The 144,179-nt window shown below is 44.2% G+C and overlaps 3 protein-coding genes across 9 annotated transcripts; 1 reads left to right on the forward strand and 2 right to left on the reverse strand.

Moving 5' to 3' along the window:
- Positions 1-7,201: 7,201 nt before the first annotated feature.
- On the forward strand, positions 7,202-53,510 carry LAMB3 (laminin subunit beta 3). Of its 2 annotated transcripts, none has more exons than XM_048826826.2 (23): positions 7,202-7,387; positions 8,241-8,305; positions 9,142-9,296; positions 27,663-27,777; positions 28,707-28,780; positions 29,477-29,668; positions 30,760-30,823; positions 31,348-31,529; positions 32,792-32,912; positions 33,672-33,860; positions 33,978-34,133; positions 35,381-35,577; positions 38,489-38,600; positions 38,992-39,364; positions 40,074-40,234; positions 41,962-42,170; positions 43,955-44,158; positions 45,007-45,151; positions 47,806-48,013; positions 49,338-49,479; positions 49,922-50,098; positions 51,075-51,228; positions 52,708-53,510. In XM_048826826.2, exons 2-23 carry the CDS (start codon positions 8,257-8,259, stop codon positions 52,839-52,841), a joined length of 3,513 nt encoding a protein of 1,170 aa, XP_048682783.2. In that variant the 5' UTR covers positions 7,202-7,387; positions 8,241-8,256; the 3' UTR covers positions 52,842-53,510. The 2 variants fall into 2 exon arrangements, with proteins under 2 accessions (XP_048682783.2, XP_074977986.1); XM_075121885.1 differs by having other exon boundaries at positions 7,202-7,321.
- On the reverse strand, positions 53,479-119,270 carry CAMK1G (calcium/calmodulin dependent protein kinase IG). 6 transcript variants are annotated; one of them, XM_075121886.1, is made up of 14 exons: positions 119,147-119,259; positions 85,490-85,584; positions 77,053-77,170; positions 64,443-64,571; positions 63,239-63,313; positions 61,447-61,585; positions 59,963-60,086; positions 58,735-58,810; positions 58,125-58,237; positions 57,515-57,593; positions 57,037-57,124; positions 55,898-56,313; positions 55,224-55,352; positions 53,479-54,100 (listed from the first exon to the last, which is right to left on the reverse strand). In XM_075121886.1, exons 3-13 carry the CDS (start codon positions 77,142-77,144, stop codon positions 55,262-55,264), a joined length of 1,422 nt encoding a protein of 473 aa, XP_074977987.1. In that variant the 5' UTR covers positions 77,145-77,170; positions 85,490-85,584; positions 119,147-119,259; the 3' UTR covers positions 53,479-54,100; positions 55,224-55,261. The 6 variants fall into 6 exon arrangements, with proteins under 6 accessions (XP_074977987.1, XP_048682785.1, XP_074977988.1 ...); XM_048826828.2 differs by lacking the exon at positions 85,490-85,584 and having other exon boundaries at positions 119,147-119,270; XM_075121887.1 differs by lacking the exons at positions 85,490-85,584; positions 119,147-119,259 and adding an exon at positions 104,527-105,256.
- LOC125625143 (olfactory receptor class A-like protein 1) lies at positions 101,218-102,171 on the reverse strand. The gene has a single exon (XM_075122121.1). The coding sequence runs from the start codon at positions 102,169-102,171 to the stop codon at positions 101,218-101,220; it is 954 nt and encodes a 317-aa protein (XP_074978222.1).
- Positions 119,271-144,179: the final 24,909 nt, after the last annotated feature.

Genomic DNA, 144,179 nt, shown 5'->3' on the forward strand with positions numbered 1-144,179 from the left:
CCGAAAAATTTCAAAGTGAAAATTTTCATTTTGGTCAAACAGCCATTTTTTGTCAAAGACGAAAAAAATGTCAACAGAAAAATTGCAACCAGCTTTACTCCATGCCCTTATCCATCAGATCTGACTGGCGGTATATATGTTATGCTGCTACTGGACTGCAATGAAACATTTTGAACATAGATTATAAACTATTTACTGTATATACCAGCTGTTTGGGAAAGAGGGAGAAAACTCACCCTTTTTTCCTACAAAAAATCTTTTCCCGTTTTTTGTTTTAAATTTAAAAATCTGAAAAAATCCACCCAGCTTTATTATACACACTGCAAACTAATTGAATTTTTATTGAAGGTGACACGTATGACAGTCACATTTTAATTTGTTTCTTTAGCTACATGCTAGACAGAGTGTAGTGAATAATATTTTGCTGACTGCCTAGTTAATTTAAAATTGTCTATTTAATGTTAGGGAAGGTATCAGGAAGCTTGGAAGGGTATGAAAATGGAAAAAAAAGTGGGTCCAAAAAGTTACCTAAACATTTTGAAATTGCTTTTAGGGGAAAGTTTGGGTGTGGACTGGGCTAGAACTGGTTTAATCTGTGTCCCAAGTTGAGCTGGTTAAAAAGGATATTTCATGAAAAATTTAAAAAGAAATGGAAATGTTTCATTTTGTTTAATTCGTTTAAAAAAGTTGAAAAATCTCAGTTTTTTGAAAATTGTAAAAAGTGGGTTTTTGATTTTAGATTTAACTAAAAATACTTTTGATTTTAGAACTTAAACTTCAATGGAAATTCTTCCAGTAGCTCTAGTCCCAAGCTTGTTGTTTTCTGTCTAGGGAGGTCTCGCTATTATAACTTACCTGCACTGCAAAATAGTCCATTGACTAATATTTAGTAATATGTTTTCCCATTGACCAGCTAGTCAAACGGTGGTTCTTTCTGAGCCATTGCTAACTCGGAGGGGTGGATCATTTCAGAGCTTGTCTGCCCAAAGCAATAAATAAACAGGCCTAATATGCTTCCTGTTTGAGGCTATTTATCAATATCTGACTCACACTGCAATCAAATCCTAAGCAAAGGCATTGGCCTATATAACCAGATGTGGCACAGCCCTCTGGAATGAACTCCTGGATAGCGGAAAAGAGACTGTAAAATGAGAACAGGTCAAACATTTTATGCTGAATTGATTTTTTTGACAACATGGATATTTTCATAGAAACCATCAATTTTTGTTGAGATTTATTGGGTTTTCATTAGAAAACCAGGATCATCTGACAATGAAAACCCAAGAAATGCCAAAGAAAATTTGACAAAAAAATGAAAATTTTGGTTTTCATCAACATTTTTTGTAGGGGGAAAAAAAATAGTTTCCTGACCAGCTCTATTTAAAATGAGAAGAGAAGCCGAGGGAAGTGGGTTGGATGGGGAAGGGAACATTTTTCATTTTAGCAGTTCAGCTTTGATACTAGTACCTGAAACTGTCACGTCACAGCATCAAACAGTGGTCTGATGATTGTGGGATTGTGTTTTACATCTGCCTAGTACTTCAAGGAGCAGGCTGGGAGTCAAGATAGCTGGGTTCTAGTCACAGTTCTGGGAAGGAAGTGGTCTCTAGTAGTTAGAGCAGGGTAGACTGGGAATCTGGACTACTGGAGTCCAGTCCCAGTTGTGTCAATGAATTGTTTTGTGGCCTTGAGAAAATCATTTCACCTCTCTGCCTCATTTTTCCAATGTGTAAAATGGTTGTGATGATGGTTGTCTATGTGGCAGGAGTTTTGTGAGGATCAATAAGCATTTGTAAATAGAGTGACCAGATGTCCTGATTTTATAGGGACAGACCTGATATTTGGGACTTTCTTATATAGGCATCTATTATCCCTCACCCCCTGTCCAGATTTTTCACACTTGCTATCTGGTCACCCCATTTGTAAAGCACTTTAAGGTCCCCCTGTTGGATGAGGATATCAAACTACAGCGTTTTTTCATTTTGAAATGGTTTAATGTGAATTCTACGTATCCATCATCCTTTCTACAGTAACAGGTTTGAGATTTTTTCAAGTAGTCCCGCATGCTGTTCTCCAGCTGTGTCGCTCTTTCATCCCTTGTCATTCAACTGAGCTTATGTCCCACCTGGAGCTCTGGAGAGAAACTAGACCAAAAATAACGGAAAACAATCAATCATTCAAGACTTCCCAGTATTAACTTAACTGGCTTCACCTCTGATCTGTATCAAAAGCTATGGACTCAGATAGTATTTCCTTACATAACTAGAGTTCTTGTTTATTCCTTTTGGGGTTATTTCACGCGCTTTGAAACTTCTAGTCTCTAATAATAATTTTAAGTAGAATCAGAAAGAGAAATTAAATTAATTAAAACAAAGCCATTCCGGGAGTAGCCACATGCTCGTGAATTTTGGCTCCCACTGACTTGAAAAAAAAAAAAGTCATTGCCAAGTTCATCCTTTGTGTAACATCACTGAAGTTGGTGAATTCGGACCTGGGTTTATGCTGGCTGCAGCTGTGGAGTGTGCGCTCAGGGCAGGGGTGCTGGAACCATTTGCACAGTGCGGGGGCTGAGAGCCATTGAACCAAACGGTAAACCCTGCATATGACAGAAACCACTCCAAGCCCGGGGGTTCTGCTGCATTGGTACTCAGTTGGTTTGGGAGGTACAGTGCCGGCTCTGCTGCCAGGGATTCTAACTTTGCCAATAAACATCCGGCTCTAGATTTAATCACAGAATTTGGACTTGTGGCACCTACATCTGTTTCTTCTCACCCGGGCTAGGCAGGATGCAGTGATATTGTGTGGCCAGGACGCAAGGTACCGCAGAGAGTGTTAACTGAAGAAGAGCGTTGTGTGTGTCTCTTAGAAGCATGAGTGATCCTTTCACCCCTGGCTCCATCGGTTGTCTCTGTTGTCCTAGCCAACGGGCTGTAGAGCATTTATGTTCAAGCCACTTTGGCCCTTTCCACATTGCGGTTGACCCCAAACTAGCAGCGTCTTTATTGGCTGTTGCAAGTGTAGCATGGGTGGAGTCTTTTAAAATCGATGTCCCATTGGCAGCAACGTGAACGTGGATGCTCTATCTGTAACCAGCTGCTGCTCGGTGGGCAGCCTCTCGAGACGGAGAACGCTTCCAGTTCCGAAGAGCTGCCTCTGAGGTGGGATACAGAAGCTGTCTGGTCTCGCAGCAACACTACCCCACGGATTAGGGCAGGAAGAGGAGACTCTCCAATCCAAATGAAACTTCACTGGGAGTTTAGGGAGGCAAAATTGAAGTCTCCAAAGGGCAGGACAACAAGCGTATGGGAAAAGTGCCATAAGATCGTCAGTGGCCATGAGTACTCAGTACCTTGGTGTGGCACCCCACAGAGGGCACTGTCAGCAGCCTAGCACCACCCTTGGGCACCGTCTCTGTGCTGATTAAGAGGACAGAGCACTAGCTGTTGAATCACTGAAACCACTTCCTGATGCTACTCATTTTTTCCTTGAAGGTCAGTTATCTGGGGGTTGACTGGGCCCAACCCTGCTCAGCTTGCAGGAGTGGAAGGGACCTCAGCATGTGGGAGTGCAGCTGTAGACAATAAAAAAAAAAATTTAAAACTTGTCTGGCGTTGTGCCCCTCCAATCCCCTCCTATGCCCATGGATGCTCCCTCTTAATTAATAAATAAATAAAAACTGCACGACTGTGCTGCAATTCTGTCTGTTTTAGGTACTTTTATGCTCCCCCAATCTTTAATATGTTTTATTCCCTGCTATGGAAGATTATTTGCAGTGTTGTGCAAGGAGGGTTGGCCCCAGGATATGAGAAAGACAAGGCAGGTGAGGTAGTATCTTTATATAGGACCAACTCTGTTGGTGACAGAGCCAAGCTTTCGAGCTACAAAGCTTGTCTCTTTCACCAACAGCAGTTAGTCCAATAAAGGGTATCATCTCATCCACCTTATTTCACTTGTATTTAACAGGCAGGCCTGTTATTCCCCTTTTACAGATGAGGGCACAGCGAGTAAGTGACTTCTTCCACATTGCACACGTCTGCAGTAGAGCGGGGAGTTGAACTCCGTTCTCCTGACTCCCAGGTTGGATCTCTCATCCCTGGACCATCCTACACCTGAAACCCTAGTTCTGTTACACTGGCAGATGATGTTCTACCTTCCTGAAATCAGGCTATTCCTCACTTTTGCTCCTGCTTCAGCCTGTAGAGCCTGACTAACCAGGTGATTGTTTACTTCCTGTCTGTGTTCTCCAGGGGCAGAAGGTGGAGAGTGGAATAAAACATTTTTTGGGTAGACTTTGAGCTGCTTTTGGGTCTGTCTACGTTTCTCTGCTCCACCCTGTCTGTGCCACAGAATTGCGACATTGCCTTTTATGGTAGGCTGGGATTTCGCATCCTCTTATCAGGTTGTGAATCACCCTGGTATGTGGCATCTAATGCTCAGGATCCCCAGATGTAATGGGGAGAGCACACAGGACACTTGGACGCTTTTTGAGCAGTGCTGTCCAAGCTGTCTAGTGAGTTGCCACCGAGGTAACCAATCTGGCTTTGGAAGGGGCCGTTAGAGGAAACCCCTAGGAAAATGAGTACAAGACTTAGATTGCAAGCTCCTTGGGGCAGGGACTGTCTTTTTGTTCTGTGTTTGTACAGTGCTTAGCACAATGGGATTCGGGTGCTATGATAACACAAATAATAATAATAACTTCTGTCACAATTTACCTGGGAGATTAAGGCCCGGATCCAGCTCCCACCAAAACAGATCAGAACAGGTCCAAAGTATTTCACATCAGTGGTGCTCAGACATATGTGGTTCCCTGGCATCTCAAATGTTAATGAATTTATTTTCAGAACCTCCCTGTGATAGACTATTATCCCCATTCCATGGATGGAAAACTGAGGCAAAAGAAGATTCAGTGACTTGTCACAGGTCACGCGGGCAGTGTGTGGCAGAGGTAGGAGTTGAACCCACCTGTCTCAAGTACAGTGCCTTGACCACAAGACCACCTTTTGATATATGGGCTAGGCATTCAGAATGAGGGGCATTGCATTTTGTCACAGGCACGGGCAGCCAGACTGGTTCTATCATATGCAGTGGTTGTCCGGGGCAGTGACAGATTTGGAGTCAGATCGGATGCAGTCTTCCTCAAGGTTTGCAGTGTTCAGCTCTACAGTTTGGACCAGTCTCTGATTTCTAATCCTCCTTTCGGTCCATTAGTCAGTGTTGGCCCTGACGCACACGGTACTGCTTTTATTTAGGTACCGATGCTCTGAAGTCCTGTCTCAGCTTGGTTGTGGGGGCATTTATCACCAGGAGACACGGGGACACAGTTGGTACTTTGCGTTGTCAGGCCCCTGTTATCATCTGGGGCCTGCTGAAAGGTGTTATATGAGTGCAAAGTGTTGTTATTACCATGGGTGGATTTGCTTGGGAGGGTTTGGATCTGGAGTTTGGGGGTTGGTCCCACGGCTAGGCGAGGCCGCTCCACATGCAGTGTTCCACAAAGCTGCCAGTGTTCAGATGCTGAGTTTACACCTGGGAGGAATGTTTAGTCACTTGGTTTTGACATGCTGTGAACTGCTGGCTGCGGGGTGAGGCTTTGCTGGATGAAGATTCCAGAGTGGAAAATGTGGCATTACACCATTGTTAATCAGCCTCTGAACAGCCCGTCCAATGCAGGCACGCCCAGGGCTGCTGCCTGCCCACACAGCATACTTGGCACACCTAAATCTCTGAGCTAAGGTTTCAGATGTTGTAGCCTTAGGGGACAGATTCTCCTTCATTGTTCTCTCTACATTGAGGGCAAAATCCTCAGCCCGAGCAAACCGGTATAGCCGCAGCGAAGCCAATGGGGCGACGCCAGCATACACCAGCTGAGGATCTGGATCTAAGAGTCAAAATAATTTTTTAACAGCTAGTGTTCTGGTGCAACAGCTTTAGCAGCTGGAGACCAGGTGTTTATTGGGGTGGTTGTTTCAGTGAGGTTAAGGGCCTCATCTGAGTTCCATCAATATTCATGGGGCTTGGCTCTCACCCTAAAAGGAGGTTTCAGAGGAACAGCCGTGTTAGTCTGTATTTGCAAAAAGAAAAGGAGTACTTGTGGCACCTTAGAGACTAACCAATTTATTTGAGCACGAGCTTTCGTGAGCTACAGCTCACTTCATCAGATGTATACCGTGGAAACTGCAGCAGACTTTATATACACACAGAGAATATGAAACAATACCTCCTCCCACCCCACTGTCCTGCTGGTAATAGCTTATCTAAAGTGATCAACAGGTGGGCCATTTCCAGCACAAAGCCAGGTTTTCTCACCCTCCACCCCCCCACACACAAATTCACTCTCCTGCTGGTGCTAGAGGGTGTCAGAAGAGAGAATGACATGGCTCTGGGGGATTGGCAAACCAACACACAGCTTTCTGCCTCTCTGCATCTGTTCAAATGCAGCATGCAGAGGCAGTGCCTGAAAGCGGCTACTCTCCAAGCAGCAGGGTGGCTTCTGTGTGCAATGAGTTGGTGAGTCTCAATCCAACTCTGATTGAATTAGTATTTGTGCAACACTGGGCAGTGTTATCAGAGCAGCTCAGAACTAAATGAGGCCTTCGGTGCTATCCCACACCCTTCAACAGCAATTTGAAAAGCAAAGGCTGTGATACTGGTATCAGTGTAAATCAGGAGTGACTCTGCTCATCTAAATCTGGTGTAAATGAGATCAGAATTGGATCCAAAACAGGGAAGGATGTGGTTGAGGGACTAGACTGGGCTTTGGGAGATCTGGGTTCTAATCCTGGCGTGTTAGATGCTGAGCTCCTTTGGAAATCTGGCCACTTATTTAGGTGGCTAAATGGGAACTGAGCTACTTTGAAAACATGGCCCTTAATTACTCTGTGCCTCAAATCCTCATCTGTAAAATGGGGCTGACGATGATAACCCCCAAACTCTTGTCAGGATATGTGCCCTCCAGGTAAACATCCAAGCTGTTCAGAATCATTCTGGATTATAGCTATCTACATGAACATTAGTTGTGAAACTGTGTCACTGTCCTCAGATGTTCCTAAAGCTGAAGTGTATATTCATAGATCTGAGTCCACGTGCTGGCTAAGTGTAGGGCTTTTCACATGCATTACAGTACAGAAGGACTTCTGTCTCAGGCTGTGCATGCTGTCTAGGGAGTGTGTAATGAGTTACACAGTAAATGGGTGTGTACGTCTGAAGATTCCTGAATCACCTCCCTTTATCATTGCTGCACCCACCCCACAGGAACTTCCTTCCTCAGGTGAGGCTGCATTTAAAAGCAGAGAGTGAAAGGAGACAGCCCATGAGGACTCAGGTGAGAATTCGTATCAGCTGCTCAATAACGGAGGAAGAGGAAAGAAAAGTCTAGCCCCTGAACCAGGTATGTACAGCACTGCACAGTGAGCCCTACCAGTGCTGTGTGTTACACAGGGAAAATGGCAGCACAGGGAGGGGATTTCTTGTCGAGATCGGAGGGCTGGCAGGCATTTCCTGCAGGCACCGAGAACATTTATGTGATTAAGTTACACAAATGGAAAGTGTTTGTATAGTGCATGTACTTTGCTGCACTTTTTAAACGTTGCAAAACCTGTAGAAGACTTTGAACCTCCAGCAACGAGGGTAAGTTCTGCGCTGGAATAAAGCCTGAAAAGGAAGGGACAAAGGGTGGGACTTCAAACATAACTACATTGTAGGCAGGTGAAGAAGTGTCCTTGCTCGAGTATATTCATTGGTTAAAATGTGTCTACTTGCTGTGTATTTGGGACCTGATTTTCAGAGGTGCTGTGCACAAACAACTCGCATTAAAGTCCATCAGACAGCGGGTTCTTGGCACCTCTGAAAAAGCAGGCTGTTAGACATGAAAGCAGAATCCTAGCAGAGTAAATTGTTCTGTTTATACCTATTGGTCACTTTAGAGAATAAAATAAAGATGCAAACATACAGCCAGTTACTTCATTGAGGAGCTTTTCACCTGTCGTTCATGAACAGGTATTGATACTAAAAGGTTAAAAACAAAAGTGGGGGCTTGTCCATTTGTTTTAAATGTTAAATATACACTCTAGACAATCCAGAGAGCTGATTCTCCTCTCTCACTTGCGCTTGTTGAACTCTGTTGAAGTGAAGGAAGTTATCTTATCATAAAACGGGAAGGGAGGGAGATAAAAAGATGGTGATTTGTGCTTTAGTGTGTCGTTTTCTGTACCGTTTCATTCATGCTGCAAATTCTGTCTCAGGTGAGTCCTCAGAAGTATGGAATCTCCCCCCCGGCCCATTGTATGGACATGTTTCATTCTCCTGGGTAAGCTTTACCATCCTATCTGTGCCTCTAAAGGGGCCTTGAGGAGACCTCAGTTAATATCTGCCCTTGTGTAGTAGTGGTTTTGCTGTGCTTTAGTGAAAGTGGCCAGGAAATTTGGATGGGGCATGAGCCACGTTACCCTTAGCTCCTATAAAAACTGTTGTACAGTCAAGTGGGTTGTAAATGCTACCTGCATTTCCTGCAAAGGTAATTAGTACAGAGGGTGATCCATGGGGTCTTCTGTGAGAAATGATTTTAGTCTTTCACGAGCGGCTAGAACTTTAGTGTACTTGCCTCTGAGAGTCATGAGATGCTGTTAGGTTATGAACTATGTATTTTCTGTTATTACTTGCATTGCCTTAGCACCTAGGAGCTCTGGTCATGGACCAAGAATCTCACGGTGCAAGGTGCTGTACAAACACAGAACGAAAAGACAGACCTGTCCCAAAGAGTTAGCGATAACAGCTAGAGCACAAGGAAACGACGAGACTCCATTGGTCAGCATGACAGGCAGGGGTCTCGGCACACCAGCAGCCGAACCGATGTCAAGTTTTTTGGAGACATCTTGGCAAAGGAGAGCTCTAAGGAGGGATTGTTACTAAGGACCAATTATTTAAAACCCATTTTCCTTATGTACAACTCAGAGTTTTCACCACTTGGGCTGAGTGTTTTCATCTTACCTTTACACTCAGCTTGGGCTCATGTAGTTCATCCATTCATTCCTCTCCCTTACCTCGGAGGATGCCACTTAGCCAGGCCAGTTACTGCCACCAGCAATGGTGATTTTGTGGCATAGCATATAACATTATTAAAGGCTTGTTCTTGTGTTGTTTTAGCTTTGCCACGACTCCTGGATGCACAGGGCTCCTGTTCCTATGGTGCCTGCTACCCACCTGCGGGAGACCTGCTGGTAGGAAGAATCCATCACTTGAAAGCCTCGTCGACATGTGGCCTTGTGAAGCCTGAGACCTACTGCACATCGTATGAGGAAGTACGTTCAATTCAGATATCTCTGCATTCACAGATATCCCCTAGGGAAGCTAACTATACTCCTGTTTTCCCCCCTCTGAGCATTGCTGCATTCTGTCTAGCTTAGGTGCTACTTAAATGCTGCCCGAGCATCTCAGATTCTTTAATGTATTTATCCTTCCAGGCAGGGCAGTGCTAATATCCCTGTTTTAGAAGCTGGGGATCAGAGGCACGGAGAGACTATGGGTTGCCCAAAGTCACACAGGGAGTCTGACAGAGCTGAGAGCTGAGCACAGGTCTCCCAAGTCCAAGGCCACTGTTCTAATCCTGCCTTGAGGTGATTGCCCTTGGAAAGTTCTGAGCAGCGACAGGTGCCGGGAAAGAGGGCCTTTCATAACAGGGTGAAGCACAGTCCAGCTAGCACTAAGAGGCATCCTGAACTAAACAGTATTTTATTTCATGGGCACTTTAAAAACGGTACAGCGAGGCCAGTTCCCCAGCCATCTGGACAAATGCTGGGATAATAAACCCCCAGAACAACTCTAGCTGCTAACTCTAGCTGACAGCACAGAATGTGACATTTCCCCACTAAAAGCCAGAGCTGAGTCAGCCCTTTCAACCATTTAAGTCTGGTCTACACACAGTCTTTGTACTGGTATAACCATTTCAGTTTGGAGTGTGATGTTTTTACTGATATGTTCTGTACACCCCCTAGGATGGATGCAGCTATCCCGGTGAAAGGGTGTCTTATACGTGTATATCCTACTTCCCTTCCTGTATGGGAACTAGACCAGGATAAGCACTTTTATATGGGTATAAATGTGTCCAAAATAGGGGCGTTGGGCCGAGTTGGCTGCGCAGTATAGTTACAGCGGTACAACTTGTATGTGTAGGCAAGGCCCGGTACAGTGGGTTTGATTCATATAAGGTATATTTGAACTTCTGGATTTGTTAGAACCCAAAAGCTCAAAGTGAAATTCAAAGTAGAAATTGTCCTAAGCAGCAATTGTCCTACAGAAAACCCACTGAGTTTCAAACCACTGAGTTTCCTTGGGGTTTTACATGGCACTGAATCAGCTCAGACTTACTCAAAGATTGTCAGCTCTCTATCCTAGGTCAACTCAAAGATATCTCCCTTGGCTCAGCTGAATTCAGCTCAGCCATGATGGACCAAAGAACTTCACTAACCTAGACTAAGTTTGGGTTTTTTAACAATCTCCCAAACCAAGTGAGTTGCTGGTTTCTTTGTGGGGTTAATTTCCTTAGCACAGCCATTTCCTAGATCCTTGTAGTGATTTCTAATCTCAATAACTTCCATCTTTGGAAGCGCAGATAGGAGCGGGTTTAGCTGAGGCGTGGAAATTGAGGTCTGTGAAAGAAGGTGTGGCTCATAAAGGAGGGATGCTTAAGAGGTAATGATGGACCTTTATTGGCCAGTATTTTGCACACTACTTTTACAGCTCCACTGAGTCAGATTTATACTGGCATTAATTTCTGGAAAATGACAGGAAATGCATGGGTGTTACTGGTTAGCAACCATGTTTGTGTGTGCAAAGATCTACACACTTCTGTGGGTGTTTGAAATTATCCAACTACTTTCCATAGTTTGGACGTAATAGAGCCTGGATCTGAACTCCTCTTGTCTATAATCTAGCCTAATCTCTGACCTGAACACTTGTACCTGGTGCAGTATCTAAAGCTTTAAACAGATCTTTTTGCGGGACTGATGGGTTTTTGTGTGTGTCCCGATACCTTTACACCAAATTGCTTTGCTGCTGTGAATGAAGCAGACTTCTTTACTTAAAAAACCCTACTGTCTGTCACCTTGACTCTCGGACAATACAAATAGTGCATTTTTTTCTGGTTTTGTCTTACAGGGTTTATTTTTCCTAATTCCCATTAATACACAGTGGATGCATTGTGTACCTCACACCAGTCCAGGTTATTAACTATAAATGTCATGTTCTCAGCTGTGCCATTGTTGACTGCAGTCTGATTCCACAATATTAGGGTGAAGCCCTCCTACCCTTGTGCTCTTCTCGTGGCATTTGGGGGCCCAGAGGGAACAGGAAATATCTAAAATCTTATGAGAGATCTGACTGGCCCGGGAAGTCCAGAATGAGCATCTAAGCTATGGATGCTCATCTGACCAAACCCAACTACCATTTGACAGATTCAGGTTGGTGTCTGAGGCTCATCCTCGGTGGAGGCTCTTAGGGCCAGATAGCTGGGCAGACGGTCCCAACAAGATGCTCTTGTAAAAGGGACGTTTTCTTTGGGGAGGAATGGGGCAACAGTTAGCTGTGGGCATTTCTGCCTGAACTCTATCTCGGACAATGATGTTACTGTGGAAGAGACAGCATGGGCTCATGGTGCCTCTCCTCATGTAACCGAGACCACTGACTTAAAGTAAACAGAAGAGATGGGTGAGGCCTTGGGAATTCAAGGCTTTGCAAAGATTGCAATCTTTATTGTCATGAGATTTAATCCCCTGGTTTTAATAAATGAGGGGGAAATGTTCAAAAGCAGAAATGGGAGTTAAGGGGCCAACTCTCATTGGCTGTCAGTGGCATCTAACTGCCCTTGTGCCTTTGAAACCTCCCCCTGAATACACAGTGTGTTCTTTTAGCTCAAGAGAAGCCTGTCCTTTCTACTAGGGAATAAGGATCCTCCGAAAGCTAAGCTAATTGGGCCCAAGTTGGTGATCTGCATATGGTAGATATAATGGGCTTAATCTCTCACTTAAACCAGTATAACAACATTGACTTATCTAGGGATGTGGTACATTTTCCATTGCCTGCAGTTTTTAAGTCTTTCTGAAAGATATGCTGTAGTTCAAACAGAAGATATGGGCTTGATGCAAAGATTATTGGGTGAGATTCTTTTCCGACTAGATGACCCTTGTGGCCATTTATGAATCTATTATTTCAATCCCTATGTTCCCTCATCCCACCTGGTTTAAAAGAGAGCAGAATCAGACCCATGGTACAATAACAATAATCTGAACACAGTTCTCTGCTGTCTGGAACTGCAGTTCAAACTGAGCCAGCCCTAGGGCCCTATTCCGTGAAGCCCTGAGTGGCCTTAGCTCTTGTGGAAATGTAGAGATGGCCAGGACGCACCCAGCACCATGTAGAATCAAGCCCTTGGTTTGGGACAACTGAGGTGGAGGTACAGTTTAGAGGAGAGTCCATCTGTTTTGTGTCTGTGATTCTGTTTTCCTGGCATCTGCACATGCTTGATCCTTTCCCTAACTGAATGGATAGGCTCATTGTCACCTAAAATACACTCCTGCTCCTTTTTCTTAACTGTAGTGACCAATGAGTGTTATGAATTATTCAGCTTTTGCTAGAAGGACCACTCTCCATTCACTCCTTATTCCCTAATCTTTCCCCTCTTGAAATGCCTCTACAGTCAGAGTATCCTGAGATAAGATGAATCTATGCAGTGAATTCCCCCCCGAGTACAAAAGCTTGTTTTATTTATTCCCATTTTATTCCCTTGCACGCTCTTTAGACTGTGCTACGTGACTTGTTCCGTGCCAAATAGCTGCAGATTTAGAGTCCATTTTGCAACCTCAGCAGTGGTCATGTAATGAGGGGTTACTCTCATTCTGTCTCTCCTGAGCCTGCCTTCTGGCCAGTGTGTACTGTCTGATTTTGGTGCCAGTTTGAATTGTCCCAAAGTGCGCTCTTTTGCAATCCCAGTTGATCTCTTGATGCTGGCGTTACCCCAACCCCCTGGTCCACGGTCTGCTTCCAGTGCTCTGAGTGTGATTCCCTCTAACCTTTATACTTCATACCCACTGGCTGCTAGGCTGGGCCTGAAACTCAGGCATAGAGCAAAATCCAGTAGGGATGATGCCATATATAGCAAAGAAGGGTCAATAGCTTTTAGAAAAGTGAGACAGGAGGGAAATCTGACAAAACACAGAGTTCACTGGAAAAATACTTAGAATTTGGGAGAGTTTAGTCAACAGAGGAAGTAAAAGCAAGAGAGAATGAATTCAAACAAATTATTGTTAAGGGAAGGTTGGTGTTGGTGAAAGGAGACCAGGGTGTGATGCAGTAGCCATTGATGTCCATGGGAAGAATCCTATTGACTTGCTTGGGATTTGGATTAGGTCCCTAAATCGTTTATTTATTTAAATATCCAGCACAGTATTTCACAGGGGGGAAAGGGTGTGTCCTCGACTCGTGTTAGCTAACATGTGGTAACTAACATGAGGTAAACTCCTGGTTAAGACAGCAGATCGTATTTTAACTTGCGTCAGCAAATCGTGGTAAAGACTAAGGGGGAGCTGAGGGTTTGCCTTGAGCTGCCAACGTGTCCAAACTACCAGTTGCCTTGTCTTCACTAGGAAAAAAGGTGTGTTCTTACTGTATGTTTGCTAAAACAAAGTAAAATCCTAGCGGAGATAAGAGGTCTCTCTCTAACACCCTCCCCCTCTCCCAGCCTCACTTAGATGCCTGCTCCTCACCTGGGACACCACTTCTGTGAGTGATGCAGGGAGGGCAGTCTCCATGGTGCATTCACTCCTTGGCCTGTGTGCACAGAGCCAGTTCTGATTCAAACACCTGGTGGAAATTGTGGCCCTCTTGAAATCCATGGTAGTTTTGCCATCGATTTTCAATAGGGCCCAGATTTCACCCCTGTTGACAAGGGCTCTCATCCAGCCATGTGGCTAAGCACATGAATAGTCCCATTGACCTCAACAGGCTTAAGAACATAAGAACATAGACACTGGCTCAGACCCAAGTCCATCTAGCCCAGTATCCTGTCTTCTGATAGTGGCCAGTGCCAGGTGCCCTGGAGGGAATGAATAGCACAGTGATCACCAAGTGATCCATCCCCTGTTGCCCATTCCCAGCTTCTGGCAAACAGAGGCTAGGGACACCATCGCTGTCCATCCTGGCTAATAGCCACTGATGGACCTATCCTCCATGAACTTATCTCGTTCTTTTTTGAACCCCGTTATAGTTTTGGCCTTCACAACATCTTCTGGCAAGAGGTTCCACAGATTGACTCTGCGTTGTCACAGGGTGGTCCCCTGAGGGGCCTTTCCAGCCTTGGCAACTCATCACAACAAAGCCAGGTCTCCTTCCCCACCACTGTATTTTACTGCATTCTTACTACATGTGTGGGCGGGGAGGGGAGGAGGGCTGGTGGGTTCTGTACGTATGTTTGCCTGTTGTTCAGTTGGTAGTCAGTTCATGTAATCTGGGGGGGATTTGAGTGACGGGGGGCTCAGTTAGCTCCTGAGTCCACATACCCTGTTACAAGGCTTTAGATCCTTTCCCAGAGTCATGTATTCCTATAAAAATTGGCTGAGCAAAAATGGCTAGCTTGGCTCAACAGCATGTGTTGATGATATATTTGCCCTACGTTCCCTGTGTCTTCAGTTCTCTCCCTTTCTGGTCACAGAACCTACATACCATATTAAGTCCAAAATCTCAATTCCCCCCCCTCCAAATAGCCTTTATGTATATTTGTTATTTGTATTTGGTGGCAGCAAGAGGCCTCAGTCAAATCAGGGCCCCAGTCAAATCAGGGCCCCATAGTGAGAGACAGTCCTTGCCCCTAAGAGCTTGCCGTCTAACTAAACAGGACGGGCAAAGCGTCACACAAAGGAAGTAGTACCTGAGACACAGAGAGATTGTGACGTGTCTCAGGCCTGTGGTCACATGGTGAGTCAATGGCAGAGGCAGACGTTGAACTCAGACCTTTCAGAGTTATAACACAAATAGCAGGTAGGTACCTAATTCCCAGTGATTTTGAATGGGAGTTAGGTGCCTAGCTAGTTTCTTTTTTGTCTTTGAAAATCTCCCCCTTAATCATGAGATCACCCATTCTTGGGAGCCTGGGGCAGTGCGGCGGGCACCTTGCTGCATCCTTTGATATGAAAGCAGAGGCAGAGCTGGTGGGGCACTGGGCTCGCGGTGCTCCACTTGAAATCGTTGGGACTTTCCTGAATGGCGACAGAGTACGCTAGGCCCCAAAGCATAGCCTGGGTTTAGCCATAGCTCTGAGTTTGCTGCTCGCTCTGTGTTAGCTGGTTACTGCAGCACCCCAAGTGCCTTGCCCATCATTGCAAAAGCCTTTTGAAATGCACCCAAAGTCTGATCGAAACAAATTACGCTTCCACGTTCGTGAGGCGCTGTGCGGGGTCTCAGCTTTCCACAGCGAGGCAGCTAATCTGTGAGGATTACAGATGACCCTGCCACCCTAACTTTCTCAAGAGGTTTATCGTATGAAAGACCTTGAATATTAAAACCTTGTTTGCATAAGGTCAAGGATAGTTCTTTCATTATCTCACTGGACAGTCAGTACGTAACGGCCACGAAGAGTGAGAAGGCATCTTTATCATCCTGAGATACGGAGTGATAACAGGACTGTGTAATGTGGGCACGGCAGGTGAGGAGGTGTGAAGTGATATCTGTGATGAGATACACCTAATCCCCAAAATGCAGGGTGAGGGGACTGTAATACAGGGGAGAATCCTTGAATGACAAATGAGAGCTCTACATTGGCAATCTGGTGAGATGCTGCTGCACCTCGTCCACCAGTCTTTGGTTTATTCATAGCACCTATCATGTTAGTATCTAGGCACTGGAACATTTTGCCTACTGCCAGATAGACAGAAGAATATCAGTAAAAGGGAATGTACCACTGATCCCCATGCTGGTCATCTTGTTGTTACCATCTGATGGCTGCTCAAGTATGCAGGCTTGCATATCTGAACTGAGTGTAGATCTCAGTACAGTTTCTGTATCACAGGAACCCCAATTAGCCAAGGACTGAATGGGGTGTAGAAAGTACACTCCTCTGTCTCACCCCAACAGCTCACTTCCCAGAGGCCACCAAACAGCCATCTGATGGTACTATAACCCTTGGACAAATTAGAACGAGCAACCTCATGGGGAAAGACTCAGCATCCCTTTCCCAGTCCCAGGAGTCACCAAGCTCCTTTTCATTTGTGACCCAAAGCAGGATTAAACTCAGCTCTTCTCTGGGGAAAGGTTATTTCTAAGGCATTGCTTTGTAATGCCTTGGACATAGAAGGTGTCTATAGCCATCACTGCATTCTTATTTCTGTCCTTCTGAGGGTAAAAACCTAGCATTGTGGGATTGGTTTGCCAGAAAACATTGCTATGGGAATTGCAGTGGCTAACCTTTTCTTATTCTTCCACTGATTCACACTGTGTTTGCTTCCGTCCTACAAAGGATACATCTCAACCTGTATGGGTCACGCAATGGGAAAACGCATTCCTATTGGTTTTCCCTGTTCTCGCTCACCTTAGCTGTGCTGAGCTGCAGAAAAGCTAACCATTACATATGCTTCTAGACAGCACAGCACCCTGCTTTATGAACTAATTACAGCAGAGTAACACCCTAACAAGATACTTTGGCGTGTGCGGATAAACAGCACCGTATGGTTCCTCCAGATTGTTGTGCTAGCAGATTTTAAATCATGTCTTGCTGAGGGGACTGAACTGACTCTAAGCAAGCAAAACAGGGGCCCACATGTTTGCTTTTCAGAAAGGCTGATGAACTGAGTGTTGCCTAACTAGGCCCAGGCACTTCTTATACCTATGAGATACCTGTCCAGCAGGTGCCCCTGGCAGTTTGCAGGGTATTTTACCTTTGATTCCAGTCATGCAATGTCTACCTGCTGACCTCCAACAGAGAGCAGGAAAGGGGCCAGAAGTTCATTAGCAGGCCTTTGGCATTGTTTAGTCAAGGATTGCCAACAGTCGCCCCAGGGCAGTGAGGCAGGAGAATCAGGGGCATTTACTGATTATGGTAGAAATGAAAATTTATTGCAATAAGAGATGAGAAATGAGCATCTTACTAGGGGCCTTGTTGGAGAGGTAACATGGTCCTGGTGGTTAGAGCACAAGCCTAGGACCTGAGTTCAGGTCCCTGCTGTACCACAGATTTCTGTGAGACCTTAGGCACATCACTTAGCCTCTCTGTTTTACTTCCCAGCCCTGGCCTACCTCACAGGGGTATTGCTCAGATACTAGTGATGGGCCCATGTAAATACCTAAGGTGGATAGACAGTGGCCTCTCCCTTCATTATTGAAACTTATTGGAAAGTATGTGAGTGTTACACACCCAGATCGTGGGGTGAATATATCCTGCTACTTTAGTGTTTTGCACATGCATTTTCAATTATATCTAGCTACTCTTTATAACCAAAGATGTGAGCCTCTGTTTATCATAGTTAGTGTAACTGTAGGAGCTAATCTCATCCTGATTTATTCACACTTTTGCCTTGTTAGCATCCAGTTAAGTTCCAGTTTCACAGGTTAAGGTTTCACAAACAGATATCTCCTTCTGCCTGTTTTAAATGTGCTTCCCTTTTAAATGGAAATGATTCCCTTGGTTAGTTTTGATACCTGTTTGAAGGGAAACCTCATGGGTGTTCTTACTTGATTTTCGTTTATTTACTCCACCCCGCTTTCATCCTTGAAACCAATGGAAGGAATCATTCCTGGGGTAAAGTGTTATTCCCTAGGAAGAAGGGTATCAGGTCTGGCATGAGGTGATTAGAAATGTATGCATCACATGTCTGTTCTTGCTGCGAACAGGCTTCATGCTGTCCCCAGATACCGCATGGGTGTTTGCCATTAGACATGTTTCTTGATCAGAAATGGTTATGATAAACCTCCACTGTGGAGCTGTGTGTTTACTGTGAGAAAGCAGGAAGGAAGTCATGCTAAAATATATAGAGATGATTAAGCTCCCAGGAGGAATGTATAACCCATTTCCTGAAATGATTGTGCTCTTGTCCTCGAGTGACATCTGGTTAAACTGCCAAACCCTCACTATGACAATGAATCAGATCCCAAATGAAATCGGCTCAGAGCAGCCTAACACTCTTGTCACAGCAGCGGGAGCCACGGTCTTATTGGCATATTTATTTGGGGAAAGGCACAGTGAAATATCTTTAGACAACACCGAGGCAAGGGTGGTTCCACTGGGAACGAGCAAAGCAGATTCCTTGATTTAAGTGGTACCTTGGTCTGAATTATTGTCCAGCAGTGGAATCAGCTTATCCACAAACTACGTGGAGCACAAGAAGCAGTAGTGCAAGTTTCCTGCACTATCCCAGAAAGCCTGCCTCAGTTGTGACACTGATGGGGAAAGACTAGGCATCAGAGAGGAGTTTAGTGTCTATGGCCCATTCCGTCCCTGGCCTCTGCTTTGGTTGCCAACAAAGAAGAAGAGCTCTGTGTAAGCTCGAAAGCTGGTCTCTCTCGCCAACAGAAGTTGGTCTAATAAAAGTTAACTTACCAGTCCAACCTTGCCAACAAAGAATCAATCACAAGCTACCTAATGGATTTGACTCAGGTTACCAGACAGCAATGATTTTTAGCCAGTACCAGCCTCAGAAGACAAATGACTTAGCTCAACTCAGTAGCTCCGTATAGAATAACAAAACTCTTTTCTCTTGTTCAGGTTACTAGGGAAACTCCATAAGGAGTGAGAGTGAGTGTTGCTTGGTTTCGGGTGTCATTACAGAGCCCAGAGTTTGTCAGGTTTGCTGGAAAGCTTGCCAAAACCTCGGCAAATGTAAGCCTAATTTGTAACAAGCCTGGGCAGAATTATGGCTTCAGATGGAATCATGGGGCAGGTTGGTCTTTTTGCAAGGGACTGACCAAAAGCACAGCCTGGTATCCAGTGGTTCCAAACTTTGGGGTTTGGATAAAACAGGTCCCAGATCTGATTCGCCCTGGATTTTGATGTCACTTTGCCTATTTAGAGATAGGGCAAAGCTGAAATCCTTTATAGATTCATAGAATCATAGAAGATTAGGGTTGGCAGAGACCTCAGGAGGTCATCTAGTCCAACTCCCTGCTCAAAGCAAGACCAACCCCAACTAAATCATCCCAGTCAGGGTTTTGTCAAGTTGGGCCTTAAAAACCTCGAAGGATGGAGATTCCACCACCTCCCTAGGTAACCCATTCCGGTGCTTCACCACCCTTCTAGTAAAATAGTTTTTCCTAATATCCAACCTAGACCTCCCCCACTGCAACTTGAGACCATTGCTTCTTGTTCTGTCATCTGTGTTCTCCATCCTCTTTGGAACCCCCCTTCAGGTAGCTGAAGGCTGCTATCAAATCCCCACTCACTCTTCTCTTCTGCAGATTAAATAAGCCCAGTTCCCTCAGCCTCTCCTTATAAGTCATGTGCTCCAGCCCCCTAATCATTTTCATTGCCCTCTGTTGTACTCTCTGCAATTTGTCCACATCCCTTCTGTAGTCAGGGGCCCAAAACTGGACACAATACTCCAGGTGTGGCCTCACCAGTGCTGAATAGAGGGGAATAATCACTTCCCTCGATCTGTTGCCAGTGCTCCTACTAACACAGCCCAATATGTCGTTAGCCTTCTTGGCAACAAGGGCACACTGCTGACTCATATGCAGCTTCTTGTCCTCTGTAATGCCCAGGTCTTTTCTGCAGAACTGCTGCTTAGCCAGTTGGTCCCCAGCCTGTAGCGGTGCCTGGGATTCTTCCATCCTAAGTGCAGGACTCTGCACTTGTCCTTGTTGAACCTCATCAGATTTCTTTTGGCCCAATCCTCCAATTTGTCTCGGTCACTCTGGACCCTATCCCTACCCTCCAGCATATCTACCTCTCCCCCCAGCTTAGTGTCATCTGTGAACTTGCTGAGGGTGCAATCCATCCCATCATCCAGATCATTAATGAAGATGTTGAACAAAACCGGCCCCAGGACAGACCCTTGGGCACCCCCTTGATAACGGCTGCCAACTAGATAGTGAGCCGTTGATCACTACCCATTGAGCCTGACGATCTAGTCAGCTTTCCATCCACCTTATAGTCCATTCATCCAGCCCATACCTCTTTAACTTGCTTACAAGAATACTGTGGGAGACCATATCAAAAGCTTTGCTAAAGTCAAGATATATCACATCCTCGCTTTCCCCATATCCACAGAGCCAGTTATCTCATCATAGAAGGCAATCAGGTTGGTCAGGCATTCCTCTCCCCCTATCCCTTTTCAGACTTTGGGGCCTAGATAAAATCAAACTGGGATCTAAATCACCTGTGGTTTTGCTAAACCCGACCCTATTCACCTTGCCTTACCTCTGGTTCTCACTTGAAATGATGTGAAATGTAACAATTTGGGTTGTGTTTCACGTTCAGCTGCCTATTTGAATCCTTGGAGCTGGAACATGGACAGCATATCGGCCAATATTTCTTCAGTGCTTTTTGTTGAAAAGCTTAGGTCATCTGTGGTTTGATGGGATGCTTTATAGGTGTAATGAGACTGTCCAGCCTGGCATAATTTATCCATATATTTGTTGTTAATGGGGAATTAAAGTACATTGACCTAATATATTATGTAACCCAGCTTTACTGGCAGCCCTTGTCCTGACATGATTTATTCTGGCTACTGCTATTGTTCCTGACAGGCCTACACGTTTTAAAAAAAAATCCCTTCAATCTTTCAGCTTCTCCCCAGATAAAGCTCAGAGCGGCTGTTCCCATAATAGACCTCATGCAAGGCCTCAATGGGGGAAGAGGGGAAGCTGGATTTTGGCAGCCAAACTGACAATGATGTCTCTAGAAATGGAGTCAAAAACGTGACCATAAAGTCAAGAGGAATCATGGGCCTCCATACTATGGCCAGAGGGGGCTGGCAGGGGAGGAAGTTTTCCCTTTTTGCTGAGAGATCAGTAATTCTAGTTTATATTGGTTACTGCACCAGGAGGTTCTATTTTTAGGGGCTGTAAGCCAGTCTTACATTGGCAGCTGGAGCTATTTAAAATATTTCTGGTTGGTCCGTCAGCTTACAATTCTCTAAGTGATAACCTCTCCTCACCCCGACCCCACAGTGCGAGGATAAGCAGCAGCTGGTTTGCAAGGTCACTGGAGAATGAGACCAAAGTGGAGGTGGGCGAGGATTGCAACAGCTTAGTTTTGCCTCTGTATGAAGGAGTTACTGCTTTGGACACTCTCACAAAGCACAAAAGCATGGAAATACTTATACTCACTTATAACATGTGCAAACCAGCCACACACACCCAATCTCTGACACCCGGCCCCCCAACTCTATGTCCTTACTTGAGTGCATACAATCTATCTACAGGTATCTAATCTCTCATCTAATGTCGGGCAAATTTTCCCTTGGTCTCCTTTTGTGAGCATAACTTGTGCCTACATTTGTATGCTCCCAATTCAGTTGTAATTATGAATCTGAGAACCTGCCCAATTTTAACTTAGAGGTGCAACTTCTCAGATTCAAACCCTCAGTTCAACTTTTGCCTGCATCCACAAGCCTGGTTATGTCCCAACACCACTTTGTGCCTAAGGTCTCATCTGTGAAATGTGATATTATTATTTGCCTACCTGAAATTGCTTTTTGGGGAGGTTAAATTAATTAATGTTTATAAAGGGGTTTGAATTTCTAAAGCACTTTTTAGCCCAGGATCGCAAAGCACTTTTTAGCCCAGGATCGCACTGTTATATAGTCTAGAACCTACTTGTTATATTACATTAGCACATAGTGGTTGTAACTAAGATTGGGGCCTCCGGTGTTGGAGATTGTACATGCACAAAGCAGAAGACAGTTTCTGTCACAAAGAGCTTGCAATCTGAGTAGACAGAACAGAAAGTTAGGAAGGTGAAGTGACTTGTCCAAGATCACACGGCAGGTCGCTGGCAGAGCTTGGAACAAAATCTTTATCTCCTTCTTCCAGTCTAGTTCCCTATCCAGTTGACCACACAGCGTGGGAAAATGCACCCTAAATGAATCTATATTGAAAGCCATGACAGTGCAGTGAAAGAGAAGTAGACAGAAAAAGAAGGATTTTTCTTGGTAAACCTCCTTTTAATCAACAGTTCTATTGTGGTATCTGGTAATTCCGTCTATCCTGGGGAACTTTGAGACACATAGTTTCTGCTTTCAGCCCAAGTCTCTATAATGGCAAAATGCTCTTCTTGTGCAATGCAAAAGTTTCCCAATTTGTCCCGAGCCAGTGAAATGTGGTCTCGCTTCCAAAGTTAATTTTAGCTTTCCAAAAAAATAGTTTTTTTTAAAAAAGGCGAGTGAGATTTCAACACTCCTGGCTGCTGCTTCATGTAATGGTTATTTCAGTCTCCAAGTGCGGACGTGTTCAGTCTGGCTGGGAGGCACGGGGCTCTCAGCCAAAGTGGCTTGATGTTGCTTTCAGCCAATGCCAGCCTCCACTAGGATTGCAGCAGGCAGACCTTTCACACAGTAACAGAGTCATGTTGAGCAAAAACAGGTGGGATTTAAAGAGCTCAGGTCACTGGAGCACCAAGGGAAGGGCTGGGGGAGTCTTTGCCAGTAAATGGAAACAGAAGCTTTGCTTAGGAAACAGCTTCCAGATGATTCCTGACCTGAGCTTCAGTGGTTTCAGTCTGACCCAGACATTTTTACCACAGCTTGCTGTGGAGCTGTGTTTTAAAAAACAATTAAAGTTTGATTCCCAAAACCGGGCACTGTGTTTTAGCTGCTAGGAGCTACTTGTGCCTAAGTCTGTGTGACACAGTCTTAACAGAGCTGAGTGCATCATTCCCAATGAATAGTTTATCTGATGAATTTCCCCTCCCTTTCCCCTCGGACTCTCTGTGATCACATCAGAAATGTTCTCACATTGAATCTTGATTGGAAATCGTTCACTAATTTTTGCAGATATCCCTGGTCTGTAGGTTCTTGGTGAGAAGTACGTTATGAGTAATCAGAATCTGAAAGCTGAATTCTTTTATTGGACACGTGGTATTTCTCTGTTCCCTGACTGGGTGAGCATAACTCTTACTACCAGGGAACTCTCATGATTATGCATTTTAAGGTTGCTTTACTCTTGTTAATTATGTTTATTAGGGTTGTGCCTGCGGACCAACCAAGACTGTCCTGTACAAAAACAGAATAGCACGGTCCCTGTTCCAAAGAGCATCTAATCCACATAGACCAGACAGACCTGGGGTGGGGGAAGGGGTATAACACACAAGTAGAGCAAACAATGGGATGGTGGCAAATGGCGTCTCCAGTTCCACAACCTCTTTCAGGGTGAGTTTCACTAGGAGGAGATCGTCTAAATGGAAAGAAAAGTGAAGGGAGAGGGGATGCCAGGGGGAGGCGGGTAAAGAGCACAGCACAGGGGAGAAGAGGGTCAAGTATGGAGAAAACTAACGGGAAAAGATTGTGAGGGAAATGGAGGGCGAGGGTTGGAGAAAACAGCCAATCGGAATCAGGCAGAGAGAGCTCCGTCAAAACTGTAGAAACTTCTCCGAAGGTCCTTGCTTTGGCTGCTTCTGGCAGCTGCTCTGACGGACTGGCATCTCTGGCTGGTTCCACTGTGCTGTTTTCCCTTCAAGGTGTGGGGTAGGAGGGCAACAGCTGGGTCCCCATTTACCCAGAGCACGGGGCATCTCTCTGATACAGTTCTCAGTCAAGGGGTGCTGGGGACAAGGATGTCTCTGGCCGAGCACCATTTTACTCCCTCCTTCCAGGGCAGCAGTCCCTGCTTTCACTGCTTCTGCAGCTGCTCTGAGTAGATGCACCTTTCTGTGCTGTTTTACAATATTAGTTTAAAATTGGCTGTTTCTACAAATATTCCTGCAAGTAAACTCCTGTGCTAGGATATTTGCAGAAAGTGAACACAAAGGATGCAAACACAGCTGAAGTGAATCCATTTAAAAATAGGAATGAATATTCACAGAACCATCTTTTGCAATATCCACGTAGCTCTCTTGTCTTAGTGGAACCCAGATCTACCTGCAACTCACTTGGTTTTGGACTTTATTACAAATTAAAATCAAGCCACATGCTATATTCAGATCTGGTGTAAGTGGCTACAGCTCCATTAATCTGGAGGTTCATTGTCTTCAGCAGAGTTGTGTCAGGTCTTAATTTGACCTCAGCTTTGTGAAACTTTCAAGCAAATCTGGGCTCAGTGTTGAATAAATCTAGGGCTGATTTCTGTTTTTTCATTCAAAACCATGCTAGGCTTCATGTGTTTCCTGATAAACTCAGGCAACGAATGACAGATTTGGGTAAGGATTTTCCTTTGAGTTTTGGGCGTTGTTTATACCCCAAACTTAGGGATAAGTCAAATCCCTCTATGGGATAGGGAGGAGAGGAAGGAAGGTCCAGCAGTTACGACAATAGCCTGGAACTTTTGCTGCCACAGACCCCATCGCTTCGTCTCTCTGGGCCTTGTTCCTCACCAGTAAAATGTAGACAATAGCATTGACCTACCACGGCGAGGCTCTATATGCAAAGATTCCAGGATTGTCAGTCGGTCTGTGTGTTACTCTGAAGCCGAGAATGTTTATTGAGTCAGTGTGAAGCAATGGACTAGCTACAAGCATAGCTGAGAGCTCTCTAATAGAAGAGTCTCATTTTGCCTGCTCCCTATCAGCTGTAATGCCTGCCAGCCATTGTCCCCTCCCTGCCACCAGGCCTGTCCATGATGCCTTTTCTACATCAGTCCTCGCACCTCTGTTAATCAAGGCATTTATACCATGCATGTTACCACAGTATCTCAGCCACATTCTGTCAACCACGTTAACATCCATCTCAGCTGGGATATCCACCTATAACTGTATTACCCCCTCTATAAAGTATTTCCTCCTGTGCAAACCGATTCCCCGCATCAGCCCTGCTGCTGCTCTTGTTATCCTATTTCCTGGTGCCCTATCACTCCCCTCCATCAAATTCTACTGCATGGATTACTCCACCAAATTCTACTGCATACACATACAACCAAGCCTAAGCGTGCTCCACCCAAAAGGCTTTCCAAAAGTAACGGCGTTAGCTCTGCCCGATCGCTCTTACCCTGCATATTTGTGTGCCCCCGAAAGTCCCTGTTTCTCCCCACCTCTAGAAACCAGCCTGTAATGGATCCTTTGTACATACCCCACATTGCCTGACTGCTGTGTCAGTTTGCTTCTTGAATTACACTCTCAAGGGATGAACTTTGCTCCGCTTGACTTTCCACCCAGTAACCTTTCACCCACTAAGCTGTTTGCACTCTGCTCCGCTGACAAGGAGAGGGAGAAGAAGAGGCTGGGCTAAGTTGTAGCATTTTAGATAAAGGCCTTTCTGTTCACCCAGACAGACAGCCCCACTGGATGATGTGGAAAAGGCTCACTGACCCTGAGAGTTTGGGTCTAGAGTTGGTGGAATTTCTTGAACAACAAGTTTTGTAGTCGAAAAATGGAGTTTTGTTGCAAACAGCAGTTTTGCCACACACACAAAAAAGTTTTTAGTTAAAATATTTGGGATTTTGTCAAACCCAAAAAACTGGTTTTCAGTTACCAAAAAATCCCCACATGGGGGGGGGGGGGGAGGGAAAATACATAGTTTCCTGACCAGCTTGAGTGACACACATTCATCACCAACATCATGACACCATTTAAATGCCCGCTGACACTCAGGCTAAGATTTGTGTTTGCATTTGCCACACACCAGAACCCAGAGGTGTTAAGTTGAGACTTGAACTACTGTTTCCTGGGTATAAAACATCAAAATAAACACCCTGCACCCCTCTCCTGCACATGCCTCAAATCTGTCAAAACAAATTCAAATCATGCCAGTCACAAGGAGGCCCAGTGGTGCTGTGGCAACATGCAGAATAGGATTCTGGAGTTTGTATGAGCCAAGGCTCCAGAGAGGGTTGCCAGTTTTGGTTGTATGTATTCCTGGAAATTTCATCACATGACATAATCTTTAATTAAAGCTTAATCTTTAATTCCTGGAGACTCCAGGAAAATCCTGGAGAGTTGGCAACCCTAACTCCAGAGCTTGCAGGACTGAATAGATCCGCGACATCTGTTCGCAGTGTGCTTCATTCCTGCATTCCATTCCACAACATCCCCTCCACCACCCAGGCGGGTTGATTGTTCATGGAACGCGGGAAGCAGAGAGCAGGAGTATGACTAGTTGCTTTAGAGTGACCAGATGTCCCAATTTTATAGGGACAGTCTTGATATTTGGGGCCTTGTCTTATATGGGCACCTATTACACTTGCTCTGTGGTCACCCTGAGTTCCTTACTGAGAATTCTGCTTAACACACGGCACGTCCCTCAGACCATCCAGTGCAGCCATCAGCTATGGGCAAGGCCCAAAGGCTTCTATCGCCGTGGAAGACCACAGAACAGTCTCTTCTCTGTACTGAAGAGCTCATTGCTAAACAAGGACATACTGGGCTTCATTTCCTGGTGCGAAGCAGCTGCATTGCTTGTGTAGTTGAGCCCTAAATCCAGCTGACCCACTCCCAGGAAGATTGCCCTAAGTGGTGATTCTCTGGTGACACAGAGCTGCTGTAGGGATTCTTATGCTACTCTCCTTCCAGGCTGCAGGTGCGGCTGGAGGAAAGGAGTGGCTGGGACAGCCCAGTGCCATGCTGATGATTGTTGGCATTTTGTGCAAGTTAGAGCAGCCTTTAGGCTCAGTGCAGGGGGAACAGCCCCCAAGATCAGGGGAGAGCCAGGTGAGCTTTAACCATCGGCCTCTCCAGGTACAAATTCCATCAAAAAGCTGGCAAGCCACGAGGCAGGCATGACTAAGTGTAACTCGGGCTACTCAGGTTATAAACTCTTTGGGGCAGGGATTGTCATGTCTGCTGGTTTGTGTGTGTGTGTCTGTATAGTGGCCAGAACTATGGAGCCCTGGTCCCTGATTGGGGGCCTCCAGGCCCAACCACCATACAAATAAATAACTGGAAAAGTTGAGTCCCTTCCTCCCTCCTGACTTCATGGGATTTACAGTCTCATTTCTGGGCCGAACTCTTGGATGTATCGCCAGAGCAAACCTCCAACACCTTTTGGAGATGGCTGAGAACTGCCAGCCATTACAGAAGCCATTGCATCAACGTGCTGCACAGCTGCTCTGAAAATCAGGCCCAAGATGGGCTCCCAACAACAACAAACACACCCCAAATTAGCAGCTGCTTTTGAAAACTTTGGCCCAAATGTCCAAAAAATCACACAGGTTGTTTATTAAGTGTGCAGAAAGCTGTCTTCTTGAGTGTGGCCATTTATCGGAATCTTATGCACCAGTTTTCAAGCTTGGGTGGTTTGTTTGAGTCTCAGTGCAATAGCCTCATGGTGCAATGCTGGAAAACCCTGTGTTTTCCCTTAATGGTTTGGTGGTGGCCAGCAATCTGAGCAAAGAGATGGTGCTTATTCATTTATATTTTCTTAGTCCCTGATGTAATAGAACATATGGATTTATCTCATGTCTTCCTGCCAGTGCGGTTATAGGAATAGCCCAGAGTACTGCAAAATCCAGAGATTTTGCAACAGAATTGAGTTTCCACTTGCTACAGAGTTTGCGGGGCCGGGCCCATAGTCAGGATCTGATGTTTGCCCTCCTTTTCCTTTCAGTGGAGGATGAAATGCTGCCGATGCGATTCCCGACTGCCTCATGCTTACAACAGTCACCGGGCGGAGAACATGCTTTCCTCCAAAGGACACATGCGCTGGTGGCAGTCCCAGAATGGTAGGTATTGGATTCACTTCCAAGCTGCTAGGATCCATCCCAGAAGCTGCAGCTGGCTTTCACAGAGACCTTAAGGGTGTGATCACTGATATCCTGGGAAGATATAGCTAGCATTGCTCGCTTTATAAATGACAGGCAGTTTATTAGCATAATTACAAGTCTCCATTACGGATGCCTTAAAAGATTTCAGGGAATAAACTCTGGCATATGGTCTGCTAGGACCATATCTATAGCTCTCTATACAGCTGGTAAGAAAGTGGGGTTGGGAAACCAGCTTCAAGTCCCTGCTCTGGGGTATTGTCTGTTCTGGTGGGTCTCTGTGGCTCTCCACTCCTCTGAAATTACATCCTGCACCTGAGAAATCTTCCCAACAAAATGTTAATCCAAACTGATACATTTCTACAAAAAGTTTCTGTTTTGACAAATTGGCATCTTCCGATTAAAAAAAAATTAATCAGAAAATCCCCGACCAGCTCTAATCACAACAGTGAAACTCCTCACACTCACCTTTGGTATAAAGAATCCCAGTGAAATCCATGGATCTTTGTTGATTTTCACCAGCTGAGGATCTGGCTCCATGAAGTTCAGCTCTGGTTGTGGATTTGGATCTGGACCTGAACATTCCCAAAGTGGTGGTTTGGCTCTAGGCTCCAGTGGGAACCCATCGCTGATACAAACAGGACAAGAGCCGTTTAGAAAGCACCAGCTTTTCACCAGAAGGATGCCAGTGGATTTCCCAGGGGCCCCCATGGTTAATAATGATGGAAATGACAGGGTGAGGATTGTGGATTCAGCAAACAGGGTTTTGGTTTTGGCAGGTTACAAGCAAAGAGGAAAATGAATGACTTGACTCTGATGGGTAAAGGTTTTGTTTTTCTAAACTTCCTGAGGTCTGCAGCTCTGAAAACTGGCCTTTTGTGTCTCCTCAGATGTGAACCAGGTCTCCTTGCAGCTGGATCTCGACAAAAAGTTCCAGCTCAGCAGCATCTTGCTGGACTTCAGGGTATGTGAGCAGCTTGCATTTTAGTTACTGGGTTGTAAACTGTGCTGGGAGGGGCCCATGGGCCCTTGCAAGCAGAGGAGAATGTAAACCTATAGCCCCCTCCAGGCTCCAGATGAGACAAACAGGCAAACAAATGTCTTCTCCTGGGCACGAAGGCACCAGTATATATTCTGCTCCTTTCAGAGCTCGGTTTATTATTGCTTTAAAAAGTGCATTTGGAAACGGAGTGTGAAAACACACAGATGTGCGCACACACCTCTCTTTCTCTCTCCTTTCTTCCACTGTATTTGTATGATTGGTTCCTTGATTCGTCCATAAAGAATTGGCTGTTTTCTAGAGGTGACTCAGTGATCTGCGGCCTGTGCATCCCTATTGGTTCCTGACCAGGACAGCCAACCAGCCAGGAGGGAGGCCAGGAGCACAGGGAGAGGGGTTGAGTTGGAGCAGGCTTCAGGGGAGGCTCTGGCTAGTGGCAGAGGATAGAGAGGGCGCTGGCCCACGTGGGGAAGGCTTTGTAGAAGGAAGTAGGGCTGTGAGGGGATGAGTTCTGTTGTGGGGAGGGAAAGAGAGATGCGTGGAGAATCGGGGCACTGCACGTAGGAGAGGGGTCTGAGGAATTAAAAATGGGCTTCTTGCTCTGTGTGTGCTCAGCACTTCTGCGATCTCATCCTCCCCCTGCCCCCCACCCCTTTCCAGGCGCCTCTGCCCGTGGGGATGCTTATTGAGCGCTCCACCGACTTTGGCGAGACCTGGACGATCTATCAGTACCTGGCCTCTGACTGCGCCGCTACCTTTCCACGGATCCCCCAAGGCTCCCCCCAGAGCTGGCAGGACGTGCGCTGTCAGGAACTGCAGAGCCACCAGGGGCACCCTCTGCACGGGGGGAAGGTACGTTGTCTGAGATACTCGCTGCCTTAGGCCCACGTGGAGGGCCATGTTAGCAACCTGCCAGGACCCAGAAGGCCATAAAATAGAGCAGACTGCAGCCACCTCATCCTGAATATGGAGGAGCTTCCCATGAAAACTAGTGCTCCCAGCATGTGATGCTCTTTGCTGCACCTTCATATTCAACATGAGCACAGTATGGGCTGATTATGGAAACCTCTGGTTGCTTATGGCCCATGGACTGGAATTGGCCACCCCGGCATTTCATAGATTCACAGGTCAGAAGGGGCCAACACGATCAGCTTGTCAGAGTGCCAGAATAGCACCGGCTGTAGAATTTTCCCCAGTAATCCCTGCCGTGGAGGGAGTTGTTCTTCCCCGTTGGGTTAAGAGGAAAGCTGGGAGATCTGAAAAGGACGGGAGAAGCTAGGGAGGGACACAATGCCCATTGCAGGCTGTTGAACCAAATGCAGCTCTGTGATTAACAAACTGAAGAGCTCACCTCCACTCTCTATATCTTCTTCAGCTGTTAATAAAACACAGGAATGTTGTTGCCCTATTTACATGCTCTGGGGGTCTAGCCAAATGGTTGTTCAACTTTCTTATTGTGGAGACATGGAGCAAACTGAGCTGTTTGGCCATCTATTGTTTCAACACCTAGTTAGCTTCCCCATTTTTGCCTTCTCAACTCCCCAGTAGCCCCCTTTTCTTCCCAGTAGCATTCTCAGCCCATAGTCTATAGTTTGACACTGGCATCACCCAGATGCAGCAAGAGAGACCTTTCTGCTGATGTTCTGCAGGGTGGTGAGACTGGCTAGTGAGCGTAGGGAGTGTCCCATGGGAAGATTCATGTTCCTTCAAGTATAAAAGCACCGAATGACTTGTGAGCAGCTGGGCATTTTGGTGGAATTGTTGCTGATTCCTCAGCAATGTTAACCTGCCCTTCAGCATGGTGCTCAGGAACTGCTACTCTCCAGAGGAGGCAGCTCCAGAGCGGGCATTTCATTGTTTAGATGGTTGGGAGATGAAAAGAAATACCCATATTTTTTTTCCTTTAACCATCTTAATTGTTGCTTCTCTGTTCTTCTCCTCAGGTCAAATTCAACCCCCTTGACCTGGCATCCGGCATCACCACATCTCACAGCCAAAGCATCAGTCGTATGCACATCTCCTCATTTATACCTGGAGGAGGGGGGTTTCCCAGGGTTGCTTGCGCATCTTCCAGCTACAGATTTGCAAAGGAGGAGATTGTAGGCGCTCAGCACCAGCTGGAGGCTGCTGGACCCTGGAGATGAGCCAGCCTTTGCAATGACATGGCACTGTGAGGTGCTTCGTTTCTGAAGCATCTTTTAATCCTAGTGGTAGGTGCTGTGTTGGCACCTCTAAACAATGAACCCACAGAGCAGGGACAGTCCCCACAGCAGCGGTCTCACTCCTCCTCCCACCCCCGCAATGTCCCACAGAAATGCTTCAGACCTGCCATAGAGAGAGACGTACATCCCATGGGTGGGAGAATACTTCAGTCTTCTCTGCTCCTTGATCTCTGTCCTGGTGCTGCCAACAACGGGGCCCAGCTAATGCCGGTTGTGGCATTGGTTCTCTCTGCCACATGTGCTTCCCTGCCCTGCTGGCCTGTGACTTCATTGCTGCTTCCTCCTCATTTGTCCTCTTCTCCCGTACAGACCTGGGAGAATTCACCAACCTGAGAGTTAACTTTACCCAGCTACCTCGCCTCCCACAGCAGGGCTACCGCTCACCCAGTGCCTTCTATGCTGTGACCGAAATGCAAGTGCAGGGAAGCTGCTTCTGCCATGGACACGCAGACCGCTGTACTCCCTCCAGAGACCCCAATGCCGTGATGCAGGTGAGAGCACAAGGGAAAACCAGGGGACAAGTGCTTTGCTGTGTCAGTTCTCAGCACCATCCCTGAGTTCTAGCTTTAACACCAGGCTCCTGTCCCAGTCCTGGCCTCCTGTCCCTCCACTGGTACTAGGGACAGTCAGCGGTGCTTCAGCAGCACGATCAGCCCTTAGGAGGGAGGGAGCACTGCACGTTGCTTAACACAGGCCCCATGCCAATTGAGGGACAGTGCTGATCCATTTTGCCTGAGCTAGGAGGATGCAGGGAGTGATACAGGATCCAAGGAGAACAGAGCTCTTTTGCTTGCTCAGGTCTGGCAATCATCTTGGCTCAGTTTTGCCAGGGCAAAGCACACAGTGTGTAATGTTTTAATGCACAAAGAGGAAGGTGGAAATGTCTACGAAGTGGTGCTTGTTGATTGCACGGATTCTTACTCAGGGCAAATCCACGCTACAAAATTAAGTGGACCTAAGTTACATTGACTTACAGCCACTGCAGTAATTAAACTGATTTTGCATGTCCACACTATGCTCCTTGCATCGGCGATGCGCGTCCTCACCAGGAGCGCTTGCACTGATTTCACTGTCATTGTGGGGCATTGTCGGATGGCTTCTGAAAGGCAGCAAGTTGATGTAACAACCCAGCGTCTACACTGACACTGCGTCGACCTAATGATGTCAACCTAAGCGCTACACCTCTCATAGAGGTGGAGATAAGTCGGGGTAGTGGGCGAGTTACATCGGCGGGAGCGACTTTTTAGTGTAGAGACTTACAGAATGAGGTTGACGTAAACTGCCTTACATCGACCTAACTCTGTAATGTAGACCAGCGCTCAGGCTGCACATCACAGCGGTGAAGTGAGGGTGTAACTGCACCTTCTGCCACTGCAAGCCTTCACTTTCCCTGGCTCCAGGAGACCCAGAAGCTCCTAGCTGACTCTATTTCATACCTAGATGACATTCACCAATACAGGCTTCTGGCTTCTAGTGTACATACTCGTCCCCTGACATTAGATACCTTGTGTAGTTGCTGGGAATTCATGTTAACAGCATCAGGCCGTATCTACATCTATTTCCTAGCAGCAGTTTGTTCCCACACTGCTCTGGTCCTCACAGACTGACAGGAAGAAGAGGTGACTCTAACCGGGGAATGAGCAGGGGGGCCAGAAGGAGTAGCTACTGCCAGTGAGGTAGGGGTGTGTGTGTGTGTCACAGTGAGCTAACAGATTGGCTGCGAATAGGCTGTGAAGTTTTCTCTCTGTTCCAGGTTCACGGACACTGTGTGTGTCAGCACAACACGGCCGGCCCACACTGTGATCGCTGTGCAGCTTTCTACAATGACCAGCCTTGGAGGCCGGCAGAGGACCGCAACCCCAATGAATGCTGGAGTATGTCTGTCCATTGTCCAGCCATTCTTTCCCTCTCTCACCCTCGCCAAACCCCTCAGACCAGTTGAAATCTGTCTGATGTAACTCTGGGGCTGTGGCTGGACAATGAATTTAATTCCCTTTATTTTTTATTATTTCCCATCACCATCTAAAAATGGGTGGTTCTCACCATTAGACCTGACCCACAGTGACTGGCTTTTTCTCTCCCACGCTGTCTGTGCTCAGCTTGGAAAAGCATGTCAAGTTTTTATGGCTAGAACTAACTTGGACACTGAGAATTTTCTGAATCTTCTTAAGAAGCTAATTGCATTGCAATGATTAGAGCGGGGCAAAAATCTGAATCCATTCATCTGAACAACTTGGGGGTTTAGAATAATAATAGACCTTGATCCAAACCATCCGAATATGGCTTTTGCAAAACCAGTCCCAGAAATATCTGCTCCTGTTATTTATTTTATATTATGCTATATTAGGATTGCTGTAGAGCATAGAGGACCCAATGAGGATCAGGGCCTTAACACGCTGGACAGCCCTCCCCCAGACTTAGTCCCTGTCCCAAGGAGCTTACAGCCTCAGCAACAGCCTCCCTCAAAGACACAACCTGGCAGGGCCAGCTTCCGAATACTGCACTCTAGTTAAGAGCTATTGTGAATGTGATGCACGAGGATAGAGTGCCATCTAGTGTCGAGCTGGAAGAACTCCAGCTGCTGGTGGTTTCTGAATGATCAGCGTTTAAACGGGGTGTTCCTCATTTTCTAGGGTGCAATTGCAACGGTCACTCGGAGACGTGCCATTTTGACCCAGCTGCGTACCAAGCCAGCGGTGGGGTGAGTGGAGGTGTGTGCGACGACTGTCAGCACAACACAGCGGGGAGGAACTGCGAAAGCTGCCAGGCCTACTTTTTCCGCAACCAGCGGCAAGATGTCACCCATCCGGAAGCCTGTCTGCGTAAGTGGCATTCCCTGGGCACTGGCCATCTCCTTGGGAGACCTGCCCCTTCCACTCCCAGCGACTTCTCCGTGGTCTCCTTGTCGCTGTTCTTTATGTAATGTGTGTGTTTTTCAGCTTGTGAGTGTGACCCGGACGGCACGGTGCCTGGGTCCAGCTGTGACCCTCTGACCGGACGCTGCGTTTGCAAGGAGAACGTGCAAGGGGACCGCTGCCATCTCTGCAAGCCTGGGTTCACCCAGCTCACCAATGCCAACCCTCTGGGATGCCACAGTGCGTGAGCACAGAAACTACTGCCACTTTCTGGAAGATGCTTTAGTCAGACACAAATTACTGGGCTCAATATAGGGGCAACAGGGAATTCTCTGGCCTGGGTTATGCAGGAGGCCAGACTATGTGATCAAAGGGTCCTTTCTGGCCTTGAAATGAATGAATCTTGGAAAGCAGATGCACACATTGGCTTTAGGAGAGGTGGGTTTTTAAGGTGGTGGGGGAACATAGTTGTCTGGGTAAAATCAGAATTAGCCTGAGCTTTCTGTCAGTGCTTGAACCTGGAGCAGAGGCCTCTTCATGGTGCGTCCTGGCTGCCTGGTTCCAGGGCATAACAGAAAGGTGGGTCCAACCCAGCCCTTTTACGTGGCTTCCCGGAGCGCTTTGAATGGGATCAGCTTCCAAGCCAGCCTCGGGGTGGGGCTTGCAGACCCGGCCAGCGAAGGTTTGCAAAACCCAGCCCCTGCAGTGGCTGTGTCCCAGTCTTGAGGAAGAGAACTGGTTTTCAGCTTGGCAACAAGCCGGGCCCTCTGGGGCCAGGTGAGAAAACCTGTTCTGATGAGCCTCGCCGGCTGGTGGTTCAGAGCGTGGGGGGTGTGATGCACTCTCACCCTTGCGTGCTCGTTTGAACAGAACCAGGACCTCTAGGTCCACATTCGCGCCCGGCTAGTCCTGTGCATCTCACACTGGATTCTGCAAATGCCTCAGCAGCTGCGAAAGACAGTGCCGTGCTGCAGCGAGGCGGTTTCCCTGCTACAGCAGGTGGCAGCATGGGCTCAGGTTCAGTCATTGGCATGGGGAACAAGCTCAGCAAAAGACTGGATGCAATGATCTCCGTGCATTTGTCATGCCCTGGATAGGGCTGGAGGAGGGGGGACCCCAGGGTCACAGAGACTTTGGAGTCATAACCTCAATGTCATGGTGCATTGTCTGACAGGACACTACTGTATTAAACCAGATACGTAGCACCGATGTCACCAGGCTCTGGCACAGGGGCAGTGGTATAGAAGCTGCCTCCTTTTGTCTCTGAATATTGGGAGAAAGGCCTGCTTTGTCCCTGTGCTGCCGTCCTATGGTCCTCTGAACTCACCCCACTCTTGCACCTTTCCTGCATGCTCATTTCCCCTTTAAAGCAGACATCCCTTCAGGAATCTGGTCCCCCAAGCAGCCCGACTAACCCCCAGGCCTTGGAGTGGTCATCGCCCAGTTCTAACGACAGAGCTGGCTGAACAAGCCCCCTTGCCTTTCAGAATGTGCCTGCAGCATCCTGGGGACCCGCCAGGACGCACCCTGCGACGACGAAACAGGGAGGTGCTTCTGCCTGCCCAACGTGATGGGAGCCAATTGCGATCAGTGCTCTGCCAATCACTGGAAGATTGCCAGCGGCCAAGGCTGTCAGCCGTGCAACTGCGACCCTCGCAACTCCTTCAGCCCACAGTGTAACCAGGTACGGACCCCAGATTTCATCCTAGGGAGCTAGTTGGCAGCAGCAGTGTGGGAATCCTGGGCATGGACAGACACTATGCTACAGGGCACAGTTTGCAACCCTTGGGGTCATTGTATCTCACGTAACGCTGCCGGGGAGCACTTTGCACTCCGTCTGCCCCGTCAGTAGCCACTAACGTCCTGTGTCAAACGGCACCTAGACCATTAGTGACCATGGCTGTGTAACAGCACAATTAGCTTGGTGCCGTGGGTGGGATGATGGGTCAGGATACTAGGTTAGAACTTGAAAGACCTGGGTTCAGTTCCCTGCTGTGCCACCAATATCCTGTGTGTCCTTGGGCAAGTCACTGTGTCTCTCTGTGCTGCAGTTCTCCATCTGTAAAATAAGGATTACAGCTCTCACAGAGGTGCCATGAGGATGAATACATTAACAATTGCAAGGATCTCAGATATTACAGTAATGGGGACCATATAAATACCATAGACAAGTGTGGGGAAATGATATTAATTAGAACTGGCTGAAATTCCATGAATTTCAAAATTTTGATGAACTTTCTATTTTGAAAAAAAGGAGGAAAAAAATTCAGCGCACTTTTTACAGTTTTCCCTCTTTCCCCACTGTTTTTCAATCACCTCTAAAAATAATCCTGTTAATGCTGCTGGCACTGCTCTTGGCTTGAATGGATCTTTCTGAGACTGGAACTGGTCCGGCTGGTTTATTAGAACACCTGAGGATGTCACCAGCAGCAGCGCACGCAAGGGCCCCTGCTGTGTGGGGCGGTGACATGGTATTGTGCCACCGAGTGATCACAGAGTTGAGACCGCTTATTAGATGGTCTCATCTTGCCACTTTTCTATGGAACCTGCCTCTCTCCTTTAGGAAAGGGCTGCATCACGTGTCTCTAAAGCACCCGGCAATTGTCTGTAGTCCATCATGCCCTTCATGCAGTGCAGGAAGACAAACCGGTAATTACAAAGACAAGGCTAAGCCATTTTAAAGGTCTGCTCTTTAGCAAAGAAATCCTAATAGGAGCTCTTAAGCTGTGGGAGAAGGGGGACTAATTATCCTCATTAATCAGTGAGAGGAGAACAAGGAAAATTCAGGTTATGTATTAGGAAAAATATGCCAATTGTAACAATCAGAGGTGGGTCCTAAAATCAAACAACTGGGGATTCAGAATCGACTCCAGATCCAGTTTTTGTGGTTGATTCCTCTGTCCTACATAGAACCAAAACCTGAGGTCTGAACATCTCGAACATGGGGCTGTTTGAAATCTGGAATCAACATTATTTGTTTATTATTTGTGTTGCAAACATGCCTAGGGGCTAGCTCAGACTGGTGTCTCACTGCGCTTGGAGATGCACAGACACGTAATAAGACACAGTCCCTGCCTGAAAGAGCTTACAGTCAACACAGAGGATACTGACAAAGGGAGGATTATTATCCCCATTTTACAGATGGGGAACTGAGGCACAGGGAACCTAAGTGACTTGTGCAGGGGTCACAGCAAGTCTGTGGCAGAGCAGGGATTTGAGTCCCAGTCTCTTGAGTCACGATCCAGTCTCAGCTAGGTTGTATTTTTACATTAGAGCCGTCCCTGAGAACTGGGTGTCAGTTGATTCTTTTCCCCTGTAAAAGAAAGAGGGTGTTTCTCTCCAAGGACTGTACATTGGAGTTTTCTTTGGGATGGCTCATTGCAGACTGACCCTAGCCCTTTTATGGGGCAGGATAAGGGCAGCATGCGCCTGCAAAATCATCTGCTTTTAAAGCAGAGCAGGCCGGTATTTCATCCTTAATTACCGTCCCCTTGTTGGGAGAGTGGAACATGCAATGGATCCACTGGTTGCAGAGGACTGGCAGCTGATACAAGCATTGGAAAGGGGCTTTGTTGAGTTGGGCATGCACAGTGGAGACTGAGGGAAATGAAAGTCAGTATTTCTGCATTCCCCTGGGCACTGCAGGGGTCTGAGATACTGAGGGTGATTCAGAGGCTGTGTGGGCCCCTAGAATGGTTCAAGCTATGGTCACCAGTCAGAGCAGTGTGGGGACACGTGTCTAAGGACTCACATCTCCCTCCTTAAAGTCAGCTGATGATCTCTCCCCAATTCCCTCCCCCCGCCCCATACTGTCAATCTGAGATATGGTAATATCCTTGCATTTGCATTGTCTACAGTCTGTAAGGTCAGCATCTTCCAATGGCAGAAACATCAAATCCTGTGCTACATTCTTTGTTTCTCGCCCTTGGCCTAGTAAAGATTCGGAGCCGATGTGTCAGAGCAGAAGGGCTTGGGTAATGGAGAGAGAGAGCTCTTTGCTCTGTGCAGGAGACGCAGCGGGGAGGAGAACTCTCATCACAGCTAGCATGGGACTTGGGCCAACGTTTTCAAACACTGGTGATGTGGGTTGTCAAAAGTGCTCAAGCCAACAGGGGCTGGAAGGATTCAGGCCTCGTAAGGTGTCTGTGCTCTGAGCTGGGAGTGTGATTCCCAACGCCAGGACACATACTCCCACTAGCTTGATGAGAGCTAGCGCGGGGCTGTCTCCTCGAGCTCAGAGCCCAGACATACCCTTATGGAGGCACTTCGGTGTGGAGGTAGGGGTGTAACTTCAGGCACTCAGGGGTGACTAAGTTCAGCATTGGGCCCTGCAGCAGAAGGGCGTCACTAAGAGAGACGTGAAATGGAAGTGAGAGGGGGAAAAACTTGGGCTGAATAAGTAGCTGAGTCTCCCCCGGGAAAGAATGGGATTGCCACTCCTGGGGACTCTGCACACTAGTCCTGTTACCAAGGGACATTGCTACGAGGGGGTGTGATTTGCTGGTTCAAGAACAAGCGAGGGAGGGCTTTCCCCCTGTCTCCCTGCAGACATAGTTCAAAGCTGTTTCCCCGCTGATGTGCCTCTCTTGGTGTAGTTCACAGGGCAGTGTCAGTGCCGGGAAGGCTTCGTGGGGCGTACCTGCTCCGCTGCCCAGCTGCGGGTTTGTCCAGATGGGTCCTATGGTGACGTCAGGACAGGATGCAGAGGTCCGTACGATAGTTGTTTATCACTGTTTTTCAGTACCGGGGAATTATTGTTTCTAAAAATGTCTCCTGGCCCTTGTCCTGCCACTTCAAAACCTTATTGCTTTTGGTAGACGAGACCATTCCCCTCTGGAACAGCCCCCCTGTGTGTCTCTGTTCCTCTTCCCATCCCTCCGTGTGTCTAGTACTGCCTCCTGCTGGGTCCTTTCCTGCCACCTTCCATGCCAGAGCCTTCCCCCCTGCATCCTGGATAAGGTGTGAGATGTTGGGGCTCACCACTCTAATTCCTTTCCACAGAGGGTCCATGCAGGGGAAGTGGGATACAATGGGGATCTGATTTAGCAGCACTGCCTTGCCTGGCACAGGCTTTCACCTCCCCCTCTCCACCCAACAGAGTGTGACTGCAATTTCCAGGGCACGGAGGGGATGGGGTGTGACAAGACCACAGGCAGCTGTCTCTGCCGCCCTGGCTTTACCGGGCCTCGCTGCGACCAGTGCCAGCGGGGTTACTGCAGCAACTACCCCCGTTGCGAGACGTGCCACCCCTGCTTCCAGGCCTACGACAGCGACATTCGCCGGTTCGGCCTGCGCCAAGTCAGCCTGAGAAACTCCACCTCACGACTGCAGCTGGGAACAGGGGGCGCTGGCTTCAGCACTCGTGTCTTGGAAGCAGAAGGCAATGTTCAGCAGATTCAGGGGATCCTCGGCAACCCCCTAGTGACGCAGCAGGGCCTGGGTCAGGTGTCCAGCATGCTCACTGCAATCAGGTAAAGGACTCCTCCTCACTTGTACAGATGATCCGTTGACAGTGCCCAGAACCCCATACTGGCCTCTACCACTTGAGCGAAAGGAAGAACTCCCTGGGCTGGCTGCAGTAGGAGGCTCTTATCCTGTGTGGACCTGATACTAGAGAGGGGCTCAATATACACACTTAGCGTGTTACACATTTAATCCCACTACCATTTTTGCCTCTTCTTCAGTTTAAAATACGTCTGCTTGGCTCAGTGATCGCACAATTTGGAGGTCCTGCCATAAGTGCTCGTCCTGCCAACCTATCTGTCCTCCTAATCCACAGACTGGGTAGAACAAACTGTGAGCCCCTCATTCCCATTGTTTGCACAGGTCGTCCTAGGGAAATTATTGCCCCAGATGATTAGACAGACAGATAAGGCAGAGAGGCAGTGCTGGCCTTGGATTGAGGATGCATTCCTGGCTCTGCCACCAACCTCCTCTATGATCGGGAGAAATCCTTTCCCCTGCCTGAGCCTCTTTTTCCCCTCACATCTTTTGTCTGGTATCTATTCGGATGCAAAAGTTTTGGGGCAGGAACTCTCAGCTCTCTCTTGCTATGTGTGTACAGCGCCTAGCACAATGGGGCCCTGATCTCAGCTGGGCTCTCTGCACGCAATACACATAAGACGGACAGACGGTGCTCTCTAATATGGTTCATTTTCTTTTCTCCTTTCTCGATTTCAGACAGCAGGTCCAGGGCATAAATCCTGACCTACCCTTTGTGAATGACACCTTCTCTCTAGCCAATGATCTTGAAGCCCTGGACAAGAGCCTGCTTTTCGTTAATGGGCAGTACCAGATTAAGAAGACCCAGTTTGAAGCCAGCCGCCACACAGACCTTTCAGGTAGGCAGTTTTGGCTCAATGCAGTTGTACTCTACCATCCATGGTGACTGCAATTCTGGCTACTTTTCCACCAGTCGGATGGGTGAGGAGCATCACTGTATTGATGGGCAATTTAGGATCAGCAAATAGTTATGCAGGTTAGGGGTACTCTTTCCACTGAACTTCAAAGCTTTCATCAGCAATTTTGCACCTATAGCTGGTAGAATTTGTCTCCAAAGCTTAGGCATCAGAAAGGTTAGCCACAGGCAGTGTTGCTACTAGTATCCCAGCAGTCCAGCTGATTTCCCTCCCAGACAGCACACACTTCCTTCTGGATGTTACAGAAGCACCTCTCCTAAAACACAGCCTGAGCTTAATTGAAAAAGGGAAATAAAAGCCCCTCTGAGAATCTGTCACCAGGACTGGAAGGAAGCAGAACGAATGAAGCTTTTGCACAGATGGAAAAAGTGATGGGGTAGAAGAGGAAGCCAAGTGGTTGTCAGACCCTGTTGGGAAGAGCTAATTAAGTCTTGTGATGATGATATTGGTGGATTGCCTCCACATCCCTGCTACAGCTAGTTCCCTAAAGATTTCTTATTCTTTCTTATTGTTTTCGGCTTTCCCTCATTGACTCATTGCACAGTGTACTTCTGTTTGGATTTTCTGGCAAAGCACTGATCTGAAGCGCTAGAGAATGACCTCGGAGGCTTATGGTAGATTCCATCTTTCTTCTCTGCAGTTCCGTTTACTTCTCTCAATCTCTGGCTGTCTGAGCAAAGGTTAGGCCCTGATTGCTCCCATTGAGGGCTGAGGTGTGTGTGTCTGTGCTTCTGTTGAGCAGTAGAGAGGAAGCAGGACTCCCTTTCCGTGATTCCAAAGGGGTTCTGCATTCAGCAAGCCAACTGGGCGGATTGGTGGGTTCAGATGGAGAACCTGAGAATCGTAGTAGCTTCAGCAGGAAACTAAGAAAAGCCTGGCGGTTTGTAGTGAGCTTCCCTTTGAGATGTTGGGTTCAACTGAAATCTAGAATCCCATCCAGAATCCTCCGCATTTTTCAACCCAAGGTTTTACCAGTGGTTTGTTTTACTTTAAAGTGAGTTCACTCTTTCATTGTCCTGTACGGGTCACTCCTCTCCTTCCATCTGTGAGGCCACATCCTTGGTCCTCCTATGGCCACTTTACACTGCTCTGCTCCAGCAAAGGAGAATAACCACAGAGGGGTACGAAGGTCCTGCAGCCGTGCCTACGCCACCCCCTCCTCTGGCTCCCAGTGGAGGGTTTCTGGCTAGGAGAACGTGGGAATGGCCGGGGCATCATGTGATCCCATGCTGTCAGGACAGTCCCTCTTAGATGGGTGTGAGAGAGAGCAGCCCCCCCATGGACTACTCCAGGCCCTGTCAGTCCCCAGGCCTGGCGTGGGAAAGCCATAGACGTGCCATAAAGCCACCTTTGCCACCTGCTTCTGGGCAGCCCAGGATCGAGACCTGTATGTATTTTGTTCTCGTTTTGTTTACAGCCATTAGCTCAAAGACAGAATTAGACACACAAGGGAGGCTGCAATTCACAGTGAAGCAATCAATAAAAGGACCGTTAATCTCTACCCTTGTGACTAACCAGTCTCGCAGCTTCCTCCCCCTTCCCCACCACACATTCTCCAGCAGGCTAAAATCAATCCCATGGTTTAGGTCGCACTGCTGCATGGATGAGTCATGGAGCCGTTCACGTTGCACATGGTTTTATTCCTGCAGGAGCCTTCAAGACTGTCAGCTCTGCGTACCAGAGCTCCACCAACGCCAGCTACCGCATAACGGGCACTTCCAGCCTGCTGGCTCAATCCAGAGAGAACCGGAGAATGACTGAGGGGCTGGAAAGCAGCTTTACAGACCACCCCTCCAGGCTGGAGGCCCTCCAGGGCGAGATGGCCTCCTCCCCCAACTTGACACCAACTATAAATAAGGTGAAACAGACATGGATCCTGTCGCAGGCTGAAATGGGGTGGTCAAAGCATGCCTGGCCAAGGATACGTCTACGTGCGGCCAGAGGTGTGACGGCAGCATGTGTGTACAAACCAGGGCTAGCTTTGATCTCGTTAGCTTGAGTACCAATAGCACTGAAACTGTATCAGCACAGGCTATTCAAGACCACCCAGGACCCTAGGTATATACTTAAGTGCCTAGTCTTGAGGCCACAACTTCATTGCTGTTGGTATTTGAGCTGGCTAGATCAAAGCTAGCTTGAGCGTGTCTACCCATGCTGTAGTTGCACCTCTGCTGGCAGTGCAGGTCCATGTTTTGTCTTGGAGATGCTCTCATTTTTAAGACATGGCTGCAGGGCACAGAGGGTAGAGATCTCAGCCTGCACTGCTCCACCTAGACCCAAGCAGCCCAGCATGGTATGTTGGGATCTCTAGCATCCACAGGTTGCATCCCTCTGCCCCATTTTATGTACCGAAGGGGTGTGGTCTTACGGCTCTTGGCAGGTGCTATTCAGCTGAGCCAAGGTTGAGCATTGCTTAGAATCCTAGAATATAAGGGTTGGAAGGGACCTCAGGAGGTCATCTAGTCCAACCCCCTGCTCAAAGCAGGACCAATCCCCAATTAAATCATCCCAGCCAGGGCTTTGTCATGCCTGATCTTTGTCAAGCCTGATCTGCCTGGTAACAGCAGATACGAAGGCACGGGATGGTCTCCCCACTAGTGAAACTTTTCCCCAGCAGTTCTCACTGCATTATGTCCCCAAGAGCTGTCTGGTTTCGGCTCAAGGTCTCCTTTTCTTTTTCCTCCCTACGTTGCTCTGCTATTGCCATGGAGACACATTTCAGCGTCTCCTGATGTATGTTGCTGTGGAGACCATCACTCATTCATCTCGCTGCTTTTCACAGCATCAGAGCCACCCCCATGTGAAAGATCCCTGCCTGTGACAGGAAGGGGGTAAATGACAGTCCCTGCACCATTTCTGAACCCTCACAGGCTGCTCCTCTTGGCCGCCTCACTAAATAGACCACACTGATACTGTTAGACGGCGACGTGCAATCCAAAACCTTTGCCATTCATGCAGAAGTACCCCCTAGGATTTCTCAGCCTATGGCCATCTGTACAAGCAAACCCTGTGGGTTACAGGGTTTTTGTGGGCATCACGTATAACCTGGAGACCAGGTGTGCCCTGGCCCTTTGAAGTGTATTTGTTTATTTCTAGACACCCTGATGTGTTGTACGGAGCTTCTTCTGTTGCCCACAGACCTGATAGCTGGAGCGCAGGAGTCGATACCATTTGTTCCTTGCCACTGACGGCTGCCAAATAGCGAGTGCGTACCTGCCTCCAAAAATATATACTCCTTCTACGGTACCCAGGGATGCTCTCCCTGAGTTACATACAGCTGTCTATGCATACCCTCCACTGCTCTGTATAAACTCTTCCCCGCACAATGCATTTGCTCCGTACTGCAAGACATTACCTTTCACTACGCTCCATGAACTGTTCTTGGGTGCATCTTCTGTTACACTCCTGCACGACACTCACATATAGCCCCGCCTGCATGTACTCTCCTCTAAGCCTATGCTGAATGCGACACCAGAAATCGTCCTAAAAGAACTGTGCACCCATGGATATGCAGATACCCCTGTTCTCTTGTGTCTCTCTTGGAAGGTTCATCTCCACTCTAGTCTTTGTGCCATTGATGGTGAAGTAGCACCAGTACCATCAGAGCCTTCTCACCAGCATGCAGCTTCTCTCTGTGTTTAGATTTGCAGTGGCGTCAGATCCAAGGCCTGCACCCCTGGGCACTGTGACGGGGAGCTGTGTCCACAGGACAGCACAACGGGGTGCGGAACGGGCCTCAGCTGCAGAGGGATCATTCCACTGTCAAGTGGCGCAGTCAGAACTGCTGAGAAGACCACCAGAGAGCTCGATGGCATAAAGACTCAGCTCCAGCGGACCATGCAGATGGTAGGTACAGGGAATGAGGAGCTCAGGGGTGTCTGCTTCCACAGGTAACGGCAAGGAGGGGCTGATTAGCATACATGCTGTGTGTTCACCTGCTCCCAGGATACACTGCAATGGAGATGTCACCTTCATTAAGCAGAGAGGGGGATGGCAGGCATGTTTACCCAGGCAGGGCTCAAATAATTCACCTCAAACTTCACCCAAAACTGAATTTCCTGGGTGGCTTGGAAATGTTAGTAGAACTTCTTTTAAAAAGTGGTCATTTTTTGTGCTGACTCTGCATGTCCTGGCTCCCTCTGAGAGTGGAAGCCAAAGGTCTGAAATACCCAGGGAACAGCTCTTCTCCAGGTGTTTCCAGCACTCAGGGAAGGTCACCAGGAGCTTGTTCTCACTGAATTTCCTGGGCAGCAATGCAAGATGGAGAGCGGGTTTAGAAAGCTTAAACTTCTCAAGTCTTTTGATGCTGCTCTGATGCTCCAGTCTCTCTGCACCATCCTTAGTTAGGACCCAGCATGTACACGTTAGCCACATTAGTCCCTTCCTACAGACTTTCATTTGAGTATCTCAGAGCACTTTGCACATGCTAAGGGCAGAATTTTCCAAGGCGACTCATGACTTAGAAGCCCAAGTCCCATTGAAAGTCTGTTTTGAAAATCCTATCTTAAAGCTTTATCCCTCAAGCCTCTCCTCCAATCTGTTGACAATGGGGCAACCAAGACAGAGAGTGGTGGAGTGACTTGCCCAACGTCACCCACGGAGTTGGTGGCAGAGCCCAGACAGGGCTGGTGAGCTTTCTAGGCTGTCTTGTGCCAAGCAGAACCTGACTTTACTGGGGGCACTGTTGTTGGCAGATCAGGGCAGCAGAAACAGCTGCAAACCAAATCCAAAGCAATGCACGACGTCTCGGGGACCAAGTGAGTGTAACCAGGACCCAGATAGAAGGAGACGTCCGACGCATCCAGCAATTCATCCAGCAAGTCCGCAACTTCCTGTCAGGTAAATCCATTAGTCTCCATGCATGTGAGGGCAGGACACTGAGGGGAAACCTCTAAGGGACTCCTTAACTAAGCCCACAGCATGCCCATGCTTGTCCCTTTGTGGATGGAAAACCTTAGCCACAAGAACAGGGAGAGGTGAGAACAGGTCAGGGAATCACTCCCCCAACCTGAACAGGTCAGGGAATCACTCCCCCAACCTGACTTACACCTGTTCACCTGGACAAGGGTTTGTTGGCTGGTTACAGTGGATGTGCCAGTTCTGAGTACAGTTAAAGAAGCCTTTGAAGATCTGGCCTTGTATTCTCTGCTTAGTCTTTAAATCTCATGAGAGGAATTCTTGGTTGCATTGAGAAAGGGAATCCCGGCAGAAGAATTACATAATCACTAGGCCATTGGGATCCCCATCAGCTCCAGCTCCCTAGATGTGTTTTCTGAAGAGCCGGGGAAATAATAACCCAGGGGTTTGTCTCATGGTACAAATATTTGCTTTGGTTTTGATCCATGTACGTTAAACACCTCCAAGGTTTGCTTTGTACTTAGAGCTCAAAGGAAGCCCAAAATTCAGTGAAAAGGTCTCAGTTTCACCTAATTCGTGTTGCAAGGAAAAAATAAATTGGCATCAGATTTGCTGGAAAAAAGGCCCAGGAGCTTTCAAAAGGTTTGCAAATATTTGAATTGCAGTCCGAGTTTCAATGAGACCTGAGAACAAGCAAGTTCTGATTGGCGTTGGGCCTTTTTGTGGACAGTTCTCTTAGTTCTAATAATATCTTGCAATACCCACTATCATCCTTGCATCAGTTCACACTGCACTGTCTGGGGAATCAGACGTGGTTAATATTCTTAGTCTAACACTAAGACAACCATTTTTAAAGGGAGTGCTGCTTTTGCTTTGCCTAAGAGTGTAAATGTCACTAATGCACCATGAGCCCCGGACAGCAGACTTGTATTCAAAAATGGACTAACATTGATATAAGTTGAATGTCGTCAGCTCTGGTATTTGACTATATCTAGAAAGGTTTGGGTATTTGACTATATCTAGAAAGGTTTGGGCCTTCAGCACCTGAAACTTAAATTAGTTCTCCCCTGGGGAGTGAAAGTACAGTCTGACCATGACCACCATCTTCAGAGTCAAGCTTTGATTGTGCCATTCTCACAGAACTAGATTAATTACTGGTGGTATAACCCTGGTGACCTCCATGGAGTTACACCTGGGACAGATTTAGCCCATTGCCTTAATGGCCTCCAAATGCCATCTGTGAAGTTACCGTAAGTGGCTGTAGGGAGGGCAGAAGTTGCTAGCCCTCGGCCTTCTGTACTGTAGAACTTAATGAGAAATCTAGCCACGCTTCCCACAGCTGTTCAGGAACCACTCTCCTTTTCCAAGGTGGAAAAAAACCAGTTAAAAACAAATCAACTGAATTTAGCAGAGGTGAAAAGAGCTGGAGTGACAGTCCTGGGGCACCAAGCACTCCATCTGCAGAGCAGGTACAGTACAGCGACAGCAGGGAGAGATTTCGTCACGTGTCTTCCACTGCCATTACACCTCTATCCTAGCATCTGAGAGCAGAGTACATTCTTCTTCGCCTCGATGCTGAGGCAGCCTTTGAGGGCCCTAAGTTAGCATCAGTTATGATGGTGGCTTTTGCACAGCACTCAGACCTAGACCAGCTTTCCAGCAGCACTCAAGCAAATCTTCTATGGTGCAGACTATTAACCAGGCTAAAGAATTTATTGTGCCCCACAGCCAGTGGGATGACCTATAATTCATAAGCAGATTTTAATAACGGATCAACCTTATGAGAATTAGGTGAAGAAGAAAATCAGCACTGTCAGGTATTACAGAGATTACCAAGCCCCAGCTAATCCCTAACGCAGCGTCCTTTGGGATGTGCACGGCTCTTCTCTCTTCAGTGGTGATCGAGGAGGAGGCTTGTCCTGGAATACACATGCTGCTCAGTCTGTTGCTAGTGTCAGACTGTGCTCCACATTTAGAGGCACAGATTTCTTTGTCAAATCAAAGGTATTGTTTTAGTACTCTGGCTGGAAGCTTGGCTGAAGTGTTTTGCAGTGTCCTTAGTTAAATCTCAACCAGTTCTTATTTTATTCCAGGCCATGGGTCAAGCTTATGCCTAGCGTTAGCTGGTGCAGCAACCTGCACTGACTTGTGCAAAGCTGAATCTGGCCCATTGTCTCTCTGCTCAACTGATCTGACTCCCCTGAGCTCAGAGGGTTCAGTTGTCAAAGAGTCACCTCCTGGATTTTGTCCCACGGTTGAAACCCTGCCTGCATGGTGGGATCCACAAAGACTGATTTACAGCTGGGACATACAGAACATCTTATCTGCGTAGCGAGTGGCTCTGGCTGAAGTACTGCCTAGGGTCCCTTAGGAGGGACTGTAAAATGGGGGATACACTAATGGACTAAGTTAGCGGTAATCTGGCCGCATGTTGGCAGACACATGCAACTCTTTGAATGAGGAGGTAGCGGGAGCTAGAGGAGCTGGGACTTCGTAACCCCTGAACCTGGTGTTTATAGTCACTTGCTGCATTGCCTGTCCCCTGGACTTCTGGCTCCCCATGCTGTGCTCCCAGACCTGCCCGCACGCTATTCTTGCAGCTCTACCTGACTTTTGTTTGTTTGTAAACTCTCTAGACCCAGCCACCGACCCTGCCACCATCCAGGAGGTCAGCGACTATGTGCTCTCGCTCCGCCTCCCAACGGACACTGCTGCCGTCCTGAGGAAAATGACTGAGATCCGAAACCTGGCTGCTAAGCTGCAGTGTCCTGAGAGCATCCTCACCCAAACAGCTGGTGATATCGCTAAGGCCAAGAGGCTTCAGCAAGAGGCTGAACAGGCAAGGTAAACTGGGCTTTAAGCTAATAGGATGAGAGTCTATGGGCCTGACCCAGAGTCCTTGGAAATGGATGGAAGTGGCCGTATATTTGCATTTCTCAAGTCCCTCCAGAAGAGAGAGACTCCCCATTTCAATCCTGCTGCTCGCTGTCCATGTGGCCTTCCAGCAACTCCCACTCCCAGATTCACCTTGGTTGTGCCTGAGTCACGTTACACAGCATGGTTGGGATAATGTTGCCAGAATTACTGGAGCCAAATTGCATTTGACTGCTGGCCAGATCCTTAGCTTGTGTAAATCTGCATTGACTTCAGTGGAGATGTGCTGATTTATATCAGCTGAGATTCTAGCCCCATAGCTTGTGTGTCTGTACAGTACCTAGAGACATGGGACTCCAGTCTTGACTGGTGCCTCCAGCTGATACTGCAATGCAGATAATAAACCCTGCCTCTAATAACAATAGTCTGACATCCCTTCATTATAGATATTGGGGTGGGGGATCTTTCCCTGACCAATGGGAACCTTTTTTGCTTCTTTGAGCTCCTATCATGAGAGATGATAGAGCTGAACAGGGATTTCCAGGGACTCAGTAATGGGATCTTATAATCGCACAGTTACTAAGGGAGAGGACACGAGCATTAAATGGCCTATTTACTATCCTGATGGAAGTTGGGAGGCTTGTCCCTTTGAAAACAAAACAAAAAAACAAAACAGAGCACCCTTGTGGAGCTGGAATGGGTTTATTTTATGATCATTCCATCATAGCAATATTCTGGAGAGAAGGTTAATGCGATAAGAGTGTAAACCCATTGAGAGCATCTGACACCAGCTGAGTATGATGAGTTAGGGGAGTCTGGCTTTGCATGCAGACATTCCAGGGGAAAGTAAAAAGTCTCACTTCAAACTGGCAGCCAGTGTAACTGATGTAAAGCTTTAAGCACTAATTGGGCACTTTCTTCCCCCTTAAATAATTCGTCTTTCCCCACTTTACCAAGTATTAGAAGCAGTTGTGCTTCTAATGGAGGCTTTGGTTTCTTTTCCCATCTTGCCTCCTCATCCGAGTGGTAGGAAGTACAGCACTGCTTTTCTTCTTGGAAGGCAGCATGGTCAAGTGGTTAAAGTACAGTGGCTTCAGGACTTCTGGCTTCTATTACAAGCTTTTCACATCTTCTCTTTGCAAGATGTTCCACTTGTCCAGCTTATCTCCCCTCTGCCGGTTTTTAACTTTTGAGCCACAAAGCAATACCTCATCATGTGTTGTCATTATAATTACATTATAAAGATAACGATACATTTTTGATTTAATTATGCTTCCCTACTGCATTCCCCCAGGAACCGAGCAAATGCTGTAGAGGGCAACGTGGAAGAAGTGGTGGAGAATTTGAGACAAGCAAACACAGTGCTCCAGGAAGCCCAGGATGCTATTAGTGGCTCCAGCTATTCCCTTCGGCTCATCCAACTCCGCATTGATGAGGTGAGTGATGTGCGCTGCTTTCCTAGCATTATAATGCTGCGTGGCCTGCACGCTGCTCCTTTGAAACTCTTGTGGAACTCCCTGCAAAGTGCCTTGCCACTGAGGGTAAGTTACTAATCACATCCTTGCCCCTCCCGCCCATTTTCATCCTACCCTGCTGGTGCAATGATGCCGCACAATTGTGGCAAAGAGGCAGGATCCTAGCAAAATTGGCTTGCTGTAAAAGTCGGACTGTTTTTCTCCTTGTGCCCTACCCCATCTTTGTTCTGTTGAGCTAAACAGAGCCTATCATGGTGGGACCCTGGTTTGGGGGCTGTACTCACTACTGAGTCTGTATTACAGACCAATAATAAATCATAAGAGTGCCTGTGAGGATGATATATCATTAATGATGTTCTGGGAGGAGCTTTTCTTTAAAATACCAAACACCTTTGGCTTTCAGATCCAGGCTGTCCTTGGTCCAACGGAGAAGAGTATGAGAGACATTACTGATCAGCTGGACAACTTCACCGAGAGAATCAGCCAACTGCGGCACAGGGCGGAGCAGAATCAGTTGCAGGCCACCGATGCTCAGCAGAGAGCAAAAGAAGCCATTGAGCAAGCAAGGAGCACTCAGCAGGTACAAGGGAGGTCTCGTAGGAGCCTAGGAATGACTCTGCCCATAATCTGTTACTAGCTTCTTCTTCTCATGCAGGAACAAAGCCACAAAAGTGCAGAACATACTTGAATGCTGCATGGAAAGTGAATTACTCTGTTTTTAGGAACATAGGAATTACCAGACTGGTTCAGACCTAAGGTCCATCTAGTCAACTTATCTCACCTCTGCCAATTGCCAGCACCCAGTTGCTTAGAGGAAGGTGTAAGAACCCTGCAGTAGCAGAAGTAGGATATCTGCCCCCACATTAGGTCTCATCCTGGTCTAACAATTAGTTTGACTTCAGCCCTGAAGCACAAGGTTTAATATCCCTGCCAAAAATTGTTAGCATTGACTATTATAACTCTGCATTTTCTTTTTATCCATAGAAATATCCAATCCTTTTTTGAATCTAGCTAATTTTGTGGCCTCAATGACTTCCTGAGGCAATGAGTCCCACAATTGAATTACACATGTGAGAAGGAATTTTCTTTTATCAGTTTTGAATGTCCCCTTCTTCCTGTGTTATGAAACAGGGAGAACAGAAGTTCCTGATCTCTCTCTCTCTCTCTCAACTCTAAACTATTCATTATTTGATATGCTATTATCTTGTCCCTCTTCTTCATCTCCTTTCTATAGTGAACAATGCCAATCTTTTCAACGTCTCTTTATATGAGAATTTTCCAGGCCCTTGATTATTCTTATTGCTATTTCTGCAACATTCTTTTTGAGATGGGGTGACCAGAACGCAACATGTTAATCCAGATGATGCTGAATTATTGGTTTCTATGAAGGCATTGGAAACCAGTATGTAAATGTATTATGGTCTTTAATATCTCTATAATAGTAATAATGGCCATTTATAACACAGAGCTCCAATGCAGTGTCTAGAGGTCATTCATCACTTGGACCTCATTTATTTGCTTGAGTTCACCTGCACTGCTCATTCGCTTTCCCACAGGGATTTGAACGGGTAAAACAAAAATACGATGAGCTAAAGAGGCGGATGGGACAGAGTTCGACACTGGGAGTGCAGGGCAGCAGGATCCAAAGTATCGACAGGGAGGCAAAAGCGCTCTTTGAAGAAACCTGGGCTATGATGCTCAGGATGGAAAGTAAGTAAATTTGTGCAGGCTTTGTCAGAGCATAATGCCAGGTGATGAGGGAATGGAACTAGAAGAGGAACAGAAGACTGAGAGGGAGTGGTGCAGAATTAGATGGCTGAAGCCCTCTCTCTATTAGGTTCCTCATCCTCCTCCCTCTACATTGATCCAAAGCCCTAGTGTAGGTGTAAACCAGCAGGGTGAGTTACTCTTATATAAACCCTGTTTGGCCCCAGGAATGTCATGTAATTATGCGAGTACAAATTCCCTTAATCTAGCCAAGCCCTGAATGAGTGATTCTGCTTGTAGATACAAGAAACACCCTCCTAAGTAAAGAACTTGGAGGACAAATGTGTTAGCCACAGAAACCCAGACAACTGGATTCTGCTTTGTGGCTTTCATGACAAGTGGATTGATTAATGTGCCCACCATTTGTCACATCTCTTCACTGAACCTCACAGCACTTTGCACAGCTCTGGTCGCTGCTTCTGTTGCTGCTAGATAATGTTGCAGTGCAACATTATGGGGTTGAGTAATAGAAATCTGATGCCATGCCCCTCCCTGGCCTCACCAGGATGAATTTGGACCCTGCTGTGTACCTTTCCCCTCCATGCCAGTGGTGTAGGTGTTTTGTGAGAGGCATGCAAGGGGAACTGAGGCTGAGACTCCACCAAATCCCTTGTGGCCCATGCAGGGATCGGAACTTGCAGCTGGAGAGCAAAAGCCGATGTACCAACTCCACCGTACCACTCAACCCCCTATGGACTAGCTTCAAGAACCTGCTTCTCTATTTCCTCTCCTATACACTGATGCACCATGCATTCATTTCCAGCCCTCATGTCTAAGGGCCTCATTCAGTGTGCTTTGGGTACCAGCCACGCTGCAGCTTAAGTGCCCTGGCCAGAAGGCTCGAGCCTTTCAAGTTGGAGAATGGCACTGAGCCCAAGTAGTTATCAGGCCAGAGCTGTGGCACTGATTTCAGTGATAAAGCAGGGGCTCTAGTGAACATCATTCACCAAAGGTGCCTCTCCGTGTCAGGGATTTGATTGGATACTGCTGCTAGTCACTTAATGCTGTTTGTAGACTGCTGACCTCAGCAAGGAGTCTTGATGTTGCTATATAGGTTAGTGTGCAATTTCCCTTCTAAAACACAAGGTGCATACAGTATGGGCTTGTTTCTGCTCAGCCATTGATGTCAGTAATGGAATTTCCATTGACTTCAATGGTCACTGTCTGGAGTGGCTTTATTGGAAAGAAACATTGACTGATGTTATGGGGTGCCCTGGACAGTGGCTTTCTGATGTACTTACTGACTGGTTTGGACATGTCCTAGGCAGGGCTAGTGGGTTTGGCTGTTCTGGTGGGTTCTCATATTGCTCTCCTGACTTAGATTGAGAGGGTGTAGATTTTCAGAAGGGTGATGAAGGCCTTAGGGCACAATATCATTTTCCTGGACTATCTTCCCCTAATCCTGACTTGCTCTCTCCTCAGGTATAGAAATGGAAATTCAGAAAAGCAACAATGCATTAATCATCAAGTCAGCCAGCCTTGCAGGCCTGGAGGAGCAAGTGGAAAAGATCAGCAGTCATATCCATGAAAGAATCGCCTACTACACCGGTTGCTAATCAATCAATGAGCTGCTGGGACTCCATCTTGCCCTGTAATTGCAGAGTCTGCCTTCTGTTCAAACACTGACTGGGGTAGTTAGCCCCCTCTCATAGAATTTTCTTGTTCTCACACTTAGTGTCTTTGGTAACAGAACTGCTGTAGCTTTAGAAAATGCTAGCATGGAGCCCAAAAGGACAAAAATGCCTCTGGAGAGAATGAATGTTATATGGCCTGGCTGAAGCAACCCTGGGAGGCTCTAGGAAAGGGGGAAGATATAACTAATGAAAAAAGCCTTTTGGAAGGAGTTATTTCTGTATGAGGTTTGTTAATGTGACCGGGGATGTTTGTTTTAGCACCTGGATTTTACCTTTTGAATGACAAAGACCAGAGTTGAGGTTTAACTTTTCTGGTACAGTGCATTTAGTTCTTCTAAGGGAGTCATAAGAGGAGTAGAACTAAGGCTACAGATAAATATAGGACCAGATAACTGAATAAGCCCTATTTATACAAACGTAAGAGCAGTTGTGCTCTCAGGTGGAGTTAGATACTATCCAGTTGGACTTAGACAATATGTTGCAAACTGAAGCCTGTAGGGAACAGGTCTGCATTTGCAGTGGGAGGTTTAAGAGACCACTTCCTTGTCTAACCACCAGGTACTTTACAAAATAAAAGTCAGCTTTATTAAGCATAGTGTTTATTACACAATTACAGATGTGGAAGCAGGTAATTCAGACCTCACTTTGATCAGACAGGTGGAGGATGGGTAGCAAGTTCTCTCTTTTCACAGCTTGAGGAAAACTGCACACCCAAGAGAGGCAATTGATATTGGACTTCAACATGCTGGAGCTCAGGAGTAAGCAGCAAACCTAGCACAGAGGTATAGACTAAACAAATACCATTGGCTTTGCTTTAAAAGAATTATACTGTGCAGCATGTTTGTTACACATTGAACAACTACACAATCTCTACAAAGAACGAAGATACAGCCTTGTGCAAGGACATGTGTGTCATATAGATGGAAGGTGCTAGCAGAAGCCTCATGTGCTTACACCTCCCTTCTCTCAAGCAACTGCTCCATGTTCTCATGAGACAGGTACTCTTCAAGGTTGTTGCTTTGAAGGATTACTTCGGAGTTAAAAAGTGTGCAGCTCTCCACCACATGGCTGCTCTCCTCTGAGAAAATGGCTCCCTGTCTGGCTTCTGCCAGGATTCAGTCTCCCCTCCTCGTGCTAGTGCTTTCTGGCTGTGAAGTGCAGAAATCAGTAAATCAGCCCTTCTGGAATGGGAGAGAGTTCAATGTCACTGTTAGAATTGTTTCAGTGGACAGTTCCTGCAGCCTATGTTTCTTTAGCTTACAGCACCAGGGCTAGCTTGGTTCCATTAATCTGCAGCTTATAAAGGATTACTAAGTGATTAATCAATTGGAATGGACTCTAACAGGTTGATAACTTTCTGCTGATGTGCATAAAGCTACTGGTAACATATTGCTCATGTCTGTATATCTATTAGCCTTTTACAGAGAATTTGGAACTGTACTATAAAGCAAGACTGACTTCTCCCAAGTAGATGTTGAGAACTGAGCTAACATCCTCACCTTAGTTTGGGGGAATATTTTCCTTCATGCAATGTCTAATCCTAATACTTCTTAGTGCTTACTTACAGTAGTACAAATCCATCTCATCTGCAGTCAAAAAAAAGCCACTTCCATGCTCACACAGACGTCCCTGTGCCTCTGGTAGGTGATCTCTTTCCAATCAAGAGCAGAGCTTTGGGTAGCAGTGCAGGCTTCCTGAGGCTGTGGGGCCACTACGTTTCAGACCTGACTTGGGTGAATCACAGCTAAGGATGGGAAAGTAGTTCAGGTTTCATGGCCCCATCAGTCCTTGATGTCTGCTGAGAATGCCTAAGGAGCCAGTCAGTGCTGACTGTGCTGGTGGTTTGAGAGATATGGACACTTGCCTCCTCTGAGCTGGATTGTGACTCCCTCAATCACATTTTATATAGGCCACCATGGAGCAGTTATGTGGCAACAGCTTACAGTCACTGACATTGTCCAGTTTGTGGTTGCTCTGATTTAATAACTCCCAATTGTTTATAGTTCAGAATGGCAGGGCTATGTGCTACCTCTCTTCTATAGGTTAGAGCCCAGAGGGGCCCTATTCTCATGCAACAGGATGTGAGCAACTCCCATGGAAACCAATCTGGACCCTGGATTCACAGAACTGGTCTCAACAGAAGTTGAAAGATGCTTCAGTTTTTCAGACTCTTGCTGCCATGACATTGCTCAGCCTTGATTACAACCAAAACAAAAGCTTATTCCACCCAGAAAACTCTATAATCCATAGACATTTTGCTTCATCACTTTAAAGCAATAATCCTTTTGATCTTGGTGCACTTACCGTTAAAGATGTGTTGGCTCAAATGGATGACTTGCCAATCACATGACCAAACACACACCAGTTTGCCCAGTGCCACGGTATGAATTGTTACTGGTTTTCATGGGTACGATCACCTCTGATTTGAAGTGACTGGTTTTGAGGTGGTGGAAAGAGAAAAATGCAAAATGTGAAGAGAGACTAGGTACATTCTTCAGTTGAGCAGAAATATAATATAACAGTAGGCTAATATAAACAGTAGGCTAGCTACTCAAATGGCATAACTGTGCAATTAATGATGCCAGCTAAGGAGCAGGACCACTATTTTTAGCAACTGCAAAACAAAACCAAAAAATAGGCCCTTCCCAATTGTGGACAGGCACCAGATTGAGGATGCTGGGGAACTGAAGCCCTCTGGTATATCAGTACATTGAGGACTCTGCCATGTCACCTGGCCAATGTGTCTCAACCTGATGCCCAAGGCCCTCCTCCAAGGGAGTGGGAGGGAGTTTGGCCAGCCACACCTATCCAAAATTCCATCTGCCCCTCCCCCCCCCACCCTTTCCCACCTACAGCTGGTGCTTGGAATGCAACGCATCTGCCATGTTTCCACAAAGCCCAGTGCCACTTGGTTGCAGGGACTGTGCTGTGAAGATAAATCTGGCTCAATATTTAGAATGGACAATGTGGCTACCTACTGGTTTTTGGCAGCTTTTTTAAGTAGTGCTGACTCCGAACAGAAGACAGTCTTCACCTTCTCGTGCCCTCCAGAAGCTGAACTGCAACTGCAAGAAGTTCTAGTTGGAGGGCTTGGATTGTCTGGATGGATCAAGCACTTGTCAACTGAGAGCGACCCATTAACCAAGTGATCTAATGGGTTGCTCAGTGTCATCTGGGTGTTTTGGTCAAGCTGGCTGGGAGGAATTTGACATGCTAACATGGGGATTAGCAGCGTCTTGTCTTGAGTGGGCACCTCTTGGCTGGTGACCATAGGGCTGTTGAGTCTGGATACTTCTGACACTTGTATGACCGGGAGGCTGACGTCAGCCTGTGCATGGCAGTTCATGTGGAGTTTCTTCATGTGGCGCACAACAGCTGCAGCATTGAAGGCTTGCTGAGGAAGAGGACATAAAACCACCATGACCATCTCCCAAGCTGCTGAGTGAATGGAGGATATCTCCTGATTAGCAATTTACTAATTAGTGCCATGCTGCTCTGAAGATGGGCCATGTTCAACCCCAGCATAAGGAAATGCAGGGGAAAATTTCACCCACCCTTTTTGATAAGGCAGCTGTGGAATTTACTGTTACTTACAGACTGGTCAGAGCAGCAAGATTTGTTCAAAAATAGGGTTCAGTTTTGAGCTAGAGTAATTAAAATGCCATGGAAGAGTCTGTTCTTGCAGCATTGCCAACCTCACTGCAACCAGGAAGCAGTGCCAATCTCACAAGATTAGCTGACAGAGGAAGGACAGGTGTGAGGGTAAGACATAAGAAACCTGGGTTCAATTCCCACAGACAAGTCAGTTGCTTGGTGCCCCAGTTCTCCCCCCCCCCATGTAATATGGGACTAATCCTTCCTAATCCACCCTTTGTCTAGATTTTAAGATCTGTGTCGTATTGTTTTTGTATCATATTCAGCCCTATGGAGGGGCTCTAATTTTAGCTGAGACCTCTTGGTCCTACCATAATATAAATAATGGTTATGCAAGATGTCCAAATTGATTTCTGGGGAAGGGGTCCCATTTGTGGTGTTGAAGGTGTGCTCATGGCTAGATTGCAGCAACTGGAATTGCTTTGGAAATAATTCTAGAGCACCCAATGGCAACACAACCTACCCTCCATTTGCTCTTTGCAAAGTTTTTCTGGATCTGAGCACTGACAGATGGGTATATGTCCCGGTGAAGGGCTGTATTTCCATCAATCCTGCAGTTGGGGAAAGAAGAAACAGGCTTGTAGGCAGATGGCATTTGAGAGGCATTCCATATTCTGGGAGGCAGATAACTACTTTGTACATTCAATCAAGAGTAATTAAACCCAAAAGGGAAAAACAGCAACAAAACATAATACAAACACTTCAGAGTTGAGAAAATATCAGTGGGATTGTTTCCCCTCCATCTTAAAGGTGAACCATGCACAAATAGCCACTTTCTTCACAAAAAAAATGAAAGAAGACAGAACATTCCAAGTCAGATTGCAAAGAAAAAACTAGAGAATAGTAACATCACCATTCTGTAGGCTACAGACAGCACTCCAGTACTAAATGTGGAGACCAGCAATGTTAGGTGCACATGTTAGGGGATACGTTGCTCTCACCAGGGGTGCCTCAGGGCTTTCTCACAGGTGAACCTCTCATTTGGATCCTTCTCCAGTAAGCGACAGATGAAATCCTTGGCTGTTTGTGGGGAACAGAGATAGAATCATGTCTTAACACTTACAGGAAGTAATCCTAAAGCTGACAGCACACACTGGCAGATAAAACATGCTGTTTAAGCATCAAATATTCTATGTCTAAACCCACAGTATTGTAACACTGTCCCAAAGGTAAAATGGACATGTGTTCAGTAGATACACATTGCTTAAGGGGCCCATGTTAACTGAAGATGGGTCAAGTTTTATTGCTGAAATGTAGGGATTGCCAGAGTGGATCAAACCTGTGGCCTACCCAGTGCAGTATCCCATCTCTGATCCTGGCCTGCACCAGATGCTTCAGAGAAAGGTGCATGGAAACCCTTACTGTGGCCAGGAAGTAAAGAAAATAACTTGCTGTGGAAAATGTGAGGATGCAATTCACTAAAGTCTCCTTCACTTGCACTCCCTTGTAGAGTTCAGCCCATCCAGGATCCAGAGAGTTCTGGATTGCAGATGTTGCATGCCTGAGAGGGACAGGGTGCTAATAAAGCGCTGCCCAATGGGTGAGATTTACCTGACTCAGAGATAGCATCCCAAAATGGAGACTCAAACTCATAGTAGCCTTCTTTAATCTTTTCAAACAGTTTGGATTCTGTCTCTTCGTAGAAAGGAGGGTATCCACATAGCCTGGAGCAGAACAGGAAGTTGATTACCTCCTCTCTCCATGCACACAAGCTTTTTTAACTCTACCAGGGTCAGCTGGTGCGTATCCCAGGGATAAGTGAAGAATGGAGAAGGTGGTATGTATCCACCACACAGCGCAGTCTGGGTGTATGAATTCAGAAAAAGGTTAAAAGCTTCAGTGCAGCAATGTCAGGACAGCCACAGCTGGTGTGCAGCTAATGGGATGCAGCTGAACCTAGAAAGCACAGAGGGGATGCTGGATAATAGTGATGGTACTGAAGGAATAGTGCACAGGGTGGGCTCTATAGTGAATTGGGCTGCAGTCTTTATTACACTGACTCTTCACTGCCTTTCACCTTGTGAACAAATGAGGGAACAAACCGGTGGCATGTCACACTCATTTTGCACAAGCATGTGGGGGAATCACATAAGGGGCCACACCAGTGAAGAATCCTGAGCACCTGTCAAAAAAAGCAAGGGTGCTGTTGGCTTATACTCACAAGATATAGGTAATGACTCCTATAGACCAGCAATCTACAGCTTTGCTATATGGTTTCTGTGCTAGGACCTCTGGAGCTACAGGAAATCAAAAGCAAATCAAAGTTAGGCAATATAAACCATTTCAGGATAGCAAGTGACTGGACATCCAATAACTGGCTTCTCATCGACCTGATCTGTGAGGCTTTCAGACTGGAGAGGGAGTTAGTGACTTGTGTGTACAAACAGAGTTCTGTGCATTTGCCACCCACCGAATCCCAAGCAGCAGCGAGGTGACAGACTCAGATTTTAAGACTAGAAAGAACAGGATAATCTAATGTGACCTGCATAACAAAGGTCACTCTAATGTGTGAATCAAGCCTAACCTCTGGTTGAGCTATAGACGCCTTCTTTTTAGAAAACCATTGTGTTGATTTATAGACTTGAAGTGATGGAGACTCCACTTCAAATCTATAAATGTAAATTCTCAATGGTTATTACCCTCACTGTTAAAAATTTGCACCTTAGTCTGAATTTGTCTAGCTTAAGCTTCCAACCTTTGGATCTCAGTTCCTGTGTGTTCCAAGGAGCCAGGTTCTCGGTTTGATCTTTTATACCTGGTTGTTCTTACACAGAACTTCATAGCCTCAAAATGCTGTCTGACATACATTAGCTCTACCACCCCTTGTGATGAGTCATATTAATTTGTTTATTTTGTGATTTTCAATATATGGGTTGGGGTCCAGAGCCTAGGATGGGCTCCCTACTGTTACATTTTACAGATGGGGAACATGTAAAGACAGACCGATTGCACTCTAGCCTTCTGCAAGTCAATTTGGAGATGGGTTAGAACCCTGGAGCTCTCAAGCCATTGGTCAAGCTGTCTCAGACATGTTCTGCTAACCAGACACAAGGGAATCCCCAAAAATATTACTTACAGGCCAAATCCTGAAATCCTTACTCAAGCAAAACTCCCATACATTTTTTTATAATTAAAAAAAATAAACTTCAAGATTTGGCTATAATTTAAAAAGTGTATATTGCACACCTTGTCTTTTAAGTCTGAGATTTGCTGTCCTTAAAAACCATGTCCCCAGTTGGATTTTTGTGCCACCTACACAGTGTATTAGCATGTTACTAATATGCATAAGCATGTTATTTCTTTGCTTTCTTCTGGAAAGTGCCTGGGAGGCTTACGTAGGCCTGTGTCATGTAGGTCAGTGAGAAAGTCCATCCTTGCCCCTTGCTCACCAACATATCCTGGAGTCCCACAAGCGGTGGACATGATGCCATTCTGCTCCATTTTAGACAAGCCAAAGTCTGTGATCATGATTTTGGAGTTTTCTTCAGGAGTCAGGTAAAGCAGGTTTTCAGGCTGGTGGTAGGAAATGGTTAGAATTTAAATGCTGCACCAACAATCAAAGAGGGACAACTACAATTGACAAATGATAGGGTCATTTGTGCTTCTGTTCATGCACAAATAAAAATGGTGGCCAGAGATAATGGCAACTTTGCTCTAAAAACCACATCAGTAACATGGTGAATACATTCCTAGGTTCTCCCCACAATGCCTGTTGTCTGCTCTACCAACTGGTTTCCTCTTATAGGGTTTGTTTTAGGTAGGAAGGATGCTCTAGGGGGTAGGGCACTGGGCTGGGACTTGAGACTCAAGTTAATTTCCTAGACACAGCCTGTGCGACCCTGGGCAAGCCATTTCATCTACCCTGTGCTTCAATTCCCTTTCTGTAAGGGTGAGTAATACTTCCCTATTGCACAGGGCTGTTGAAGATAAACCCATCAGTGAGAGCAAGGCATTCAGATACTGCAGAAATGAGCATCAGATAAGCACCCTTCTAGAACCTAAACTGCCAATTCCCTGGGACAGGGGTGGTCTTACTGCATGTAGGGCCCCTGGACCCTACCATAGTACAAATAGTTTTACTTCAATATTGGACCAGGTTTGACACTCAATCCAAAGGAGTTCTGTATTTTGCTGCTGATGCTGCAGCCTTATATGGGGAAAACCAGACAACCTTGACTGTTATTGTGAGCTGAAGTGACATTGTCTAAGGAATCTAGGCCAGAACAGGCCCATATCTATTCTCACCAGCAATGACTCCAGGTATGGACACCCTGTTATGTACCCATATGCTTGTAGACTTTATTCCTATTGCTGGTGCCAGGGGACACTTGTATAAACAATGGATTATGCCACTGGCCTCTCTTTAGAGGCCCCTATGGCAAGAGAGCCATTGGAGTTAATTGGTTTGTAAACAGTTCACTTGCCACTTCACGAAGCTCTTTGACTTCTAGGCCAGCAGAACAAACAGTATGATGACTCACTAAAACCTCTAGAAAGTCACTGCACAGAATACAGAGTGAGGTTCCGATTCCAGGCAGTGGCTCTGTGGAATTCAGGAGTCAGGTTAACACTCACTGAGCACAACTTTATGGATAAGTGTGTTTGGTGCAACCTGCTACCGTTACCACCAAATGGAGTTGCCCCTGCACCTTACATAGGAGCCTTGTGTGCTTTTGGCAATGAAAGCATAAGGGTCAGTCTTGGGGGGGAGGGAGATGATCTACTGGGTGGTGATAGTGACATTAGCATGATCTTAAAGCTGGTGAACATTAGCAGAATTTCACTGCATGCTAGTGAACTCTGCAGTGCTGCATTGCAGGCGTTGTTAATTTCACAGGGCAATGCTGTTTCCAAAGAGCCAGTGTCTACACACCTTTAAATCTCGATGAACTATTCCATTCTCATGGAGATATTTCACTGCTGCCAGGACCTGTTGGATCACTATACTTGCATCTTTCTCAGTATAAACTCCTCGTTCCAAAATTCGGTCAAACAACTCCCCGCCAGACACCCTGAGGGAAGATAGCGCACACCACCAGCTGAAGAGCATGGATATTAAAAACTAAAAGACAAGAGCAGGAAATTTTCCTTGATCTAGATATGGAAACTAGATCTTTATCTAGATCACACTCATCACTATGGTATCTGGGCTTTCCTTGCTCAAGTGCTAATGGATGCCTAAACACGGACAGGGTGTATGAGGCCCAAACTGGTTCAGTGGGGTTAATCCTACTCTGTGGGCCAAGGAGGCAACACCCCCTCAGCTCTGCTGGGCATGCTCCAGCTGGAACATGGATATAAAAAGGAGCAACTCAGCTCAGGTGGGACTGACCACCAAAGGGAAGGGACATGTGATGCAGGTTCTTGCAGAGGGACTGCCAGCACCTTAGGGCATGGAGGCCAGCCAGATTGTGATGACCCATGACCCCCAGACCTCTGACACCACAGGGGGAGGAGAGGCTGTTGGAATCCCAAGACAAGCCATGGAGGAACACGTAGCAAGTGACTCAGAGAAACAGAGGGGAATTGGTCATAAAACCGGAACTTAGCTTGGAGTGGTTTGGCAGAAGCCCTGCCGAACTGGTGGTGGGCAACACCGCCCCTGCCAGGGCCCTGGGTTGGGACTGGTGGAGTAGGGAGGGCCCAGGTCTTCCTACCTTGGCTGCTGCCCACCCCTCCAACCAGCCTGGCTGCTAGGCTACACAGCCCTGACAGAGGGCAGCCCTATTGACTCTGGCCCTAAGATCATGCTGCTTGGACTAAGAGGGCAGCTATATGGACTTTGGCCATTAGGCCACACAGCCTGATGTAGGAGGACCACCTTGATGATCCCCAAACATTAAGTCATACTGCTTCAGGACTAGGAGTGGTCATTCAAACTCAGCTGTGGGGCCATAATGCCCCTTCACCCTTCCCTCAAAGGAGGACAGGGTGTACCAGCCCCATGACACATGCACATAGGAGGGTTTGGGGTTGCCCTGAAACCTATTGCCTTGATGCAACCAATTGGGCTCTTCAATCGGACACAAGCGTTTGAAATGCTCCATAAATAATTCACTAGTATAATTCCCATGGAGCCGATAAGTACAACTGGAAAATTTCTTAAATCCAAATTGCCTTGGGCTGCTACTGGTTGTCTGAACCCCAGGGCTCGGAGGGGTTTCCCTCCTAACTTTCAGCCTTGTGTGCTGAGCTGTCCACCACATGACCTGATTTATGGAGTTAATCTGAGTAAAACAATCCTTGTTAGAGGAATCCACACTTAATCCAGTCACAGCAGGGACACCTTCAGCTGTTCCTTACAGCTAGCTGCTTTCTTTGCTGGTGACACATTTGCCCATTTTCCCTTTCACAGGCCCAGTACATAGCATAGCTTTAATTAGAAACTTGTCCTTTCCTGTCCTGCTAAACTGTGATGAGTTAGATCCTGATCTGAGTTTAGAAACATAATATAAAAGGTGGCCCATGCACAATGAAGAAATGTCTAGGGTAGTTGCATCTCAAACCCTGTTCACAGTTCATTGATGAACATGTCAGAGTGGATATTTTTTGTGCATTTGACTTTCAGATTTGAGTGCCTGAATCCTGCATGGGGATGCTGAAATGGACACTCAGCACCAGGAAAATGTTATGGTTGTTCCTATGCTGCATAGGAAGGTACTTACAGCTGCATGACTAGGTAAAAGTGGGTTGCACTTTCGTAAATGTCTTCCAGAGTCACAATGTTTTCATGCTTTATTCTGCAACCAGCAAAGACAAATTGGGGTTACAAACCTATTTGATGAGGATAATCATAGAAGTGTAGGACTGGAAGGGACCTAGATAGGTCATGTAGTTCAGTTCCCTGCACTCAAGGCAGGACTATGTCAAGAATGGTCTTGTTATTACATTTGTCTAACCTGTCCTTAAAAAACCTCCAACAAAGATCCTGCAACCTCCCTAGGCAAATTGTTCCAGTGCTTAACTACACCCTGACAGTTAGGAAGTTTTTCCTAATGCCCAACCAAAACCTCCTTTGGTGCAATTTAAGCCCATTGGTTCTTGCCCTATCTTTAGAGGTTAACGAGAACAATTTTTCACCCTCCTCCTTGTAACAACTCTTGATGTACTTGAAAATTTAGGATGCATTGTCAAGCTGAATGTCATGCACCTAATCTTCCTCTTGTTTCACACCAGTTTCTCTCTGGGCAAAATTCTACTAACTTCCAAAACAGGGACTCCTGATATATGCAGGAGTGAGAGGAGAATCAGGGCTTGTCTGCAGGAACATTAATTTGTGGCAAGCTGGGGTGTGAATTGACCCTGCACTAGCCTGCTGAAGACTGTCCACATAGGACTGGATCAAAGTGCATTAACAAATGGTTAATGCATGTCAGCCAGGCCCATTTCAAAGAGGCCTCGGGCTCCTTTGTGGCTGATGCTTTCCTGCCCTGCAGTGTGTCACCATTTACACCAGTTCAAAGTGGGTGTCAAACACTGTCAAAGCAAAATGGTAGCATTTTACACTCCTTTGGTGAGCAAAGGATAAGTCTCTATATTTTGTTATTTTTAGACTGTTAAATTTTCCTGTCAATCTTTATATTGTTTGGTTTTAGTTGGTTTCTTTTTCCAGTTCTACTGCAAAGCTGTTGGGCTTGGCAAGGGGCGTGTGTAAATAAAAACTTTACAAATATTCCCCTTTTCAGAGATTTTAAATAAATACCAAACATTGATCTTCCTTTCATCTTATTCTTCCCCCTTTAATGAGATGCAAATTTGTGCAGCAGCAGCAACTGGCCCTTACACCTGGAGAGATTGAGGGTTTTGGTTCTAAAGTTGCAGGTCATGAAAAAGTAGTTGGCTCTGTTTCACATTTAAAATTATACTCACCTCTTCAGCACGGCTATTTCGTTCTCCAGGCTGCTGTCCTGGATGACAGGGGACTTCTTGATGCACTTTAGAGCAAAGAGCTTCCCGGTGGTTCTTTGCTTTACGAGGAAAACTTCCGAAAAAGCACCTCTGTGGAGAAAACACAGATGAAGGACGAAGGTGTTTCCATAGAGGGCATAGTTGTGAGCTGGAAGCAAATAAGTGTGGACAAGGAGTTGAAGTAAATAGCCAGCAAGTAATCTAATGATTAAAGCTTCCACTATAAGAGGATGGCATTTATAATTAGCGTCCACATAGGATATTATTGTGCTGTATATATGACTTCAAAATTCTATTAATTTCATGTTGCCCTTTGGAAATTTACAATTTAAGACTGCAAGGTGTCAGCAATATTTGGGAGACAAGAACCTCAGATGGATTAAAACCAAAGAAAATATTTGAATGAAGCTTGTTAACCAAGCCTGTAGAGTTTCACTTCAACTTTTAGTACTCAATTTATTTAATATGATGGATATAAAATGATCAGTACCTGTAGACACCTAATAAAGAATCTTTTCTGAAAGGGGCAGACAAAGGTGTGTCTAATAGTTAAAGTTAAAGCTGAAAAATATAGATCTGGATGTGAATGTCTAGCAGCGCAAATCTAGGGTGTGTTCTGATTCAGGATCATGGCTTGACCTAATGTCTAGAGAACCCACTTCAGTTCCAGAGTGTGAAGGTCCACACACTCTCACTGGGGGAGGTTTAGATTGGATATTAGGAAAAACTTTTTCACTAAGAGGGTGGTGAAACACTGGAATGCGTTACCTAGGGAGGTGGTAGAATCTCCTTCCTTAGAGGTTTTTAAGGTCAGGCTTGACAAAGCCCTGGCTGGGATGATTTAACTGGGATTTGGTCCTGCTTCGAGCAGGGGGTTGGACTAGATGACCTTCTGGGGTCCCTTCCAACCCTTATATTCTATGATTCTATGAGTGTAGGGTCATTCTCGGAAAAGAAGGTAGTGACTAGGGAAAGGGCTAAATACACAGAACATCTAGCATGGAACCTTCCTGACAGATGGATAAAAGGAAGATAGATTAAATACACAATCACAATAGCAACATTTAGGAGAACTCCACACCAGTAAAGACAATCAAGTAGCTACTTATGTAGATGCCAGCCCATGAGGCCACTCCTGTAGTGTCAGATTTAGGATCCATCTCAGGAAAGGCAGCTGCCATATACCATTCGACAGCACAGGCGTTCAGTGATCAGTATCTGAACAGGAGGAAGGAGATAGGCAGGAAAATGCCATGCCCTTGGATCTCTCATAGCTTTGCACCATAATCTGTTGGGACACAGTCAGGATTTCCCCATGCTAAATGCTAGTGCAATCCCCGCTAGAAGAACATATTGGCAACTGTCTAATGAGGCACAGAACCAAAGATCCATCTCCTCATTACCATTAAAGATCCCATGGCACTTTTTTGGCCAGGGCAGGGGGTATTCATGGAATCCCAGCCAAATTCTAATGTGAGTTGTTATATTCTGCCTCCTCAGCATCCCTCTGCTGTTTCAGAGAAGGCAAATACTCATTTTCCCAGCTCTGTGTCAGTGACATTTCAGAGCTGAACTGAATGACTGTGTCCTGCCCCAGAGGTGGCTGCATGTCTGTTAGGTGAGAGCTTTACTTTGCCTCTTGCTTGAAAAACAGTTTGGGTGCTTTGTGCATTAATCCAAGTTCTGCCAACCAAATGTGAAATATCTGGATAAACCAAGTTCACTACATAACATTTCCTTTTGGCATCTGATGGCTTCGGCCCTGGCTTCTCACACAACCAGCTTAGAACTGTATGCTCTGAATTAAAATGCAATGGATGAGTGTCCTACACATCCCTCATAGTAGAGTTCAACCCATTACAACGACGGGTGAATATTTATAACATTGCCAAAGCCTACAATCTTGTTAAAGGTTTTTGCTTAGGCAGCTAAACATGTCAGGTGATGGTGCCATTGCACCAAGCTCGTCTCAAGTAATCCTCATCACCTGCACAGCTGATTAACTGATGGTGTTGACACCATTGCCAGTAGAGCGGGGAGCATTTAAGGGAGCTAGAGAAAAAAGTTAAGAGCAAAACGGTGTGAGAGGCAGCGTGATCCAGTAGCACTTGAGACCTGGGATCTGTTCCCAGCTCTTTGACCATGAGCAAGTCTCTTCCTCTGTCTGGAAGAATTTACAGTCTAAATACACAAGGCAGGGAGTGCCTGTTACCATGTGTTCATATAGCACCCAGCACAATGGGGTCAGGTTCTCAGTTGGGACCTATAGACGCTACTGTAATGAATATAACTAGCAAGAACAGAAAGCATGCCACTCTTATATCCCCACTCAATAAAGCACCCAGCATGTTGTGCAGATAGCCTGGCTAAGCACAGAGTGGTACCCATCTGGCATACAGCTGGTTGATTTTGTATTCAGTTGCTAGCCAGCGGCAGCAACTCATGGCACACACAAAAAAACACAAAACGAAAGCAGCTCCTGGCATGACTTGCCTGCAGTAGGGAGAAAGCAGATTCCCTGAGCCATGCTACTCACAGTCATGCCCATGTCCTTTTTGCCCTTCCCCACAGATGGGTGACTGCACTGGCTTAGCCTGGAGAGGTGCAGATCATAGAATAGTCAGCATCAGGGGGAGAGCCAACTGAGTTGGAGTAGAACCAGCCTGTGACTTTATTTGAGAAACAGAGTGAATCTTGAGATGCTTTGAGGTTCAAACATCATGGTCTCTCCTGCTATGGGTCCAGCAGGGTATGGAGGCAGAAAGCATAGATAGTGTGAGGGCCCAATTCTCAAATCAGACCATCCCTGATTTAAGCAACCTTGGTGCTCCCTGTATTTTGGGGCTGTGCAAGGGGCCTTTCATCAGGCCCTGGAACAGGGATGGTCCAAGAGAATTTCTAGTTAGTCTGGAAGCAGAAATCAGGGAACGTTTATGAAGCGGCCAGTCCCCAGCAAGTCTAGGGAGTTAAAAGTTAAGGATACAAACTTTGTAGAGTTTCACACTGAATCAGAGGATTAACTGGCACTAAGGTGTGAGCATCTTACACTGAAGATAGTCCTCTCAGATCTTAGTGAGCTGTGGGGGTGGGAGGGGTGGGTGGGAGGAAGGGGACCTTCTCTTGATATCGTAACCATCACAATGCTGTTCAGTTTGCGCTCCCTGGACATCCCTTCCAGAAGGGAGCAGTCTGGGTGCAGAAAACTCCCCAAAGCCACATGCCCAATCCAGATTGGCATCAAAAAGAAGGTTTCCAAGGGAAAGACAGTTCACTCTCGAGACCAAATTCAGCATTGATGCCAGCAGGTCAGAGCCCATTGACTTCAATTGGTGCTGTGCCCAGGGTCAGTTTGGTGTCCTGTTCTCTCTCTCCCCCCACCCCACCATCTCTTTCTGTGGCTCTATAGAACAAATCACTATTTCCTCCACCTTGTCTTGCCCTCATCTCCCTGTGTTCCTGATTCCCAATCTTTAATTCACTGAACACCCTCATAGGCATAAGGCCACTTAAATGGCTTAAGCCACTTTGGTTTTCCATTGCACTTGGAATCCTTAGAACTTCCTCCTAGGATACTGGTGCCTCCATTTATTTCAGGTTTTTTACCGAGATCGCCATTTTACTCAACCCTCCACAGTGTTAATTAATGCTGCCCTGCTGAAACACCCACTGGCAGTGGCACCACCCCTCATTTTGAACACCACCTTGGTAGGAAATGAACCACCTACAGATCAGATGCTAGAGCATCTGTTCCACATTTCATTCCTAAACAAATATTTATGCCCCCATATTAAAAATTCATGGATCAACAAATTGGCTAGAAGGGAACAAAGCTTCCCTTGAGCCTCACTCCCCTATAGGACAGTGCTGCTGGATAATTTAACTCAGTGGCTCTCAACCTTTCCAGACTACTTTACCCAGTTCAGGAGTCCAATTTGTCTTGCATACCCCTAACTTTCACTTCAACTACCTGCTTACCAAAAAAAAAATCCAGACAAAATACAGCAGATTACTGAAAAATTTGATGATTTCCTCGATTTTTGCCATATAATTATAAAATAAATCAATTGGAATATAAATACCATACTTACAGTTCAGTGTATAAGCAAGTCACTATTTATAGGACATTTTAGTTTGTACGATTTCACTAGTGCTTTTTATGCAGCCTGTTGTAAAACTAGGCAAATCTAGATGATTTGATGCACCCCCCTTGTCACAGGGCCAGTACACCCCATCACCCAGAGGGGTGGGGTGAGGCAGGGCAAGGGCATGGTAACCCACAGTTAGGTCAATATGGCTGCATTCAGCCCCAGGGACGCATGGCCCAGAGGCCACAGGGCTCCCCTCAGCAGCAGGGAAGCGCAACCCAGTGCCCCTGTGAGAGGAGTTCGGTGAGCTGTCCCACAAAGGGGGGAAGCCAGGTAGGGGGACCCAGGCCCTCCTTGCTCCACTGGATACAAGCCCAGAGCCCTGGTAGCGGCAATGGGGTTCACCACAAAATCAGCAGAGAAGCCACCCACAATACCCCAACTGCTACAGGGACACTGGCTCATCCCTCCTTGGGCTGCTTCCTACCATGACTCCTGTAGTTTGAGTCAGGGTGTCATCAGGGTCTCAGGGCACCTCGGGAGGCAACTGCAATCTCCATAGGGCATCCGCAGGTGCCTGAGCAGCTCCTGCTCCCTCAGTCCAGGTTCCTGGCTGCTCCTCAGCTGGAGCCAGCAAGATGCATCCATCCTCCCCAGCAGGCAGCCCAGACTGACCTAGGCTGTTCCCTTTTATACTGCAGCAGCAGTTGGATCATGCCCAGCAAGGTTCAGGGGGCATGGCTTCTGCTGCTAAGAGTGCTGCCTTAATCCCTTCCGCTCCAGTGCTGAGCCAGTACACACCTGGAAGACCTTTGCATACCCACACGTACTCTTGGTTGAGAACCACTGATTTAACTCATTCCTGGGGCTGACCATGGCCATGTGTGCAGTTCACAGCATCAGCTTAACTCTGGAGACAATGCCGAATTTCATGGAAGCTCAACTGCAGGTGCCTAGGTCACAGGAAAACTTCATCTTATAGAATTCCCTGCTCTGAAAAGCAGTTCAATTCGCACTCCACCGCCTTAAAGTTTTACCAACTTTGTACACACAAGAGAACTAGTCAAGCTGTTAACTTCCAAAGATGTAACATCCAGCCTGGAACAGGTCAGTGGTAAAGTAGATGGAATATGATGGGGAGAGGAGAGAAAAAAGCAAGTTTCCAAGCAACTAAAATAAAAATTAGAATCATACATATTTGAGGTCTGCTTAGAAGCATGTATCGTGAATGGAAAATGCATCTAAGTGCTTCTGAGCTCTGGGAAATTTCCATTCAAAATCCTAATTCAAGAAAACCCTTCTGTTGTTATTGTATTATAGCATCAAAGGGTTCCAGTCAAGGAATCAGGGCTGTACTGCACTGGGCTGTCTTTTAAAGACGTGCTTGTATGGTGCCTGTGCCTCAGAGAACGTACAAACCAGGCTACGGCGGGCGGACAAGACAACCTAATGTGACAGGAAGGACAAGGGAAGGGGTAAAACAGCTTCTTTTCTGCTCACTGAGGATTAATCATGAGCACTGGCCACATCAATTCTTAGTAGAACTAGAGTTTGGATCTGAGCTTTTCCCATTAATCAGCAAGGGGGCTCAAATCCAGGTTGTTGTTTAGAATCAGGGGCAGTCACAACACTTGGATCGGGGCCTGTTGCTGGGGCCAGGTTCCGCTGTTAGTTCCAGGGGATTTTCAGGGGAACCAGGCCCTCAGATTTTAAACCATTACAGTGCGAATGATAAACTGCACTTATTTATTGTAGTATTCCCAGAGAGCAGCCTGAGGGACCTTAATGAAGTAAGGGAACGTGCCCTTCTCACCAGAGCTGCTTTGCATTCATTGCAGCCCTTCTCATCCCTCCTAACATTGCCCTGTAGTAACATGGTAGTGTCTGCAGACTGGAACATAAACCAAGCAAATATTCTCTGTGTCTGGGTCATTCTCCTCGTTAAGCATGTGGTAAAACTGAGCAGTGGGCTTCCTTATTCTCTCTGCATCCCGCCTGGGCTGTTTGCAGGCTGTCTATGGCTACAGACATGTCATTTCGCCACCTCTCCTGATCTCCCCCCCCCCCCGCCTTATCTGCCCCTCCCTCCACCTCACCCCACCTTATCTCCCCCCAGTGTATGATTCCAGAAGATTTGTTTGTTCAGGGTAGCAGCAGATGGATGGTTAAGGCAGAGTTGCTGCTCTTCATCCAAATGCAGAGATGGAATTATTTGCTGGTTTTGTTTACACTGCACAGTGGAATGCAGCCAGAGTCTGGGGACCTGAGCTACATATTTGCTGTTTACGTTCTGCCAGGGCCCTCCCTCCTCTTCACCCAGGGCATTGAAAGAGCAGAGGGATCAGAGGGAGAAGGAGGATATGTGGGGAATCCTGTAATATTGCAATGCAGGGCTGAGCTGGGGGACTGGGGTGCATGCTCCCTGCAGTGATACATTGTAGGAATGAGCTGGAAAGCAGAGGACAGGTGAAAAACAGGAATCGAGTAATGCAGCTACACAGCTCTGAGCCCAGAAAGGAGACAGGAAAATAGGGGAGCATCCAAGACTAATTTAGGATATTCTAGAAATCTCCAGAGAGTCTGTTTTCCTGACTTTCAGATACCCAAAAGGGACTGACGGCACTGTGTACAGAAGATAGTGCAGACAGGACCAAATTGCTTTTAGTATCATTTCCGAAGCCATGGATGAGCCTCTGAGAGTGCAAGGCATCTCACCTGTGGCTGACTGAGAATGTGGATGTCAGCGTGAGCAAACTTAAGTGGCAGATTTGTAAATTTAAGAGAAAGTGACTAAACAGTTATGTCATTATAGCTGCTTGTGTCCCAAACAACCCATTACTCACAGAGCCAGTCCAGCTTTGGAGGGATAATTGGGGAGCGAGGCAACCTCCTAACTGGACTGGAGGTAAGGGAAGGGCCACTCACTGTGCAATGTTGGAGTCTGAGACACTGAGAGAGAATTAAATAGGATGCAACATGGGAAGGAGAAATCTTTTGCTCACTCAACCTTGTAATCATAATCAAGCAACTGATGCTGAAGCCAGGCAGGTTCAGGGGCCTTTGGAAAACAAAGTGCTTTTGTTTGTCAAATAGAATGAAAGAATGACAAGGGGGGTGCTTAGGAAAAGAGATCCTATTTTCTCAGTGTAATTCAGCAGCTTGTGGTGGCTTTTCTGAAGTGTGAGCAAGATGAAACAATTTTCATCAAAGCAATTTAAGTTTCCATGCACCTCACTGGGTATTTAACCAATTCCTTATGGAGATGGGCAAGTGGTGTCACCCCCATTTTAAAGATGCAGGAACCAAGGCACAGAGAGGTGAAGCAACTTGCCCAGAATCATGTAAAGAGTCAGAAGCAGAATCAAGAAAGGAACCCAGATTTTCTGATTCCTGCTCCCGAACAATGGGCCATTCTGCTTCTCCAAATGTAAAGCCCATGCTTAAAGGCAGTGTAGACTCTAACCATATTCATGGCTGGGGCTCTAGGACAGGGGTTCTCAACCTCTCCTGATTACTGTACCCCTTTCAGGACTCTGATTTGTCTTGTGTACCCCAAGTTTCACCTCACTTAAAAACAACTTGCTTACAAAATCAGACATAAAAATACAGAAGTGTCACAGCACACTGTTACTGACAAATGGCTTACTGTCTCATTTTTACCATAGAATTATCATATAAATCAATTGGAATATAAATATTTGTAACACTGGGCCAGAGAGGTTTAAGCAACTAGCAGGCTAAACGACCCAAATCCAACCTTAAAGGACATCATAAAATAGTATCAATGGTAATTAGGGACATTCCTTATAAATACCTAACAAAGCCATGTTAGATAGACTAGAGCGTTGCAATGCAAATATGTATTGTTAGAGAATTGGAAGAAGACAGTGATTGCATTGGTCCGTGTTTACTTATATCTTAGATGTTAACCATGTAACCAAACAGTTCCTGTCTGTTACTATATTCTGTTGATTCAGAGCTCAAAAGCTAATATTAACATTTAGATGAAACTTGGGTGTGATAATATCATTGTCTATATTTCTCTCTGAAGTTTGTAGTAAACTATCTGTGAACTGTGTAATGGATAATAACTTTATGTTAATGAATGCAACTAATTACCTGTGTATACATAGGAAATAGGAGGTTTTACTTCAAAGCCACAATGCTTCACCGAAGGAATATCTGCTATCAAGAATATCTGCTATCGGAATGCATCCGATGAAGTGAGCTGTAGCTCACGAAAGCTTATGCTCAAATAAATTTGTTAGTCTCTAAGGTGCTACAAGTCCTCCTTTTCTTTTTGCTATCAAGAGGCTAGCGAATCTGTAAAAGAACTCTAGAGCTCCAATTCTGTACCTCAGACCTGCTTAGGCTTTGTCAGAGGAAGTCTGAGTCACAAGACTGAGGTCTCCAGCTCCCGTTTGGATCACCCTGATATTGGATACTGGCTGCCTACTTGGACTGTAACTATGGCACTGATTCTGAAAGAACGTTTTGCAACTCAGCAGCTCACCATCTCTACAATGAAACTGACACCCCCCGCCCCCGGATCCTGGTCACATTCTTGTAGTTATATTTCAGTGTGATACCTATGCCTGTTGTTCACTTGTGAGCCTTGTCTGAAGCCCAAGCCCCGCTGCCCAGGGCTGAAGCATGTAACAGCTTTGCGTGGTCACTTGTGGCATGGGGCCCCAGGCAATTGCTCTCTTGCCACCCCTAATACCAGCCCTGCACTTGCAACCCCCCTAAACCTGTCCCATGACCCGCCCTGGGGGCTCTTTTGCCCCCCGCAGCCAGCTACCCGCCCAGGCAGTGGGAGATCCCAATTCCAATCCCCCCTCTGTGAGAGGGTTGGAACAGGGCTCTCCCACCTCCCAGGGACCGCCTCCCCACCCCACCCGCCCGCTCGTCCCCTCTAGAGGTGAGAGACCTGTGTCTGAGACCCCTTCTTTTCCCAGGAAGACAAGGGCTCCCGCGAAGAAGAGGGGACCTAAACAGGAGTCTGCCACCTCCCCGGTCACCTGGGAGATGGGATTTCCCCATTCAAACCCCTTCTAAAGGGGCAGAGGGAGGATTCGAACCAGGAAATCCAAGGATCTCCCACTGCCTAAGCAGGCACCCAACTGCTGGACTAGAGAGTGATCCTAGCCCGTCACCTGCCTCAACTCATCGTTAAGTAAAGGGGAACGGCGCCAACAGGCAAGAATGATAGAGCTCCCTCTTTAAATGAGGGACCTTTGCTGCTATAGCAGGGACTTGAACCAAGCAGACCAACATCCCAGGTAAATGCTGTAACCAACACACAGACAGCTTCTTAGCCTGGAACCTTGCTTTGGCCCAATTAACAGATAATTAAAGTGGAACAGCATCAACAAGAAAGCTTCATGGTTGTCACTGTTCAGATTGCTTCTCATACAGCCCAGGGAAGAATTGAACTAGGGTTGCTAATCCTTGCAGGGTGTTTACCCTACCCACTATGCTACAGAGGGCTTCTAGGACTTAACTCTTGCTTTGCCCTCAATTAATAGTTAATTAAAGTGGAAGCACTTCAACATGAAAGGCAGATTGCATTCCCTGTTCAAAGCCTTTTGTCCTAGCAGCCAGGAGACTTGAATCAGGGTATCTAACATCCTGGGTGAGTACCCTAGCCACCACCCTATAGAGGGCTTTCTACATTCAACTCTTGCTTTGGCCCAATTAACAGATAATTAAAAAGAAAAGGAGTACTTGTGGCACCTTAGAGACTAACCAATTTATTTGAGCATGAGCTTTCGTGAGCCACAGCTCACTGAGCTGTGGCTCACGAAAGCTCATGCTCAAATAAATTGGTTAGTCTCTAAGGTGCCACAAGTACTCCTTTTCTTTTTGCGAATACAGACTAACACGGCTGTTCCTCTGAAACCAGATAATTAAAGTGGAACATCTTCATCATGCAAGTCCTCAGAGTTGTCACTGTTGAGATCCCTTCTCATGAGGCCCAGGAAAGAATTGAATCAAGGTTTCTAATCACCTGAAAGAGTACTTTTGCCACTGGACTATAGAGCAGGGGGTCTCAACCTTTCCAGACTACTGTACCCCGTTCAGGAGTCTGATCTGTCTTGCATACTCCAAGTCTCACCTCACTTAAAAACCTATTTGCTGACAAAATCAGATATAAAAATACAAGGGTCACAGCACACTACTACTGAAAAATTGCTGACTTTCTCATTTTTACCATAGAATTATAAAATACATTGATTGGCGTATAAATGTTGTACTTATATTTCAGTGTGATACTTGAGCCTGTTTTTTATTTGTGAGCCTTGTTTCAGCCCTGGGTCACAGGGGGCTTCAGACATGTAACTTAGGTTTGCGTGGCCTCCTAATGGTAGGGGGCCTGAGACCTGGGACAATTGCCCTCCTCGCCACCCCTGAATGCCAGCCCTGCACTTGCAACCCCCCTAAACCTGTCCTGTGACTCCCATGGGAGCTGCAACCCCCAGGTTGAGAAACACTGATCTAGATGAGTTGATGTGCTTCCTGGAAGACCTCTGAGTACCCCCAAGGGTACATGTACCCCTGGTTGAGCACCACTGCTCTAGGACATCACCACCACCACTCTATTCATAGTCCAAGGAAATTGGTAAAACCCTATGGAGACAACAGGCACATATAAACTGCCTCCTTACATTTGCACAGCAAGGCGATGCCAGGAGTATACCCCAGGTGTCTTGTCTCCCATTCCCTTGCTCTAACTATTGGATAACAATCCCCTCTCAAGGCCAGGAACAGAACCCAAGTGTCCTGACTTCCAGTCTCCTGTTCTAAGCCTTAGAAACACTACCTCTCGCTAGCAGACAGAGTCGTGAATGAAGCGTGCACTCTTGTGTGCATCTAGAGGAAAGGTCCAGAATGATCAACACAGCTAACTCAGCAGGCTTCAAACTCTTCAATGGCTGATACAATGCCAAGATGCTGCAGTTCACAGGTTATTATAGCATGTTGGCCTTAAAGGAGCACAGGCATACAAAACAGAAGTGTGCAGAAAGAAGGTGTCACCCAGCACCACGTGGAAATGTGCAGGCAGGATTTTGTACAGATAATTTCCTAGCGCTAGCTGAGGCTGAGTTGCCATGCCTGCAGGCAGCTTCCATGTTACCTTTCACTCAGATGGAGCGGAGAGCTGGGAAGTGACACTTGTGCATTTGAGGCACTTTTGGAGGCACATTCCTGAGGAAGCTGCTCCAAGGAGACATAAACCACACGCTGCCTGAACCCCGGAGCCTTGGATACACTGGGGTTTGCACCAGTGCTAGAGCAGTGGGGGTTTTTTTCAGAGGAAAGCTTCGTGCAGATACAGCCATTCAGTAACTGGCTTGGGCACCTGCTTTTTTCCTTACATGCAATTGGAAATGGGATTGCTCTTTGCAATGCAGGTACTGACTGCAGAGATACTGAACTATGAGTACTCTGATCTGTGCATCTCAAGTACAGTCTGCACTGAAATCCATGTGCCATGCAGAAGCACAACAGATCTAAGTATGTTTAGCTAAGAAAGGCATCCGTTTTCTTACTGCAGATTAGGACCAAGGTTTCAACATGGTTCCAAGCAAGGCTCCATGTTTACATGAGCATACTGGATTGACATCTTACTCCTCTGTGAAAATGTGGGGGTAGTTGGAAACGTAAAGGCTGTCTTTCAGAATTTGATCCTTATGGGCGAGAAGGTGCTGGCAGCAAGAGAGCTCTGTGTGTGACCCGGTGTGGAGGCAGGAGATCTCACACACACAACAAAGACAATAGTCCCCTAGCAATATAATCAAATAACTATAAATAAAGATTATTGCACTGCACATCTCCAGCACCTTTCATCAAAGTAGTTCAAAACATTTTACAAACATCAATTAATGAAAATATCATGAAACGCTTCGGGGTTGTACAACTGCCAGTGATTTTTTTGCCCTATTACCAAATGTTCTCACCCAGAATCAAGAGGGCACAACGTCCCTCCATCTCTCAGGAAAACAGGCAGAGAGATTAAGGGACTCATTCTACACCAGAGAGGTCATTCCTGTCAAGGCTGGGATTAGAATTCAGGACTTCCTGACTCTCAGACCTGTCCTCAGCTTTGGATGGCTCTCACGTGGTCACATGACTACACTATGGTCATAAGACTATAAACTGGCACATATAGAAATTAATGGGAGATGGAGAGACAGTGAAGCCTTGGAAAGGGAGAAGGAATCTCTCTGAGAGGCAGTTGAGAGGCAGGGATAAATAAATTTAAAATGTTCGGAGGAAATTGCCACACCCATCCTATTTCCCAAAGATTGTCCGAACCTTCCATTACTAAATAAACAGTTTTATTCTTCACTTTGTTTAAAGTGCATTTCTTTCTTCCTTAAGTAACGTGTGCTTTATTCCTTCTACCACATGTTCTAGCTAGTAAAAGCCTTGCTTCCAATTTGGGGGAGGCCAGAGATTAGCCATCATACTCAGGTACTTACGATCCTAGTGCCTCCATGAAGATAAATGTTTTTCGGATGTTGTTGGTCGGTTTCTTCCAGGAACGGGTGTCATCCACTTCCTTGTGGCCCATTTTCTCCAGAGCTGAAGCGGGGAATTCTGCCAGAGAGAGGGGAAGACCACTGGGTGAGTGGTCAGGTACACACAGTATCAAGAGCAGGAGCTAGTGGTGTGTAAAACTTTAAACCTCTGCATAGTATCCTGCAACGTACCCATTTGCATGGATTCTCCTTTGGAGGTTTTTGAACATTTCCTTTTGGTTCTGTCAAAGCCAAGATGCAAGGAAGTCATTTTGCACCCACAAAATAAACTGTTGGTGCAAATCATGTGACTACCAGGTAGAATGATGAAAGAATTTTACCCACGATTGCCAGTACAAAAATGCAAGTGTAAATTGTATACTTTTAAAAGAAAAATTGTTTTGCTGAGAATTTGACACACAAATAATCACTCTCCTCGAAAACTGCCAGTGCACTCCACTCACAGCCACTAACAAAATGAGACTTCAAGTTCTATTGGATCTTACATATCAAATTGCATCAGATTCCCAATATGCATTACCTACATACCACACACTCCCAAAGAAACTGCGGAACCACCTGATCAACATCCTCTACAGCAAACAGGGAAAGATTAAGAATGAGCTCTCAAAACTGGATACTCTCATAAAAAGCAACCTTCCACACAAACTTCCTCGTGGCTGGACTTTACAAAAACTAGACAAAGACAAGCCATTTACAACACACACTTTGCTTCTCTACAAAAGAAAACGGACACTAAACTATCTAAACTACTACATGCCACAAGGGGCCACGACAGTGGTTCCCTTAACCCACCCAGAAATATTGTTAATCTATCCAACTATACTCTTAGCCCAGCAGAAGAATCTGTCCTATCTCGGGGCCTCTCCTTCTGCCCCTCCACCCCCAAGAACACGATACAGTTCTGTGGTGACCTAGAATCCTATTTTCGACATCTCCGAGTCAAGGAATATTTCCAACACACCTCTGAACAACATACTAACCCACAGAGACCTTCCTACCAACACTACAAAAAGAAGGATTCTGGGTGGACTCCTCCTGAAAGTCGAAACAACAGACTGGACTTCTACATAGAGTGCTTCCGCCGACGTGCACGGGCTGAAATTGTGGAAAAGCAGCATCACTTGCCCCACAACCTCAGCCGTGCGGAACACAATGCCATCCACAGCCTCAGAAACAACTCTGACATCATAATCAAAAAGGCTGACAAAGGAGGTGCTGTCGTCATCATGAATAGGTCGGAACATGAACAAGAGGCTCCTAGGCAGCTCTCCAACACCACTTTCTACAAGCCATTACCCTCTGATCCTACTGAGGGTTACCAAAAGAAACTACACCATTTTCTCAAGAAACTCCCTGAAAAAGCACAAGAACAAATCCGCACAGACACACCCCTGGAACCGTGACCAGGGGTATTCTATCTGCTACCCAGGATCCATAAACCTGGAAATCCTGGGCGCCCCATCATCTCAGGCATTGGCACCCTGACAGCAGGATTGTCTGGCTATGTAGACTCCCTCCTCAGGCCCTACGCTACCAGCACTCCCAGCTATCTTCGAGACACTACTGACTTCCTGAGGAAACTACAATCCATCAGTGATCTTCCTGAAAACACCATCCTGGCCACTATGGATGTAGAAGCCCTCTACACCAACATTCCACACAAAGATGGACTACAAGCCGTCAGGAACAGTATACCCGATAGTGTCACGGCAAACCTGGTGGCTGAACTTTGTGACTTTGTCCTCACCCATAACTATTTTACATTTGGGGACAATGTATACCTTCAAATCAGCGGCACTGCTATGGGTACCCGCATGGCCCCACAGTATGCCAACATTTTTATGGCGGACTTAGAACAACGCTATGCCCCTATTCTACTTGTGCTACATTGAGGACATCTTCATCATCTGGACCCATGGAAAAGAAGCCCTTGAGGAATTCCACCATGATTTCAACAATTTCCATCCCACCATCAACCTCAGCCTGGACCAGTCCACACAAGAGATCCACTTCCTGGACACTACGGTGCTAATAAGCGATGGTCACATAAACACCACCCTATACCGGAAACCTACTGACCACTATGCCTACCTACATGCCTCCAGCTTTCATCCAGACCACACCGCACGATCCATCGTCTACAGCCAAGCTCTACGATACAACCGCATTTGCTCCAACCCCTCAGACAGAGACAAACACCTACAAGATCTCTATCAAGCATTCTTACAACTACAATACCCACCTGCTGAAGTGAAGAAACAGACTGACAGAGCCAGAAGAGTACCCAGAAGTTACCTACTACAGGACAGGCCCAACAAAGAAAATAACAGAACGCCACTAGCCATCACCTTCAGCCCCCAACTAAGACCTCTCCAACGCATCATCAAGGATCTACAACCTATCCTGAAGGATGACCCATCACTTTCACAGATCTTGGGAGACAGGCCAGTCCTTGCTTACAGACAGCCCCCCAACCTGAAGCAAATACTCACCAGCAACCACACACCACACAACAGAACCACTAACCCAGGAACCTATCCTTGCAACAAAGCCCGTTGCCAACTGTGTCCACAAATCTATTCAGGGGACGCCATCATAGGGCCTAATCACATCAGCCACACTATCAGAGGCTCGTTCACCTGCACATCTACCAATGTGATATATGCCATCATGTGCCAGCAATGCCCCTCTGCCATGTACATTGGCCAAACCGGACAGTCTCTATGTAAAAGAATAAATGGACACAAATCAGACGTCAAGAACTATAACATTCAAAAACCAGTCGGAGAACACTTCAATCTCTTTGGTCACTCGATTACAGACCTAAAAGTTGCAATTCTTCAACAAAAAATCTTCAAAAACAGACTCCAAGGAGAGACTGCTGAATTGAAATTAATTTGCAAACTGGATACAATTAACTTAGGCTTGAATAAAGACTGGGTGTGGATGGGTCATTACACAAAGTAAAACGATTTCCCCATGTTTATTCCCCCCGCCCCCAACTGTTCCTCAGATGTTCTTGTCAACTGCTGGAAATGGTCCACCTTGATTATCACTACAAAAGGTTTTTTTTTCTCTCCTGCTGGTAATAGCTCACCTTAAGTGATCACTCTCGTTACAGTGTGTATGGTAACACCCATTGTTTCATGTTCTCTGTGTATATAAATCTCCCCACTTTATTTTCCACTGAATGCATCCGATGAAGTGAGCTGTAGCTCACGAAAGCTTATGCTCAAATAAATTTGTTAGTCTCTAAGGTGCCACAAGTCCTCCTTTTCTTTTAGCTAATATTAGCTGTCTTGGCACTTGGCAATCTAGCACTCATATGGTGGGACTTGTCATTTGGGGATATTCATTTAATGACAAATGTGAGAGATTGGCCATTACAAATGTTTATATTTTGCTGAATATATAATGGCTAAATCTGTGATTATGCTGCTGGGTGGCTGCTAACATACTAAAGCACCCTTGATATAATTGATTAAAGTTAGTTGCAACTGAAGATGTAGGCAGGTTATATTAGAGCTGCTTAATTGCTTGAATATTAAAATTGGTTAAAGAGCTGGTGCTAACTCAAAGAAAATTTACTAAAGATTTTGCTGATCTAGCTAGTATGCGCTGTATCTCTTCTCTCTTTTTTTTTTTTTTTTTTATTACTACAGATATTTGCATGGAAACTGGATTGTTACTTAAGAATCTCCACCTTTCCTTAGTGCTTATACCTTATGTGGAGTCTCAAGCTTGTGACATCACAATGGTGGTCACAGAGAGAATTGTGATGTCACAAACAGAGGTGGGGTTTTGGTTTTGATCTTAATTTTGCTTCTGATGGAAGATGTCAGGTTGACTGTGCAGGAGGCTGGTAGCACAACCCAGGCCCAGCATGGGCAGCAGCTGTCATAGAGGTCAGTCTATTCCCATTCCACACAACCAGCACAGCAAACAAGCTTGCCTTAAAATGTAACGTCTACCCCTCGCTGCTCCCTTTGTTTTCTTTCCATGCTCCTTGGTGAATCGCAGCTGCCTTAGGACTCACCACATAGAGGACTTCCATTCCATTGTTTCCAGCTCCATCCCAACTCATGACAACAGTCACATGGGGGTCTCTTCATTATGGTGGCTGCCTGCACATTTGCATGCAAAGTGTTCTAAATCACTGGCAGCCCTATTTTGGCCTATATCATCCTGGCTGGGATGATTTAGTTGGGGTTGGTCCTGCTTTGTTCAGGGGGTTGGACTAGATGACCTCCTGAGGTCTCTTCCAACCCTAATATTCTATGGTTCGGTGAGTATTCTTAATAAGATCAAATCTAAGAGTCCAGAGAGGGAAATACATTAGAGAATGATCAATGAGGCTTTCAGCTGAGTTGAGAAGAGACCTTTGGAACCAACATTGACCTTGGATACTGGAGGAGACTCCCCCATGCCAAGCGTACTAAGGAAATGCATTGAAAATTCTCCGTTTAGCAGAATCAGATTGCATGCTGAAAGCACTGCCTTTAAGACACTCCATTTCTCACTACTCAGGATCAATCACATCGTTCCATAAAAGACTGTAAGACATGGCTTAATCTTTGGGAGACAAAATGGAGTCTTTTGTTAAAGAAAAAATAAGTGTTCAGACGAGGCAGAGAGCACTAAAGCAAAAAAGAAGCTGGAAGCTAATGTCTCATGACATTTAACTTAGATTTTTGATTCCCGCCAAGCTGATTTTGTTACTTTAATTAACAGAGCTACAATGATTTCCAGATCCTTAACATGAGATTTCAAAGGTTAATTCAACTTTGTTGAAAGAGAAATTGACTCAGCTGCAAAAGAATAACAGCTTCAGTCTATAAACTCTTTAAAGGCCAAATCAGACTTAGTTTTTATCCACTTTATAGATTCTGATGTGCACATGACAGTTCAATGCAAGTCCTGTGGACAGCAGCCCTATTTTGTTTATTTAATTAGTGCTGTTGAAGAGTTCTTAGCGGCGTGGGGCAATTAGTGCAAAACATTGTCTGCATATACTTGTTTGAATTCATAAGCAAGTTTTCATTCAAGACCGTTCTTTCAACACTTTCACCTTTGTTCTCTGAAAAATCACTCACAGAAATGGATTTTAAGCATGAATGCTTAAAGATTGACTGAAAGTGAGTTTCATATGATGTATCCAAATGTAAAAGTTGCAAAGCTTGAATAAATCTGAATGATGGAGATCATTGCTTTGTATCTGGGGGGGAGGAAATTGGTCAAAATAATGATTGGTTATGAATTATTGGCCCAGTTCTAGCACTTAGATTAGCACCAGCAGCACAGGCTTCCTTGGGACCTTACCCTTCCGATATGCCTCCTCTCTTCCCTAAAGGGATGCACCCCATCCCACTGTGCTGCACAGGTGCCATTTGGTTCCAGCTCTAATGGTGATTTATGTGATGTCACCACCTGTCCATGAGGAAATGGACTAACAGCCATTAATTCCTTTTCTCACAGGCCACTGCACAGCTGTCATCAGAGCAGCAAAGCGGTTGTAGGTACCACTGGAACAGAACTATGCCTGCCCCCATTCATGTGAGGAATGACATACTGACCAGCCAGTGTGTAGAAAGCTCCCAGCCAGGCATTCCCATGATATGGAGCAACCAGCCAACTCACATGGGCCCCAGCAGGAAGCTAAACTCCTGAGAGATGGCTGGACTAGGCCATGAAATGGAACATCTGAGAAGCAGCAGGGAAGCCGCTGGCCGGCAGTTCAAGCTTGCTTGTATTCAGCTTGTGAAAAAACTTGAAACCGGTATCCAAACGTCGGTGAGTTGCACAACAGAAAGGGAGCCCCCACCCCAGGGACGTTTGGGACCCAGCTGTGTGCAACACTGAAGACGAATGAGACAGTCTCCAAGCCATAAACAAAAAGGAGATCCAACATGCGACATTCAAAAGAGCACTTGGGCTCAGTGCGATCCCTGGCTGAGTACCCATCTGAAACCTACCAGGCAACTGCAGAATTCTGACACGTGAAACCACCTCTGAGCTCATACCCTGCCCCTCTCCAGCATTACCTAGTCTCCCTGCTAACAGATCAAGTCAATATCTGTGTGCACAATGTACTCTCTCTATTGCTTACACCCTTTAGAATACTAGTTTTGTGTTGCCTGATGTTTGCTCATTCAGACTAGATCTTTGGGGGTGAAGGGGAAGCAGTTTATACTTAATTCTATTTGCAACAGGTTTTTTTTTTTAAAACGTATACTGTTTTTAAATAAGGAATCATGTGTTTGTATATTCCTTTATCATTCATCTGATCATATGATTAGCTTCCCCTTCTACCCTCTCTATTTTTATGGGGCAGTTACTTTTTGCCTGTCTGTGCCTGTGGAAGGATGATCTTGTGCTTTAGGGATGGGTTGGGACAGGGACTCAGGAGATCTGGGTTCCATTTCATGCTTTGCCACAGGCCACCTTGTGTGTCTGAGCAAGTCACTTCCCATCCCAGTTCTCCTACCTGCCCCAGAGTGGGAGAGCAGTGACATAGGAGGCATTACTGTGAGGTAAATACACTGAATGTTTATGAGGTGCCAAGATATGGGAGCTGTGTAAGTACTTGACAAAGTGCCCATCTGCCTCGTCTCATGGCAGAACACAGAAACTTTCAAAATCCTTCCTCCCCCTGGCAGACATTTACTAAAGAACTAGTCTCACAAGGATATTGCACACAACACAGAAGCTTTGTAAAAATCCCTGGACTACTCTGACCTGCAGCTGGCGATTTATGCAATGCACCCATCTTTACTGTGACCTTGTCCTCCTCCCTTCCCTCATTGGTCTGTTTATGCACCTCTTGCAATTCGAGCTAATCCTAGAAAGTGGTGTAGGGTGGGACAGAGACTGTCTTTGTTTTACTTAGTTCATTCAGTGCTTAGCGCAAACCCTGACCTTTCCTGAGACCACTACCACAATACAAATAAATACTTACTAATTCTACTCGCTTGTTTGTGTTAATTTTATTTTTCCATGGAGAAGTAAAATATCACGGTAAAAGTTGGGCAAGCAGATTTTGTGCTTGTCCTGTCATATTTTTCTAACAATTTTGCATATATGTGTTATATCTGTATACTTAATGTACACTTATATTACTTCTGTCAGTCTCGTCTTGACACTCTATTGGTATGTGTATTATCCTTTTGTTTCCTGTGCATCTTCCATTCACATCAATGGAAAACACACAGGGAAAGAAAGAACAGAAACAGAATAGACTCAATACGTGCTTGGAAAATGCATTCTTATAGAATCCTAGACGTCAGAGTGAGAAAAGACTTCTGTGTTCATCTTTTCCATACCCCTTTGGCAATGCAAGAACAATAGGCTTTCTCTTTATTTTCAGTATATTGAGTTTGCATAACAAAATGTAAATACTCGTTAAGTAGTTCCTGCTTGTAAAGCCTTTTGAAGTGCTAAGTATTATTTTAATTTATTTAGCCACCACACAACAATGAATTAATTAACCATGCAGGACCGTATAATATTGATCCCTTCTACTACTCCAGGCTGACAAGTGTCTGTGCTGTAAATGACAAGTAATTTCAATTGTCATGCCTACCCTTTTTGCGCTTTCAGAGACTAGAGCAATAAACGGGACTATTGCTTTGTTCAGTCTGATCCAGAGAATGACGCATCACTGCTTAGAATTTAATGTGTTGTTATGATCTTGCTTAAATATTTCTCTGAGAAATTGGTTCAGCTTTCGTATCATACAGCAGCAGATCCATCTGCAGACATTCTTCTTCTGAATTTCCTTAGCAAAACTGCCGTAACACTCGATTCATAATCTTGCAACAACAATACATGAGAGGGGGAAAACGAAGAGCTGGTTTTATCTTTAGAACAAGAAGTACATACAAAAGGGGATGGGGTGGGAAATGCAACAAAATAAGTGTTCTGCATGTAACTGAATGAACAGACACAGACAGTGTTAGACATGTTTAGGGGACAGCATAATGAGGAAGTGAATGGCAGAGAGACCCAGTTGTTATGCATTAAAACCAAACCTACATTAAACATCTTTTATTCATCTAACTGTGCTACTGATACCAAAGCAAAGGGCTCTTTTGGAGTCAGGGATGAACTCCTGCTGAATCACATTTTCCAGTTAAACAGATTAGTTTAAATAGTTTAAAAGTAAAACTGTACCACCCCTATTACATGAGGGCACATGTGTAACATGTGAAAGCTGAGAAATATTAGTTTGACCACCTCTGCAAAGCTGTACTCCATTACTTTGTCATAACATCATAAAAGTGATCTTAAAACAGAAAATACTGTACAGGGCCTAAAGCCTTTTGCACAGAACAGGCAAGGAAGGCAAATGGTTATTAAGAAAATATGCTTTGCTTACCCAAATGATCACAGATGAAGCAGCTCCTGATCTGGCTCCTGTTCCACTCCTACAGGTCTGCGGGGATTAGAGACTGGTCTGGTGCTAGCAATAAACTAAGATTAAAGGGGAGGAATGCAGGAGATTTCTTTCATGAGATGGTAACCAGGCAGCACTTAAAGGGGAGTAAATTGACTATGCTTGTCTGTGGGTGCGCGCCTCTGCCTCTCTCCCCCCCCGCCTTTGGCAAGAACAGTAATACCTGACTCCTTTCATCTGAAGATCCCAAAGCACCTTACAGACAAGGATTTACCAAGTCTCACCCCCATCTGTGAGCTAGGGATTGGATTTCGTTGGTTTTGATAACAGCAACAATGCCCTTTCTCAAGGAAAGCAATTCATATCAAACCATTTTTGCACAGAATGCAAAGTAATTTGATTTTCTTAAATACTCGGCTTCTCAGTATACAAAATTGCCAGACTTTCTTTTGCATTACGTTGGAAATGTTCAGAGACCTAGTGGACAGAGCACTGCATTGGGATTCAGGTGACCTCTGTTCTGTTGCTGGCTCTGCCACTGATCTGCGGGGTGAATTTGGACAAGCGTCTCTGCACCTCAGTTTCCCCATCTCTAAAACTGGGATAGTGATGCTTACTTCCTTTATAGCGCACTGAGGTCTCTGGCTATTAGTGCTATCAAAGGAGCTAGGTATTATTATTGTCAGGGACTCTGGGCTCCTTTAAACCAGCCAATGTTTTTGTCTATAGCTGCTGTTTGAGTGTTTTAAGATAGTTTAGAATATTTTGGGATGGCTGTAAAAATAGTATTGGCTGAACTGCCAGCTGAGTTATACCCTCATATAAGATACTAGGCTTGCATGAACAAACTGGGTATGAATCAGTGCAGAATTTGATTCAGTATCAGGAATAAAGCAACACTTAGTCAATACAGGATAATCACATTATTTTCCTTGCTTTACTATTAATTGTTTAGTTCAAAGATGAACAGGGAGACCTCAGTTTAACATTCTGCATTTCACCTGCAATGACTATTTGTATTCCAGTAGCATCTGTGAGACCGACACAGAATCAAGGCTCCATTGTGCTGCCTGCTGCACAAAGACCTATTAAGTTACAGACCCTGCCCTAAAAAGTTTAACGGTCTTCCCCTTACTTGATCATGCAATCTCCTGTCTGTTGCTTTTCCTGCCCCCTCAACATGAGTGTCACACTTGTTTTGCCCATGCACAAAATCACACACACACACACACACACACACACACACACACACACAGAGAATGCTAGTGCAAGTTATACTATCCTTCCTCCATTTACATTAGGGTGACCAGACAGCAAGTGTAAAAAAATCGGGACATGGGGTGGGGTAATAGGAGCCTATATAAGAAAAAGACACACAAATCGGGACTGTCCCTATAAAATCAGGACATCTGGTCACCCTAACCACCATTTGCTCTGCCACTCAGTCTGGGAGGAAGAGGTCAGTTCCGTTCATTGTGCCATACACGGAACACTGAGGGCCAATTCTTCAATGAGACCATGAATTCTATTGCTCTGGAAGCACATTTCAACTTTTTCCCCCACACTAGACAGAGCAAATATTTCATCAGCAGAAATTTTCATGTTAAAAAAATATGCTGTATTTATAAGAAAACAACCTTCCTAGCTCATAGCTCTGGACTATAGAAATGCCAGAGGATTCTCATTGGGCAGGACACCATCTCAGAAATTTGCATTCCAATCTAAAATAAATGGCACTTCAGCCCATTACTTTGCTTCACAGTGATAAGAAAGATGGATTTTAATAACAGAAATTTCCAGCCTGCCAGGGCATAAAGAGGCCATCTATATTAGCCCCCTAAATGTGTGAGTATATGCTGCCCTCTAATGGCAGATGTTGGCCAAGTTCTGATCAGGTACATCTTCAGTTAAAAGCCAAGCACCAGAACTCTCAATTGTTTTAAATTAGCCTAGATTCATTTATTCCATGAACATCTGGCTCAAATGTACACTCCTTGATCATGCAAAACTCCCACTGAAACAAAAGAACTGCCAGTTTTCATATTCTGTTCCTATCCTTCACCTTAGTTTTAAGGAAAAAAATCATCTGTACTTTTTCATCATTATTAATGGTCATTTAGCTCTGTTGCATTCACTCCTCAGCTCTTCACCATAATTCCCATTCTGGTCTTATTATTTTTAAATCTGTTCATGCATTTAGTAGTTTAAAATTCATTTCCGTAAAGAAAAATAACAAAGCAGAGCTTACCCAGAAATTCTATAACAGCAAAGGAATGATAGTTTTCTGGTTAAGACACTGGATTGGGATTAAAGAAATGTGGACTAATTTCCCATCTTTTCTACAGGTTTCCTTTGTGCCCTTGGGCAAGTCACTTGTGTCTGGTCCTCAGTTTCCCACCTGTAAAATACTTCCTTTTTCTTGTTTGTTTAGATCACAAGTTCTTTGAGGCAGGGACTGTCTCTTATTAGGTGTGTGTACAGTGCCTCATACAATGGGATACCAGTCTTGGCTGGGGCCTCAACGAGCTACTAGCATATAAACAATTAATAATAAGCTTGCAGTATACATAGGATTTGTATGAAAGGGGGACATAGTCTAGCAGAGGGGCAAGTGTTCAGGATTCAGTTTATGTCTCTGCCCTGGAAACACTGCAGTCAGTTAATCTGGGCACCTCGCTTTAATTGTACTGCATTTTTCCTGCACAGATGGATAAAAAATACAATCTGCATGACACTGATCAATGCTTTAGCCCCAGTCCCACATCGGCCAACAAAATGCCCCATTCAGGAAACAGTCTCGTAAGCCAAGACCCTGATTAAGTAGGGCACAGCCTGGGCGAAAGGGAAGAGGGCACTAAGATACCACAGTGATGAGCACCATACAAAATGCCTGAAGGAAGCTGGTGGGGAACTCAGAAGATTGGACAGAGCAGCAAGGTCTTTTATCAGGAGCACTCTTTATAACCGTAATTCAAAGCAAGCTGCCATACGCACAGGGAACATACCTCCCCAGCTTGGGTTTCAGCTCCCCTCCTCTCCCTGGCTTGCAGGAGCAGCTTCCCCTCTTTTTTCACTGGGGTGACAAGAGTTCCTCCCCTTGACTGCATCGATAACCACTCCCCTTGCTTGCTGGGGAATTGGCATTGATTCTACCCTGTCAGACTGATGGCTGGAGTGCCTCCATGCCTGGACATTAAGGCAGCCAGCATTTGGTTAATTTCATGACAATTAAATGTGAGTAAAATGTTTTTAAGAGTTTACTGCTCAGAATGACTTGGTTGCCTTGTGAACATGGTTTAAAAGTAAGCAACTTGAGAAAAATAATCAGCACTTCCTGCACTGTGATCTTTAGCTTTTGTGTGGTATTTACTGTGTTCAGAATGGGAAACAATGCAAAGATCATGATAGCAGCGTTAGAAGGAGTACGAATATACTGAGGGAGTGTTAGAAATAGCCATCAAAGAAAGTTGATCAAGCAAAGAAACAAGCAGAATGGCTCTATTTAAACACGGTAGACAAGAGCCATCGAGTTTCCCCTGCACCATCTGCATTCAGAGTTTGGCCTTCAGAGAAGTATTGAGAACAACATCAACAATCCGGGGTGGGGGGGGGGGGGAAAGAGGAATAGAAGTTTCCACATGTGCTTTCCTGTGAAATGAATTTATCAAGAAGGTGCCTCTTAACCCTGCACCTTAGAATTCTGGGAAAATAGGCTATTCAATTCAGAGCCACTCACTGCATGGTAAATGGATTTGAATAAAACTAGCAGTTGTTAAAAGAAAACCAGTGGTTCTGAAGAGGCATGATTTAGAACATAAGAGAGGCCATAGTGGGTCAAAACAGTGGTCCATCTAAACCAGTATCCTGTCTTCTGACAGTGGCCAGTGCCAGATGCTTCAGAGGGGATGAACAAAACAGGGCAATTTAATCAAGTGATCCATCCCCTGTCATCTAGTCCCAGTTTCTGGCAGTCTGAAGTTTAGGAACACCCAGAGCATGAAATTGCATCCCTGACCATCTTGGCTAATAGCCATTGATGGACCTATCTTACATGAACTTGTCTAATTTTTTTTGAATCCTGTTATACTTTCAGGCTTCGCAACATCCCCTGGCAATGAATTCCACAGGTTGATTGCGTTGTGTGAAGAAGTGCTTCCTTATGTTTATTTTAAACCTGCTGCTTATTCATTTCATTGCGTGACCCCCCTAGTTCTTGTGTTATGTGAAGGAGTAAATAACAGTTCCCTGTTCACTTTCTGCACGCCCGTCATGATTTTGTAGACCTCTCTCATACCCCCTCTTGCTCATCTCTTTTCTAAGATGAACAGTCACAATCTTTTTAACCTCTCACCGCAGGGAAGCTGTTCCAGACCCCTTGTCATTTTTGTTGCTCTTCTCTGTACTTTTCCCAATTCTAATATACTTATTTTGAAATGAGGTAACCAGAACTGCCCGCAGTATTCAAAGTGTGAGTGTACCATGGATTTATATAGAACAAGGGTGGCCAACCTGTGGCTCCGGAGTCACATGCGGCTCTTCAGAAGTTAATATGCGGCTCCTTGTAAAGGCACCGACTCTGGGGCTGGATCTACAGGCGCCAAATTTCCAATGTGCCGCGGGGTGCTCAGTGCTCAACCCCTGGCTCTGCCACTGGCCCTGCCCCCACTCCACCCCCCCCCCCCCCGAGCCTCCTGCACACCACGAAACAGGGGAGCGGGAGGTGCTGACCAGTGGGGCTGCTGGTGGGTGGGAGGCACTGGGAGTGGGGCGGAGTTGATGAGGGACTGCTGACGTAATCCTGTGGCTCTTTGGCAATGTACACTGGTAAATTCTGGCTCCTTCTCAAGCTCAGGTTGGCCACCTCTAATGTAGAGACATTATGATATTTTCTGACTAATTATCTCTTCCTAATAGTATCTGACATTCTATTTGCTTTTTTGACTGCCGCGGACATTGAGCAGATGTTTTCAGAGAACATTTCGCAAAGACTCCAAGGTCTCTTTCTTGAGGGGTAACAGATCATTTAAACCCCATCACTTGTATGGATAGTTGGGATCATGTTTTCTAGTGTGCAGCTCCTGCAAAGACAACAGAGCTATGCTGATTTACACCAGCTGAGGATCTGCCAGGAAACATTTCCGTGGATCTTGAGAAGAGGAAAGAAAACAGAGAAACACCTTCTACATGTTGCCAGGGAGACGAGCAACAGGGCAGCAAGATTTTTTGTCTTTGGGTGCAAAAGAAAAGAATTGAAATGAAGCTAGACGTCTCCAGAGCACAATCCCAGCACCATTACCCGTTAGTTGCTTTAAAACAAGCTAAACTCACTTTCCAGAGTTCAGGAAAATAAGTGATTCAGGTCAACGCCTCAGCAGTTGCTAAGCACCTGCATCTACCATTGAAGCCAGTGAGATGGTCAGGAGGTTGGCATCTCTTAGGAATTGACCCAGTAATTTTAATGCTTTGCACTTCCACAGTCCCCGTGTTAGTGGATCTCCGAGTGCTTTACTTATCATTTATTTCTATTGCACTATTATTTCTGCGGCATCATGGGAACCACAAAGGGCAAACCTATCGGGAGAACACAAGAAATTCACCACAAACCCAGTTTTATACAGGCTAATTTATAGTGGGCTCAGAAGTTGTGTGCATATGTGGAATCACAACTACTGCATGCTCAAATGAAGAGTTAGACACAGGTAGTAATTTTACATGCACTGTGACCACAGCTGCAAGCCCAAATTATGATATTTGTGCTGCAAATGAGACACACAATTGTGAGCACAGTTTTATGGATGCATTTTCATGCCTAAACTTCTGCATATCAGGTCCAGACCCTAATAGAAAATCTACACTATTACTCATTTAAAGTGATTAAGTGTTAAGTGCCCAAATGCAGAATTTGTGTGTCATATTAAATTCCCAAGTTGGAACACTGAATCCCCAGCAATAGGGCCCTCCAGTGATGAGACTGCAGGAAACAGGGTTTTATAGATTGCTGTGAGAATCATCCATCAACCATATTTAAAGCTTTGCAATTTTGCAACAAAAGAGACGCCACTCCAAAATTGTGTTTTCTTACAGCTGACTGATTCTCTAATCATCAGAATACAGAATTGTTTTTAATTAGTCTGATAATTAGGCCAAAGCCCCTTACAGCTTTGGCTATTATCAATATGTATGATGAATGCAGTAATTTGCTAGTAAGGAACCTCAGTGGAATTCTTATTTTGTTGTTGATGTCAGTTTCTCCTGGAAGCCAATCTGAATTTGAATTAGCAAAATGTGTAATTGGATGGCAGCATCAGTTAGCAAGAAATATCACCACTGATAAAACAACTGCTCTGTTTATCAAGAGGATTTCTACTAGGAACAGTCAAAGCCATCTGGAAAACAACTAGAACCCCTCTCCCACTAACCCACACTGGTGAATCTGTGCCAGAACTTGAATGAAGAACAAATTCCCACAGGAACTAAGGACCATCCCAAACCTCCCCACCCCATGCTCCAAGTGTCAGGTGCACATCTTTGACTTGTGTTCTCTTACATAAACACAGAGATGTGTGGACATTAAAAAAAAAAAATCAAACGCTACACTGCTCACACAGTCCTCCCCACAGGGAGAGGCTGAAAGAACGCACCGCACAGGACAGGTGTTAGTCACATTGTTCACTACATAACTGGAAGATACTCAGATACCACACTGAGGAGAAGAACCTGTAGAGAACAGAATCGACCCCCAAAACTTTGAGGTTCACAAGAGTCTGGTTAAACGTCTAATTTTCTCTAACTTCAGACCCCCTGTACTTTTTACACTTGTGGATTGTGGATGGAAGTAGAAATACTGAAGGAAACACACAACCCTCTGCCCCACTGTACACAACTTGTGTGGCTTTGTGTAATAGGAAAAAACATTTCTTTCCACACCCCAGGATCTATACAACACTCTGAAATGTGGAGAAATTCAGGTCTGGGTCTGAATGCTGTACCTGGGTCCCATCTTTAAGGGCAATGCTTTAGGCTCAGGCTGACACTATTTGCACGTGATCTCAAGCAAGCAGCAGGAAATATGGAGGCATTACAAGCACAGTCCAAGGGTCTCCATGTTTTGGAGCAACGAAGTCCAGCATGACATGCAGGATGAAGACGTGATTTGGAAAGACGACAATGGACAGTGGCAGGCAGCTGAGCATTCCTGTTCCAATCATAGGTCCCCGAGACGCTAATAACAGGACTCAGGGAATCTTGCATATTAGGGAAAAATATTGTCATCTCAATCATCATTCTGAAATTGGGCACTGGTATAAATTACTCTCCTGGCCCTATAGGTCCCCCTCCCCTGAGCAGTTTTTATTCCTGTACTCCCAACATGATGGCAGCTTACTCTAAACAATCTCTGTGTTTGGTTGTGTCTGTGTGTGTGTGGTAGGGGGGTGCTTTCCTTAATTAAAATGGCTGGTGAAAGTTGCTGGTTTGATAGCCTTGAAGACTACAGTCCTTTGTCTATTCACAGCACCAGGTCCAATCCCTGCACACGCTGACCCTTGCCAGTGCCTGCAAACTTGAGCTGGAGAGGTATGTGCAGAGCACAGTCTCTCAGGGTTTATCTACGTTAAGGAGTTACATGGATGCAAGCTCCCACACTCATGTGACTTACCCTGACTTCAAAGTGGGTAAGTTACTTCAGTGCTGCACATTACACTGGATATTACACATTGCACATCTGTGTAGTGATGTGGTTTCAAAAATCTCTAATGTAGAAAAATCCTAAATCATTTCAGTATTCGGAGACCAATAGAAATAGCAGCCAGCGTACAAGAGAGCAGGTCCACAGGAGTTTCTGGGGGATTGTTGACCTGGAGCTAAAGGAAGATATTTTAAAACAGGAAAATTGTAGGTAGGGAATTTGGAATGTTCAATGTGCTATGGGATATTTAGAAGCCACCAGAAACCAGGATCAGAGTTTTACATTTCAGCTGAGAAACATTTACTGCTCGGATGGAAGACCAACACAATTATAGTAAAGCATGTTTACCAAAGAATTCCGCTATACAGTCAGTGATCAGATGGTGCTGTGATAAGATTGCCAAGGACAGATATAGAGTGAACATCCAGCCATACTGTCTTAAGGACCTAGCTAGAAATCAATCTCCGGGGACACGCTTGATCTGCAAGGAGGCTACGTCGCTTTGGGATTTGCCTTAAAGATGCAGCTGCTGCTGCTACTGCTAAACAGCACCCCGGACAACAAGAGAATGGCCTCTACCTGCTAAGATGAAGGCACCTTGAATCAGCTAAAGAGAGTGGACAGACAGTGCCCTTACCATCAGGGTGGGGGGTTGCTTTAGTGCTAACCCAGACTGACGAATCACCAACATGGTTGCCAACCCTGATATTTTTATGAGTGGTACAATATCTGGAGTTGTGCCGAGTGAGAAACTCCACTTTCATGGAAACAGAGGAAGTTTCTAGCCCTTCTGCTTGCAGCGAAGAGCTTGAATATGTGGCCACCTAAATGCTCAAAAAACAAAAGGCAAATAAAAAGCACCCACAAATTTATTCTTTTTAAAAAGCTCAGCCCTTTTGGGAGCCTGACTCTGAAACAAGTAATAACCCTTCCTGCAGTGCTCTATTGTATCTACACATCTGACTACCAACCAGCACACCCTGCTGGGCTAGTGAGAATCGGTGGGATCAAGGCTGCGGGTCATTATCATTATTTAGCTGTAATATTACAGAAACTCCCAGCATGGTGCCAGCAGAGAGCAGTGTAGCACAACAATGAAAGGATCATTTTGATTGAGGCAAAACATTTTTTAAAAAATGGACCTTTAAAAGCAGTACATATGGGATTTCTAAGGAGTTGGCAGAGGGATTTAAATGTCTGGATTAATTCCTCTGAGCTAAATTTAATTTAATTATGTGCTTCTGGCAGAATAAAATTTTGTAAGTGTTTTTTATTTTCCTTAATGGTTGGCTTTTTCTAACAGTGAAACTTACATTGCAAATACACACATCTCATTATTCTCAGAGATCAGTGAAATAGTTTGTAAAACTAGGAATGTGTCTAGTTACTAGCCATCCTTTAGAGGGACTAAAAAGCTTCATTTAAAAATATTTTTATATTATATACATAGAAGCATCTGTAGACTGCATTATGTGATCAGATCCTCAGCTGGTCTGTATCCACATTGATTATCTCAAGCTCAATACCTGTCCCTGTAATTTTCAAGGTGCTGTTAAGCAATTAATCCTTCCCACAGAACTAAGAGGCAGGGTGGTAGGCATTACTGTACCCATTTTACACTTGGGGAAACTGAAGTAAAGAGTTGCCAATGCAAAATGCCAGGGTCAGGATGAGTTCCTGTTCAAATTCAAGGCCCCAAAAATCCCTCTACCAGCAATAACAACAATGCACAAGAGCTTAAAAGAAGAGAAGAATCCATATATGGAAAACTGCAGGAGGAATTTAGAGGCAGTATGTAACCTCCAGAAGTAGACACCAGCTAAGGCACATTGGATATTGTCATGACAGTTGTGAAAAGTGCTTTGAGATCATGTATTTGTTACGGGTGATAAAAGCCCTTAGATGTGACACCGCTTCTGAAAGACTGCACTTCCCATTGCAGAGAAGGGCACCCTAAGCAGTGGGGACACTGTGATACTTCACAGGGGTCCATCCTGCTGATGGAGTCATCTACACCCATCTCCTGTTGCAGCAGAGTTTCCACTTTAAAGTCAGACATGCATCAGAGGGTGATATTGATAAAGACACCGTGTGCCTCTGAGAATTGTATTTGGATGTATTATAAGCAGCAGGATGTCTACTTCAGTGCCCAGTGGATACACATATGGGATCTTCTGGGAAATCTGATCCCTGCAAGGTTCAATCACATTTGCAAATCCTTTGCAGAGTGTGAAATACAGCAGAGTCCCCGCAGGAGCCCAAAGCTAATTGTGAGTGATAACGTAAGAGTCAAATAGATACTTATGAGGTTTATGAATTAATTACTATTGCTAGAAAACTGCTAGTGCTCCAGGATCAAGGGGAAGCAACGGGGGACCTGTTGCTCCCAGAGGTATCTCTGGAGTCTGCTATATCTATATCTGCTATAGCACAGGAACAAATCCGCACAGACACACCCCTAGAGCCCCGAGCAGGGGTCTTCTATCTGCTACCCAAGATCCATAAACCTGGAAATCCTGGGCGCCCCATCATCTCAGGCATTGGCATCCTGACAGCAGGATTATCTGGCTATTTGGACTCTCTCCTCAGGCCCTATGCTACCAGCACTCCCAGCTATCTTCAAGACACCATCGACTTACCGAGGAAACTACAATGCATCGGTGATCTTCCTGATAACACCATCCTGGCCACCATGGATGTAGAAACCCTCTACACCAATATGCCACACAAGGATGGACTACAAGCTGTCAGGAACAGTATCGCTGATGAGGCCACGGCACACCTGGTGCCATTTCCATCCCACCATCAATCTCAGCCTGGACCAGTCCACACAAGAGATCCACTTCTTGGACACTACAGTGCAAATAAGCGATAGTCACACAAACACCACCCTATATTGGAAACTTACTGACTGCTATACTTACCTACATGCCTCCAGCTTCCATCCAGGACACATCACCCGATCCATTGTCTACAGCCAAGCCCTAAGATATAACCAAATTTGCTCCAATCCCTCAGACAGAGACAAACACCTACAAGATCTTTATCAAGAATTCTTAAAACTACAATACTCACCTGGGGAAGTGAGGAAACAGATTGACAGAGCGAGACGGGTACTCCTACTACAGGACAGGCCCAACAAGGAAAATAACAGAACACCACTGGCCATCACATACAGCCCCCAGCTAAAACCTCTCCAGCGCATCATCAATGATCTACAACCTATCCTGGAAAATGATCCCTCACTCTCACAGACTTTGGGAGGCAGGCCAGTCCTTGCTTACAGACAGCACCCCAACCTGAAGCAAATACTCACCAGCAACCACACACCACACAACAGAACCACTAACCCAGGAACTTATCCTTGCAACAAAGCCCGTTGCCTACTTTGTCCCCATATCTACTCTAGTGACACCATCAGAGGACCCAACCACATGAGTCACACCATCAGGGGCTCATTCACCTGCACATCTACCAATGTGATAGATGCCATCATGTGCCAACAATGCCCCTCGGTCATGTACATTGGCCAAACTGGACAGTCTTGATGTAAAAGAATAAATGGACACAAATCAAACATCAGGAATGGTAACATACAAAAGCCACTAGGAGAATACTTCAATCTCCCTAGGCATTCTATAACAGATTTAAAAGTAGCCATACTTCAACAAAAAAACTTCAGAAACAGAATTCAAAGAGAAACTGCAGAGCTACAATTCATTTTGCAAATTTAATACCATTAATTTGGGCTTGAATAGGGACTGGGAGCAGCTGGCTCACTACACAAGCAATTTTCCCTCTTTTGGTATTGATACCACCTCATCAATTATTGGGAGTGGCTCACATCCACCCTGATCGAATTGGCCCTGTCAACACTGGTTCTCCACTTGTAAGGTAACTCCCTCCTCTTCATGTGTCAGTATATTTATGCCCGCAGCTGTAATTCTTACTCCATGCATCTGAAGAAGTGGGTTTTTTACCCATGAAAGCTTATGCCCAAATAAATCTGTTAGTCTTTAAGGTGCTACCAGACTCCTTGTTGTTTTTGTGGATACAGACTAACACAGCTACCCCGATACTTGGAGTCACACTGCCTTCCAGGCTGCCACTGGAACAGCATGGCTCATGTTCCATTCAGTGCTCAGGGCTGTGCCTAAAAGCACAATTTAGTCTTAAAGAGACAAGGTGGGTGAGGTAATATCTTGTATTGGACCAACTTCTGTTGGTCAGAGAGACAAGCTTTTGAGCTTACACTGAGCTCTTCTTCAGGTCTGGGAAAAGTCCTGAGTGTCACAGCTAAATACAAGATGGAACAGATTGTTTAGCATAAATAGTTATGTAAGTCATGTCGTAAGAGACCATTCAAGGTGAAGTGGCCTGTTTACATCTCTGCAATCGTAGGACAGCAAAGGGAGGGTTAATGGGTTACAGATTATTGTAATAAGCCATAAATTCAATGTTGTTGTTAAGACCATTATTTTTAGTGTTTAAAAAAGTCATGAACTTAAGCTCCCAGACTCATCTTTTGAAACTTGTGCAGGTTTCCTTTGAGAATGAAGACTGATAAGTCAGCCACAGAGTGACTGTTATGTGAAAAGTTTTTGCCCATGGGTGAGATGGTGCTTTTGTCTTTTATTGATTTCCTGTGTGAGTTCATTAGAGAGCACAGTGATTGTCTGGTTTCACCTATATTATTATTGGGCTATTTAGTGCACTGGATGAGGTACACCAGATGTTGGATCTTGAAAGGCGTGTTGTGGAGGGTATTGATCATCACAAAACCTGAAGACATATCTCCACTGCTGTATCTGTTCTGTCAGGATCTGGCACCTCTTTGAGTAGGTGGGTCCTGGTCTTCGGGGAGCTTGCTTCTGGAATTGAGCTTGGTGAGGCTGGGGTATAGTTTGAAAAGGGGGTTCAGGAGAGATTTCTTTCAGGATGTGGACCCCATCGAATACAAGAAACACAAGGACATTGTGTTCAATACTCTAGGCAGTCACTGTGGTTAATGCTACTTTGCCCATAACACTTCTCACTCTCTCTCACCTCAGTCTGCTATTCTCCAGTTCTTTGGTGGGGTCGTGACTGGATTCATCTAGAACCCTACAAAAAAAAAGTGGGTTGGATGAACCTTCAATGAAGATCCTTCTACACTGCAAAATGTGTTCATCTTACATGCCTCAGATTCTGATGAGTTCAATTGAGGATTGTTCCAAGGAGGTGCATGCAGAGGAAAGGAAGCCAATTTTCACCACAACAGACTATTCCTCCGATTACTAAAACCCAAAGCAACTTCAGTGAGGCCCATAACAGGTATGCAATCTATTAGTGTCTGATTTTTAATGATATATTAAGAAAAGTCATTAAATTATATTTTTTAATCTTTCATAGCTCCCTGACCTACACGTTCAGCTCAGTTCCCTTCTGGAATTGTTCCCAAGTGAACCATTAATCTTTTCTAATGAACTTTATCAATTCCAGGTCTTTGAATATCTATACACTTGGCAGACAACAAGGAGCAGAAGATGTATTGTGTCTCTCTGATTTAACAGTCAGACGAAGTGGGTATTCACCCACGAAAGCTCATGCTCCAATATGTCTGTTAGTCTATAAGGTGCCACAGGACTCTGCTGCTTTTACAGATCCAGACTAACACAGCTACCCCTCTGATACTTTGATTTAACAGTTGGTCTTGCTTGGCTGCCTATGCTTAAAAAGCCTGACTTATTAGTAAGTGAGATACCAGACCTAGTGAAATGCAGCCAGAGTGGGAGGCTGCTTAGGAACAGTTTAAATTCTGGATCAAGACATCATGCTTCAGACATTTCTACAGATTTATGAATATGCCATAGGCAGAAAGCTTCTCAAATGTCACTGTTTATTTTCTAAAGTTTGATCCAACTCCTACAAATTATTTTCTAGCCATATAAATAAAACCTACCCGGAATAATCTTCTCTATACAAATCTTGCATTCCAAAATCTGTGAAAAACTTTTTTTCATATAAGTGGCACTTATACACAAGCTATTTTATGATGGATTTTCCCTAGGGGACTTTAAATTTCACCTTTAAAATATCGGCCGTGCAATTAGGGCTCTGTTCTTGATGTAGAACAATAGTATGTAAGCAGATGATCTTAGAGGATATGCCTTAGGTTAGGGGCAATGGTGTTTATTCTACACCATCCCTTCAGGGTTGTGGCCAAGGAGTTACTGCACCACAAGGTGGCAAGAAACTCCATTTTTCAAAGTTTAAATTACCACCTTCACTTGAGCAATAAGCATGATCAGGACAAGTATAGAGAGACACTAGTAGCAGCCTTCAAATATTGCACTATGAAATTAATAAGGGAGGTCAGTAATGATCCTAGTGGCACTGAGATGCAAGGCAATTAGTTACAACTACTCAGAGAAGAATTCTGTAGATGTGTGTGTCAGTATCATCAGGAAGGCGAAATGAGCTCAAAATCTTTTGCACTGAATGTAAGTGGAAGTTGGTAACAGAAGAACAGACAAGGGGGTTGTTTATTAAATTTTAATAAACAGAATCTTTCCCACTGATAGAAATTCAAATAAAAATGTTCTGTGATGTCTCGCTTGATCCACAAGTGCAATGATTTTCAGTGTCCAGGATAGACCGCATTATTAACAGCCACAGCAGCTTGAAAAAGATCCCTGTCGGGGTGGTTCAGGCACATGGAAAACAGTGGCATTTTCCAGAATGGTTTTTATAACATTTAGAAGAGCACAAACTTCCTGCACAAATTTGAAATAACTTTGAAACATGATACTATGTTAACAAGCTACTGGACCAATCTCTTACAGCTCAGTGCCAGGTGACAGAGTTGCATCATTAGTAGTAGTGTCTCAACCAACCATCTTTAAGCTAACTAGTTTACTTGTGTTCTGCAAGCCTATTGGTTAACATGCTGTAAAAGTTGCTGGGGAATTTTCACACCTTTTAAATAGGTATAGGTCATAGTTTTGACGTGCAGCCTGCCAAAGACTGATTTTGCATTGTGCTGAGAATCCACATATCCACCTGGACTCAAGGAGACCTGCAGATACTGAGCACTTCTGAAACCAAGGCCACAGAACCATGGGATAAAACCTAGTTTTTACTATCTGAAAGTGAGATTTGTGTCGTGGACATTAAATATTACAGTGCTGTATATGTCTACCACTGGTTTTGGCTCTGAGGTGCTTTCATCTTTTGCTTGGTAGACATCAAAAATGCATAAGTGACATACATTACATTTAAATATGCCTATTAAGCTTGTGACACCTTCTTTGGGGTTTAAACATGTAATATGAAGATTAAATGCATATTTACAAAGCATCAAGGAACAATATAAGTCTGGAAGTTACTTTACAACAAAGTTATTGGCATGCATCACTTTCCAATTTGAAAAGGAGTATTTGTGGCACCTTAGAGGCTAACAAATTTATTTGAGCATAAGTTTTCGTGAGCTACAGCTCACTTCATTGGATGCTGTAGCTCACAAAAGCTTATGCTCAAATGAATTTGTTAGTCTCTAAGGGGCCACCAGTACTCCTGTTCTTTTTGCAGATACAGACTAATATGGCTGCTACTCTGAAACCTTTCCAATTTGACTATTTCAGAAAATGTACCCCAGTTTTTACTGAATATATTCAGTATATTTAGTGAAACTTTGGTACTTATTTAGATGGAAGGAAACTAGTTTCTTTCTCTACTCACACTGGAAGTCTATGGCTCAAGTAGGAATCAAACCAGGTTTCCCCAAGTTGTGCTTTAATCACAAGACCATCCTTCCTCTCTTGTTATTGCCTGGATGTACAGTCAAATACAAGATTTTTTTTTTTTTACCCTGTGTTTTCACTCTGTCTCATGGAGAATTTACTTTTGTTTTTTGTTTTGTTGTTCTGAGATACTTGATGTATAAATTGCTGTGTGCACGCACACACACACACACACACACAATATTAAAAACAAAGCTGAATAAGCCTTAAGCCTGAAAGTTGCTACCTGGCCCATTTGTTTCTCATTGGATGTACTTTGAGATACTTTCTGCACCTGATAACGGTCTCCTCCTGGTTGCACATTTCAAACCTGTCTGTACCTTCTTGTTGGTCAGGATAATCACCAGTGGGCTGATGGCTGAGTAGCAGGAATCAAGGAACTTCCGTGCATCAATGAGCCTCAGTGAGACTGGGTCCGCACAGAGGGTATAGATCCAGAAGAGGGTGTCCAGCCCAAAACAGAGAAGGTACATAATTAACAGAGCCACCACGGCTTTGGCTGCCTGGATCTCTGCATGCTTTGTGTGCAGCCCCAGCAGATGTTTTGCCTGCTTCCTGTGCTGATAAAACATGGAGAGAAGGTAGCAGCTGGAAAGAGTCATGATTCCCAGGAAGAACAAGTCCCGAATGATGGACACTGCCCCGTTTCCTAAGTACAAAAGGCGGCTGGGGAACACCACGCAGCAGAAGTTGTACACCACTGTGTGGCTTTTGATGATGGAGGAGTTTGCAACAGCCTGGGAGGAGGAATAAGTCAGGTGGGTGCTGCACACAAAGAGGTTGAAGCACCATAAGGAAATCATAACTGAGGAGAGATTTTTCAGCAGATTCTCTCTCAAGCGCAACCATTTGCAAGGAGATGGGACAATGAGGAGACACTGGAAACAGCCCAGCAGGGAGGTGATGCAAATGGTCATGGCTCTGCCCACACAGTAAATATGGAGGGTAATTTTGCAGAGCAGGTCATTGTACATGTTCTGAAGCCTAAAGGTTTTGAGGGTGATGGGGATCCCCTGAGTCAGGATAACCAGGAGGTTGGAAAGCACGAGCTTGCTCAGGATAATTTCAGAGGATGTGACTTTTCTGTGGCACATTAACATGTGGGTGAAGGCATAGAGGATGACTAGGTTCCCTGGGATCCCCACCATGTCCAATAAAATGAAGCCAACCATGTCAAAGATGAACCAGGCTCCCATAACTGATCCTGGAAATGGAGGAGGGTAACTGTATCTGTATATTCTGCAAAGCAAGGACATTGTGCATAAGAAATGGTATGTACATTAGAAACTGGGGAGTTTCAAGTCATATAATGTACTTGCAAAGTGTGTGCCTTTAATACCCTCTAACATTTGGTCCAATATAAGAAAACAACCTACTAATGCTACCAGTTCGTGAAGTTACTCCTTTAGCTCAGCAAAAAAAACAACAACAAAAAACGAGGAGTCCTTGTTGCACCTTAGAGACTAACACAGCTACCACTGAAACCTGTCCTTTAGCTTGGGTGTTAAAAGCTTGCATTGCGGTACTGAAGGTTCTGGATTCAAACCCTGATTCTGATCTTCAGAAGTGTCATTACATACAGAGAGTTAGGACAGATTTTGACCTTCTTAAAGATCCTCATCCAATAATGGGCTCAGGTATCACTAGCCATGTCGAAGTTGTGAGGGAAAGAGCACTAAGGACCATCCTGCAAAAGCAAACATATAAAGCTTAGTCACAAACTTGTGCTCCTTTGATAGGCTGTTCAAGAGCCATGTGAAAATTGTTGGTGTCTGAGGCTTTTTCTTAGTGAATAGGTGTTGGTATTGTGACCAGCAAAAATTAACACTATCTATATGTAGGTCTTTACAGAGTGCTAATCAGTACAGTGTTTATGCACTGAATTAGCTGATGTAATTATCAATAAGTAGCATTTCTATAGCACTTTACAAGCTAAATTCACATAACACCCCTAAAAGAGGCAGGTAAATATTATTGTCCTTATCTTACATATGGGGAACTGAAGCAGAGGGCTGAAATGACTTGTCCATAACTATAAAGCGAGTCTGGGATGGAGTGGGAAGGTTTCCCTGCCTCTGACACTTTCGCTCATTCCTCCAGACCATGCTGAATCATGCTGACAAGAATTTCTGCATAAAGGAGAGTTTTCATTCAAGCCGATAGCAAGTTGGTTTGTACAGCTGCCAAAGATTTTGCATCCATGTAAGCCTTCTCTCCATAACAAAACATTTTCAGAAGTGGGGGATCAATTAGATTCTGCAAGATCTAAAAAAGTGTAAGACAATGTCTGAAATTGATAGTATTTATGGATTAAGATATAGTGCCTGACGAGTAAGGTAAAAAGTTCCAGAGCAGATATGGAGAAGAATGCACTCTCGGTTAAAATCATTGCAATGAAAGCCTGTTTTCTGTTCAGTTTCACTGAGACATAAAAAACTGTAGATCAGAAAAACAAAAAACCCCAGATTGTTCCAATGCTCCCAGTCCAGTTTCAGCATGAAATGCGCTATTTTAATACATCTCCAGCAATGTCAATTTAGAAAAGGTTAATTCCGGAGATGGAGCAACTACAGCAGAGATAGTACACCATCTGCTGAGGGTGTTCAGATCCCTAGGGGCAATAGATTTTGTAACAGTGATTTTCAGTTAATTCAACAGATTGCAAAAAAGTAAAAAATAGAATTTGTGAAAAAATGGCATTTGAAAAATACTTCAAAAGTTTGCATACACACAGCCCTTGTGTGTTTGGGTCATTGGCTATTTAGAAGCAGGTACCTTGCAGCACACAGATGAATGTACGGAGCATCTCATAAAAACCATATGCCAGGGGTGGTGTTCTTTATGTCCATGAATACTTCTAATACTTCCTGTTTCTCCATAAAGAAGATATATTTAGGACCTTATCTGGAGACTCCCACTACATTAACAAAGTAATATTTTATAATTACAAGGGGGTAGGGGGAGCTGTCACCAGATGACTGGGTCCTATTATTGATATTTAATCTTTGGCATTGCTTTACCTTCAGAGCCCAGGTTCCTTTCCATCAAAGTGCACTTTACAGATTATTGGTAAAGAAATGAGACAGAGCAGTTATTTTACCATTATTGGAAAGATGAATACACATCTCTTAATTGCTGGATCTGTTTTTGAACTTCCAAGAAGTGCAGACCTGGTTTGCTTATTTTGGTGAAAGGAATTATTGCCCTCCCACAAGAAAGTGGATATGGATATATATATTTTCTTATCTTAGGTCTGCTTTTAAAGGCCCAATCAAAAAGTGCTTGAATTTCCTCACCTTGTGTTAAAGTCAGTGAGAACTGAGGGTACTTACCACCCAAGCATGATCAGGCACTAATTTTTTTTTTTTTTATAAAAATAAGCCAATAAAATATTCCCTATGTAAAAATATCATTCAAAATGGCCAATGCCCTTTAAATTAAAATAGACCACTAAGGGGAAATAGACACTGAAAACAAAGCCGGGACAACAGTTACCAGTCAAGCACGATGTTCAAATGAAAAAGGCAATATTTAAAATTGTTCTACAATACCTGGGTGTCTAGGAAATGATTCGAGACTTCTTGTTGCAGCCTTGTTCCTTCCTTCTCATGAGTTTAAGCAGTGAGACTGAAGCTGGAACCAGACAGATTTCTCTTTATATTTTCCAACCTGCTACTGGCATATAATTCAGCTGGGAGTCGACGTGCCCGAGATTAATCCCATACGTTCTACTAGACATGCATGGGCTGTGGGATGCCCAGCACGGGATTGCAGAAGTCTGCTCTTCTTGAAACATCATAATACAGTCAGACAGTCTAAGTTATAATATGAAAGCATCAAACGCCACATGTAAGTCTTCAGCATATTGGCAAAAGCCCAGGCATAGTGGAGAGATGTAGTGTTTGGGAGTTATAGCAATAGATCCAAAGGTCTCTTAGTCTTTACATAGCTACTTTTGATTCCATGCCTTTGTGCTCTTGCTTATTCATATATTACAATTCTGTGCACCAGCATAGACTGGCGTGGTGAGAATCAGAGGTATGGACATTTCAAGATTCCCCCTCATGTACGGCGTGAAATCATAGAACATAGTACAGAACAGGGAGGAGACTGAATGACACCATGTTCTTCAGCAGGAACATAAAAGGAGATTCTGCAAGCTATCACGGGCATGGAAATCTTGTTTAAACTGCTAATAGATGTTAGTCAAAGGGCTAGCAGGAGAAGTGGTGTTAGAATTAGAAGGGACAGCACCTAAAAACGAATCTTCCTGTGGCTTTTGATGTTACACACAAAAATAATTCAAACCACCCTGAGACTTAGTCCAGACGCTTAGGTTCCATTTTAGGGATTAAAAACAGATGATGTTTTGGAAGAATTAATAGGAAAATTAGGCATTACTTTCATTCTTGCATCACACCTGTTCATACCCATAGTGTCTCAGCATTAATGCATTGTGTTATCTTATGGGAGATCAGAAGATTTAAACATGGATGTGGCCTTTGGATTCCTAGGTGAGAAGGTGCTGTGGCACAAAGACTTTATTCTTCAGTGTGCAGACTCAAAATGATGAAAGCGAGGAGAAAGTTACTTGATCTGAATGGGTTTGTCCATTGCTTCCATATGGTATGAATTGGAGGACATTTTTCCTTCCCAGGGACATCTCTGTGTCTATGTGGGATGCAACTGTGAATTTCTGTTGGGATAAGCAGCACTTTCTAGGTCCCTGTTTGTACAACGAAAGTAACAGTAAATGATTAACTCTATTAGCAAAAGGACTCTGCAACAGATTTTGCCTGTTCTCCTTAACCTTGGTCAATTAGATTCTGTGGGCTAAGTGGCAATCATTAATTTTCAAAAATGCTAAGGAATTATGTAATTAGCTCCTAATAAACATATTGCTAATTAAGCTGTTCAGTGGTACATTTACTCTAGAGCTTAATTAGGTCTCTAAATAACTCTAGACAGAGTCTCTTCTGGTGCAAGTCTGTTTTCACAGAGAGGCCCATCTTCCTGGAGCATGCCCTTACATGCAAGAGACATTTTGTCTCTAAAGAACAGTCAAAGCTTGCACAGGTTGTTGGTCTGTTTTTTGCAAAATACCTTTGTAACATGAATCAGTGCATTTAAGATTCATTGAAGCTTGATGAAAATCTCCAAGCTGTTCAATGAGAATATTTAATTTAGAATTATTCAGAATGATCCTTGCTGGAGAAATTCTAACATTCATTCACATGTTCAAACTCTTGTGCAATATGCCAGAATAGTTTTCAGTGTGTGCATTTGCATCCATCAGAAATCCATACCACACTCTGCCCTGAAACACTAGGGATACTGAATATGGGAAAGTTTGTTTTTCCTCTAGTACCTTTAAAGCTCCAGGCATCTCAAAGTGCTTTATAAAGTAGGGTGTTAAAGGTGTGGGGCATAGAGATTATGTAGCTAATCAGGTAGTGTTCTCTACAGTCACAGGGAATGTCAGTTAGGTCTCAGGATTTTCGAGTATTTTAAAAAGAAGTGCCATAAGGAACCATTAACTGTCACCTGGTCAGTGACCCAACAGAGACAGAAATGGGTGAGCATTATACATGTTCGTGTCAATTTTGAATTAAAAAAATATTTTTAAGCTTGTCAGTTATCACTGCATCTTATTTGTTGGTATAAATGGAAAGCCAAAGGCTGTCTCTCCTCGGATGGCTGCATGTCCAATGATAACCGTTAGAGCTGATCAAAACTTTTTCCCCTCCCCCAGTTTGGTCAATCTTTTTGCAGTAAAAATGTTGATATATCTCAGTTTCTTACAAAATATATTTTTTGCAGGACTTTTTTTAAAAAACCCAAATACTCAAGATTTCCTATGGATAGTAACTGGTAGTTGTCAACCATCTCTTGTATGTGTCTTCTCTGAGGCTAGTAGATGGGAGACAGGACCATAACTTTGTGCTGAGAACCATGTTATGGGGGGACAACTTGGCAAGACAAGACGGAGGCCTGAGGATCAGTATGGGCCCCTCAGTGCCTCACTCCATTAGTATTTAGAGGTTCATGGGTCTGCTCCTACCTCTGGGCCTGGTCCTTCACCTCAAATGGGAAAGGCTCATGATATTACATCTGGAGGCCCCACCTATGGACCTAGCCAGGGACATCATTAAAAATGACACTGGCATGATACAAATGCCTGCCACATGGAGCTTACAGTACTCAGAGGGTGCCCTGCACCCTGAACACAGCTGGTGTGGGTTTGTGCCTAGACTGTTCCAACTCAAGTGAGACCTGGCAACAGATTTAGTTTACATTCCACAGCTGCAACATGGGTGAAACATATTTGACCAGCAGTCCAAGATACCATACCATCCCACTTCTGGGTTGATAAGCTGCTCACATCCCCAGCCACTGCATTACTCCTGTGAAAGTAACTTATTTCCCAAGTTGGTAATTCGTGCTCAGAGTGAATGCTAACAGGAAGTAGCAGCCAATTAGGAACCTAAAAGGGCCTTTCACTAGCTTTAGAGAAATTAAGTACTAATTATGGAGGTTTAAGTAGATGCCTTCTCCAGGGGCTAATTATGGCTCCATAATAAATCAGAACTTGATGTTGTGCATCTGGGGAGGGAGAAGCTCATGAAGTCTGAATGTTGGCTGCACTAGGGTAAGAAGTGAAGAATGAGGAGCTTAAAAAATTACTTTAACTTTCTTCATGAAAGCTCCCCCACTGCCTTGGAGAGCAGCAGAGCTGGGGGAAGCATCTCAGTGAACAGGAAGATGTAAATGATGTCAACCCACAGGCAAGGACAATTCAGGTCAGTCAATGCTGTATTCCTAACAGAGGCTCATGTGAGCTACTTGAAACATGGCTCTTGGCAGCACTCTCACTAGCTGTATATGAAAGTCCAAGCAGGAGGGCCAGAGAGAGGAACTGTTGCATGAGCTCCAGAAAGCCAGTGGAGGCCGAATCCAAAACATTTGGGGGTAGATTGTACATTTAGGCACAACCCTGAGCAACTGGTGGTCTAGGAGTTGCACCACCCCAGCAGTAGCCAGAGAAGGCATTGTACCACCAATGCTGCTCTGAGGTACGATTCCCTCCACCTCTCTCTTCCTGCTCGGGGGGGGGGGGATCTTTTTGATGCAGGATTAAAGTTTAAGTCTGAAAACTTATGTAAAAATTTAGACCAGTGTCTATTTCAGTTTCCAATCCATGATAGAGGTGAACTGCCATTATGCTCACTTTGAACATACCTGCATACCGTACACACAACATAGCAAACCTTTTTATCATTACATGTCTCCCTTCTTTCTCACTGAGAATCACTTTACATTTTATCACGAAGGCAAAGGCAATGGCAAGTCAAAACAGGCACATATTAAATAATATTTTACTTGTCAACCTCACCTACCAAAACCTCTTGGTTTGCTAGAATGTGTCTTCTGGAGAGTTATCCAGACTATATAAAATACAACACTGTATCAAGTGCAATCTGTTTATAATGTACATTGATGGATTGGAGCACCATCAGTAAGTAGTGGCACTGGAATCCTAAAAATTAGAGATGGAAAAGACCTAAAAGGGTCCATGTAGCCACCTCCATGTTATGGGCAAGGGTCAAACAAAGATGCATAATTTAGTAAACTTTTACTCATAGGCTACATAATAGGTCTGAAGGGGCTAATTTGAGGCTAATATCCATCTACAAAAGGACAGTGTATAAACTCCATGTCAATTGAAAGGTTTTAATCCCTCACTTTTTGAAAATTAGGAATTTTAAATAGCTCAGGAGTCTGGAATATGTGATCGGCTGAGATTGGGATAATTTATATGTTCTTCCCCCTCTAGGGATGAGAACACATTCCAAACTTAACACTGTAATACAGAGCACACCCAGCAATACACAAGAGCCTACAATTGTAATACATTTATATGAAAGAGTCACCCGTCAACTTGCATTCATTCAAACCACCACTAACAATTATATGGATTAGTGCCTAGTTTAACAAAAGGAAGATGTGTCAAAGTGGTTTAAGGGGAATCTGCAGACATTTTGCTAAATGCAGCATGTAGATCAGCACCTGTGAAGAGACAGCATATGCCTTTGAAGACAGAAATTACCTGACAGCCATATTTCAATGTCACCAAGCCTATTTATTTCTTCTCCTTCCCCACGGGAGAGCAACCCTCCAACCCACTATTTGAAAATGACCTCTGCCCTTATCACATTGATATCAGCAAGATGATACCTCTCAACATTATGGTTACAATACTAGCATTCAGACACAGTACTGGTTTTTGCAATTTATTGAAGTGTCAGAAACATAGTTAGGATTTGAGTTATATTCCTGACTCTGCTATTGAATGTAATATTGGGAGAGTCACTTCTCCTATCTGATTTTTTTTTAAAAAGGGATAACACATAGATGATGCAAAACCTAACGATCAGACATTTTGGAATCCCTGTAGGAAAGGTTGCACTGAAGTGCAAACTACTATTGTCTGGTCAAGAGACTGTTGTGAATTATGTTGTGGCCTTATACATGACTGGATGCTCTGTAAGCAGGAGGACTCGGTATCTGCCTCTCAGGATATTCTCTTTTTTTCCTTTGCTGATTCAGAACAAATTTATCCTACTAGATGCTGCATGCTCCATTGACAAAAGTTTTAAATAATAAAAACCCTTAAAAACCAAAACAACCCCATCCTCACCTGCAACATTTCATTGTTTCCTTAGGGTGACCGGTTCTTCTCACTTCATGAAGTTTTAGATAGAGCAGTGAATCCATAGTTTCTTTCTACAATATCTCACTTTAAAACTTCAGAAAACACAAAAACTTGTATGTAACGTTAGTGGTAGCTGTATGCAACAGATGACTTAGTCTTTAGAGCCCTGGCCCAGATCACGTGGCTGGAACCAGGAAATGAGTTTTCAGACCCCAACTCACTATTTCCCTGCATCTTTATACCAATGGAAAGTGGAGGGAGAGTGGATTTTAAAGGTAGCATTCAGATTTGGTAGCACGTTGAACTGGTGTAAATGATAACACAAGGTGCAAGGCAGTCACGAATCAGGCCCTCTCAATTTCTTGTTAGCACTGTACGTCAGATACTTATTACACAGGGCATCTTAAATTTCAAGGGCTTCCCTGAAAACAAATAACCCTGTAACATTATCAGCTCCAAATAAAAAGGAAAGGAGTACTTGTGGAACCTTAGAGACTAACAAATTTATCTGAGCATAAGCTTTTGTGAGCTACAGCTCACTTCATTGGATGCATACAGTGGAAAAATACAGTGAGGAGATATATATACACACACAGAGAACATGAAACAATGTGTGTTAGCTCACCTTACCTGATCACTCTTGTTACAGTATGTATGGTGAGCTATTACCAGCAGGAGAGCAGGGGAAGGGGGAGAAACCTTTTGTAGTGACAATCAAGGTGGGCCATTTCCAGCAGTTGACAAGAACGTCTGAGGAACGGGGGGGGGGGGGGGGGCAATAAACATGGGGAAATATAGTTTTACTTTGCGTAATGACCCATCCACTCCCAGTCTTTATTCAAGCCTAAGTTAATTGTATCCAGTTTGCAAATTAATTCCAATTCAGCAGTCTCTTGTTGGAGTCTGTTTCTGAAGATTTTTTACTGAAGAATTGCCACTTTTTAGGTCTGTAATTGAGTGACTAAAGAGATTGAAGTGTTCTCTGACTGGTTCTTGAACATTATAATTCTTGACGTCTGATTTGTGTCCATTTATTATTCTTGTACATAGAAACTGTCCAATTTGGCCAATGTACATGGCAGATGGGCATTGCTGGCACATGATGGCATATATCACATTGGTAGATGTGCAGGTGAACAAGCCTCTGATAATGTGGCTGATGTTATTAGGTCCTGTGATGGTGTCCCCTGAATAGATATGTGGACACAATTGGCATTCAAAAACCAGTTGGAGAACGCTCTTGTTACAGTGTGTATGGTAACACCCATTGTTTCATGTTCTCTGTGTATATAAATCTCCCCACTGTATTTTCCACTGAATGCATCTGATGAAGTGAGCTGTAGCTCACGAAAGCTTATGCTCAAATAAATTTGTTAGCTTCTAAGGTGCCACAAGTCCTCCTTTTCTTTTTGTGAATACAGACTAACACGGCTGCTACTCTGAAAACAGCTCCAAATAAGACAACATAAAAGGGGACCAATAAGAATAAGCAACTGATACAATTGCTAGCACAACAGAAACAAAATAGGCTACGCCTGATCCTATGCAAATCCTTTTTTAACTTTCTGCCAAAGTACATTCAAGAAAAGAACGGGTGGGGGGAAGGTACAGCTGTTTTCTAGTATTTATGTTGAACTGTGGCCACACAGTCTCCCACTGGGAGCAGCAGGGTGTTGATTAAGAAACAAGCAGGAATTACATTGGAGACCGTTAGAACTTTTCCATGACGGCTCCAGATAGGTTGTGGCAGCAAATTCACTCAAGAACGTGTGCTGCTGTATTTGGGTTTTGCAATCTCAATCAGGATGATGGGAATTAGGGGTTAACAAAGTGCAGCTGATCATATGGCTGTACCCACAGCATTTACTCTGAAGGACACGGTTTGGGCTGCAAACTGTACTGGCCTCTGTCAACATGTGGAATTTTCATTGTTGTCATGGCTAGTCTAACGATGATTATTATACTTGCTACTGCTATGCTCATTGCAAGAGACTGTTATAATGTTCTGGCTGCTAACAAATGGACAGGCTCTGGTTTGCAAGAGTAACATGACCGAATGAAATTATTCTTGTTATCCCTTACCCAAGAGGGAGATATTAATAAGAGACGTTCAGATACAAGATTAAAAATGTGAACCATTAGCGAGAGAGAACAAGACTGGTCTGATGGTTATGGTATTGGACTCCGATTCAGGTGAGACAGATTCTGTTCCCAGCTCTGCAAGACATTTACTCTGAGATTTCACAAATTGGGATGCTGATAACGCTTCTGTCGTACACAGGAGTGTTGGAAGGATGATCTTGTTTTTGGGATATTTACATATTTGTGAGCTGCAATGGTGGGAAATTATTAAAAAAACAAAACCCACACACCATTATAAGGTCAAGTGTAGGTAAAGCTGTAGATAAAAGTGAGGAGTAGCAAAAGGAAAACTGACTCAGCTACAGTTGGATGAACCCCCGACAACAGAATACAAACGGAGTCAGAAAGCCAAAGATAGAAATACAGACACAAATCTGTATTTGGCTAACAATGCGTTCTATTACCTGGACAAAGCTACAGGCTGTTGAAAAGTAAATAACTTTAGTCTTGGTTCAAGTCTAAACACACACAGTGTTGCACATCTTTCCCTATGATTTTTCTCAGATTCTTTCAATGGGTGTAGGATTAATTAATTCTTAAAACAGATGTCCTCAAAGCTTGTGAAGTGGCTCTGAATCCAATTGCAAGCTACATTCATCTATCAAATCCAGTCAGTAGTGTAATGATTTCTTAGCAGTTTGGTATACCCATGACCTTCCTACCGGTGAGATTGCTTGGTCTGTTGCTCCCCCACACGGACGCATGAGAAATTTCAACCCAGTTGTCATTCTGAAAGGAGTTTATTCTGAGAAAAATTAAATATTAGAGCCTAATCCACACATGCCTTTGAATATGGCGTTTACACAGAAGAATATTTCAGTCCAGAGACTAGTTCTGTCAGCTTGTTCTACAATTCAGCAGGAAAGTTACAGATCAGCAATCTGACCTCCAGTATAATATAGACCACAGAATGTCTCCAACATAATTCCTTTTGAACTAGAACATATCTTTTATTTAAAAAACCATCGAATATTGATTTAAAAATTGCCAGTGATGGAGAACCCACCACGACCCTGTTCCAGTAGTTAATTACCATCACCATTAAAAAACTACACCTTATGTTGCAATTATAACTATTTTTACCTTTATATGTAGTCTTGGAAGGATGAGATTTTTAATCAGTAGATGCTAGTAAACATAATTTCATGACAAACATATTTCCATTGATAATTACTGAAATTTACAGATCGGTAAATGTAAGAAAAATGCTGCTTGTGAAATTATACTTGGTTTAAGAATATTTACTTGGTATATTTTGACATGCAATGGTGACAATTTGTATTTTGACAATTATAAAGCTTTAATTTTTTGAATCTCAACATCTACTGTCATTAAATAATTACCCTACCCCCTCTATTGTCTGATCCCACCCCATAATTTCCAGCAACTGTGAAAATTTAAATAGATAAAAATTGGAAAAAAGTTTAAAAATAACCAAGGTTATCCAACTAAATTATAAAAATTAAATAAAAATTTAATTCTCCCAAGCCAATGTATATGGCCTCCTACATTCCAAGGGAGCCTAAAGTCCCTTGATGCATCACATATGCTACCATGACAGAAACACCTTGCTTGCTTCTGAAATGCAGCCACCTCTGGGGCAGGTCACAGAAGCTGCTTAAGAATGCACTGCAACATTACAAAATAGTTTAACTTTTAAGTTATTCTTCACATCCTTTCCTAAACTGTACAAGGAATTTAAAAGGAGGTAGAAAATATTTAGCCAACTTGGAATTTTGGCAGGACCCAGGGATTAAAACCATTAACACTTGTGAGATCAGGGAAAGGGCTTTGTTTTTTTTTAGCTTTTTTGTTTAGTGATCACAAGTAAACAAATTCTCGGTTTTATATCAGCTCTGGGAGACTTCTATCATTCAGTATAAGTAGCCAAAAAATCCCAACAGGTGGTGAGACAACTCACCTGATGAGTTTGTTTGTTTTTCAGTGGCTTGCTGAAAACTAGAAGATACATAACAAAATATTTCATAAGCAACTACAGAATCCATCAGTCTGCATGTGAGATTGCTGATGAAACCCATTTCTGCCTGTAATTACAAACTGGACTTTAGTACCCTGGACTTAAAGCTCTGGGAACTTTACCACTGCATCTAGTTGACCATCAGCTCTTGTGAGTCCTTCACTTTATTTGGCTCCCAGGTGAGCCAAGAACATAGACATACAGGAATATTTTCCAAGGTAGCATCTTACACAATAATTCATTGGGCAGTTTTGGGGCTCAGATAATCCTGTCTCCATAGTTATTAGAGAGACAAGGTGGGTGAGGTAATATCTTTTATTGGACCAACTTCTGTTGGTCACCAACCTTGTCTCTGTAGTATCTCTAATATCTAGTACTGTATCCTGGGACCAACATGGCTACATCAATACTGCATGCATCCATAGTTATTGATAGAAGTAAGTAATAATTCAGAATCTCTCTTCTCTAACTATTTGGGGATTGTTATATTATACTTGCTGACAGTTAATACATCTGCTAGAGCTTAAGGAGTACATCCCAGTCTGTTTAAATTATCTTTTCACCATACTGTTTAAATAGAATGTTATCCTTAAGAGCAGTGAGTCAGCTTTAGACAAACTATACAGTTACTTATAGCATCCTTAAATCAACACCTCTTACTTTCCTGCAATAAGCTTCCTTCCTATAAAATTTGATAACATACAAGACAGATAACTGTACACGTTAAGGTGACCTGACAGTCCCTTAAATTACATTGTCTAAGAGGATAATGGAGACTGACATCTTAAATATTTTTCCCTTTGAAAACGCAGGCTTTGTAAGCAGCTTAGAAAAATATGGATAGAATAACTGAATGTGGACAGGAGAAATGATAAAAGCAGGTGCTGAATGTCACTGGGATTTCTATACACAGGGAAGTGAAACATCAGAACTTAATGTTGTTGGCTAGAGAATATAAACCACAATGCACAAGAGCATTGCAGTACAATGGAAAAATAGTTCATTTAAATGATGGATTTCAGCTGTTATTTAGAAAAGTTAAAGGAGGACACTGGTGGTAAGTTGCTTTTCATTGTGGCTAAAGACGCTGTAACAGACAAGATCCACTTAAGAACGTAATTGTCGTATCTGGTGTTGCCCGTGAACTCAGCAACGCTGAGTACAGATTGTCCTGCTTTTCTAACAGCAGAGGATCCTCCCACTTGATCTCAAGGGAGAATCTCCATTAGCTTTCAGTAGTATAAAGCTTCTGACACACAGCTGATCAGTTAGAGGATAATAGTACTCCACCACCCCCACTAGCCAATACATGACATCTATTTAGATGCAGTTTAACTATTAGGATCATGCAGCACACACAAGATTTCAGTTCCATTTTCACATCAGTGTAACAAATCCATGGACTATCTAGAACTTTTCCATTGTCACTTTGCTGCACAAACCGTGGGCAAATGGGGCTGCAGATTGGCAGCGAATCCTCTCCTCCTGCTGCTAAAAGCACAGACCCCTTTGTCCTGTGATGAAGGAGAATCCCTGTGACACACAGCTGAACAATTCTGAATCTAGAGGGCAGTAGCAGAGGACACACAGCTCACATACTACATGCAATAGGTGCAAGAGCAATGCTTTTAGAATCTGGAACTCACTCAGTTTACTAATCAAGTGTACAAAGGCGGCTTGAGGTTTAGTTCTAAAACTAAGCAGATGCTCCCACTGATGAAGTGGGCATGGAGATATTTCAGAACCAGTTTTCCACTCCCCAGTATCCTGAGGTTTACTAGAACTTTCTTTTGGCAAGGCTAGCAGTAAGCGAATTACACCGCCTTTAATTTAATTTACAAGTATGAAAATAAAAAAACAAGAGTTAGGGTGGTTCACGGAAGTTGATAAATCCATCCTCTTTCCTGCAACTTTTCATGATCAAGGCCTGAATTTCAACAAGGCCTGCTAACAGCATTGCCAAGTGCTATAACTTCTGAGTAGCTGAGATTTATACGGATAGGTTTCCTAAGAGGGTCACCTCCTTCCTCATAAAAGCTGCACATCAGTGCTGAGATGCCAAATTCTGCCTTATTCTGATTTATTATTGGAGTCATTCCTTGCCACTGAATTCTACCCAGAATAAAATCAGTTTATTATTTATATTGCAAAAGTATAGGAATCGCTTTCAAGTGTCCATTCTGAGAAGGTTGGCATTGGGGAAGAGAGGCAATATATGCCGAGCCTCCTTATCAAGGTGCAAGATACAAAAAGAGGGGGACCGTCTGTGATGCCACCTTCGAGGGAGAAAAATCAGAAGCGGGTGTATTATTTATAGCCAAGCAGTTGCTTAGGATTCTGATCCTTGTGGACGGAATAAAAAGAGCCAGAGATATACCCTATTCACTGCAAATACTCTCAATATAAAAAGTGTTCTCAGAACATAGTGAAAGGTTTAGTATATTTTTTTCTGTAACATTAAAGTCAATTTCTGTGTTTTGAGTTCCACAAGTTGCAACAGGTTCCTCCTACTCACACAACTAAAAGCAAAACAAGGCCGAAACCACAATCTCTTACTCAGATTTGTTCTAAAATCATGCAGAAGTAAAAATTTTGCCTGAGTCTGATCCAAACCTTAACCTGACTTAGGTTCAAACAACCTTTAGCCAATTTTAATGGTAAGGTTCACGAACCTTGACAGCCTGGGTCGGAGTGTTTATGCAAGTGAGTCGCATGTGGTTTTAATGTGAACATTTTGCACCACTCCAACCCATTTATTTATTTTTATGACTCAGTCCTCTCCTTTTGGAGTATATTGTAAAAATAAACCTTGATAGAGGCTCAAAGATTATTGTAACTGGAGATAGGTATGGGATTCAGGGCTTGATAAAGCAGAAGACTCTGGTTGGGTTTGTTGGGCAAAGATAGTATAGAATGGAAAAGGAAGGCCTCTGAAGGGTTAACTTGATATGAACTAATGAATTTTAGAGAGGATACTTAGTGTAACATTCACATTTTATTTCAATATACAATCATGAATAGTCAAGAACAGAATGACAAACACAACACACTGAAATGTCAGACTCTACCTTTACTTGGGAGTTTCTCATTTCATATTACTTGTCTATCCTTGTTCTATATTTTTAAAAAAATCCACAACCCACAAAGCAAAAAACCCACTGCCAGTATAATAATCCAAACAAACAACATTCAGGCATATTTCACATTGACAAGGAAGATCGCAGGCTACCTACTGGGTGAACAAATGAGGATCAGCTCCTACAGATGAACCTTTAGAGACTTCCGCAAATGAAATTTCCATGTCTCTCATGAGACTGAAATCTCTTTCCCTATCACATTACTAGTTTATCCTCTGGCTCTAGTGCTTCCTATTTATTTTTTTCTAATAAAATAAATTTATGTTTTATTGAGTTGAGTCTTTTCATCCAACAGAACCTCTTTCATCACCTCTGCTTAAATTATTGCCAAATATTCTTCCTCATCATCTGCAGTGAGTTGTAGAAATTTAGATTCTAATAAATAAAGAGCTCATTATTTATTACATATAATTTGCCCATTCTTCATAAAGCTGAGATTGGATATGGCATTAGTCATACTTAACATACAAACTTGGGCAGATGCATCATTTATGCAGAAGAATATTTTCTCTTAGCACTATGATTAGTTAACCTTGCTAGAAGTAGTGTACATCAGATTATAAAATTCATTGATATGAAAGATGGTTTTTAATATGTTCTTGTTAAGGGAATGACACATGAAATGGCATGTCACTAATCAAAGTGCTCTAATGGGATGGAGTTCAGGCTGTCTAGGATGTCAAAGTGACTAGAATTGTGGTATGCTTTGTGGTTATTGCTGTATTATAATGTTATATCAAATGACAGCTTCTGCTGTGATCAGTGTTCGGGCCGGATACAAAACCCCATTTGCAGTGGATGGAAAGATTCTCTTTAATTTCAGTGAGGTTTGGCTCAGACCCTAAGCTCTTAAATAAATTAAGCAGGATCAGACTAGGTCAATACTTGAATCAAAGACCTTTAAAGGAATGTTTAAATGCAAAAGGAAGTGCTCTGTGTACACTAGATGGTATTCTTTCCTCTGATTCAGTATTAGATCTGGAACCCTGCAAGGTGTTAAGGAGCACTATGTTTCTGAAGGCAACCCCATCCTTCAGGTGACATATCATCCTTGAAAGATGTATTGATACTGTATATTAGTTAAAAGAACAGGCGTACTTGTGGCACCATTAGTTGAGTTTGGCCAGGGCATTGACTCAAGTAATTATCTTCTGCCTACCAAAACGGTCTTCTCCGGTTATGGATGTGTCTACACAGACAAGAGAAACCTGTGGCTGTTTCAATGCGGTGTAGATTTCCAAGCTCAGGCTGCAGCTGGAGCTTTGGGACCCTCCCACTTCAGAGGGTCCTACAGCCCAGGCTCCAGCCTGAGTTGGAAGTCTACACCACAATTAAATAGCCTCGCAGCCCAAGCCCAAGCCCCACAAGCCTGAGTTAGCTGACCCAGGCCAGCTACGGGTGTCTAGTTGCTGTGTAGGCATACCCTGGTATTCTTCACTTCCTGTCCCAAACCAGTGTGTAATGTTGTTGTGCTTTGCTAACACACTTTTTTTTTTTCCCCAGAGACCACTTGAAAATTGCTAAGGGACAAGGCAGACCTCTTAATGATCTTTCCAAATATTGTTTGTACCATTAGCGGAGGATTCTAAGTGCTTTGGATAAGAATGCTTAATAAAAAAACTTTTAAAAACCCATTGGGGTGTGGGGTCTGGCAAGGAGTTAGGGTGTGGGAGGGGGCTCAGGGTTGGGGTGTGGGGTCTAGGAGGGAGTTAGGGTGCAGGAGTGGGCAGGGGGTTGGGGTGCAGGGTCTGTCCAGGAGTTAGGGTGCGGGAGGGGGCTCAGGGTTGGGGTGTGGGGTCTAGGAGGGAGTTAGGGTGCAGGAGGGGGCAGGGGGTTGGGGTGTGGGGTCTGGCCAGGAGTTATGGTGCAGGAGCGGACTCAGGGCTGGGGCAGAGGTTTGGGGTGTGGAGCGCTTACCTGGGGCAGCTTCTGTTTGGTGCGAGGGGTGCAGGTGGGGATGGGGGGGGGGTGCAGGAGCTCCTGTTTGGTGCTCAGGGCAGGGGTGGGGGGTTGCAGAAGTCAGGGAGGTGAGGGGGCTAGGGTGCGTGGGGGGGATGCAGAGTCAGGGCTGGGGTTGTTTGGGGGTGCAGGCGTGAGGGCAGGGGGCGGCTCAGGGCAGGGGACTGGGGTGTGTGTCTGTGTAGGGGGCAGTGCATGGGAGCGGGGGAGCTGGGGCAGTCCCGGCCGCTGGGCTACCTTACCTGGCTGGCGGATGCGTCCCTGGCCTTTTCCCGGGGGCCGCACCTGCGCTGCCCGGCGCCCCCAGCCGGCCCCTCACCTGGCCGCCAGCGCCAGCCAGCAGCCGGAGCCCGGCTCACCGCCCGGGACAGCGCAGCGCATGCGGCGCCTCCAGCCCGCGGCTCCCTCCCTGCTCTCCCCCGCGGCGGGTGCTGGGCTGCCCGGCCCGGGGTCCTCTGTAGCTGGGCAGGCCCGTGCTAGGGCCCTGTGTTTCACTGTAGATCCGTCTCTGGTTACAAAATATGCTCCCCCCCTCCCCTCCCGGGCCAACACTTCGCCTTAGAACTGTTACTACCGTCAGACAAGAGAAGAAGAAAGGGTGGAGGTTCTCATTTTGCCATGGGAATATGGTTGATCCATGGCACCAGCTGTTCTCCCCTGATACAGTCCCTCTGCCTATATAACCGGCTAGTCTGGCTTGCAAGGCATTCAGATCGGACTCCCACAAGTATTTAAACCTTCAAACACCACCAGGTTTATCTGCTATAGCTCATTTGTAAATTATTTTTGTTTCAAGATTCATTCTTTGCCTTCCCACACCATCAAGAACGCTCTCTTAGGAAAGAGCCTTTTCCACCATCTGACAGAAAAAAAAAACCAAACAAACAGACTCCTTTTCTCAAGCCACAGAATTTCTAGGTGTTTATTACCGACCTTTCATTCCTTCTCCTGAATGATCCTTTCCCAGAAAAAGATGAGATGCCAATTTATTTTTAGCATTTTGTTTGTTTTGACTGAGCCTTAAAGCAAGTGTCCTGCATTTAAGCTCTATGCCTACCTTGGAGCCTAAGAAGTTAGGCTCAGAGCTCTGCACAAGCATCTTCATGAGTGATTAAGTAAGGAAGTAAGCGTGTGTTGGGTAGTGAGAGAGTAAATATCCTTGGCAAAGTGCAATTGAGGCAGACTACTCCTGGTACTTAGCAGTAGTTATATTATACTGCTGCTATTCTGCACTTCTATAGCACCTTCCTCTAGGAATCTGAAATGTTAACTGACATCTCTGTGAATTAGTTATTATCCTGTTTTATAGGAGGGAAAACAACAACAAAGAGGGGAAGGGACTTGACTGCTACCACAAAGCAACTCACAGAGGAAGCCTGAATGCCTGACTTCTGGTCCAGAGTCTAACTGCTAGGCAACACTCCTTCCCACTAACCAGTGGAAAATGACAACTCATGGGAACTAGGAAAGGATGCATACTCTGTGCATGAATGGAATGTTGTGGTAAGTTTTCCTCACATTACAAGTTCCCTGCAGCTTGTGGGTGTTCAGACCCAGGCTTTTTGTTCTGATTAATGTCAAGGTAAAATAAAATTCTTCCTGAACTAAACAAGAACCTTGAGTTGCTCTTGTTAATTTGAGCAAGACACCCAGAAATGATTTTGAGTAACAAGTCAGTCTGCCTCTCATGGTACTTTCCTGGGTCTCAGTTTTTAGTTGGAAAAGCAGTTTGCACATGGTGACCGTTTTTTACTCTGAAACGCTGAGCCCCTGTGGAGCTTCCACATGTCAGCTGTCAAACACACGCGCTTGTGCAAATGGAAAATAAAGTTCAATTAACTTTTATTTTAAATTCTCACTCATCTCTTCATTTCCTGCTTTGCCCTTTCAGATTCCGATATATTTGTATGGGGATGATACACATGCTTATAGCTGTTCAGACACTTGGCTAGGCCTACCCTAACAAACCTGTATTTTCTCCTTGCTTCTTCCTGATTTAAAATGTTGCTTTCATGATTAGCTCCCTTTTCAAACCCAGCTGTGAATCTGTCTGAGCTCTCACTTATTATGACTGAGCTATCCAGATTCATTTTGGCTTTAACTCATAGGTACCAAATAAGAAACATTAATTTGCATCACATTTAGTACACCCCATTGTGCATGGCCCTATTAAATGTTTGGAAAGTGTTGTTCTTGTTAACTATATTATGACTTGAAAATAGAAGAAATGTTCTCCTCAGCTTTATGCCATCCATGGAAGGCCTAGGGCAAGGCAGAGCTGTGCTAAGGGAAGAGGTTTTGCTACTAAAAGTCTACATTTTACAAACACTTCAGATGAAACAAAAAAAACCCCACCTTTCCCAGTATTTGGCATTATATTTCTAATATATCTGACTTACAATAACTAAGACTAAAGCAGCAGAAACAGGTCAAACTTTTTACTATACACTATCATGAGCACTAAACAGGAAGGCCTTCCCCAGAAAGAAAATGTATGCAGGTGAATTCCTTCTTAATTAGCAGGAGTTCTTTTATTCCTCCCTAAATTGACTCATGGATCACCTGAGCCATCAGCTATAAGCCTGCACTGCTACTTTCACCTATTCTGAACAGGGTGTCTTTTAGCCATTCCACCTAAAGTATCCAGTGAAGTTCTACCCACCTTCTACTTTTTATTCAGTTCTGAGCATGACTGTATTCCATCTTAACAATAAAGGGAACAAAACCTCTGGGTTAGGGGGATTGGCTAGTAACTGAGGCTAGATTTGTAAGGGGATTTTAGTGCAACTTTTCTACTTTACATAAATACTTAAATAGTCCCTGGTCCAGAGAGTGTGTGAGATTGACCTTATAGCTGGGTGGTTAGGTAGGGTGACCAGATAGCAAGTGTGAAAAACTGGGACACTTTTTGTTTGTGGGGATAGGGGAGAGTCTGGTTGCATATATAAGACAAAGCCCCTAGTATTAGGACCTCCCCCATAATATTGAGATGTCTGGTCATCCTATGACAAGGGCACTCACATGAAAAGTGGAAAGTTTCAGTTCCTGTCCACCTTCCCAAGTAATAGTTAATTAATTATCCATAGTGGGGCAGCTTCAACAGGAGAGACTGAGAAATACCCCTCCAGAATACCTTATAGCCCAGTGGTTAGGGCACTTGCATAGGAAATGGGAGGCCTAGTCCCACCTCTGTTGGATCAGGGAGGAAAGAGAGCATCTGAGAATGACTTTGCAGTCTAGAAGTTTGAGCCCCCATCTTGGGGCTGGGAGACCCAGGGTCCAGTCCCACAGCTCTTTTGTTATACAGCCACCGAGGAACACTTTCAACAGGAGAGACTGTGGGAGTCCCACATGAGACTAAGCCAGAGCTCCATAGTTAATGTACTCACCCTTGTTGAAATTCTTTCTCCTCACCAATGAAAGGAAGGAATTGAACCTGAATCTCCCAGCACTGCAGGTAAGTGGTTCAACCATTGGGCTTAAAGTTATAAGATAGGCTCCTCCTCCAGCTGTTTTTTACGGAGTGGGGTGGGACCTAACTCATTCCCTTAAGAAGTGGCTTATGCACCTGGGACACCTGACTCCAGCAGATGAGCTTCTATTTGTGGATAGCTAAAACAGAACTAGGGGCCTCCCTGCAGTCAGCCTATCACTAAGAGAGGAACAGGGCCTAGCAACCTCTCCTATAGCTAGTGTCTCCCATTGGCTAGCTTAGGTGGCTAGTGTTGTTAGGCGTCTATCTCTCCCCATTCATCATACAGAGAGCCTGAGCATGGAACATGGCTCTCTGGATAGTAGTGTTGTTCCTGTGATTTTTCTAGGCACCTAGAAGGTAGGTGTTGTGACACTCAGTATTGTAATGTTTAAGTCCTCTTTGTGAATGCTAGGAAAGCCTAAATATTAGGCTTGGGGAATAAAATGGCAGTTAAGTATATAAGTACTGCTTGTGAATTTAGCCCTGAGTCACCTTTTTCAGTCTGTTATAATAATAATAATTAATAATATTTTCCCCTCCAGTTCTTTTACCTATTTAGTCTGTTCAGTTCTATGTCAGAATGGTGCTTTGGAGATATAAACATGTACAGCTCTTTGTGGCACATTAGTCAGCACACACAAACTTTTCCCTCTTTAATGGCTTTTAATAATTAATCTAATGGAGAAGCTTTGATTGGATTCTTCACTCAGAGGGTTAATTAGGTAATTCTAAATAAGTTACAAAATTGGGTTTTTTGGACTCAATTCCTTTTTCTTTACCCCAACTATAATACTCAGTTCTCTGGAAAGCTCTTGTTTCAGAATTGACTGGAGGTAATTATTCCAGACAATTAAGAGCACTAAGCAAAGTAATTTAATTTTCTTTCCCTCCCATCTCTTTCCCCCCCCCCCAAGAAATGTGAAAGTCTGTGTACCACACTATTGATAAACCCCCCTTTTAAAAGGTTAAGTTGGTGAAGTATTCTATTAAATTAGGAGTGCCGAGAATCAAGTGAAATCCAGTAAAGACATCTAGCAGAGTAATGAAGTCACCCAGTGAATGAATGGCTCTTTGTTCCAAAAGCTTCCTTGTATTCTGCATACTTAACAAGGGGAGAAGCAGAGACAGCAAGTACAAAGACATAAACCCACTGAGCCAAATTCATCCTGTTGAAATCAGTGTTGCTACAATAGGGTTGTGCTTGGCTACTGTTAAGCAGGTGCACAAGATTTAAACTCAGCAGGACTAAATTCAACTCCATTCAAGTCATTGGGGCTGCACCTGTGACATATTTGGCTAACATTGTTTAACAAGGAAGCCTGCATGCGTATGGAGAAAAGAAAAAGCATGAAACTAGTCAGGGCTTTGAGATGTTAAAGTAAGAGCTTGTGATTTATGTTTTGATAGCTGATTCCTAGTTTCCCTAACATCCTTTTGTGGAGGGCAGCAAAGGGGTAGAGCATTAACAGAAGTATCTGTGGTTTATAAGTAGCAATGGGCCAGGCTCAGAAGTTCTGTGTGGTTCAGGAATTTACCTTAGCTGCTGGAAACCCTTGAGTCTGATCAAACAGGGTTTGATATTCTAAGAGAACAATGTTGCTTGCAGCATTTCAGTATTTTTTTTTCTGCCAGTTCTTGCTAGAGTCAGGGAGCCAGTAAAAATGGAAAATAAAGTGGGCTGAACATTCTTTTTGACCTTCACATAATTCTTGGGCTGGCTCTTATTTTGTCAGGAACCATGGTCCTTGTCCTCTAGCAAAAGACAGGAGATCAAGCAAACAAAGCTCCAAACTTCCTCAGGGTTTCAGGGCCCTCAGGTTTGACCCATTGTAACAGAGAAAGGACACTCTTGGAGTTTAAAACTAGATTGCAATCCAGATCTCAATTTTCCTAGTGTTCAGGGGTGTTTTGGGAATTAAAGGCCAGATTTTTAAAAGCATCTAGGGGCCAAGTGGTATTTTCAAATGGGAGTTAGGCACCAATCTGTGTTAAATACCTTTTTAAGATTCAAGCATCTGATTCAGTGACACTTTTGTTTGTAAGACCTGCAAAGAGTGGCAGGCAACTCCCAGCTCATTGTATTTCCTACCCACTCAGACAGGGATAATTTAGTAGAGCTTTTGCCTAGAAAAGAGTAGGGCTCAAGTTTCAGGTGCCCTTAGTGTGCGCGTGCGTGTGTGCACACACACACACACAGCGCCACCTCTTGGGACAGCTTCAGTGAATATCCACTAGTGATAGTGAACTTTCACTCTGTGCATCTGAAGAAGTGGGTTTTTACCCACGAAAGCTTATGCTCAAATAAATCTGTTAGTCTTTAAGGTGCCACTGGACTCCTTGTTGGTTTTATGGATACAGACTAACATGGCTATCCCCTGATACTTGACACTAGTGATAGAGAACTTGAGTACCTCATGGGTCTTTATGCTCACATTTCATACCACAAACCATTTCATAGGGCAGATTAAGGAAATGCCATATGAGGCAGTCTGGGGAAGTTTAGGAGTTCCCACAGTTTTCTACCAGAGCTCCTTCGAGCCAATACAGCTATTCCTTTGCTCTGAAACTGTTAATTACACCAGAGGAAGTGTCTTTTACTGATCTAATCTTTGCTACCGTAAGAAAGCCCATGAGGTTAGCATTGTTTTGCTCAGTGTGGTTGAGCAATTCTGTTCATTCATTCATTAATGTTCCATGGTATAAATTAAAGTGAATTAACGCTTCAGATAGTTTTTTGTTGAAAAAGGATAACAAGAAAGTAAGGGTATGGACTGTTGAGAATAAACAGAGCATAAATGTCCAGTGCTAATTTGAAAGCTTCTGGACTTTTTGCCTTTGTAGAGATTTAGTGCTAGTTGGGAAATATTTGCAGGTTTTTCCCCTGTTTAAAAAAATGTTTATGAAAACAAGTTTTGTTTTGGTCTGGTCAAAATTTTTCTTTTACATTCGTCAGGTATTTATCAAAAAAAGTTTTGGTTTTATGTTTTTGGTTTTCATTTTTTAATGAAAACCTGAAAAACATTGATGAAAATAGATAGGTCCTGTGGAAATTTCCATTTTGACAGAAAAGCCACTTGCCACTGAAAAGTCTTTTTGATAAAAAATTTTGACCAGCCCCAGAAAAGTAGAGCCTCGCACTCAGTTTTGGTGAGAGGATTCTCCCAGCCCCAAACCCACGGTGGTGATTTTGGGTCCAATTCAGTTGCAAAGCTTAAAGGGATCTTCCCCCCACCAGATCTGTTTCCTGTGTGGCTCAGGATGGCAGTAATCTCACAATGACCTGGCTTCCACTTGTCAAGGAGATTCTGGACTTATGGTCCAAATCTCCCTTGTTGTCCCCACCTCTAGTCAACTAACGTTCCCACTTTCTCCTGTTTGTTGGTTTCTCACAGAATTGCCTCTCTACCTTCTTCTGTGTGGCTCTCTGACTAATTAGACTTCTCTCAACACACCCAGTCCACTTTTTCATCCCTGCTTTGCTGTTTATAGTGATTGTAGTGGATTTGTATAAGAAACAGTTTTTACTGTTCTCTTTCCCTGACCTCTGTCTACTTGTCTGAGTTCTTAAACTGTGAGGTCCTCAGACTAGTGACCATACCTTCTCGTATGCCTGGAAAGTGCTTAGCATGTTATGGCCCTACTGCAAACAAGTAGTAAATAGCAATAATAAAGCTGAAGCAGCTTACAAGATTTGGATGTCACTCAACCCCCATGTCCTAGCCTGGATTAAGCCTTGAGCCCAAACCTAATCTATATCTGGATCAAAGCTCTGTGACCCGGTTAGAGAACAGTCTGAACCAAAACACTGGATCATGTTGGGAAATGTAGATTCAGATTAGAACCCCTTGTAGATTAGTCCCTTTTCTATTCATAAAAGCAAATGGAGCCACAGAAGCAGCAGAGCAAAGCATGCTGCTGAGATAGACAAATTTTACGTGATTACAAAAAGTCTTGGCTGAACACACTATGGAAGAGAGGGATTTGTCATGGCTGGACCTTCAGAATGCCACAAAGCACATTAAAAATCTTTAATTATTTGAGCTCAGAAAGGGGACAGGCTCACAGCTCCCACATTAATTTTAAAACAAACAGCTTTGGCTTTGCTTTTGAGAGTCTAGTGGAAGCCACTATGGTTTTAGGGAACATTTATAATCTGATGTATGTCTTGGTCCTCCAGAGCAGCAATAGATCTTGGACAATTGTAAATGTGGTTTCCCAAGGGAGGGCAGGCCAAGCAAAGACAAAATGATCTTGGAACACTTTCCCACCTCCACGCCCAGATGCAGAGCAGCCTACAGGTGGGTGGCAAGCTACTAATGCAGAAATCAGATCCATGCTCAGCAACTGGTGAGAGCACTGAAAAAGCCAATCCTGGGAGGCAACGTGGTGAAATGGACAGCACAGCAAGTCTTGGACTGCATTCGTGGGACTACCCCAGCCCTCCTTGTTATGGTTGAGGGACTTCTGAGAGCCTCAGATTCCACATCTGCAAAAAAGGGGCGGGGGGTGTGGGGGGTAATTCTCCCTAATCATCTTTGTAAGCATTTGGGCATGATTCAAAACACACTGAAGTCAAAGGAAAGACTCCAACTGACTTCAGTGGGTTTTGGATCCAGCTGTCTGAGACTTATGAATTGTAACTGCTCAATGTTATTACTTATTGTTGAAATTTTGCTTCCTTAGTCTGATTTATGCTCATTACTCCCATAAAAAGAAGCAAATCTAAAAACCTCTAAGTAGCATTGCATGCTTTTAAATATTCCATTACATTCTATATGTATTATTCACAGAACACATGACCCAGACAGTGTACACTAAACAGAATCCATTAAATAGTTCTACCTCTCAGTTAATTAAACATAGCACAATGTTTAGAAATGGTGAAGTTCACTTTCCACAATAGCTCATATTCCCTCCCTTCAATGTCCATCGTTTTGCTCAGTTTTAGCCATATAATAACTTCCTACGTCTCTTTGAAAATTTTCCACCATATGTTCATTATTCTTTTTCCTTTGCAAAGGCGGATCTTTTCATACACATGTGCACACGCACAGTTTAGCAAACTGTCAGTGTTCAGCTTGAGACCAATGCAGAGGAAAATAAACATAGATCTACTGTCTGAATTAGAGTAGATATAGAGATGTTAGGACTTAATCCTTACAGTGCTGTCTCCCATGAGGAAAGGTTGTGGGATCAGGCCCTTCAGTAATAGAATGTTTGTCTGCACTCGAGTTTTTTAACAGATTAGCCTTGAGTCAAGTGACAAGACATTTGTTCATGCAGGTCTGGGCATTCCACAAACATTTGTTCTAGTGCTCAAAACTGCACACAGTGAACCTGAAGTAACAGCCCTCAGAACACTCTGCCTTCATTCATCTCAACTGTGATGTCTGTTGACCCTGAAGCCTACTGACAACAGTTTGAGTCAGTTTTGTTAACAACTTCTACTAATTTTAATACAACATACTGCTACTATGCTTATCCCTTGAGCTCAGGTCAAAAATATAGCGAAATTTATATGGTTAACAAGAATAGCCAGAGTTATAATAGTTAATGTTAACAATTTTTGGAAGAGAGATTCAGACTCTTTCTTCAGGCCATAAGTCAGTCTCTGACTGCTAGGAATAAGGAGGTTTCTTTTTCCTTCCTCTGAATTATCTGATGCTGGTGATTGTCAGAGTCCATGGGTCAGATCCAGTGTGGTATGTCCTATGTTCCCGTGCATGGGGTATCATAGATGTCATATCTAATCTATTCCTTGGCCAGTTCTGGAATGCTCCCAACATGATATTCTGCAGTGTTTTGTCCAGTCTACTTTTAAATGGCTCATTGTAGTAGTCTCCCAAGGGATTTGTTGGGAGCTATGTACCGAGTTCCATAGTTCTTATTGACTCTGTCTTCCCTGATTGTTCCAGCCTAAACTTCAGTTTCTTTCTTTTACTCTGTGACTCCCAGTTATATCCCATCATCCAAAATGAGTCAGAGAGAAGTAGCCATTGGGGGAGAAGGGCATGGGGGTTGGGTGAAGAGAGGGTGTTGAAGCAGAGGTGCCCTCAAAGCAGGGGCCTGGTGATGGAGACCCGCCACCTTCTCTTCACGTTGACCTCTGTCTAACACGTTTCACTGACTAGCAAACTCATTTAGAACAAGCCCTGCCAAATTGCCAAGCTAAAAACAAATAGCAGCACCTTTAAGCAGTGCTGTATCATTTGTCACTCCATGCACCCTGTTTGCTTCCAGCTTTTTCAATGTCAATGAGCAGCAAATGAGGCAAGAGGGGCACATTGGCTACACTGCCCATCAACATGTAACCTCCATCCGCTGTTCTCTGTGGTTGTATGGCTTTCCTCTGCCAGGGCTTCCGATGCTGTTTTCTGTGCTTTAAAGAGAAGGAATCAGCAGGAGCTTTGTAATATCCATAAGTAGTAGCACCCATAATTATTGTTAATTAATTCTGATTTGTATTATGGTAGCACCTAGAGGCCTTAATCAGAACCCCATAGTGTTAGGTGCTATACAGACATCAAATAATAATAATACCTAGATTCTTTTCATTCATAGATCTCAAAGCACTTTTAAACAGATAACTGTTGTTATCCCTATTTTGCAGATAGGGAAACAGTCTCTAAGAAGTAAAATGACTTGCCCAAGATCACCCAGCAGGCCTGTGCCAGAGCCAGGAATAAACTCCAGCTCTCCCGACTCCCAGTACAGTGCCTGGGTCACACAGTCTCAATACCGAGATGGTCCCTGCACTGAAAAGTTTACAATTGTGGGCCCTGATCCCGCAATAAGCTCTGCGTGGGCAGGCTCCTGCTCCCACACAGAGCCCTAGTGAATATAGCAGGGTCTGGGCAGGTATAGGGGTGAGTTCTGCCTTCATGGAATAAGTTGGGGTTTAAGCTAGTAATCAGATACAATGGGTGCATGAAATAAATAGGTGCAGGTGGGGAGAGGTGGAGATAGTAGTAATATGAGCATATTTTCACATAGATTAGTTAGCTGAACAAAGTAACTCGCCACCTGCCTAACTTCTGTCAATCGGCAGCATTCTGTAGGCATGCTGACAGAAGGAAGTCTTAAGGAGGGATTTGAATGAGAATGAATTAGTGGCTGTGTGGATTTCTTCCAGGGAGTTTGTGCTACTCATCAAGTCAGGTACTGCTCAGTGTGTGTAAGGGTGGCAAAACTGAGCCTTAATTAATTATCTTGTTTTTTTATTGTGGTGTTTGGTGAGCCTTCTTGGCAGCCGGGGATCTCATCTCTTTGATCCAGAAGTGGTAATTTATTGGTAAATTATTCATCCAGGCACCATCAGTTACACTGGAAAGGGGCATTATGATCTCATCAGTCTAAGTAAAAGTGACACGGAAGGATTTTATCAAGTGAAAGGGGAGCTGATGGATGGCGAACTTTACTAAATCAGGGAAATATTGATTCAAGCCGATATATTCTCTCCTCCATTAATATTGCGCCGGCAGTAGCACGTAGAGACGCTGCAGTATTGTTAGTGTTTTTACACGATGAAGAATTGCCTTTCTGTGCAGCATCATTTCAATGAGGAGTGATGCACTGGGACATTAACTGGTTTCTTCTGAACATGTTAGTATGCTCTCCCTCTCGTTGTAATAAGAAACAGGCAAAATGCACAATTACATTCCTAACTTTTCCAAGAGAGAAATGGAATGAGATTGCTCCTCCTATAAGGAGAAACGCTACAATACAGGATAAAGGGTGGTTTGTTTGTTTGTTTAAAGATATAGTAGTCCCTCATGGGCAGATCTTATCAGAAGGGGACACGCTGTAAGCAACATCATGTATGGGAATATCAGGATTCCATCTGAGTTTTCAGGAACAATATCAACACATGGTATTTTAAGGTATCACAAGAACAAGATGCTGGAGGAGATGTAGTATGTCATCTTGTGTTAATTCTGCATTATAAATGGATCCCACTGAGTAAAGGAACTGTTTGCACAAGTAATATCAGCAGGTCCTGATAGTATAAGCAACAGCATAGCTTCTTTAAATACAAAGGAGAAGCACTGGCATTCCTAATAGTGGAAGGGCTCATTCACAGAGGTGATGGGTACGTTCATCTAATTCAGAGGTTCCCCCTTCTCTGAACTAAGTCGCAATGCCTAACCAAACCGAAGTCTGCAATGGACACTGGATAAAAGACTTCAGTGGAGATTGGATCAGGCGCTATCTAAACTTGTGGGAGCCACAAATCTCACAGGAATAGGATCTCTTCTGATATTTTGGACTCTCAGCTTCCGGTCCTGGGAGGACCCCAGAAGCGCAGAGAATACAATGATGGGAAAATGATGATGGGGTGGCGGCAACTGCACCTAGAGCTATTGGAGTGGCTGCGTTTTATAAAAATGAGACAGTCAAAAAAAAAATCTACATTTTCCAAAAATCATAAAAGGTTCTGATTTCATTCTGGAGACCATTCAGTGGTTCCAGAAAGCCATTTATTTAGTCCAAAATAGTTCATCTACCCCTAAATTGTTTTTATATTACTATCCTCTCACTTCTAAGGCTTCCATCACCATAACCGCTAACGATCAATCCATCTGTCTAACTGTATTTCAAGCTCTTTCCCCAATTATGCCCACCCAGAGCTGGAGGCCATAACATTTCAGATTCTTAACAAAATATAGACCAAGGCATCAGCAGCGCAATCAAGCGAAATGAGAGCTGAAGAAAGTACGCAGAGTTGCCTAACTCTGATCTATCACACAACGTGTCGTTACCTGCTGCATGCTCTAGAGAGGTCTCTTTTGCCCTTGACATGCTCCCATTAGAATTAATTAGAATTAATGGGAGCATGGTGCACGCTCTCAGGGGCAAATACATCTCTCTAAGACCCCAGTTTTCAAAAACTCCTGCACAGGCTTTCCCCTAAGCCTCCAGACACTGACTTCAGTGGGGCTTTGAGATGGTGCAAGTTTCCCTGTGCCTGGATATCGTTGCAGAAGTGGGGCCTAAGTGTTGAATCAAGGGAGAGGCCCTGGTTCAGGAAAGCATTTAAACACGTGTTTAACTTTAAGCACATGCTGAAGTCTCACTGACTTTCCAAAGGGGAATTTTTCCCTCAATCAGGGCCAGAGCGTGCATTATATGACCAAACTTCTTCCCTTCTGCTGCTGTTCGTCTGTTTAATTTGAAGGTCATTCCTGTGCATTTAGCTGAAGCTTTTGTGTTAATGACTGATACATCTTTCCTACTATCTAACATCCTTTCTAGCACCAACGTTATTAATGTGTCAACAAAGTTCTCCTCCTATTCAGCAGCAGCAGATGGTGATAGTGAAGGCACTTCTGATTTTAAAATGATCTACCTTCCATAAAGAAAAGAAAGTGAGAAGACTAATCTTAGGCCAACAATGCCTCGAAGTCAACACCTGTCTCCAAAAGTCATTAATAAGATGACAACCAAATAACAAGGCGAGTGCAAAAGACCTTGATGTGTGTTAACAGAAGGCAGAGAACCACCATGCCATGTTTTTTTTAGGCTGCCTGGTGCAGGGTATAGCACAGCCTTTGAATTGCAAATACTGACTGAGAAGCCTTCAGTGTAGTAGACCACACATGTAAATGTAACGTTGCTACAAGTAATCAAATATAACTGAAAGATCAAGGGGGTGGCCCATTTTTTTTTTTTTTTTTTTGAAACCATCTCAGAGTCTGAAACAGGTGCAACATTTTGCCAAGAATCAGGGCTGGATTTATGGGTAGGCAACTCAGGTGACTGCCTCGGGTGCCAGGCTTGGGGTACTGTTTTTGTTGCTCATGACAAAATGGAAAATTGAACGTTTGAGGTAAAATAGGTTTACCTTTGCTTCAGGTATTCCATATGTGGATTCATTTTTCACTAACCTCCTAGAATGTTCTGGACCTTTGTAGAACCTCCTGGAACCTTCCAGACTTTCTGAGAACTACTTTCTCCTCAAACCTCGTAGAATGTTGTTAGCTATGCCCTCAGTTGTATATAAGGGGCAGGGCATTGCCAGTCAGTTTTATATGACAGGGATAAATCATGTGTGCAGATTTTGCATCAAAGTAGTGAAATGGGCTACAAATATAATTAAAAATAAGGTACTCAAAAGTTTAACAAATGGAGGCGGGGGTAATTAAGATGCTCCTTGTCTGAGGTGCCATTTGATCTAGGGCTGGCCCTGCCCAGAATAGTTTGTATTTCAGTGGTGGCTGGAGTAATCCCTAGCACTTCGAGGTCACCTGAGATAGCAAGTACTATACATACGATGTCTTAGCTCTTGTACCCTATTAATGCATCATCAGTTACAACAACTGAAGGGAAATTGAAAAAAAGAAATGAAAACATCTGACTGAAAAAAGATTTCTTAGAGACAATTACGCAATTTTCATTCACCCTATACGCAGTCAAAATCCTCGAAACTTCCCTGGGAATTTGCCTGAGTAAGGACTAAATGAAAACGATATGAGGACTTCAGGATATCTTCCTCTAAGTTTGTTTCCAGTAAATGGGCCAGATATCCATAGCCTAGAACTCTCCCTAGCTGGACTAGATGTTTCTGAACTGCCAGGTGTCCTCCCATGCCCACAAATGCACAATGTTGCTGATTTTTTTTTAACATGGGCACAAAGGCAAGACGAGATGTCATTGTATCAAAGACCTTGTCTACCTTACAGCAGCAGCCTCATTGCTCCTGTCCATCATAGAAATGTCTTGTGCAAACAGCCTCCTGGATTCTGTTTGTGTTCTTGCTGTCATTGCTGTAGAAGGTAATGGCCTGAGATCATTTACACCATTAGTTTTAATATATTATAACAGCATCATCTAAGCTAATCACAGGTGTAACTTCATTTGCAGTGCTCCCATCTGCTGAAATGTCGTTGCTCCATGTTACTGGGAACGAAAAGCTCTTCATTACCTTAAAGAATGGGATGGATGTATTCCCCCCATGTCTCCACTGGAGGTCAGTGCTACATTGTTTACTTTTGTCTTTTAGAACAAAGGAATTGCAAAACAGTGACATTTTAAGGACGATGAGTGTTTATATTTTCAAAGATTTTATCAGTTTTACATATAAAAATAAATCTCCAAATTATCCCAAATCCCTAGGTATAAAGGTCATCCTTAAAAACATTTCTGTTGCTGTAAGTGACATTACCTCAGTATTTATTTAATTATGTATTTAGAGACTGATGGGCTAAGAAATATGCACTAGGTGCCCTTGCCATAGTTTAACAAATGCATGCTAAGTGCAGCAACGCACTTTAAGATACCGCCATCATCAGTAAGGAACCAATAAGCTCAAATCTCTCTGCAACTCTGTAATGTGCCTTGAAGGTCGCCAGAATTGGGCTGTTTCAGAGCGGGGCCTGCGGGGGGAGTGAATTGCAGCAAGACAAGGCCCTGTCAGCAATGCCTCCCATTCCCAGTTTAAACTTAATGGAGCTCCAGCTCAAACACCCTTGCTGATCCCAGCTGTATATCTCCTAGCACATGCTAGGAATTCCCGATATTTAGTGTAGGAAGCACGGCAAATATTGAGATAACATGGCCTAATTATCAACAGGAAGGCAAGTTTGGAAAGTTTGTATATATACATGTATGTATGCATTAACTACAAATATTGTAACAATGATATAGCCTAAACTGGTCTATACTATAATCCTGTTCACTTATTCTAAGGATCCCATAACTCCTTGTATATGATAAAGTAAGTGTTTGGCATAAGCAAATAAATCAAAATCACAATACATTTGTTCTGTGTCTTAGCACAAACTAGAAAAGTACCTTCACAGACCAGTACCTGAAATGTGAGTATCCAAAACAAAAATAAAAAACCCTCCCCGAAACAGCAAGTTCAAAAACTAAAACTAATAGGTTACATTTTAGGAACATGTAAAAATGTGTAACCTCTAAAGTCCTATCAATAATACCAGTTAAAATGTGTAACTTAGAAAGCACATCTTCTGAGTAAGGTAAACGTAACATTGCTTCACGAAACTGCTCTTCAAAAACTAGCATTTTCCAAACCTAACTAGCATTGGTTATTTGGTCTCTTAAATTTATTTCATTGTGAACCAAAGTGGGGTCAAGCAATTAACTATGCCATTTATCAACAGTCCCCTCCTGCTTAAAACCTCACTAATAAGAAAATTATGCATAGAACAGATTCTGCTGCCAGTTACATCAAGTAAATGTGGAGCGACTCCATTAGAGTCAGTGGTCTTACTCCAGATTTACACTAGTGTAAACTGAGAGCAGAATGTGGCCCAGCATATTTAGAGTGTGTAGGGAACAGACCTCTTGCAGATGATTAAGCACTTGATGGATTCCAAAGGACAGGACGTGTTGTGAGTTTGTCATTATTATTGTTATTATCTAATGAAGAACTCTCTATTATTTCAGCTGAATTATTCCCAGCATCACTGGTAATTCTAGTGCTCCATTTATTAGCTCTTTGATTTGAGATGCTGCTTTCAGTAATTTGATTAAGTTCTGGTCTTCCTCCGTGGTCATATGAGTAATCACACTGACTGCAGTGGGCACCCACTTGTAGTGCGGCTTTTTACCTGAGTTAGAGCTGCCCCATTGGACCGTTTGCTATGAAAAGCTAAACAGAGACAATTTAGAAAAAGAGCATCAGGAAATGCACTATTCTCACATGCCCTGAAAGATAGGCACAGGGCTCTGTCCTGAACTTTTACCATTGAGTTCTTTGGGAGCAGGAGTAGGGATCATACAGTCCAGTGCACTGGTATGAGTATCATCTTTGTCTATGGCACTGTATGAATGAATTAGTACATAATAATTATGTTAAGAGGTTCTGTGCTCACTCACTCATGCATGGCTCAATCCTGGTAGGTGCTGAGCAGTTTGGCTCCTTAACTTCAGTGGGACTATTTGTATGTTTCAAATTTAATATGTGTTGAAGTGATTTGCTGCATGAGTACCAGAGCACTCAGAACTGGGGTGTGCAATTTTCTCTTACAAAGGGTGCAGGTTTTAGCTGAATTTGTGGCTTCCCACTGAATGTCAGATTGTTTTTTGCCATATGATGTGTCCAATAACCAGCAATAAAGTATGGTTAGAGAAGATGTAAGATCCAGATCCGCTAGGAGCAAGAATACCAGCAATGTTCTCTCCGTTTATCCCATCTCTGTTACTGTCACAAATTACTGATAATTTGTGGCCTTGAACCTGCAAATCCTGGCGCAGTGCACAGAAAGTTACGTTAGTCTGTAGCATGCCAGCATTAGTCTGTGGAGCTCATGCATGGTGCACGTAAGGTTAAATGGTAGGCATACGCTTCTGCACTGTCTAGTAGTAGTCTTCGCGTCCCTACATACTCACTCCCTTGCTCTCACAGGATAAAGAGGAGGTAAAGTGTGGATAGAGAAAGGGAATGTCTGAGGAATTTCCCATTGACTTCAATAATGGGGCCAGGATTTTACCCTTGATCTTAGTATGATCCTTCTGCTGCTAATGAGTTGCTTAGTCACATGCCTTAGGTTTTGTCCGTAGCGGAAAAGTTGCTCTAGTTTAACCGAATAGATTTAAAAGCGATCTAGTTTTATCAGCGCAACACTTTAATATTGAGTTGCTAATTTACCAATGAAAACTAAATCCAATTTAAGTAACAATTAAGCTGGTTTAAGTGTGTCTACTTTAGGGGCCTGGATTGGTTTAAACACTTGTGATTTAAAATTGATTTACTTAAACCAATGCAACTTTTCCACTCTAGAAAATGCCTTAGCAGTGGATCTTATTAATGCATTATTCTTAATGCTCATCTCCAGGGTAAGCACTCTCATTAATGCAGAAATGGGATCAGCTTTGCTTTGTGTCGTTTCTTTATACACACAGTACTCCCTCCACACCCACACCCACGCTGTGCAGCATCCACGCTTGTGTGGTGATCAGATGGAGGGGGCCAGATCCCACAGAAGTGAATAGAACACCTACTGCCCGGTTCCTCTTAATGAAAATGTTAGTGTGGCAAAGAACTTTAGGAAAAAGAACTCTTGATTATGCTCGGTGGATAATTTTCTGAACCTGAATAATACGTTCATCTCAAATTGATGATGAAATGCAGGAACCTTAGTCTAATCCTGAACCATGGAGATTAGATCAATGCATTAAAATAATGAGCCACACGATCGGAATAAGAATATATTTGCCTTTGAGTTCTCTGTGATATTCTATGCTCAAGGAACAGTCAGATGGCAGTTCTGCGAGCACAATGCTCCTTTAGTGACCTTTAGAGTTACATGCTGAATCATGGAGATGGGTGATATCTGTTCCAGACATCTTACCATAAAGATTTAAACTACGATAGGGAAGATCTTCTGTTCTTTGTTGCACATTTTAGCAACAGGGGGAATGAAGACTCCTTCTCTGGATGAAAACAATTATCTCCCAAGCAGGAACAACCAAAATTATTGGTCTTTTAAAGGAAAGCCTGCTTCAAGGATGTGAAATATTATGATGCACCTTTGTTCCAATATGCTTTGTTTAAGTATTGCTAACCATGATTCTCATGTGTATTTAGAATTAGACTTTCCTGGTCAAATATAGTTCCTATGTTCAAAGATCAAAGGGCTGGGAAGAGGAGGGGAAAGGTAGATGTTCCAATAGCTTCAAGCAGCTATTTGAGTAAATGGTTGTAAAGTCAGCTGAGGAGAATGAAATAATGTAACATTTTAACTGGTGCACGACTGTATATTACACACACTGTCTTAATGGGGTTGAATCCTAAAAAAAACATGAAATACTACCTATCTAGCCCCTATTGCCGTAGTATTCTAGTGCTTTACAATCATTAATGGAAAGGTAAAGAAATACTACTCCCCTTTACACATGGGGAGCTGAGGCACAGGATAGATTAATGGACTCGCCAAAGGTTATGTAGAAAGTCTGTGACAGAGGCAGGAACTGAACCCCGAACACTTGAGTGCCAACACAGTGCCCTACTTTCTAGACATCCTTCCTACCCTATTTCCTCTATTGTGGCTAAAGCACATAACATTTAATTTGCAAGTAGGGAAGATCATGTAGGTAGTGAGGGAGTCCAGTCTAACCATTACAGAAAGGGGATTGACAGTCAGAGACAGATCTGAAACTGATTTCTCTGTCCTCTTGACAGTGACTGGACCCATGTACTTCATTTCTTAGTGCCTCAGTTTTCCTGTCTGTAAGATGGGTGTTTTGATACCTTCCCCACAAGTGTGTCGGACAAGGTTTTGGCCTAGTGATTTTGAAGACCTCAGTTTGGGTGCCCATATTGAGGCATCTGAAAAGAACACTCTCTGAAAAACCAGGCTCCTTTAGGGTGTCTCAGGTTGAGTGCCCCAAATCAGTGGTCACTTCTGAAAATCTCGGTCATTGTGTCTCTTAATTAATTGTTGCAAAGCTCCAGGAGATCCCTGAAGAGCCAAGTACTATTATTTATCTAACTGTTCTCTATTTACCAGTCACTCTGAGAATCCATATTAAATACTCCTTGAACACACACAACTATACAGAGAATGGTATAGAGAATTTTTGCTGTAGCTTAAGAATGTTCAATAAAATATACCTCCTATCCACCACTAACCTTCAATAAGAACACACGCTATTACAGTTAATTGATCATTTCCATGTAGCAGAACATTATCAGGATTATCTCATTTATTCACATTTTTCTCTGACTTTTAAAAATAGAGTAACATCTATCAAAGGAAATTTCTTTATACAGTTTGATTTCTTTTCTTCCATTTAAAAGGATCTCCCCATCTATAGTGCATTTATTTGAAGGAAATACAAAGTAAATTCTAACATCAGCTCCTTCCTAATCTGCACCATTATCAAACAAGTCACATTTTGCCAATTAAAAGTCAAACTGTTAGCAAGGTCAGATTGTTCTCATACATGACTTTTTTTTTTTGTTAAATATATAGAAGGCATAGATGTCATTAAAATCATGTTCTTTCTCTGAAACATGTTTAAGCTGAAGACTCTGCATGGGCTTCAGTAAAGAGAATTCTTTCGATCAGGTATGAACTTTTATTTGTAATGATGGTGATGAGAACAGTATAAGAACCTGAAGAGAACAGAAGGGGATAGAACTGTGATACCTTCACTCACATGTGAGGTGTAATGTAGTATTCAACAGGAATAAGGGTACCCCAATCTGGCCCTTTAAAAATCATACAAGTGCTGGTAAACGTAAATTGTGCCTGCAACTCTGAAGTTTCTTGATTTAGAACTAAGGCTGTGCAAGATAGGTGCAGTAAAACTGGAAAACTTGCAACATTACGTATATTATTTTGCTTGAAAATATATATATTTTGGAGTGAGCTTCCAACATGGAGGAGAGTCTTTTGCTGAAACCACCAGCTACTTACCACAGATATCCCATCCATAGTCTTGAAATATGCGTCAAATTATGGAGATCTTGAAATGTACTCTTTGAGTGATGATAAAAGAGATGACTAGCTTTTCTTCATGCAAGTATCTTACTGCATCCACTTAGAAATATATTAGGGTGACCAGATAGCAAGTATGAAAAATCGGGGCAGGGGGTGGGTGGGTAATAGGCCTCTACATCAGAAAAAGCCCCAAATACCAGGACTGTCCCTATAAAATCGGGACATCTGGTAACCCTAAAATATATTTGCGTGTGTGTGTGAGTGAGAGAGAGTGCAAGCACAAAACTTAAATTTGGATTGAAATTATGTAAAATTCACTCTTCCTTCTCCTCTTCTTCCCCCCCCCCCCTTTAAAAATGATCCTTAAATGTTTGCCTTGATGCCCTGGAGTTCTAGGAAAGAAAATGCAAATAATGTGACTGTTTTCCCAAGAAAGCAATTAAGAAACTGGGTTAATAAGAAACCAAGTTGTTTGTAAATTCTTACTATTTAAAATATGCTCTGGGGAAATCACAATCAAATAGGACATTGGATTTCATGCAGACCTTTTCTAGCTGATCAGCTCCGCCTATGATGTAAATCAGATCAATTAAAAGTTAGCAAATTTTAAAATGTGTCATTTTCTCCTGATATGTTTAGCCAGAGAGATTTTGTAATGTAACAATTAGTAGTGTTAACAAGATTACGCTTTGTTTGAGAAGATGCATCATGCTTTCTTGTGTTTCTATATCTTACTGGATAGATTAAAAGCAAAATCAGTGAGAAGGTATATGGTGGAGGTGAAAGTTACACTACACTGGGTGGTCAGAAAATGGGTGTGATTGAGTGCAAGTGGCAAAATAAAGTAATATGTTTTGATTGGACAATGAGGACTTATCTACATTGTAGATTTGCACCAATTATAGCCCTTGGTAGCCAGCCAGCTGGGTAGCTTCACCAGTCAAAGCACCAAGTGTACGCAAGCAAAGACATTATTTGCACTGGTGTAAGTTACCCTTTCCTGAAACCAAGATGTGTTTCACTGGTGAAAACCATAGTTTATGGCAATGGGGTTTGAAATGCTAAAACTGCACCGATGGTTAGCCATTAAAGGCTAAAAACGGCACAAATCTTCGGTATAGACAAGTCCTTGGTGTGGGCCTGATTCTCTTCTTGCTGACCCTGTTTTCACAAGACTGTAATTCCATGGAGTTATTCCTGATTTATGCCATGTACTGGAAAGGAGAAAATCGCTCAATGTGATGTCTGAGGGATCTCTGGGTGTGATGAAACATATTAAAAAACAGTGGGGTCTGCTTTATTTACACTTACCTGTTCGTTGGTTTTGTCCCGGGACATATTCCTCCCTGTTCACCTCTTTGGTGTGTAAGTTGCAGTCTTTTGTTCAAACACTGAATACCAAACGAGTGCAAGTTAGAGGCCTGTGCTGGGCCTACAAAGGCCTGTGCTGGGCCTGAGGCCTACAAAGCATCATCTGGGACTGAACCCAGGAACAGTTACCTATCACTAGAGGGGGATGTGGCAAACTTAAGCAGAGTGTTACAGACTTCGCTGTGTTGCCAGCTCTTACAATATTTGGTGTTTCTTAAGCCCCGGCTTCCGTAGACCTGAGAGTATGTGAGAATTCCAGACTATTTAAAAATAAAATAAATTTCTAGTCCACATGGTTGTGGAGAATAATTTGAAAATATGCCCCCTAAAAGCTCAACAAATATTATTTAAAAAAAAAAAAGTTTCATGATTTTAAAACCAGTTTCATGATTTCAGGGTTGCCTAACTCGTGATTTTTTGAACAGTTGGGCTTGGCAATAAGTGCTGTTGACTACTGCACCTGTTCTTTTGATAAGCTCATGCAAATATGTACTTGCAGCCTGTAGAGAAAAACCCAAACATCCGAGTGGTGCAGAACATTTACAACAAAAGGTGTCTGGGCTGAGATGTTGTTACAGACTAGATGGCTGAGGGGAAGTCATGGCAGAACGGGGACAGAGAATGGTGTGGCTTGAAGTAAAGTAATTGCATGGGAGGCAGATAGCTAGAAAACAAGGAGTTAGTTGAGTAGGTGACTTAAATTTTGTATTGTTACTACAGTATGTGGTGTGTGTGTATATATAGACATAGCTATGGTAGTGTGTGTGTGTGTGTGTAGAGTTGCGTTAATTCTAACATATAAAAGGTTCATGATCCACACTCTTTTACATATGAAAAAGGTCTCTCTTACCACACACACACACACAAATAAATCAACAGAAGATTGTATTATTGCCGGGATGCATTCCTTTCCTGTTGCTCCCTCCTGTAATTATTACAATTTGTTTCCTCTGAAATAGCCGTAAAGCTTGACAAACACTGAAGTTATGGTGAGCTACACAAAGGCCGCCTTTGCATGGTAAAGACGTTTTATTATCACTTGACTAAATTTGGGGAAACATCTACCACTGTGAATGTCATTAGAGGTGAATTTCACTGCCTATTACTAGGGGATGGTGACAAATAAGTGCACGAATGGCTATGAAACTGTTGCAAGCTTCCTCCCAAGTCTTGTCTATGTTCATTTTACTCCTCCTTGTCTCCTTTTACCTGTCTTGATCCCTTGATAATCAATCCAGCCAAGTACATGAGTCACTCCCAGGTTGATTTCTCTCCACTGGAAGAAGTGATTCTTAAAATTAGATTTTCAATGTATTCATTGTTGAAAATTTTAAAGACTCCTCTTCAGCTCCCAGAAAAGCTGCTGGGTTAGAGACATTGACTTCTATCTCAGTATCTCCTAATTTTTCTGTTTGTTCAGTGGTTACAGCAGGGGAATAGGGGACGGTTCTATGTTCTGATAAAACTCCCGTATATGGCTCTGGTGGCATAAAGGAGCTTCAAAAGAGCAGAAATAGCCCTGAGGGAACACGATTCAATAGTAAGAGAGCTAGTCTGGGTCTCTGTAGACCTGGGTTCAAGTTCTTGCTCTGTCACAGGCTTCCTGTATGACCTTGGGCAAGGCACTCTGTCTCTCTGTGGTTCAGTTTCCTGTCAGCAAAATGGGGATAATAGCACTTCCCTACTTAACCAGGAGTGTTGTGAGGATAAATATATTAACTATAGTATGGTAATGGGGGCCACATGAGTACCATAACTAGACAAATAGATGCTCTGTGTAAACCAGTTACAAGTGTACTACAGAGCCAGCTCATAGTCTCCTGAAGGCAGGAAGGGGCTATGGCTGGAATGTTCTGTATTTTAGCTCTTCCCTGAGTCCCAAAGTTCAACAGAAACAATCAGTGTTCAAAATGATCCTTCCTGTGGGATTTTCAAAGTGGCACTGAAATCCATCACCCCATTTCCATCAGGTGCAGTGGTCTGTCACCCACAGAGGTAAAAATAATGAGATGAGGAATAAAGAGAGAAAGATAACTTAGAACTTGAATCTGTTCTCTTTTGAATACTAAACACTGCCTTGATTTCCCCATGCATCCGAAAAACTTTATATTATGGGTCTGTTGGTGGCAGCAAGAGGAGAAACCTTGAAGGCCTTAAGTTAAATATGATTGGCATTTACAGCCGAGTAAAGGGAGGATGATTAATAGGGTTGTCTTTCAGTAAGCAGTAAATCTGAAACTCTGGTGCTGGCTTTGATGGTAAATTTCAGGTAGAGGAGTTCTAGTTTCAGTGCTCTAAATATACTGGTTGGCATTACAAGGTTGGCACAAATAACTCTCTCACTACTAAAATCTCAACAATGGTGTGCTGAGACAACCATCGTCATCTCGCTCTGACCTTGTGGACCCCACTTCTGTCTGTCTTCACCTTTTCTCTCTTATACTTAGTCCCTGTCCTCAAGTTCCCTGTTGTTTTGTCATGTGTACATGGTGTTTAGCAGCATGGGGCTCTGATCCCTGATTTGGGTCCCTAGGTACTTCCACAGCACCAATAATAACCATTTTTACCGGTATCTATATGGAAGCAACTGAAGGATAAACCATAGACATAGGTTTTGCCTACAGTGAGGATCCTTTGCTGGTGCAGATGCACCACGCAGACCGCCACTGAAAGCAGGCAAGACTGCTGCTATTTGCACAACTGCAGGTTGCTCCGGTTTCAAGCAGGGGTTGGTTCCACCAGTGCAAATAATGGCTTTGTCCAGGAACGCGAGGGGTTTTGCACTGGTGTAGTGACACCCATGGCTGGTCACTGCTGCCTGAAATCAGGGCAATTCCCCACTGTTCAGCCATAGGCCCTGGTTTTGGTCTCAGTTATCCTGGTGTTGAACCACTGTATCTCCATTGACTAATGTGGATTCACCCCATGTTAATAGAAAGGGGAATCATGGCACAGAGACTTGATCAAGTGATTTGTCCAAAGTCAGCTACTGAATCAGGTGGCAGGCAGGAGCAGAACTAGGGTGACCAGATGTCCCGATTTTATAGGGACAGTCCTGATATTCAGGGCTTTGTCTTATATAGGCACCTAGTACCCCCTACTCCTGTCCCGATTTTTCACACTTGCTGTCTGGTCACCCTAAGCAGAACCCAGAACTCCTGAATCGCTGCACAGACATTTCCCCTCTTCTGTTTGTGTACAGAACTATTCAAATCATGTATATTTATGGCAAAGTTTTCAGAAGTGTCTAGTGATTTGGGGTACCACATTTGAGAAATCTGAGGGGTCCTGATTTTTCAGAAAGTGTTGCCCCCCCCACACACCTTTTTGATGACCAGGCTCCTTTAAAGCATCTCCAGTTGCATTCCAGAAACCACGAGTCACTTTTGAAAATCTTTGCCAGAATAATGAAGAAATCTTCCCAGCAACCCAAGATGCTGCTATTTTGGCCCTTTGAAGCAGTTATTGAGTTGTCTTACGCACATTTTTTCGCATCCATTGCAGGACACCACTCTTGGGGGTGGAAGTAAAACGCCTGCCATATTTCATACTTGTATATAATTGTGTTTGATTCCAAGAAGCCATGAAGATACAGGGGCAGTTTAATTCAGATTAATCCCTAACCATTCCTTCACGCTGGTTCGAGGAAAGATGTTGACAATGTAATTATCATAGCATTTTGTGTTTCAATGCTTCCAGCTTCTTCCTTGAGGGAATTGAAGCAGTTGGCAGAATGCAAGAGACAAGATGGCAAACAGGTGCAGAATGACTGAGCCAAAACATGTGAAACTCCTAAAGAAACGGAGAGTGGAAATCCCTATTCAGGGGAACAAGTACTCTGATTTCCTCCATTCTGAGCACAAACATAAGGGGCAGAGAAGGTAAACTTTTTGGAGTAATTAGACATTACAGTGGTTTAAAATACAATGTTTCAAACTAGGGGACACAGATCAGAAGTGCTTATTCACCTCCCTGCCCTTCAATCTCCAGAAGTTCCAGAATTTCTAATTAAAGCAGAAG

Source organism: Caretta caretta, chromosome 21 (assembly GCF_965140235.1).
Source record: "Caretta caretta isolate rCarCar2 chromosome 21, rCarCar1.hap1, whole genome shotgun sequence".
Classification (NCBI taxonomy): domain Eukaryota; kingdom Metazoa; phylum Chordata; order Testudines; family Cheloniidae; genus Caretta; species Caretta caretta.

Excerpts from the sequence above, each read along its gene's own strand:
- LAMB3 (XM_048826826.2), top strand. The coding sequence starts at position 8,257 with ATGGAATCTCCCCCCCGGCCCATTGTATGGACATGTTTCATTCTCCTG. Across the intron at positions 8,306-9,141 it reads GACATGTTTCATTCTCCTGG|CTTTGCCACGACTCCTGGAT; the intron begins GTAAGCTTTACC and ends GTGTTGTTTTAG. Across the intron at positions 33,861-33,977 it reads CCATCCGGAAGCCTGTCTGC|CTTGTGAGTGTGACCCGGAC; the intron begins GTAAGTGGCATT and ends TGTGTTTTTCAG.
- CAMK1G (XM_048826828.2), bottom strand. The coding sequence starts at position 77,144 with ATGGGCCACAAGGAAGTGGATGACACCCGTTCCTGGAAGAAACCGACC. Across the intron at positions 56,314-57,036 it reads TTGCAAAGAGCAAATGGAGG|CAAGCCTTCAATGCTGCAGC; the intron begins GTAGGTTGTGTT and ends CCTCTTCCTCAG. Across the intron at positions 55,353-55,897 it reads AAAAAAGCTGCCAAAAACCA|TCACTTCAAATCAGAGGTGA; the intron begins GTAGGTAGCCAC and ends CCTCAAAACCAG.
- LOC125625143 (XM_075122121.1), bottom strand. The coding sequence starts at position 102,171 with ATGGGAGCCTGGTTCATCTTTGACATGGTTGGCTTCATTTTATTGGAC.